Source organism: Psittacula echo, assembly GCF_963264785.1.
Source record: "Psittacula echo genome assembly, chromosome: Z".
Classification (NCBI taxonomy): Eukaryota; Metazoa; Chordata; class Aves; order Psittaciformes; family Psittacidae; genus Psittacula; species Psittacula echo.
In genome coordinates, this window is record NC_137742.1 from 51,355,875 (window position 1) to 51,500,053 (window position 144,179).

The 144,179-nt window shown below is 38.3% G+C and overlaps 1 protein-coding gene and 1 long non-coding RNA gene across 4 annotated transcripts; one reads left to right on the plus strand and one right to left on the minus strand.

The window, feature by feature from the left end:
- Positions 1 to 899: 899 nt before the first annotated feature.
- Positions 900 to 67,932, minus strand: SLC12A2 (solute carrier family 12 member 2). 3 transcript variants are annotated; one of them, XM_080636671.1, is made up of 27 exons: positions 67,172 to 67,932; positions 48,856 to 48,975; positions 46,804 to 46,879; positions 46,109 to 46,204; positions 44,129 to 44,268; positions 42,331 to 42,441; positions 39,638 to 39,746; positions 39,074 to 39,201; positions 38,902 to 38,986; positions 34,289 to 34,437; positions 28,661 to 28,768; positions 27,560 to 27,683; positions 26,084 to 26,185; positions 24,690 to 24,845; positions 21,507 to 21,606; positions 20,474 to 20,585; positions 17,589 to 17,729; positions 17,288 to 17,394; positions 15,263 to 15,342; positions 13,649 to 13,786; positions 10,564 to 10,611; positions 8,900 to 9,022; positions 8,619 to 8,730; positions 8,174 to 8,260; positions 5,906 to 6,041; positions 4,833 to 4,900; positions 900 to 3,783 (listed from the first exon to the last, which is right to left on the minus strand). In XM_080636671.1, exons 1-27 carry the CDS (start codon positions 67,742 to 67,744, stop codon positions 3,648 to 3,650), a joined length of 3,465 nt encoding a protein of 1,154 aa, XP_080492797.1. In that variant the 5' UTR covers positions 67,745 to 67,932; the 3' UTR covers positions 900 to 3,647. The 3 variants fall into 3 exon arrangements, with proteins under 3 accessions (XP_080492797.1, XP_080492796.1, XP_080492798.1); XM_080636670.1 differs by having other exon boundaries at positions 13,649 to 13,789; positions 67,172 to 67,931; XM_080636672.1 differs by lacking the exon at positions 67,172 to 67,932 and adding an exon at positions 56,598 to 58,865 and having other exon boundaries at positions 13,649 to 13,789.
- A 903-nt stretch (positions 67,933 to 68,835) lies between these two features.
- Positions 68,836 to 87,439, plus strand: LOC308232115. The gene is made up of 4 exons (XR_013958805.1): positions 68,836 to 70,392; positions 70,704 to 71,272; positions 71,793 to 71,991; positions 86,500 to 87,439. It is a non-coding gene; the product is annotated as an uncharacterized lncRNA (long non-coding RNA).
- The last annotated feature ends 56,740 nt before the right edge of the window (positions 87,440 to 144,179 follow it).

Here is a 144,179-nt window from a genome sequence, read left to right on the forward strand (position 1 = left end):
TCTGCTTCTTTACATACTGAAACAGCTTACAGCCAATGCCATAGAAGTTGGCAGTGTAGTTTTTAACAAGCATTCCTTGTCCCTGATCTCCAGATCTCACTCTTCAGTGAGATTTAAATGGATGAAAAATTTAATAAGTATTTCGTGAATTAGGAATTCAGTAAATTAAGAATTAAACAGAGGTCTGAATTCATTAAATGCTAATTTTTAAATAAAGTATCTCCTTTACCCAGCTACATTGGGAAACACCAAAACTGATGAGGTTGAAAAGTTACTCACTGGTTCCAGCTACCATTTGATATGAGAAAACAACTTGCCAGGTTTCATTATGATAGATTTTGCAACTAGTTGAATGTACACTAGTGGAGTTAATGCCAAATGTGGCTTACTCACAAGCATCTGAGGCTTAGAAGTAATTTTCCCAACATATTGCCTCATACCCAGTGGACTACAATTTTCCAGAAGGAGTTAAAACAGTCCACTGTATTCAGGCCAACACAGATTTTTTATGTCATAGGTACAAAGTCTGAGATACTAACATTCCAGCTTAGGCATACCACATGTTGTGGATTGGTCTGCACTGATTGCAGGTCATGAGAAATTTTAAGAGAGCTAGACAAGGTGTAATTCTGTTATGCAAAGCAACCGCTGTTCCTAGCCCACCAGCAGCAAACCCTCTCCCCAAGAACAAAACACTTTGTCTCCTCATACCAGACACCTGAATGGCTTTAAGTTCTGCATGGTCCTAAGCAAATTCCACAATAAACCTACATACAGATGCATGCAACAAGCATATTTACCTACCAGGAACTATTTTCAGTATTAATATGTTACTAAGAACACTATTCCTTATCTCCACCCATAAAAAAGGCTTTGTGAGACAAAACAGTTGTATTGAATTCACTTCCTTTTATTGCAGTGACATCCCCCTGGTACAAAGTATTAACTGCAATAATCACGTTAAACATTAGAAAAGCATTGTGTGTGTTACAGTACAGTATCAAATCTTATTTCTTCAAACCAAGTGGGCCATTACCCACTAATGCTCAGATCTTTAAATTATTTTCAGTTATTTTTAAATATGCAATGTCAGAAAAAGCATATAAAAAGAATGTATGTAAAAGGAAACCTAAATACAAGTGAACAAATAAATAATTGATTTGCTCCAGCTACTACTGTCTTTCTAAACCCATATAAAGAAACCTAATCTATAGAAGGTATGAATTGCCATGTGTAAGTGATTTCGTTTTTCAAGTAATTAATGATTGGAACATACCTAAATTTGGCGTCAAAATCAAAAGCAGAAGTTTGGAGTGACCTGCCACTAACCAACATCCTGCAAACAATACCATTAACTATTGAAATTTTAGTGTAGCAAATAATCTTGAAGCTTGACCCCGTGCCTAGCATTAGTGGATTTCTGAGAGTGCATGTGAAAAGCATCCTACATTACTTCACAGACTACTTTAACTATCCCCATATGCATATTTAGATATATTTTATATAATTTTTATACACATATATGCATGTATACACACACTTCATTTGGTTTCTGTGTTATAGATCACAAGCAATGATTTCCTGAATGGGCAAAAAAATCTTTTAACTAAGTGTACCTGTGCATGTATTTATTTTTTTTTTTTTTTAAAGATAGCAGCACTAAGTCCATGCCTTACTGTCCCATCTGTTCAAAAGAATGTGACCCACAAAACAAGAAGAAACACAGCAATGATTCCATACTCACAATGTGACATCCCTTTCCCCCAAAAAACACTGTAAAACCTGTAATAGATACATTGCTAAGTTTGTTCCCCACCCCGTCACCTGGAAGGAAGCAGCACTTTTACTGCAGTCTTGTCTTACAATGTCTATCGTAACAAGCTGGGTTCATGCTGGCATCAGTTATCTCACACTTAGCAGCAAAACACTTATTTGTTTTTATTATTTTTTTTTAATAAATGAAGTAATTCAATAATCTCAAATCCAACTGAAAGAAACAGCACAAAAGATTTTTTGCAGTTTATCTAGAACTTGACAACATTGTAAACTGCACTGTGTAGATTATTTCTATCTTTAATCACAACAACTTGAAGCTCTACTTTACCACACAATTACACTTTGTCCTTCAAAAGGAAGTTATATTTCAATTTTATCTTGTATTTAGCATAAAAATACACCTTTTCTGTGCATCCTTACATGAAAGTGACTCCACCACTGGCGAATTGATCCAGTAGCATGCCCAATGCTAATATCAAAAGCTTCTGAAATGTTTTTAGGTAATCCTTTCTATCCAAAATATATTAGGAATTTAAAAAATAGTTTACAATAGGACCTTTATACAACTGCTTAAGTGAATTTTCTTGTGTCGGTGTTCATAGGAGACTAAATTATGAAGTTTTCAAAATATGCAATGAAAGGGCATACAAGATTGGCAGTTTCTTTATTGAACATAGAAAATGTATAAAGTAGGATGTATGGAAGAGATCTAAATGGCTAGACAATCAAACCTGAGTATTATTTAATAAAAACAAATGTATTTTCTGACAACTGAATGAATTGACCTAAAAACATCTCCCCTAGTAACTAGTGGTCCTTTTAACCATTTGTTGAAAAATGCGAGAGAACTGTAGCTTTTACATTTTATATTGGATAGCAAGTTTTCACATAGTGTTTACTGTTTTCTGTTAGATAGCATCACATTGCTTATATTATCCCCATTCAAGCCTTAAGTTTTGTTTCAAAGTAAGTTTGAAAGTGACACCAAAATACAACAGGCCAAGAACCAGGACAGGTCTTTTTCTTGTAATTTGTACTAAAAGCCTCAGACAGCAAGATGAATTTGGCTTCACACTGGAGCTACAAAGCTCTAGACACACCTTTGCCAAAGTAGCTAATGTTAGCCATGTATCTCAGTAGTACACATTGTCAAATTTGAGAAAAGGATTCTCTCTGCTAGTAGGAACTGATTTTAACTCTTCCAAAATTTAGTAGCACAAAGTCTTGACAATCACATCACAAATTTGTGTTAGTACAACTGACCTGCCCCAGTTCTGACCTTTAACAGATATAATAACAAAAACCAAAAAAAAAATTCTGACAATATAAAACATACAGTATTAAGAACTAATTATCTCGATGGAAGACTGAAAAGCAGCATTCATTTTCATTGTAATATGGAAGAGACTAGAAACTAACGGAAGTCTGATCTAAACTCTTAGCTGAAGGCAGATTTTTGACATTCTATATAAATTTACAAAATAGGATGTATGGATGAGATTTGGTTAATTTCAGAAGGCACCTCAAGGCTAAAAGGCTTTTATAAATCTATAATACTTTCATTGATCAAAAATAAAACATTTTATTGCTGCTATTCAAATAGCAAACAAAAAGCTTGTCTTGTTCTTCAGTCTAACAAGGAATCCTCCGCCATTAAGCAAGATTACAGAAAAAACAGAATAAAACTGAAGATGTCACACCTTTAGAAATACAGCGACTTTCCTTGTGTGCTTTCAGGTCAGTGAAATAGTGAAAGAAGAGTCACTTTATGCCTTTGTGATGTTAATAAACTATAGATCATACATATGTAAGTCACTCTCTCCTGTACACTGAAGTACCATTTCATCATAGCTGTCCCATGTGCAGAACTCTTAGGAATAGAAGGTAAGAACACTCTGATGATTCCCACGAACAAGAAGAATAGGTGGCAGATCCTTAGACAGTGCTTCCAACCAGGCCATGTACAGCGCACTAGAAACTGCACCTTTGCGTGCAACTGGCAAACTCCTACAATTCACAAAGAAAAAAGCATTCAACGATCAGAAAAACCTGGTGGAGTACAAATCATGCCATGCAAACATGAAAGTACGACCGTGCAAAGAGGTAGATGCAAAATTAAATTTCCTAACCTTTTCAGTTTTTATTTTGCTTCCCCTTCCCCAGAATTCAGTTAATGGGTTGAGAGTTCCTATCCTAAGCACCACAGGCCTTTACATCTAATTACCCCTCACTTGCGGCCTCTTACCACCATTTTGTATTCAGGTAGCTTCATGGAGAATTCTCCTCAGTTAAAGACATTTTCTTGAAAAACTCATCAAAATTTTAAAAAGAAGCCTTTTCGTTTTTCTTGTTTTTTTTTTTTTTTTTTTTTTACACTGCTGGGTTGGTGCAGTCTAACATTCTTTGTCACAGCCCTTCCAAAACATGCCATACAGTTCTCTTAAAAAAAACCTACTGTTTATTTGCCCATCTCAAATTTCACTTGTAATACTACTTCATGAAGTGATAAAGTATGATCCTAAAGAAAAACATCGCGAGGATTTTATTTATAATAACATTTTAGTGTGAGGTGCCCCTGCACATGGCAGGAGGTTGGAACTAGATGATCTTAAGGTCCTTTCCAGTCCTAACTATTCTGTGATTCTAAGGAAACCTACAATCTTCATTCTGCTTGTTTACACGAAAAGTAATTCCATGAAAATCCATCAGCAGGATGAAATTTAACTTTACCTAGACAGATTTCCTCGAAAAAAAATCTGAATGGAAGGACAAGAAAGAAAGAGGAGTATCTGGCATGCAGGAGAGGAAAGAATGTGAGAATCCTGACCCCCGCTATAAATGTGTGGAGTTAATCATCTAAAGCTACACAGGCCATTTTTCATTTATTAGTATAGTAGCTCCATATGTCTAACAAATACTTCCAGCACTGAAACCTTGAGTATTTCTGTACTTTAATGTCAAGGCACCAGTTTTTTCCTAACCTGTATTTACACATACATATATTTTAAATTACAGTTCTGTATCAATTAGGATAACAGTACACATGGTTTACTTACATGACAATTACGTTAGCTGTACTTGAATGCTCTTGTAGCAACTCATTTAGCCTAATCTGGCGGTAAGTCTGTAATTAAAATTAAACTTGTTACGAAGATCTTTTATACAAAAGTACAAAAATTTTATTTATTCAAGAAAAATGAAAACAAGTTATGATCAACTGGTACGAGTCATTTGGAGGAAGCATGTACTTCCACCTCAGTTTGGCAACCTGTCCACTTTTCCAAACCACCTATGATTGCAAGGCTGGGGGAAAAGAAAGCAGTAAGCTTAGAATTTGGAAATAAGCCAAGTACTATGAAAGTCTAAAGTAGTTACTCAAATAATGGTACCACTTTCCATAGCTCCTGTAAGCAAGAACCCCTTATATACTCTCTTTAAGGTTCTCTTAACTGTATCCTAGAAGCTTAAAGTTACAGAAGCTTAGAGAAGTGAAGTCCTGTCTTCATCTCCACGGTGGGCCTACCCTATCTTAACATCTCAGTTAGCTTCCTCAGCAGTGTTCAGCTCTTACGTCAACTAACTTCCTAGCAAAAATTTTGAGGTAACCATTTCTTATAGTTCTGTTATTCTCAAATAAGCTGGTCTAGTTAGCCTGCAGGCTAGTGGTCTGAGGAAACAATTAAGCTATTAGCAGACAGAATAAATCACTTCAGTTACTCACTGAAATTAGTTTTGGCAGTGTTTATAGACATGAACAGGAAAGCATCGAGCAGGTCATTAACCATAAAGTAATTGTACCTCATAAAATTCCCCCTCTCCCCCAACCCCTTGGTAATTTGCAGTTAAGAGATTCCCATTTCTTCTCTACTGCAAATCCTCACAGAAGTTGTAAAACCCATACAGGAAAGAAAAAAGATGCGTTGAATACATTCAAAACCATCTTGAAGAACTTGAGATTACTGAAACTTTAACCAGTCTTTTTGCAGTTACCTGTCTGTATCTGAATCCTGTTACAGGATGCTACCTCAGTCTCCTCTACAGATGCAACTGAAAAGGAGTACCTCTGATGCCTCTACTCATTGATTTTACATCCACAAATGAAGTAGAATAAAAGAAATAAATACTGGACCTTTGTTTTGTAAAGCTCGAGTTCATTATCTGTTATCCTCCATGGTTCATCCTCCTTCATTTTATCTGCAACTTCTTGTTCTTTATCATCTTCATGAAGTCGGAAGGGCTCTACCATTTCTTCAAAAGCTGCAATACTGGAACGATTAAGTTGAACAGCCGTATTAAAACAGATATGAGTCTGCGCCAGCAATGACTTTCAGGGTATCAGAAAGGAAGTTTTATTACCATGTAAAAATAAAGTGAACTGAAATCTGTTCATTGCCAACTGCAGTTAGAACATCAGATCAGCTATTTATATATGCAGACATAATTCAACAATTAGGGACATCTGTAGGAGCTTTCACTATTCATCATGCAATAAGAAGTTTTAGCCAGTTTAAAAATAAAAAACCCAAACAACTTTTGGTAAGAGTTTTACTGTAATTCTGAAAGTTGAGGACTTGAGTAGCAGTAGCTTCAGAATTAAATCTGAAAGACAAGTTTACATGTCACACTAAAAAAAAATAGCTATCAAGTTTTATGCTAGGGCCATTAGGATTTTGGCTTTGATGTTTTTATTTTGTTTCTTAACCTTTGCAATACAGTCCTAGAGCCACATTCAAATGCAAACAACCACAGCCATCTTGTTGTCCTGTTGCCCTTGTTAGAATATGAGATGCTACTTTGACTTTACTTGAACTTTAGCAAAACCTTTGGAAGAAAACCTCATGAAGACTGAAGGGGCATTTGTTTCTACTAGAAAGAAAAACTTACATTACCTTACTTTCTCTACTGACATTAAGATACTTGAACAGCAAACAAAGCTGCCACAAGTTATGAAACTAACTTGTCTTTCAATAAATCCAGCATGTGAGATGTGAGAAAAATAAACAAGATTTTTACCTATACATACTGAAATGTATGTCTTGCATCCAACAAAGTAACTGCATTTTGATGCTATTTGAATGGGGTTTTTTCTTATAGATGACAAGGTATTGCCAGTGTTCTGGGTTGCAAATTACAGTGTGGCAAGTTTAACAGACATTAAAAAACATGTCTTAGGATAAACTGTAATATCAGTATGTGTAACATGTTAGCTTCTGTATAGTTAAACACTCCCCACATGCCCATTTTGTGAGGCGTTCCTGCTCCTCCAGGAAACCCCACACACTGCTTAAAAAAAAAATAATTTTTTTCTACTCTTGGTGGTCTTTACTGACTTTACAGTGACATCACCTTCATTAAAAGGGAAAAAACAAATGTGATCTCCTATTTTTTGCCTGAACAAAAAGGAAAAGTAGTGACAATATCCTATTATATAACATTGCAACTTAAATCATCTTCCTCCACTTTCCTTACAGCTATTATTAATGCCAACTAGCATCTTACAAAGGTTTTGGATATATTGCGGGGAATGTATCCACAGAGATAGAAAAAAATGCTCTCAGAAGAAATAACTTGTGGATCACCTCTACGAAATGAAAGTAACAACATGTAATTCTACTAGCTCAACTTTTGATGCATAAATATGTGCTACCTTTAAGTTTTTCACACTGAAAAATAGCAGGCTCCCGGGAGCTAAGACATCCCAAAAGCATTAGAGTGGCAGGAGGAGTCTCATGTTCTAATTGCTTGATATATTCTATACACTTAAGAAAAGGTGACTAAAAGCAGAGTAAAATTTATTTTAAATAATGTAAATAAAGCTTATGTAAAGCTTATTTACATAAGCTGTAAACAAGTATTTTCTAATTTGCATGACATGAAATTATTCAGTCATATGCAAATCCACATAAAAGATAATTTTACAGCTTCAATGCGCTAAAGATGACTTGAATGGAAAGGAGAATAATATTTTTTGATCTCACATATTCTGTTACAAATTTGTTCTGAAAGCCATCTATAATTTAATGTTTCTTAAAAGTTGAAAATCAGAAATATCACATAGCTATTTGAAGACCAAGCTTTGTTACATTAAGCTATGACTCCAAGTAAGATAAAGGCCATTTAAGTTTTTTCTGAGCATTTCTCTTTTGCTCCAGACAAATTGGATTTTTATTAACTGTATTTTTCTAAATATGATATTAGAGTCTAAGGGCCAGAGAATTTAAAAAATACAAAATTCTTTGTTCTTGGATGTTGGGTTTATTTCCTGTGTTTTTGTGAAGTACTGCATGTCACAGAACTACTCTAATCAAAACTGTACGTAGGAAAGAATGAAGTAATCAAAATTCATGAACGAATCAAGCATTCAGGAAACAAAGAAGCTGAGTTTTCTGAGACTTACTTTTCTTTCTTTGGCTTAGTATTAATATCCCCAAGAACCATAATGTCTGAGAAGTCTATCCGAAACTTGCTGAGCAAAGTAGCCATCCTGTATCAAGAAAACAAGCCTTTATGTATGATCAGATTTTTAATTATTTCACAGGGTTAAACAGATGGGTGTTTGGTTGTAAAAACTAAGAGAAGAGCTCTTCCTTAAAGACAAATTCAGAAAATATTTGAAAAAGAAAACATTAAGTGTCAGACAATGCTGCTGCAAATACTTTAACTTGAGGTATCTCATCCAAAACAATCTGCGGGAAATGGAACTTTTTTTGGAGAAAGGAAACAGAATATGAATACACCTCAACTAACAAACAACTGAAAGAAGGCTACTAGGAACAGAAAGCCATGTCCTGTGTAACATGATCTATTAGCATTTCAAATTAAATTTTTAAACGTAAACTTACGCTCTTCTGTCATGATCAATCCTGTTTATTTTTCCACCAATGAACACTCTGATCCTACAGTCTTTCCACTTCTTCTTGGTTGTAAGAAGATACGGAATCAACAATGTCAGACCTGCAGTTTGACCAGAATTTGGGACTGATTCAGAAAACACAGCTTTGTGTTTAATAGTACAAATTTGTAATTTATGTATGAACTGGCTGAAAGCTATCTATTAACAATTAATTAAAAGGTAACTTCAGTAATTTTTAACCATTTGTTTTTAAAGTAGAAAGCACATTACCTCCATCATCAAAGAGCCACCAGACATCAATATTGCTTTTGCCTTGTTTCTTCTGGAATTGAGTACTAGCATCAAGAAGTCTTTGGTCAGCCAAATTTAAAGGAGAAGACTGCCTCTTTGAATCTGGCAAAAAGTATGATAAAATTGAAGTTAAGTGTTTTGCTTAGTCACTCAGAAATTCATCAAATGCAACTTCTGAGTATTTTGTGGTATCACTGAGTTTAAGTAATAACTTTCTTCCCCCACCAACCTGAATCCAAATTTTGATTGAATGGATATAGACTGAACTTCATTTAGGAAACTAGCTACTGAAATTACGAGTTTGCAAAAGATTTAAATCTGAAGTCATTTAGCAGACATTTGACAATCTGTAAGTTACTCTCATCTGCCTGCACAATTTAACTAACTTTTCATACCTACTTCAGAGTATTAGGTCATGCATTGTTGCTACCCCTTGCATATGATAAAACTTGTAAAAACATGTAGATACTAATTTACATGTAAATACCATGTCATAAGCCCTTGTCTTCCTTCCTTATTCATTTTTCTTCAATCATATGGTGAAAGAAAAGCTAGTTCTGCATACTGGAATTCTGTCTTTTGCAACAAGTACTGTTTTGCATCTGCAAGATCATGAAGCATGATATATACTATTTTGCATAGCAAAGTTATTGGATTTCCTAGGAACAAGACAACAGTGGCATTTTCAATTAGATTAATACAGGTAAACATATTTTTTAAGAAACTAACGGAAAAAACTAACCCTTTTCTCTTAAATAAAATTTCAGTTTGAACAAGAGCCAGGAGCTTGATATTCATCTCAGTCATTATTTTATTGGGAATTTTTAAATTTACATCTGTGATTGATTTATTACATTTACTTTACTGCATACTCGGACTTCTTTCAAACTGCCATTTTGTGCTTCAAGATGTAATCTCACTTTGTATTATTAAAACACAACAGCTTCTAGCAGTTGAAATTGTGAAGAAAATAACAAAAAAGTTAGATAAATTTTAGTTAAGGCAAAAATATTTGCTTAACTTGAAAAAAGTCCAGAATAAACTATGAAGTGAAAACTGCTCTGAAAATGCTGTTTATTTGAATTAATACTTCGTATTATTTCAGTTGCTAATCTCACTCAGTGGCTGTATTATCCTTTAATTTGAAAGCTACTGAAGAACTCCAAATAACAGAGCAGCAACTGTGTTTAGAAGAGCCACTGAATATACTGATGGCGCACTTCCACTATCCCATTGGGTAGTATTTCCAGTACTCATAAATCAAGGACTCAGATAGATACCTAAGGGACAGAGGGCTGAACAAGCTCCTGAATACATTTCAAATGTTACTTAATAACAAAAGTTTAAAATCTTAGATATATGCACAATCCTTTCTCAGTAAGTAGCAACTTCAGCTGGGAATTTCCACAAAGTTGCATTTTTCTGGCCAAATCCCTAAAGACGAAGCACGTTCCAAAGCAGAAGAAGAAACAATATTTCAAGGTTGATATTTCCCTCTCTTTCATTTAGGTATATATACATGTATTTATTTTTTTATATATATATATGTGTGTGTGTGTGTATGTAGAAAAGAATACAAAAGGAAAACTGAAATTAATAATGCAAAAGAATGATTTAACACAAAAAAGGTGGAAAATGCCTGCCTTTTTTCAATAGAGGTTGTGCTGGAGTCTTTCCATCCTCGTCCTCCTCTGAAAGATTTTTAAAGATACAAAATAAAAATGTTAATTTTGATGTTAATGAAAGCACTACTAGTGTATATAAAAAACAGAAAATAAAGATGTAGAATGAAATGGATTTTCATACAAAGAAAAGAACACAAATACAGTCTACCAGATCCTCAGATTTATTTGTACTCACATTGCTCATTTAACTATTACCACAGAATCATAGAATAGTTAGGGTTGGAAAGGACCTTAAGATCATCTAGCTCCAATCCCCTTGCCATGGGCAGGGACACCTCACACTAAACCGTATCACCCAAGTCTTTGTCCAACCTGGCCTTGTACACCGCCAGGGATGGAGCATTCATCACTTCCCTGGGCAACCCATTCCAGTGCCTAACCACACTTACAGTAAAGAATTTCTTCCTTATATCCAATCTAAACTTCCCCTGTTTAAGTTTGAACCTGTTACCCCTTGTCCTATCACTACAGTCCCTAATGAAGAGTCCCACCTCATCATTCTTATAAGACCCCTTGAGATACTGGAAGCCTCTTGTCCAGGCTGAGCAGTTCCAGCTTTCTCAGCCTATCTTCATACAGGAGGTGCTCTAGTCCCCTGATCATCCTCGTGGCCCTCCTCTGGACTTGTTCCAACAGTTCCATGTCCTTTTTACGTTGAGGACACCAGAACTGCACACAATACTCCAAGTGAGGTCTCACGAGAGCAGAGTAGAGGGGCAGGATCACCTCCTTCAACCTGCTGGTCACGCTCCTCTTGATGCAGCCCAGGATACAGTTGCCTTTCTGGGCTGCGAGCGCACACTGAAGCCGGCTCATGTTCAGTTTCTCATTGACCAGCACCCCCAAGTCCTTCTCTGCAGGGCTGCTCTGAATCTCTTCTCTGCCCAACCTGTAGCTGTGGCCGGGATTGCTCTGACCCAGGTGTAGGACCTTGCACTTGACACGGTTGAACTTCGTAAGGTTGGCATCAGCCCACCTCCAACCATGTCAAGGTCCATCTGGATGGCATTCCTTCCCTCAGGTGTATCAACGGAACCACACAGCTTGGTGTCAATGGCAAACTTGCTAAGGGTGCACTCAATCCCACTGTCCGTGTCACTGACAAAGGTGTTGAACAAGACTGGTCCCAACACCGATCCCTGAGGGACACCACTCATTATTCGTCTCCAGCTGGACATGGAGCCATTGACCATAACTCTTTGCATGCAGCCATCCAGCCAGTTCTTTATCCAGAGTGGTCCACCCATCAAATTGATGTCTCCCAATTTAGAGACAAGGATGTCATGCGGGACAGTGTTGAACGCTCTGCACAAGTCCAAGTAGATGACGTCAGCTGCTCTACCCCTGTCCATCAGTTCCGTAGCCCCATCATAGAAGGCCACCAAATTGGTCAGGCAGGATTTCCCCTTAGTGAAGCCATGCTGGCTCTCACCAAACACCTCCTTGTTTTTCATGTGCCTTAGTATGCCTTCCAGGAGAATCTGCTCCAAGAGTTTGCCAGGCACAGAGGTGAGACTGACTGGTCTGTAGTTGCCTGGGTCATCCATTTTCCCCTTCTTGAAAATGGGGGTTATATTTCTCTTTTTCCAGTCGTTGGGAACTTCACCGGACTGCCATGATTTTTCAAATATGATGGCCAGTGGCTTAGCAACTTCATTCGCCAGCTCCTTCAGGACCCGCAGATGGATTTCATCAGGTCCTATGGACTTGTGTAGGTTTAGGTTTTTAAGATGGTCTCTAATCAGATCCTCTCCTACAGTGTGCCTAAGGTCTTCATTCTCACAGTCCCTGCGTCTGCCTTCCAAGACTTGGCTGGTGTGGTCAGAGCATTTGCCAGTGAAGACTGAGGCAAAGAAGTCATTAAGAACCTCAGCCTTCTCCAAATCCAGGGTAGCCAGTTCTGATAGCTTCCGGAGAGGGCCCACGGTGTCCCTAGTCTGTCTTTTATTTGCTACGTACCTACAGAATCCCTTCCTGTTCTCTTTCACATCCCTAGCCAAGTTTAATTCTAACTGGGCCTTAGCTTTCCTAACCTGGTCCCTAGCTTCCCAGACAACATCCCTGTATTCTTCCCAGGCCGCCTGTCCTTGCTTCCACCTTTTATAAGCCTCTTTTTTCCCCTCAAAGTTTCCTAAGCAGCTCCTTATCCATCCAAGGAGGTCTCCTGCATTTCCTTCTAGTTGGGACAGAACATTCCTGAGCTTGTAGCAGGTGTTCTCTGAATATCAACCAACAGTCTTGGGCCCCTTTGCCCTCTAGGGCTATTTCCCATGGAACCTTCCTAAGCAGGCTCCTGAAGAGGCCAAAGTCTGCTCTCTTGAAGTCCAGGGCAGTGAGCTTGCTCGAACTCAACCATCTCATGATCACTACAACCAAGGCTGCCCTGGAGCACCACATTTCCAACCAGCCCTTCCCTGTTGGTGAGCACAAGGTCAAGCATGGCACCTTTCCTTGCTGGCTCCTCTGAAGTGACTATTAAGTCACTCCGAGCTTTTATTTTAAAAATAAGAGGAAAATTGGTTATTGTCATGTCAAAATATCGTGAATTATATGTGTCAGCTAACATGGATATAATACTCTAGCCTATTAGCTAGAGTAATTTAGCAGTCTTCAAATCACACTTGAATGTACAGATGCATAGCATGATTCTCAAGCAATTTTTAATGCCTGACTAACTCATTAACAAAAAAAAATCTACTGCATGTCATTGTCTACTCCCTGTTTTATTTAAGGGACAAGATGTAGATGTATTCTACATACTAGAAGCTCTAAACCAAAGAATTTTAGTGCTTAGATATCACAGAATCATAGAATAGTTAGGGTTGGAAAGGACCTTAAGATCATCTAGTTCCAACCCCCCTGCCATGAGCAGGGACACTCCCCACTAAACCGTATCATATCAACAGCTAGAAAAGCATGACACTTCTATTCCACACAGAAAGCTGCCTTAAATAATTCCTTGGTGAGGGGATAGAGAACCTGAAGACAGAATGAAAGAGAGAAACAGCGAGAATTGAAAATTCATTGCTAACTAGCAAGTTACCTGTACGTGAAGTGGAAGTTCTTTCACTAAATGATGGAGCAAAAGCTACAGAAGTGTCTGTCTCCGCTTTCTTGCTATAATCCACTTTTACTATGACATCCTTGGTACATGGAGATTTTTCTTGGGATGACAGCAATTCTTCTTTGAGAAAGCACAGAAACACATTTTAAACAATTTAATTGTCCAAATGGTATCATTACAGGTATGAGACAATATGGAGATACTTCACAGTGGGTTAAACTCTACTGCAATTCTTATGCCATGGCAAAGAAAGGGAAAGAAAATTTTTAAAAAAGGTAGAAAACCACCAGAAAGTCTTGTGTGAACTGCTTCAGAGTACAAAGAGACTCCTCCTCGGAGCAAAGCTGTAATTTCCTGCTACTTTCTTCCCAGATTTTTGCTATTGATTGCATTACCACAGGCTGAACATAAACCAGAGCTAGCTAATACTGAAAAATACAATCAGGAGGAAAACAAAATTACTTGCAGAAATATTTTCCACTTCTACTCTAACTCCAAGAGGAAGATGAACCTCAGACAAGGCCCAGACCAAGTATGTTCACACAGCCAAGATTTTTTTCCAGGTCTGGCTTCAGTGGAGCTACTTGGTAGCTGTCACATTTAAAGCAAACTCACAGTCCCCAGGGGATGTTCAGAAGCTTCTGACATCTTGGTGTTTTATTCCTCAGTGTTCTCAGCACTGTTGTTTTCACACTACACTCCTTGCCATTTTCTCATACTCCTGTGCCCTACTGCACAGAGTGACAGGCTCTTTGCTTCTCTCCAAATCCTAAGACGTTTGTGTGTTTCCAATGAAGGAACAACTCCCCTCTTTCAAGAGGATGCCCCCCTACAGAGCTTGTGTCACAAGTGTTCTTCATTGTGCAGTGCTGTAGGGAGCAAGCTACAAACAAATTAGACACTATCAACTCAGCAGACAGTTGCTGCCGAAGGTCACAGGCTTTCTCCATTATTCTGCTTGAAATTTAACTAAAATTGTATCATTTGGCTTAAGATCACTACTATGAAACATAACCAAGGCTTCTATATGGAAAACAAAGCCTTTCCAAACTTGAGATGGACTACTGCTGAGGTTTCTACCTTAGTGCATGTAGGGGTTGGCAACCCACACCAGACCCATAGCACTCTTGGATCATGCAACATTTGTGATTTTCATCATTGTTAGACTTAGGTCAAAATACTTGATATCAATTTGTTTCAGTAAAATAGTAAATCTTTGGGAAGAAACTATATGCAGCTTATGAATACAGAAAGTCAAAACACATAGAAAACAAAGTTCTGTCACTGTACATGGGCAGTTTTACATGCCTTTTACATTTCTAATTTGCTACTTTCGATGATTTTTACTGTGTAAAGATGACTGTTGTTTTAAGTTTGTTGTGTGGTGGTTTTTTGTTTTGGGTGGGGTTTTTTGGTGGGATTTTTTTTTTTTGAGCAGGGATTTGTTTCTGTGTTCATTTTGTTGTGGTGTTCTATTTTTGCTTTTGTTTTGGGTTTTGTTTTTTTTTTTTTTTTTAATTTATTTTCATTTAGTATTTTCAGAAAGCTGTATTAAAAGGGAATTAGAAGCAGAGGAAACAAAATAAATCTTACCTTGGCCTTGAAGGTGAGAAATGTCCAGGCCCTCCTTTAGGCGGATGACAACTACCCCATACTGAATGTCAAAGGCATCACTGAACAAGGAACAAAAATAAAGTGTTTTCAGCTTTTTCTTTTACAAAAAGCTACTTTACGCACCCTCTTTGAACAAACTCCAGTGATTAAATACTGCCATTTAAACTCCCAAATCATAAATGTGTGTTACAATTTCAGTTTAAATTCCAGACTATCAACTGCATTAGTGAACTGAACTCCATATCCTGAAAAGCAACATTCCCTTTCCATCTCTCCCCTGTAAACAGCAATTCAATAAAAGCAACACAAACAGGACAGTCAAGTTCTTCATGAAGGATGACCAGATACACTGAGAAATCTAAACTTTTGTCTCTCTCCATAAAAAAAAAAAAAAAACAACATATTTTGACTAGATCTCATCGATCTGAGAACTACAACTTTAGCACAAGTTTCCAAAACATTTGGGTATTAAACTCACTTATGAAGTTGCAATATAGAATCAAATTAGCTATAACGTGCCTATTCTCATTATATCTGATGGGAAAGGAATTTGCCCCTTTAAAAAAAAAAAAAATAAAGGAAAACTTCATTACCTTATAAACAAGCAAAAAGCCTGAGTAAATCACTGAGTGAAAACAGAGTAAAATTAAGAACAAAAAACCCCTCAAGAAACACAACAGAAAAACATGAACTTAACCATATCATACAGTCTGTAAGTTATCAATCATCAGTTCTTTACATATAAATACCTTATTACAAACAATAAATCAGAGAACTTCCTCCCATGTCATTTCCAGACAGAAATTTCTCAAGATTTCACTCATTAAACACTTCTCTTTAGAAGTAGTAAGACTTGATTAGAAATGTTCAAAGTGTCAATATATTCTATTATGGAAGAAAAATTGAGGTTGATTTAGTAAGAAAATGTTCTGCCCATTAGTGAACATTTTAAATTACTTAATTTGTTAAATCTGTACAGATTAGATGTGTTTAGATGTCTACTGTGTGCTTTAGAAACTTTCAATTTTCCAGAGATTCTCCAGAAACATGGTTGACCTACAGTTATTACCTCCTGAGGTTTCTCTTTTGGGATGTGAAGAATCACATGACTTGTTGGCCTTGACCTATCTTCCAGCACAAGCCATTCCAAAATAAAATAAGAAAAAATAAAAACCAAGAACTAACCAACATGTTTCCTTATTTTTCACTGCATTTGATGCTCTGGCTCCTCTCAAGGAACTGGTATGATTCTTTTCTCTTAATGAATTTAAGGAATTATTTGCTTTTCTTTCCTAATCTCTCCCCATAATCCCTCCATCCTGTTTCTTCTAAATGCACAGTAAATGAAAATTGTAAAACACAAATGAAGCAGGTTAAGCAGCATTTAAGGAAAACAAAAAAACTTCTGTATAAGCACAAGAAGCAAGCTTTGGTTTTCTTAAGTATTTGTAGTACAAATTATTCTTTAATAAATTTTTCAGCCAGAACTGGTCTGCCTTTCAGTACTGTCAAATTACACTAGGATTTCTTTCCCCATCTCCCTTTTGGCTATTATTTTGTAAGTCAGTGCTGTGTATCCTGTAAGTAAAATATTTCTTGTATGTGACAGCAAGGTTTATTAAAGATAGAGCTTCAACATAAGAATTGATTTATTTTCCACTACACTTAATTTGTACAGAAGTAGTGTAGGAAAAACCCTGCTTTAAGTAGAAAACATGCTTTACAGAGTGGCACATAAGATACTAGGTTCATCTCTGCAGACTCTTTAACCTCAGACCACTCCTGCAACACTTTCTAGACACAGAAGGAGTTATTATATAGAATCTTTTTGGATCATAAAAACTTATTAATTTCCGTATCAGAAGACAACAAGGTATTGAAGACTGCTACATCAGCAATATGGAAAATCTGAGTCTACACGAGATTGCATGCAACTGAGATCACCTGATTACTGAACATACTGAACTGGAACGTAAGAGCTACAGCTCCACATTCTCTACTTACTGGAATAAATTGATGTAGGTTTCAACATCTCTCATGTCACTTTGTCTCCAGTTTTTCTTAAATCCAACAACAAGGGTATTAGGTCTCATCCTACCCAGGCCAGCAGCCTAAGAAGAATAAAAATAAAGGTTCTATTATTTTCTTAAACAGAAAAAAACTATTTTTATTATACAACATGTATTTATTATGTAACTATGAAAAATGAAAATATTTCCAAGTATAAAAACACTTCAAATTTTGATGTTCATCTTCATCGCTTCCATTAAAAAGAAATAATTTAAAAATTGAAGGAGAGGTGTACCTGCATTAAGTACTGTCCTCCATCTCGCAAGTCCTCTGCATGCACTGGAGCATAAAAAGCCTTCATCTTGTTTTTAATCAGCCATCGCTGATATTTAGCCAAGTCAGTTGACAGTTCTTTCATGGCTTGCCTCCGAGGACCCTTTGAAATAAGGAAATAAAAATGAGAGAGAACAAGAATTACAAGTAGTAATAAAGCCCCACCCCACTAGAATCCAATTCAAGCTTGAAGAAACTCAGAACATGTTTCCATACTATCAAAAAAAAAAACCCAACAAAAAAAACCAAAAAAGGCAAAACCACCAACCATAAACCAACAAAAAACAAAAAAACAAAAAATCCCAAGCCAAAAAAATATTAGGCATTAGCAGCAGCAGAGTGAACCAGATTCTCATTTTTAGGAGGAGGGTTGCTGAAACTTTTCCAATCTTGTTCCTGCAGGACACAGCCCACTTCCTTAGCAGGTGGCACAAGCTTGTTGTTCACTCACACCCTTCTCCTTCTTCCCACCCTCCCCATGCAGCATGGGGAGGAGAACTGAAAGAATGTAAATCCCACAAGTTGAGATAAAAGGCTGAAAAGTCCTTGATCAGGGTAAGCACTGCTCAGCAACAATTAAAACAGTGGTGTTTTATCAGCATTGTTCTCTGACTAAAGCTGAAACACAGCATTGTACCAGCTACTAGAAGAAAATTAACTGTATGCCAGTGGAAACCAGGGCAGTCCTCCACAGCATTAACAGAGTTTTAAAAACAAAGGGGTTGGTAATGAAATATACACAGATATAGGATGACTAAATATTACGCTTTAAGGGAATATTTGTTTTAAACTGTACAAGCATGCCTCTGTGTGTAAATAATCCTAATCAGAAAGCCTTTGTCACAGTAGTGTCACTTCTGCAGTTTTATGTTGCAGCCAAAGTGATCTCCTCATTAAGTTACTTTCTTTTTATTACTTCCATCAGGATCAATCATTGTGCTCCTCCTATACATCAAAATCCAGAATGAGGTATAATCAAGAACACGGTAGCCCAGTTTTTGCAGTAAGATACAGTTTACAAGAGGATACAGACTTTGACCAAATGCTCAGCAGCCCTGAGGAGAAAGACTTTGGGGCACTGGTTGATAAGAAGCTCAACATGGCCCAGCAGTGTGTGCTTGCAGTCCAGAAAGCCAACTCTATGCTGGGCTGCATCCAAAGGAGCATGGCCAGCAGGTCAAGGGAGGTGATTCTCCCCTCTGCTTGGTTCTCGTAAGACCCCACCTGGAATACTGTGTACAGTAGTTCTGGTATCCCCAACAGAAGTGGGATGTGGACCAAACGGTTAGAGTTCATGAAGAATGAGATAGTGTCACCCTTTGTGTAGGAAAGCAATTTTAAACAGAGATAGCATATCCTCCCAAAAAATCTTAAACTTCTTTCCTACAAGAAGGGTGATGCTACCTTATTCTTTCGAAAGCCAGTAATTCCATCTATGGTAGCCTACCTCTCTAGTATTACCCAGTTTCTGGCCTTCACACTCACTGAAATTTTAAGTTTGTATAGTAAGGAATTAAAAATAATTGATTTTTCTGAAGACAAAACTGGCCCGTATTTGCCTCACAAAATGTATGTTCTGTATATTGCATTAACTTGATTTGGTCTTATCTGTTCATTGGATCATAAACAAGTCAGATTTAACAAGTGTGGTTAAATTTAGATGTATTTAAGAGTAACCAATCTTTGCATTTAAAGTTAGGCTTGCTTAAATGTTCTTAGTGATGTGACAGAAGTTAGGTCTTAAGATATAAAGCTAAACTACACATTCCAAATATGCTAGTGTATTTACCATTATTTATCAGAAATCCAACAGCCCTTCTGTAACTAACTGAAAATTTGGTATAGATCATGTTATGACCCTGTATCACGGTTCAGACAACTCATGACAAGTGCAACACTGAAGAGCATTTATTTGAAGCTTGCTTCCTTCTCCCCACCCCAAAACCTCTACAGGCTGCTGTAGAAGATAAGAACTGCTAAAATTATGTCCTTGCACAACAGCCCTCACAAACCTTAAGCCTCAAAACCCCGCACCTCAAATCCTGACACAGAACAGGGAAAGTCAGTTAAATACTAGAGGCTGGGCAGAAAGGTAACAGGAAAAGAAATACCTGTTGGCATTACTGTTTCACCTGCCAATGAAATGAATCTGGTAATGAAGGAATAAAAATCTACATGAAACGTTGAGAGCTAATCTGTTGGCTGAGCTAGTTGAATTTCCTGCCCAACAAAGTTTATTTTAGCCCTGGATTTTTAAGAAACCTACAGAGATTATCAATTTCCTTGAAATGGTAACACTGAGAGGAAATCTAGCAGTATACTGCACATCATTTTGACCAACTGCTCTGTCCAAAGAATGAGAGAGAACATGAGACTGTATTACACAAGGACAGAAAGAGACCCAGGCTGTAATCTAACATTCACTTTACTCCTACTACAAAGCTTCCTAAGCATTTAAGCATCAAATGACCAAAGGTACTAATTTTGCAAAGTTTCCCCTGTGGTATGCCTAACTGGAATAGTGATAACCCCTACATGAGTGGATCCTACCAGAGTATCTCTGGTTTTGCACTTCTCTATATCTAAGACACTTTCTTCTAAAAAAGCAACCAACAAAAAAAAGAACAAAAAAACCCCACACAACAAAAAAACAACCCAAACAAACAAACAGAAAACCAAAACAAAACACACACACACACACACAAAAAAAAATCACCAAAACCCCCACACAAACAAAAACCACAAGCAGGTTAGAAAAAAAAAAAAAAAAACAAACAGAAAAAACCAAAACAAAACACAAGACACAAAACCGTAAGTAACTTTAAAGTACAGACAGAATAGACTTACCATATGTACATGGCCACAGATCATCAAACCCACATTCTTGGTGAAAGCATGCACAAGGTGAAGCAACGCCGGACGTGCACTTGGAGCACCTGTCATAATTAAGCACTGAGGTCTAGAATTGTGAATAGAGAAGGAAAAATAAAATGTTGCAATTCATTTTGTCTGGAGTTGTGAGGTTTTTTATTAACAGAATGAAGTTTCTTCTAAATATAAGCCATATGAACATAACTGTCACTGGACAGGCAGCAACTTCATCTACTTTCACAATACTGTATTAAATTAAGTGAAGATTGATTAAAGTCGGATCTAACTTTCCAGCTAGATCTATGGTGTGTCCAGTCAGAGACTGGACAAGACCACATGGTAAGGTCACATTCAGTCTGTGATTCTATTTAATTAGAGGAATTAGTTTAAGTCAATACTTTTTGTTAATTTTTTTGGAAGCATCTTTCTTCTACAATAGCTTATTCCAGAAAAGTAGTGGTAAATACTACAGGATTGAAAACTGCCTCCTTCAGTAGGACCTTCCTGAGTGCCCAAGCCGGCAAGACAACAAATCAGTTCTCCAGTTCTGTGAAAAACACTTGCATAGCCTGTTTACCCTTACTGGAGTGCCATGAGAGAATATGCCTAACGTGAAATAGCTGGTGTTGAGGGCAATACACACAGCATACACATTTTGGGAATTTTAGGTTAGATTGGGTTTATACCAAGCATGTAGACAGTATGCTCATTAGGAGTTTGGAGCGTATCTTGCAATTCATCAAAGAAGAATGTGGTTCATGGTTCATGATATGAAGCATAAGGCATCTAACAATAAGCATGCGTCACACATAGACTTGCTTCTGATGGGCATCCTTCATCAGAAATAAACTACTAATGTAAATATGTCCAGCAGATGTCCATGGTGATGAAATTTAAAGTCGTTATAACCCACTGGATATGAAGAGGCATATAATGGAAGCCATGACAGCAAACAATGTGACAGTACCCCACTGAATACATTTCATATGTCTCTAATATTAACTGTTACCTAAAGTTTTTCACATGATCTTCTACTCCTGAGAGCCGAATAGAATGCTGTAGTGCATTCAAGTAAGTCAAAGCTTGGGTTGAGGATCCCCAGTTCACATCTGTTGGAAGATTTGAAGTTCCAGTAACTTAAAACTGTTCATTGTAAAACAGTATGATCACAAAATCTGTCAAATAACAACTAAAGCCACAGAATAATTAAGCTATATCGTGGTACATTCTACACAACTTTAGTCAACAAACCCTACAGCTAAGTAGAAAATTCTCTTTAAAGATAACTTTCCTGTAGAAATTTTAGCAAACAAGTTAGAGTTTGCTATTTTACAATTATATGAAGAAAGAACTGAGGTTTCCCTCCTGCAGCATTTCAAAGACTGCGTCAACTTCACAGTCAAAAAACCGACAAAGAAACAACCCCCACAAAAAACCCCAACCCCCCTTGAAAAAAAAAAAACCCAACCAATCAAACAAAAAAACCCCAACACGCACCCCCCCAAAAAAAAAAAAAAAACCAAACCATTTATCATGGCTGATAAAACTAAGACCAGAGGCAAGGTAGGCCCACTGGTGAATAGGATGGGTGCCCCGGTGACAGAAGATACAGAGATGGCAGAGTTATTGAATGCCTTCTTTGTCTCTGTCTACTCTGCCGGAGGCAGTCCTGAAGAGCCCTGTACTCCTGAGACCTCAGATGAAGTCAGGTCACTGGAGCAGTTTGCCTTAGTCCATGAGGAATGGGTAAGAGACCAGTTGAGCAATCTGGACATCCATAAATCCATGGGTCCAGATGGGATGCACCCGCGGGTGCTGAGGGAACTGGCGGAAGTCATTGCTAGACCATTCTCCATCATCTTTACTAAGTCTTGGGAAACGGGAGAGGTGCCTGAGGACTGGAGGAAAGCAAATGTCACTCCAGTCTTCAAAAAGGGCAAGAAGGAGGACCCAGGTAACTATAGACTGGTCAGCCTCACTTCCATCCCTGGGAAACTGATGGAACACCTTATCCTTGATGCCATCTTAAGGCATGTCAAGGATAAGAGGGTTATGAGGGGCAGTCAACATGGCTTTACCAAGGGGAAGTCGTGCTTGACCAACCTCATAGCCTTTTATGAGGAAATAACATCGTGGATGGATGATGGCAGAGCGATGGATGTGGTCTACCTTGACTTCAGCAAAGCATTTGACACAGTCTCCCACAGCATCCTCATAGCTAAATTGAGGAAGTGTGGCCTGGATGATCAGGTAGTGAGATGGACTGCAAAATGGCTGAAGAACAGAAGCCAGAGAGTTGTAGTCTATGGGGCGGAGTCTAGTTGAAGGCCTGTATCTAGTGGAGTGCCTCAAGGGTCAGTATTGGGACCAGTATTATTTAATATATTCATCAATGATTTAGATGAGGGAATTGAGTGTACTGTCAGCAAGTTTGCTGATGACACTAAGCTGGGAGGAGTGGCTGACACGCCAGAAGGCTGTGCTGCCATCCAGTGGGACCTGGACAGGCTGGAGAGTTGGGCAGGGAGTAACTTGATGAAATATAACAAGGGAAAGTGTAGAGACCTGCATCTGGGCAGGAACAACCCCAGGTTCCAGTATAGGTTGGGGAACGACCTGTTAGAGAGCAATGTAGGGGAGAGGGACCTGGGGGTCCTAGTGGACGGCAGGATGACCATGAGCCAACACTGTGCCCTTGTGGCCAAGAAGGCCAATGGCATCCTGGGGTGTATTAGAAGGGGGGTGGTCAGTAGGTCGAGAGAGGTCCTCCTTCCCCTCTACTCTGCCCTGGTGAGACCGCATCTGGAATATTGTGTCCAGTTCTGGGCCCCTCAGTTCAAGAAGGACGGGGACCTGCTCGAGAAAGTCCAGCACAGGGCAACTGAGATGATTAAGGGAGTGGAGCATCTCCCTTATGAGGAAAGGCTGAGGGAGCTGGGTCTCTATAGTTTGGAGAAGAGGAGACTGAGGGGTGACCTTATTAGTGTATATAAATATATAAAGGGGGAGTGTCACGAGGATGGAGCCAGGCTCTTCTCAGTGCCAAACAATGATAGGACAAGGGGTAATGGGTACAAACTGGAACACAAGAGGTTCCACTTAAACTTGAGAAGAAACTTCTCAGTGAGGGTGACGGAACACTGGAACAGGCTGCCCAGGGGGGTTGTGGAGTCTCCTTCTCTGGAGACATTCAAAACCCGCCTGGACACATTCCTGTGTAACCTTATCTAGGTATTCCTGCTCCAGCAGGGGGATTGGACTAGATGATCTTTTGAGGTCCCTTCCAATCTCTAACAAACTGTGATACTGTGTAAAACAAAAAAAAAAAAAAAAACCAAAAAAAACCAACCAACCCGAAAAAACCAACAAAACCAAAACAACAAAACCCCCACACTTCAGGGAAAAAAATGACACGCTCAGTTATTTTATATTGCATCAAAGGAAACAGTAATTGCAAAACACTGCCTAAACAAAGTCACATACTTTCAGTGAAAAACTGCTAGATTAAACAGTTCTGTAAGATTAATTTTACAAGGAAAGGAGAGATCCCAGTATCCTTTCTATTTGTTCCCATATACATCTTTGATAGCTACAATGAATTTGTTATCCAAGTACTTAATCTTCACAGCCCAGGATGTAGGGTTTTCCTTATTTTCAACCTCAGGAACACTTTCTGGTTCCATTCTGCTCCATCTTGCACTTATGATAATACAGTGTTATTAGAAGAGGGAAGAAAGCGTAATACGATTTGTTGTTCATAGCTATAAGGAACAGTTTACTGAAAATAAAGAACAAAAACCCACCACCTCTCGAATTCCTTTTCAATTTGGATTGATAAAAGCATTTTCTTTCATTTCCTTACAAGATATAACATGCTTTCCTAGTGCCTTTGTTGCTGCAACCCAAGCTCTTTCCTGTGTACCTTTTGCTCTAACTTTCATTCAAATGTTTATGTCTGAGTTTATGCACCTTGATAACTTGAAGCAGGGGGAACAACAACAGTGACTATGCAGGCATAATTATGTTTCATTACAACTAAAAAGCCTGAAACAGAAGTTTGAACTAGTCAGCCAAACAGAAGTTTTCCAAGTTCTCCCTCCTCTCTGCCCCACTAAAGACTTTTTTCCCCCCCCCCCCCCTTTCTTCTACATCTCTTTCCCTCATCACAACCAAAAGAAGCCCATATACACACCTGGTTTCTTGTATGTGACATAAATGTAGAGTCCAAGGACTATGACATATGTTAGAAGTGCTGCCCACCAATTAATAACAAACATCACAATGCAGCACAGAATAGCTCCAAGAAGCGAAATCCACATATTGTAGTATTTGAACGCAGGGCGCCAACCTAGGCAAAATATAAATTGAGGGACAGAAGAGAAAAGGCGGCGGAAATTAATTTAATCATCACTCACAGAAAAGGAATGTGTGATTCCTCTTCTCCTTCCAAAGAGTTCTGTATCATATTTCATATGAATGTCTGACAGTGATGTACAAAATACAGACTTTGGCACATTTATGCTTTCGATTTTTCCAACACTTATAGAATGAATTCATATCTTTCTTACATGCATATGTCAATGTTCCTAATTTTGCCCTCTAAAAGTTTATCTCAAATAGAAAGTTTGAAGATGTTTATGTCAATGTATCTATCAAATACAGCTACAGGAAACTTTGGCAAGAGCTTGCCTGACAATTGATTTCTGCTGTCAAGGGTAGTATAACATGGATTATTAGCTCATGGACTTGCTCTCTCACATACTACTGTTTCTAGTGGTGTATTTTTACAATTTTCATGTCCAGAAATTTTCACACATGAAAGGCCAAAGGACAGATATATCCAAGTACAACTTGAATATGTCAAAATAATGGACTGTCACTGTTTTACACCCTTATTTGTCACAAGTTTATCCAAAATCAGGGGAACATACATACACACCCCCACTAACACAACCAAGATTAACAAGTATATTACACATAAAACTGTTGTGTAAACAGACTATGCACATGTTCTTGAAAAATAATGGTATCTACCTGTTCAGAAAATTAATAAGCTTTTCAGGGCATTATTTCAATACAAACGCATAGTGGGCTGGGCATGGTACACATCTGTTCTGCAGATGGTACTGGGTACTGGGTTTTGGTTTACTCCTGTTTGCTAACCAGCCTCCCACACCAAAGACTATAAAAATGTGGCAATACCACCTGCAATTCCAGTTTCTCATGGACTGGAAGAAGAAACATTAACAAGACATCCAAAGATGACTGAAGGATAATTCTTTAACACCATATACAGAATTAACAAAAAACCTTTCTTCAAGAGTTTCTGAATTATCTTGTGTTCCCTCAGCAAAGGTAACAAAATTAGTAGCTCCCAAACGGTACTGGATCACTCAGTCTTCAAAATTTCAGAAGACCCAGGTATACACAGTATTAAGCTTATAACACAGATGCATCATGAGAATCAAATAGATACTTTAGTTACTAAATTAACCTAAACACTCATTTATAATAATACCTTTTATATTGTATTTATGCTTAAGGAAATTTCAGGCTAAACCCTCACCCCCAAAATGTAGTTCCTACCTGGAGATTTTGCAAGAGAAGCATGGAATACAGAGAAGTTAATCAAGGCATACGAGGCCAAGAAGAAGTTGGAAATAATTGGAGCAATCACATTCAGTTCAGCTGTAAAACCAAAAACAAGCAGGCTGTTATGAAAGATACCATGTAGATTCCAGAGTAAAAAAAATCTGCTACAACAAACCTGTTTTCTGATACACTCTAAGAAGCAGCAGTTCATTCTTCTTTTCAGATAGAGCTATTATGTTAATGGTCTCTTATTAGCTATGTTATCTTCTAATAGAAGTGTAACTTTCCATTTTAAAAATAAACATTTTTCCATACTATTAATTGTTCCAGGACTGCCACTTATGAAGCACTATATACTTCCTCAAAATAATTAATTGAGAGGATTTCTTTTCCTTGATCAAACAGTGCACTAATATACTGGGTTCTGAAGAATGTCAGAAACAGTAGACAGAGCATTAATACATATACAGTACATCTCTAGCTCAATTTTCAGACAGCAAAAAATGAGACATTAATAAGTTTAAGAGACAATCAACTATGGTGAATGATAGCAGCAAAGAAAGCTAGTGTGAGCAATGGAACAAACACATTACCTGCATTCTAAATAAAAAGTTTCATCAGCGGTACTAATATAGTGCATTATTACAGTCGACTACCATTGTAACAGTGATGAGTACACCCTCTTTAGTGTAAGACCTGGAAGAACCTGATGCTCTCCTTTCCTTGAAGAGCATGGTAGAAAACGTGTGTACTCTCACCATCAAAAAAGTGACCAAAATGCAGAATGTGCCATGTTACTCTGCAAGTTTCTACTTCTTGTAAGCAAGTTTCCAATCAGCATGCTGCATAGGGACATCATGTGTATACCTGTGCCTTAAGGAGACTTGGGGGGAAGGATCAAAGAGCAAACTCAGAAAAAAAGTTTAAAAGCACTGGTACAGGACTCATGGATGGACACAGCCCAGTTAGTTTGCCATCTAGATAGAACACATGTAATTCTACCTAGACTATCTTTACCTTTAGCATTAGCAGCATCAGCACCCACCTCTATTATTTGTAACTTAACAGAAAAATACACTTTAAAAAGTATTGTTCATGCAAGTTTGTCATTTACTGAGCTATTTGTAATTATTAAAAATATGAAATAAGCTATCATATTTACAAGTTGCAACATCTCTCTACCTCAAGCAAAAGATGTATTTTTATTGACAGCATCCAGAGAGAGATACCTGCCATTATCAAGAAAAGTACAGATTGCTACAGTTCAATTCATATCTATTGCAGTTCTAGGCAGAGTTATAGCTTGGAGAGAAGACAAAAGTAACTCTCAAAATAAAAAGATTTTTGAATGCTGGCTTAGAATCAAGCTGTGCATTAGACCCCAGAACACTGTTAGCAAGTCATGATATGAAACTGAACGCCTCATAAAGGACAAAAGGATATTGAGATTTATCATAATTTCAAACTAACCAATTAGTATGAATCCAAGAGCAATTAAAAACGTTAGAAGGTATCCTCTCAGTGGCTCATTGTTCTTCCCATAGCCTTTAGCAAACATCTGAAATCCTGGATAAATGTTGTCCTTGCACAGAGCCTAAGAAAAAGTAAAATTCCAAGAGTCAGAATGAGTTTTGTTCAAATTCTATACTTACTAATGCTATCTTCCACTGCGTATTATCTTCCTGAAAGGTTTTTTACCACCATGTACTAATTCTGTTCTCAACTGCCTTGCATCTTGACACCTTCCGTTTCCAGTATTCTATCCTTCAGTAATTTCTATCTAGAACAACAAATTTTGTTTTTCTGTAAGTACCCGCCTATTTTACTTAACTGGTGTCTTACAGTCACAAAGAATCCTTCTTTAGAGACAGTGTTTTCCCAGAAAGTGAAAAGCTTGCCCAATGCATACACTAGTTCTCTGCATCAATACTTGTGCTTCTACTCTGCAACAAAATCTCTTCTATGTTTGACTCCTTACTGAACTGCTGGGAAATAAGATCATTACAGGACACTACAGCTGTACCCAATTAAAGAGAATTTTTAAGACAAAATAATAAGATTAAATGGTTAAAAAGAAGTAAAAGCAAAATACATTCAGGGACACAAGGTAATCAAAGTAGATTATTTACATGAGAACCGGTACACAATTATTTTCATAATGCAATCCCGAAGGATTGAGACTCCACAGCTACAGGTTCTATTTCATGCTGTGTCCTTCTGTGATTATTCTGAGAAATGAACTAGTCTGTTCTCTTTGTATGTGTTCCACTGTCACTTACAATAAAAAACATCATAAAGAGGTTTGTAGACTGCTGTTAGTTACACCCCAACTAATCCCTGAATTAATCAGAAACACATCAGATCTGGAACAAATTCTGGTCTAGCTAACATTTATTAACAATTAAACACTGTTTTCCTATTTTAAGCAAGAGGTAAATATCAGATCAATGTGCTGCTGTCAACTGGTATGAGCCACGACAGCAGTTTGTCAGAGTTCCCTTCCAAAAATTCTGATTAAAAAGTTGACTTTAGTTATTCTTTAAAAGATGATGGTTTTGCTTCCATCCTTACCTGGAAGATCTTGGGTGCACTCACAAGAGATGCTAATGCAGAAGACAAGGTGGCTGAAAAAATGCCTGCAGAAATCAGTGGTGCAAATCCCGACACCATGCTCATTACCTGAAAGCAATATAACTGTTTTTTTAATAATATAAAAAAGCATACTGTGTGTACGGATGACAACATTAACTATACAAACAGAATAAAATACTATGCACTCCTCACTTAAAAGCTATTTGATTATCATGCATTCATATCAACAAATGACCTACAGACAAACAAACGTATATAAATGTATCTTAATTTCAGAACAAGAGAATGCGACTTTTTACACAAACTACAATGCAACCATGTATAATTCTTGGGTCAGAATAATCAATGGCATAAGTCTTCCATGGGCTCATAAAAGGATTAAAAATAAATCATGGAGGAAAAATACATTGAATTTTATTACATATTGTGACTAGCCTACCACTAGATAGCATGGTCTCAAGAAAGCCCAAGTGTCGTGGTTTATGCCCAGGCCGTAAATCAGAACCACGAAGTCCACTTCCCACCCCCCCACCTTTCTTCCCTCCGCTTCTGGAGGGACAGGGAGGAGAATCAAAAGAATGCAACTCCCACGGGTTGAGATAAGAACAGTTTAATAACTAAGGTATAACACAAATCACTACTGCTACCACTAATAGTAATAATGATAAAGGAAATAACAAGGAAGAGAATACAACCGCTCACCAACTGATACCTCACCCCCACCCTGCCATGATCCAGCCCTTCCGGGGACTCTCTCTTCTACATCCTGGGCATGACGTGCTGTGTTATGGAATACCTCTTTGGCTAGTTTGGGTCAGGTGTCCTGTCCCTGCTTCCTCCCAGTTTCTCCTCCTCCCTGGCAGAGCATGAGACTCACAAAGTCCTTGGTCAGGGTAAACATTCTGATCCACGACTGAAAACATCAGCTTTATCAATATTTTTCCCAGGCCGAAAGTCAAAACCACAGTGCTGCACCAGCAGAAAAAATGACTGCTACTGCTGAACCCAGGACACCAAGTGACAAAACAACTGAATTTTGGGAAGGGTGATTGCCTTTCTTAGCATCTCCTAAGTTAGACTTGCTTCTCATTCAAAAGCGAAAGGACAGGACAAGCTTGTTTCCTGTCTCCCCAAGATCACATCCTAGGACATCTTTGTAATGCCAGTAAGTGAAATACCATATACAATTCTTGGTAGAGATGCTTAGTTAGCTAAATGTAAAAGAACAATGTTAAGACTAAAAAATGTCCCAAATTAGAACAAAAGCAGCTTCTGCCTAATTGCCATATAGCCTGAAGACCATCTTCTACCGTTCTACTGATTACTTCCATACCATAGCTGCATCCAGCTTTGCCTATTTCAAGTGAAGATACAGAACTATGTATTTAAAATAAAATCACGGTTTAACGTTATTTTATGAAAGAAAAGCCTAAGCTGCTTGAAGACAGCCAGTATTAAAGAATTTCTCTTGAAAAAGCTTATGGTTTTAGTTAATGGATCAAACCCAGCATGGTGCCTTTAAAGCACAATGTGTCAGAATGACGTCCTGCACCATCTGCACTGACTACTTGCCTCTTTCATCCTCTCAACCTCACCTACAGTATCAGAAAAAGGACTGAGAAGGAAAGCAAGAACAATCACACAGAACCTGCATGCTACTGTTAAGTTACTGTCACCTGAAGATGTTAAAATCTAGCTGTCTGCAGCAATCTTATCTAGGTAGAACATGCTTTCAGTAACAATATACAGGTGACGAAATTTTATTCATACTCCTAGGGCTAAGCTAACAAAAAAATTCAGTGTTTTTCTTCAAAACAGACTGACAAAGACCGCTGGGTTTCTCAGTCAACTGAACCTTTAAATTACATCAGGTTTTACTGTTAGTTCAAGGCATGTGTTGCCTAAAAAGAGGGATTAAATAATAGCAGGTGCATAAAATGAGAGTGAAGTAGCTGTCCTAGAACCGTAATGAACGGAGAGAATTTCGTGAAGCATATCTGCAGCCAATAACAAAAAAAAAGTTAGAAGAGGGATTTGTTCACAGATGAGTAAAACTAATGACACATACATTATCTCCCTTGCACCCAGGTTTAGGTTACTTTAATGATCAGCAGAAAAAGTTAGTTGTATGATCAGCAGAAAAAGTTAGTTGTAACTGCCAGTCTGTAATAACCCTACACTGTATTTCTAAAAAAGAAGTTCAGGGTGTAAACGCTGTGCTGAAATACTTTAGACAGAAAGTTTTTCTCCAGCAACATTATAAATCAGCACAGAATAACCTTTGTAGAAGCAGCATGAAAATTTTCTTCCCTGCAAGGATGGCTCAATCTATCTTCCCTGGAAGGACTCTGTATGGACAGACTCTGTGCGCAAGTCACCATCGCTTTTCTTCCCATCCAATTTAAAACATGGTTATTTTGACACTTTCACTTTACTATATTTGCATCAATTTCTTGCAATTTAGTTCTTATAATTTACTCAGATTTTACTCTCTTTATACATTTTCTTCATTGCTTCCATTTCTTTACACTACTTTTAAGTATTACATCCATTTTATAAATTTGAGAGAAATCCAAGTAAGAAGTAAGCAGATAATGTCTGGCCATTTTAAAAGCTATAATGTAAGAGACATTAGGAAGCTTCACTTAAGCTGAGAGAACAAAAGGGAAACCAATTCCAGCAGAAACCCTTCCCTTTCCCCCAGCATACACACCATAATCTAAACCTGTTAACCACAAAAAACAAGGAACCCACATATGCTGTTAGCTGTAGCACTGAAATTTTCATCCTTGAAAGAACACAGAGAAATGGAAGGACAGGTACCTTGTAAAAATTGCCCTGTTACGACTCGCATGTCAAGACAGATACTCCTACGAACAAGATACAGATAGCTGTGAGATAGTCATAGCTACTACTGATAAGGGACTCGTTATGCTTGTCTGGCATTTGCTCTTCAGACAGTTCCCTAAATTTCTAACATTTGGGATAATAAAATATTTTGACTACAGTTTCTGTTCTTTGGTCCAGCCATTGTGGAGTCGAAAAAAATGCCATATGAAAACAAGCAGCAGCTTCTTTGAAGTTGTATTTTTATAATGAGTATGGACAAAACATTGCTAAACTCCCCCTCCCCCTAACTTCTTCAAATGTTCTCACAACTGCCTTCCTTCACAGGAAGAATGTTTTAGGAAAACTTTTACATTGCTTCTGAACTGGAATTTCATGTACTTTCAACTTTCATCCAAAGTTGGACAAATCTTGCATTTAGATTGCCCCAAGCCATACCTTAATCTGGGGCAGTTCCAAGGCTGAGACTACAGAGCCCAAAACAAGTTTCTGAAGTTGCTTTTTACCAGATGTCAGCCTGGGCACAGAAATATCACTGACACTGAGCAGAAAAATGTCTGAAGCCTGTGAGGACTTCATTCATTTGCAATGGCTACAACAGAAACTAAAGACAGTCTGACTAAGCCTGTTTCACCAACTGTTCTCAATTTAAGTTTCTTAGCATCATTTAAGCTTTTCAGAGGTAAATCATACTACAAGTCATCCATTTGCTGCCCAAACACATTCAAAACACAAGCTGCCTAAGCACTAATTTTAAATTCTCTGCCAAAAGAACTGAATGAAGTGTACTGCATTAATAAAGTCATCAGGCTGTGCATACAAGTATGCTGATGCTTTCAACCTCAGAACCTACATGCTTACAAACTATAAGATAAATAAATACTACCATCTGCACTCACTTTATGGATTAATTTATGTTTGTGAAGTATTTGTTGTCAGTTATTTAACCTACAGAAAGAATTTACATTTGTATGAGGAGTTGGAGAGGTACAAAAGTTTGGAGCATTTTCCCTGTGACCTGCATGTAAAAAAAACAAAACCCAAAACCAAAAAGCATCTTCCTACAGCTCTCATTCACAGCTACTAAGCTGAGGGCAGTTCAGTCAGAAAATGGACAACAATTTACATATAGATAGCTTCTCATGCAAACAATTTCCTTCTAACATCTGAGAAAACAGAATCTCAGACTCTTGTCAGAGATACACAGCAAAAGCGGTGAGGATAAGGGAGAAAACAAACAGCAAGAAAAAGTCCAGCTGGGCACTAGAAAAACGAAATTCCACACATAAGGTGGTGAAGTGCTACAGCAGTTTGTCCAGAGATGCTGTGTAGTCTCCATAATGAAGTTTTCAAACCTCCCCTAGAAAAGGGGCCACACGGAGCAGTGCATAATCTGTGCAGCGCCTGGCCAATTTCAAACAACAGCTGTGAGGAAAAAGTATGCAGTTCCATATTTTAGCAAGGAACTAATGCAGATATGCAAGTGGCAGGACGAAGACTGCACAACCAACTTCTATATCAAAATTCTTTCTAATCAAAATTTACTTTTCCAATTCAGAACCCACTAGTTTTTTCCACAGAGAGAAACAAGAATAATTTGGGAGACAGAAATATTCTTTAGACCAAACGTTAAGAAACTAGAACATTAATGACTAACTTATTAGAAGTACAAGCAACATTTACGGTATTTATTACTTAAATAAAAAGATACAAAGAAAATCAGTTCCATGCTGCTCTCAGCTGTACATTTGACAAAATACTGGGTGCTTCTGAGCTTAAATAAATGAGGGGAGTCATCTGATTGTGCAGAATTATTCCCACAACAACAATTCTGAAATGTTTCTAAATCCAGACTTTTTCTAAACCAGAACAAAGCAAAGTGTACTCTAATTTTACTCTAACAGAATGATCTGCACTGCAACATTATTTCAGCATGTACCAAACAGGTTTTCCACCCAGCTTTGCAGGATAGGAGTACATGTACCACATGTAAGGAGCAGATGTACCACATAATTCTAACCAAAATCCATGAGCCACACACCTCTTTCATTAGTGGATTTCATCTTAGTCTCTAGTCAAATTTTTGTGCACATACTGGAAAAATTTATGGCAAAGGAAGTTTAAATCTATCAGCAATGATCAGCAACAAGTATGTTCTCCTTAGTTTCTTTCAAACCCTGACCAGTAGTTCATGGACACCTAATTAGCTGTGAAGTATAAGTTGCAGCCTATGAATTACCCCATGACTTCTAGAGGATTTTTTTAATTCAGTAACATCTGGCTTTATGAAAACTGACAACAGTTTCACCATTAAAGAGGATACGTAAAAGATAAAGACAGATAAGTAAAAAATTCTTAAAAAGTCAGCATATTTTCTAAGAAACTTAAAATTAAGGAACAAGTTACAGAGAGAGGCTGCCTATGACTATGCGTAACTACTGAACAATGAGTACATCTATCCATGTCACTGAATGATAGCATTCAGATACCTAGAGAGAAAGTTACAGTCCCACCACCCAACCTAAGCAGCTTACTCAGAAGAAGAGTAAACATTTCTATCACCTGTGTATAACACCCAAAAATTCTTAACATACATTGTTCTTCTACATACTAGCTAGAGCATACTGCTTAACTATTCCAGATAAATCCCGTATTTTTAGCCTGTTTTTCTGTGGTATGCAATTAAAACAAACAAACAAACAAACAAACAAATGAACAAACACAAAAGCCAATAAACAGATTTAGGAGAAAGTTTTATACCTGGAAATTGTTCATCAGCCCATACTGACATCCTGGCTGACAGGATGAGAAATCATAGTTTAATTTGCAAGCTGCAGTAGTGCAATTCGTCAGCTCTGTGACAATGGTGTCATTAACATGCCCTGTGGCATCCCGCACAACACAGGAACCTAGAGTGAACACAGTGACAAAATAAAAAAAGGTACGGATAGGCTGAAAGTGAACTTAAGCACATGTCAAGCTCAATTCCCTTTTTATGTATACATATTTTCACAGAGCAACATTAAAACACAGCGTTTACATTTTTAATACATTTCAGTACTAGGCGCATCTTCATTGTGAGGAGCAAATATAAACAAACAAACTAATTGCCCTCTCGCCTAAATAAATCTAGATCTAGTAAGAAAGGAAAGTTTTAGCACAGAGGAAAATAATGTCAATAGGCTTGCAAAAGTTAACTGCACAATTTTAGTTCAACGTATTATTTCTGAATAATGAGTTTCCACATAGCTCTTTAAGTTAGTACTATTCAACATCACTTGATTTTATAGTTTCTCTTTTTGTCAATTTTCCTTGAGGAACACATTTTAGTAATGCACGTACAACTGTATGTAGACCAAGTCTGCACAGTGTTGCTGTTATTTCTTTTCCACTGTTATGCTCAGACATTCAAAAAAATTAAGCAGTTTGTCATGAAAGCCTCTTGCATTTCCCAACACTAAAACAAGCCACCTCCTGTGTGGTATTTTATTTTGGTTTCTTGGTGAAAAACAAAGCTAGAGAATCCCATTGCTACCACATCTTTTGCAATTAATTTTATCACTTGAATTTATGTCTTCAATTTATCTATGATTATTTGTAATATGACTAGTCAAGAAAATGCTGAAGGCATAGCATTTCACCTCTTATGTACTAAAAAAAACAAAATTCCAAAAATGTACCAGAAAGCCCACAAGTCTCTTGCTTCAAGATTTTTTGTCTTAAAGAACACCACAAACTAGAGCAGACTAAATATTATTAACATTCTATGGTTTAATAGTTGAAGTAGTCAGATTGTTTCAATACCAACAAATGTTTCCAGGAAAAGGAATTAAATAAGGAGTGGGGAAGAGAGAAGATTACAGAGCAGTATCCAATAGAATTGCCTTAATTTCGTCCTTCAGGAACTTGAATGACAAGGAGGTCCCGGGAACAGGACCACGTGACTACTGAGGACCTAGATTACTTACTTGCAAAATGAAAAGAAGGGCACAGACGTGCTGCAAACTTAAGTTTCTCCTCTAACAATCCCTGTTATCTATGTATTTTGTCTTTCATTAGGAAAATTAACTTCTAAATACCTACATAGCATGTTTAGATTGCTTCTGAGATGTTACAACAGACCGCAGTGATAGCTGGTAGGTGGACATTACTTAATCCTTCCACTTCTTAGATTTATTTTTCAGTTACTTATTAGGCCAAATAGGTTCAATTTCAGTAAGTTTCCTATAGTGATCATCTGTCATGCTTTTCTTGTGTGTATATAGACAGGCTGGGGTTTTTTTTGGTTGTTGTTCTGTTTTAAATGCAAGTAAAAGCTCTGTATGCGAAAGTTTCTTCTTTTTACTACATAAGTATTTGCCCCAGCATTCAAGCATTATATAACGTATATGACAATATACTTACTAGGAGAATTATTTGTAAATAATATTTTGTTGGTAGATTGCAGTGGCAGGCCCATTAAGTTGAGCAACCCATTAAATAGCTACAATAAACTATCACAGCCCTCCTATTCCTCATTCCCTTTTTCAGAGTTCAGAGCCAACTCGCTGGCAGCTCTTTCACACATGGAATCAAAGTACGACAGACAGGGACAATCATACTATGAACAAATTTAATGTAAGCCTTGCTATGAGAGAACACAGAACAGAAGCCAGGTGGGCAGGCTCCACTCTCAGCAGAAGATACCTAGATGTAAGTGAAAGTCTCAGACTTATGAATGATGGTTAAGTAAAACATTTTATTTATTTATAAGATTCTGGCAACATTTTCCTTAAGAACCCTTATGTCTTCCTTCCTGTAAAAACAGGAAAGGCATTTATAAACACGTGCCTGCAAAAGTAAAGTTTTGCCACGTTATAAGCCTCAGGTGAACAGATCACCTTTATAGAAACTTTATAGTAACTCCTATAGTATCACCTTTATAGTAACTTTATATAAAGTTACCTCCTAACTCTATACAATCAGCAAGGATTACAGAGATGCAACACTGAGTCCTTCAGACTGCAGTTGAGAGTGTTAACTTCTCGGGTGCTACAAACAGATACAGTTAGCCTCTAATTAATTTTACTTCCCTGTGTACAGAGAGTATGTCATAACCCTACTCAGGAGTTATGACTCGGGAGATTTTAATTAGAGCTTCCCTTGGTTTTAAAGCAGTAGATGTTTTTCTTTGAGATACATCTTTCAAGAATTTTGATACAGAAGTTGGTTGTGCAGTCTTCGTCCTGCCACCTGCATATCTGCATTAGTTCCTTGCTAAAATATGGAACTGCATACTTTTTCCTCACAGCTGTTGCTTGAAATTGGCTGTCTAGCTGTAGCAGTAGGACTAGCAGTTTTCCCCTTCTAAGCGTTCTCTACTCAGTTTAACCCTCTTACGTAGTACAGAGCATGCAGATACTGATCTAAATTCAGAACATCATCTTCCCCTTCAGACATGACTACTCACTGACATTTACCAGCCTAAGTTTTAATGACATGCTTATCACTACTTTGGGAATTTACAGTGGGGAACAGTGTGTGGGGAAATGAATACAAGTATTTGCATCTGTCTAATCCCTGATCCAACAGCTCAAAATACTAAATTTCACTCATGTCATAATCTTCTACAATAGCACTGGGTTTTCTAACTAGAAGGATTCTAAAGTGTAAGTTACGGAAGGCAACTAAGGCAGGACATGTCTGATGCATCAAACAATTTCATGTTCAATTGGTTTTGCAAGCTGTTCCTTTTGCAGTATGAAAAATTAGGTTTTTCATGTCTGAAAGATGATCAAAGTATTACATGATCAAATGAATTTTAATAAGCACTTTGCTCTCATGTGGATTCAAGTTCTAAAGTATTCAAATTTGGTAGCAGAGGTCTGTGTGGTCAATCTATTTAGGAAATAAGTGTAGGTCATTATGCTGCATAAAGCACAATCACTACAGAGCAACAATCTGGCAGAATTACAGTACAATGTTAGCCAACAGAGGCAGACCAGCAAGACTGGTATCTTTGGAAAGGAAGCATCATTAGTAGTAAGATCAATGGTACTCTCATGAGAATTTCATTCAAAAGGCAGCACAGCTAAGATAAGGCAAGGTGAAAACTGATTACTGCTGCCAGAAACTATATTATACTAATAACATTTCCAAATCATAGCCAAGAAATATGCAAGATACTATTACAATCTTATCTTATAGAATCACTTAGGTTGGAAAAGATTTTTAAGATCATCAAGGCCAAAGGCAAACCCAACACTAGCAAGTCCACTGCTAAACCAAGTTGTTTAGATGGCGGACACACCTACACATCTTCTATATACCTCTAGGGATGGTGACTCCACCACTTCCCTGGGCAGCCTGTTCCAATGCTTGACAACCCTTTTGGGGAAGAAATCATTCCTAATATCCAATCTAAACCACCCTGGCACAACTTGAGGCCATTTCCTCTTGTCGTATTGCCTGTTACTTGTGCGAAGAGATCAACACTCAGCTCACTACAACCTCCTTTCAGGGAGTTGTAGAGAGCATTAAGGGCTCCCCTCAACCTACTTTTTGCTGAGCAATAAGAAGTTCTTAGGATTACTAGAAGAGAATTATTCTATCAGTGGGAAAAAAACTTGGTTGACCACTGATGCTTTGGAGCAACACTGATAATAGTGTTGGGTATCAAAACCCAAGGCAAATTCTACAAAGCATTTCAAACCACTGTGGGGTGGGGAAGGCCAGGAAGAGAGGTTTATACAAGACCCAGGTCAGCCTATGATTGCTGTCCTCTTTCCACATGAAAATAAAACTTTAGGAAATTGTAACATTTCTGAACATGACAACACTTCCAAAAGTGGGCTGGCCAGATGAATTCACTACTCCCTTCACTGGCAAATTACTGCTCCTGCATCCTTACCAAAGAGCTGTTTGATCATCCCACAATTCACTTTGACTACCTAGCCATCATCATCTTCAAACCAATATAGGTGTTTGTTCAGCAAGTATTTTCTGAAAACTCGCTTTTCAAATTCAGGGATTATCCTACTGCTAAATTGTATCTTTTAACATAAGTAACTGCAACAAATGAGGAAAGATCCATATGAAGTCTTTTGTGCTTTAATCCGCTTCAAGCAGTCACTAGTCTTAGGGAAAAAAAAACAAAAAAACAAAAAAACAAAACAAACAAACAATCAAACACACAAAAAAAAATCACTCATCTTAGGAAATTATAAAACCAGCTGAATATTGAACCTCCAACAATAAAAATCAGAAACCTCTGGCTATTACTTTCCCATGCATGAAAATCAATTACATAATGATTTTACATAGCGAATTACATAAACCGCATAAAACACACCCTCAGAAAGAATGTAAAAAGTTAAAAGAAATTCTCTATTTACCTACAGATACTGCAATTCCTACGTAAACCAATGTAGTAATTAAGATGGCCAACAGCGTTCCTTTAGGTATGGCTGACTGAGGATCCTGAAAGAAAAATGTCAGTGGACAGTGATGACAGAGATAGATGCATACTCAGTGTTTGTGAACAGTATTTTCTCATTCACTACTCACCGCAAGATCACCTGAGATATTTGCACCAGCAAGTATGCCAGTTGCAGCAGGGAAGAAAATAGCAAATACAGAAAAGAAAGTTTCCTCATGTCGGAAATCTGGACCAAAATTCTCCATAAATATTTCAGCTGTAGAAAGAGATTTAAGTATATCAATATTTGTACAGAAGCTACAGTATTAGCCCATTCCACCCATTATTAGCTCCATGAAAAAGCTGCAAGTCACAGCTGTATGACGTTCTTAAAACTCAGCATAGAACATTTAGGTTCTAGTTCATCACTTCGACTCGGTCAACACAATACTTAAACAGCTTTTAAAACCAGAAAAAATACAGTACCATCCAGCTTTTTTAGATTTAATATAATCAATGTTAAGTAGACATGAGCAATTTTTGGCCCCATAGCTTTAAGGAACAAAACTGCAGAAGTTTGGAAGAATCAGGGGAAAAAAAGTACCTCTATACTTAAATAGGACTGTAAGCTATTTTATAGGTTTAATTTAATTATGACAGCATATCTACTCTTCGCAAAGATATTGTTTACAACACTAACTCTTCCAACATACCTTGATAACCAAAGAAACCTTTAGGCTTCTTGCTATCCAAAGGAATAAATGTTCCAATGACAAAGTCTCCAATAGCAAGTATGAGAATCACCAGTAAGACTATCTGTGCCTGAAACATAATGATTGCAGTCAGACAGAAGAAATTGCTGGTTTTCACAGTTCCAAGCTTCAGTGTTGTATTCCAAAATTTAAATATTTCTTTGATTCCAAATTCAGCTTAGTCTTCTCATAGTTTGTTTCCCCACAAATAAATAAGGCAAGCTGGAGAGAATGTGTACTGGGATTTTTAATAAGGAAATAGGATAACTTGTAAGTTTAACAACCAAACCCACAAGTTATAGTTTTAAAGAAAAATTACTTAAAAGAAATATTTCCTCTGTCAGCCTTCCAAAAGAAATGGATTTGAGTAGATTGAAGATATTCACAAGAGGTAAATGCACACAAATCGTATGAATATTGCCTTATTAACTGTGATTACAATACTTAGCCTTTATGTCAGTATCTGATATTTATTTTACTGAGAAGTTTATTAAATCAGGAACCAAACAACTTTTGTTTGCTATTTTATGCAATGGACTAGTTATTTTCATGTTCTCAATCCTTATTTATGAAATTAAACTGCAGATCACCACAACTGCTTGTTAATTTCTAGTTTTCTTAAAAATTTTTCATTACAACCTAGACTTTTAGCCACTGTTCAATAAAACCATTATAAACCCTATACTTTGAACAAGAAGTACTTTAAGCCATCCAATGCCTCAAAAGCATGACTAAAGACAAATATAGTCACTGAAGAGGTTGTTCAGGTTTTACATTTAAATGAACAACCATTTTAGCTGTTCTAGCCATTCATGTTATCTTTTGTGTATTTGCTTCCTTATGAAGGCATACATGCCAGTGGCTCAGGGGAAGCTATTTGTAGTTTGACTGTTTTTTCAGGTCTAGGATGAGAACTTACTATGCAACAGCACAGTGGCATTGCTGACAATACAAAACAAAGTTTTCAATTCACATAAACTCATAAGGAAACAGTATAGTACAGTGATAAACAGAGCCTGACAGCCAAGAGCAGAGTTAGAAGACCAGCAGAAGAAACCAGTTAATGCATCGTATTTAGAGCTCTCCTTTGCCAAGAATAGGCGAGAGATAGAAAAGCATCATTATAGATTCCCCTTGTCCCATTTTTGCGAGGTATACTCTAAGTCATGGGGAAAGCATAGGAGAACATCACAGATACTTTGATCAAGAACAAAGCAGTAGTGCTTTGCTATGCTAAGCTGTATGTTAACACACATGAAGTGCTTGTTTGACGGGTTCAGTTGCTTAGCATCCCTCCTACCTGCCTTCCTCCATGATGCAGAAACCAAGTCAACAAACTTTGGTTTTTGCATTGAGCACAGGATTTTTGAAAGCTACCTATTTCCTAATAAGGATAATACTGCAATGGTACTACAGTTCATGTTTGATATAGCAACATTAAACAGGGTATTCTATGCAAGTTATTGCTATAGAATTGCTCATGCTACAGAGTAAAAGCAAGACATTTCTTGTGACTTCAAGTGATAGTAGCTAAAGGGTTAATAACAACTAAGTAATGCAAAAGAAAAACTGAATGGCCAACATCAAGGAGGACAGTCTTGTTTGAAGCCAGGTGAACAAAAATACCATTACAAATTGAGGTTACAGATAGTGAAGGACTATCTGAAAAATTTTTACATAAGTGTGCTGTTCGATTTACAAGTACATGCCAAACTCAGCTTCTGTAGGCTCTTTTCTCCTTGCAGTAAATTTAATCTTTACTTCCTTTTTTTAAGTTATAACACTTAAATGAAAAAGCTCCTTTAGCTGGCTGTCACTGCAAAAAACAGTAACTATTGTGAACCAAGTATCAAATGGGAAGGGAAACCAAGTGAGGCTCTTCTTAACTGTTTTTGAGCACACTATAGGCAAACGCTCCATAAAAGCTCACCAGGTGCAGGAAAAAAATAGCAAGCTACACTGCCTAGTGATGCAGAGCAGAAAACTAATAAGGCAACCCCTATGTTAAGATATCCTAGGATCTATATGTGTTTGTCTTCATGATCTGAGTTGATCTAAGACTGTGCAACCACAGGATGAGGAAAGTGGGTTCCCCATCCTACACATTCATCACCACCAGTGTCCACAACTGTCCTCAATGCTGGGCCTAGGAACCACATCAACACTGTCTCTCTGTTTCCAAGTGAAAACAAACCAAAAGAAAGTGAACAGGAAAATGAAAATACTGGGTTTGAGTTAACAGAAACTACGCAACTTCAGATGGGCTTCAGCTCCAGCCCTGCATTTTCCATCCGTAGAGCTCATCTGAAGTACCCAGTGAGGGAAAGTTCACATACTACTGCTCTTACCCTCTTCTGGGCAACAATGGGCTAACAAGAAAAGGTAATACCATTAACCTACTTGACAGTGTCGTTATGAATAGGTTATGTGGGTTTTAAGTTCTCACAGATGCTCAAACTTCCAGTGGAGTAAGGTAGTCCAAGGTCCAAATTCTGTCCAGACCAGAGAGCTATTATGTAAAAACTGCCTGCTGACTTCTAACATATCATGCATGCAACACCGAGTGCACTAAATACATTAAAAATAAACAAAACAGCTGACGTAGAAAATGGAATTAAAATTATGAAGTAGAGAAGAAAAGTTAAGTTCCTTACTTTTGATTCCCATTCCATACCAGCAACAGATATACCCAGCAATATAACCACTGTTATAGCCCCTATGATTCTGATATCATTCATTTCATCAATCATCAGCGCTCCATTTTCCTAACAAAGAAACACACAAAGACAAAAAAAATGCAGTCATACACTTACATCAAGTATTTATCTTCCCTTCTGCAGAACAGCATTTTATTGACTATAATTTATTAATAGACACCGCAAATATACTCATTTTAAATTCCCTGTACAGACAAAAATAATTTGGGTTTTGCCTTGTTTTAAATCACTGAATCTTCTAAGTGGAAATGATCATGCCTATACATAGCCCATCCCCAGGCAGCATGGCCTGTCTTCACCTGCCAGAGAATCAGATTAATCAGCAAGGCAACTGCACACATATTTCACCCATTGTTCACTATTAATTCTTTTAATGTATTCCAAACTGCCTGCCATCTACAAAAAGTATAGTTCTTCTCCGTATTACATTTAATCAAAACATTCAACAAAAAAATAATACTTGGTTGTGTTTAAGTTAAGATATAGTTTTTAATATGTAGAACTCATTTGGAAATAAGTGTAATATAAATAACTATCACTTAAAAGAAACAATTCAATAACAAGAATCTTAGAATTGGTGATATGGTTTAATAGCGGTCTTGGCAATTCTGGGGTAATGGTTGGACTCAATGAACTTAAAGGTCCAAGCTAGTTGATTCTATGATTCCATGATTCTGCATCACATATCTGTACTGACAGCCTTTTCCACAATGGCCAGGTTGGACTTTACCACAAATTGCACATTTTATTTTTTCAAGGAGATAGTGTGAGAAGTTTCCACTTGACACTCTTGATAATTTGTTGGTTTGGTTTTGGTTGGTTTGTTGGGGTTTTTTTGTTTTCATTTTTTAACCAAAAAGCTACTGAATCACAGTAGTATTTTACTGATCTATCGTGGTACAAGTACTGTACTGATCTATCAGGCTTGTACCTCATTGCACGTCTTTGACCTGGTCAGGACAATTGTGATGTATTAATAAAGGCTGGGGGATGAAGTGATTGAGAGCAGCCCTGCTGAGGAGGACTTCTGGATGGAAAATGTACAGTGGACATGAGCTGGACATGAGCCGGTAATGCACACTGGCAGCCCAGAAAGCCAACCGTACATTGGGATGCATTAAAAGGAGTGTGGCCAGGAGGGAAGTGACTCCGCCCCTATGCGACACTCTTGCATGACCCTACCTCAAGTATTGCATTCAGCTCTGGGGACCCCAGAAAGAGAAAGGTATGGACCTGCTGGAATAGGTCCAGAGGAGGGACACAGAAATTATCAGGGGGCTGGAAGACCTCTCTGTGAGGAAAGGCTTAGAGAGCTGGGGCTGTTCAGCCTGGAGAAAAGAAAGCTCCAGGGAAGCCTCACTGCGGCCTTTCAATACTGAAAGGGAGCTTACATGACAGATGGGGACAGACTTTTTAACAGGGCTTGTAGCGATAGGACAGGGGGTAAGTTCTAAACTAAAGAAAAAGCATTGTTAGACTACATGTAAGGATTTTTTTTTTTTTTTCATTATAAGGCTGGTGAGGCACTTAACAGTTGCCCAGGGAGGCGGCAGATGCCCCATCCCTGGAAACATTCAAGGTCAGGTTGGCCAGAACTCTGAGCCCTGCCCGTGGCAGGGGAGCTGTACTACATGGCCCTTTCCAACCCAAACCATTCTATGATTTTATGAGTAGATGACAGCTAAAACTTGCATAAAGGACAGTGTAATCAATATAACCACCATCACCCATATACCTTCAGTAGCTCCACAACTGTCTCTGCAAAGCCAACAACATACATTGCTACTGCAACAGCATTGGCAAATGCAAAAATCAGACCTATGGCGCCACCAAACTCCGGCCCCAAACTTCTTGAAATTAAGTAATATGCTCCACCTGAAAAAGAAAAATGAGAGAGAGACAAAAATACCCTCTATGTGATGAAGTGTGAGAACAAATAGTCATTAGCAATTTAAAGTTTATACAAACAAGATGCTATTTATGCTTGCATCTTCCCTGATGCATTAGAAAATAACCCAAAACTCAGTACTTCTGTGACAGGCATGCTGAAGTTTCAGGAACATTTCAAGTTTTTGAGACACCAGTTGGAAATAATCCCCTGACTCATGCACCACATCATATTATTCAGCTGTGCAACCAGTTCTGTGGTTAAAAAACAAACTGTAAAACACAAATAGGAGTATTACAGGGCTTTTTATTTGAAAACACTCAAAGCATTTCTGCATAGTTCTACTATTATACATTTTTATTAGCTACAGCTCAGGAAACTGGCAAAGTAGACTGTAATAAACTCACTCAACCTCCAAACCTCCATGACTGGGTTTTTGAAAGCTCCATTGTTACGTGAGTTTTCAGCTCCTCAACAGGACTCTCACATTGCCACTGAATTTTCAGAACTTATTCTTTGTACTTTTGAGCTTGTCAAATACAACATCTCAAACCTGACGTATGACAAATGGACTTCTTGAGTATCCACAGCATTAGAGTGAAAATTAAAAAAAAAAAAAATGTAGCAAATGCACATTCCTCCAATTTCAGGCTAAGGTTTCTAGAAGCCACAAAACCCTTCAGCTCCAGTCTGAAGTAATTGAGTGCATATTAAAAATTTGCAACAGGAAATCCTTAATTTCACTGCGCTACAGTTATTGTGCAAAACATATGTAGGTATCCAGCTTTGACATACTTTGCAAATGAGAATTCTAACATAAGAACAATATTACTGTAATGTAAGACTTTCACAGGAACAGCTGTGATTTTGCTTTACAGTTCTTTCAATTCAGCTCTTCAAATTTTCTAATGAATTATTATTTTGCAAGAGTGACTCTAAAAGCAAAACGGCTCTCAGATGAACAGGAAAATCTGGTATGTAAATGCAATTTGGAAAAAAAAAAAAAAGGAGAAAAAAAAAAAGAAGGACATTTAGATACTAAGCTTAACATAATACTAAGATTCCTGCTGGGTCTGTTTATGATAGTGAGGTTTTTCTGTTCATTCTTAATCAAGAGAATTTTACAAACTTCTCTTTAATTCCACCATATTTTCTAGTAGTAGCAGTTTTTTAATGTCACGAAGCAGCCAGAGCATGTCAAAGGCACAAAACACTTACAAGTAATTTTGTAGGAATTGTTGACAACCACACATAAACCATGAAAGAGAATGACCATCACCCTCAGGAAAGCTAGAGATCAAGAGTATGAAGAAGTTCTATTGTGTATAAAAAAAAAAAAATCCCAATAGAACAGGAACACAGGCATGTACGCTCTCCTACAGTTGCAGCTTATCCTTCTATAGAATGTATTTTTTCATTAGTAAATTTTATTTCAGGGCATGAACATATACAAGCACACATGCATACCCTTAAACCACCAGTGCAGATGCAGGAGAATATCAAGAACCTATTCACTCCTGGATATGTGCATCTCAAAATGTTTGCATTCCAAAAATTCGTAATACGCAATGTTTCTTCCACAGTGGAAAAGCAAGCCAATATTAAAAATCTAATTAGTAAGCCATTACTAGCTTTTCATTAATTACATGTCTGCTTAATCAAATACAGAACATAGGGAAAACTCAGCTCCTCAGAAAACTAACTCTTACTTATATTTCATCCACACAGTTTTATCTCTAATGCTAAAATAAATAAATTAGGTTTCATATTCAAGGTGCATACTTCAAAGTGACAGAAGTTTTATAGGCTTTATGAAAGTAGGTTTACCTCCTCTTACAAACCCATTTGTGGCTATTGCTGAAGTAGACAGTCCTGTAATAGTCGTCACCACAGTGGCCATTCCGATAACAACAACAGACAGACCTTTTGGAAAAAAGGGTGTAAGTCCAGCAGTATTAAGGTGTACAAATTTTCAACTAAACTTAGTTTAAAGAATTACTCTTGCAAATACAACACAAATTTACTGTGTGTGGTCCCACACATTCAAGCAAAAGGCTTCTTCACTCCCCTTTTGTACAGAGAAATTTCCAGGATACAATCAAAATTGGGTAAACATTATCTTTAATCAGCAGGGTAAAAGCTTTATCCTAGAGATTCAAAACCCATGCCTTTTGCAGATGAGGTATTTTCTGCAGTCCAAAACTAAGTTAAGCCTTCAAAGAAAATTGTTTACGTACTACACTTGTCTATACACAGATTTTGATAACCAGAAATTCAAATTTTATCATTAAAGTTCACTGAAGACTTACAGATGTCAATTTTAAATTACATAACTTACAACTAGATGAAAAAGTCCAAGTAACTTCACACTGCTAAGTTTGAATAAGGGTAAATTATTCTTAAAACTGGCAATATTAAGGACATTTTCTATCTCTCTATGAAGTGTAAGCTCAGGATCAACACTTCTTTTGGATCACATTTACAGAGTGACTAAAATAAAATTACAGCATTAGTACACATACCTATGCCAGCTTGTCCTACAATCCACGACAGTCTAATAAAGAGCATCACACCCCAAATATTTAACATACATCGGACCTAAGATAAAACAGAAATTTTATATAGGTTAGGTCTTACAGTCATTTCCACTAGCTCTTAATTTCAGTTTTTAATGTTGTTGAAATTATTTTGCAGTCTTTATTCACCACTCTTCACATTTTCAAAAGAATTGCTGTTTTGAGCGTGGTTTTTGGTCTTTTTTTTTTTTAATTAGACATGGTTTGGTTAAAAAAAAAAAAAAGGGAACCTGAAGATGAATAAAAATATATTACCTTGAACACAGATAATTTACAATACTTCAGTATTTGACAATTGTAGTATGTCTTAACCAAATAAAAATTTAGACCCCCAAGCTTCAGGATCCAAAATTTATACCGTAGAATATGACTACAAATAAGACCGTAAAATCTAGAGAATGAGGTATACAACCCCACTTCAGATCTCCCAAAAACACCCTCCCGAAACTGCACTAAACCAATACCCCATTAAATAATTCATTCTTCTTTTTTTATAAAACAAGCACCCACCACACCTTCCAGTCCTACAACTTTTTTTTTTTAATCTTACAAAACAGCTGTGCACCAATAGAATGGTGGTGGTAGCGTGTATTTTTTGATCTTTGCATTCTAAATTCTTAGTCCTCATTAAAATACTTTACACTGTACAGAATCTAGACAGAAGACTACCAACACAACTTAGGACTCTTTTAACTGAAGAGTACAGTATCCATCCTACAAAAAGTTTGATGGCCATTAGGACTAGAAGCGAGCCAAGGACTCTCCGAAGCACAAAAGTAAAAAGTTCTCAGAGATCTAAGACATCTTCCACAAAATGTACATCACCTGAGGCGAAGATATTCACCCAGGCAGCTTACACCTACTAGAAAATACTAACTGCAACTTTCAAACCACTGAAAAAGAGATCATTCGCCTTGAAACTTTTAAATATACTTTGGAATAAGATGGCCAGCAACTTTTATCCCATAACTCTTTTTAATACTTTGAGTTGTTGCTTACAAAAATAACCCAATAGAGGATTTGGGTTTGGAGACATTCAAAGTCAGCTTCATATCTGCTTCAAAATGATCAACTCTGACCTCGGTTGGGGTAGCCCAGTAGAAGCCTGTCATACTCGTTTCACAGCTACTACAGGCACTCTCCTTCTCCCATATGAATGAATATGGCTACTTCAAGACTTTTAAGGAAGTTGCTATTACACAGTGGAAGACTGCTGAACTAAAGCTAGATATTTTGAATGCCCAAGTTCAGCATATTTTAATCAACTGTTGCACTTGCAACCATCACTATAAATTCTTTCAGCTTTGGAGAGTACATATTAATCATGGTTTCTCCTTGCCAAAGTACGAAAAATAAGTTAATATACACTTGTCATAAAATCACCCACATCACCTTTAATTTTTCACTATTCCAGATGGGGGCAGACTTGGGTTTTTTCCACCATGACTATACTGTTCAGTATTAAGACTTCCACACCTTAGGAGAAGATTACTGTACCAGGTTCAACAAAATTTAAATACTTAATCTGGGTCAAGTTTTGCCAGATACTGGCAGGTACTCTGCTCAACACATTATTTTTTGTTTCTGTGAAGTAAAACAAATACAAATCAAGTTTTCTAACACGTTAATCCAAACCCTTACAGATCCAAGGTGACCACATATGAAGTGTATTCACTCCATTTGCCTCTGTCACTTAAGATTTGTATTTTCTACTACATATGAATACTTACATAATCTTTTTCCTTCTTGGAAATTATGGAACTTCAAAATCACAAAACCAGTGCTAAGAAGCCATTGATAACTTGAAAACTTAAGTCCTGAAGTATTCATTTCCTTAAAATTCAGTACGAGAAACCCTACCCAAATTTATGGCATTTTTCACATCTCTCATACACGTAATCTTTTCTTTATACAGCACTATCACAATCCCTCTCAAAAAAAGAAGGCTAATAGAAAGATCAAATCTGTAAGAAACTGAAGTACAATAACCAAACTTACCAATACACCTTTTATCCAGCCAAATTTGACCACTCCTTTGCTATCAGGTGTGTAAGAGGCAGTAGCTTCCCCAGCTGGTGTGCCTTCATCACCATTTGCATAGCCATCTTCAAAGGGCTCCTTCGGGAAAAAAAAAGAATATTAGAAAAAAAAAAATCTTTTATGTGATTAACAGAGTAAAGTGGGCATTTAATATATTGTAAAAAAATTCATCTACTTGTCCAAACCGAAAAGTTAAAGAATGACACAGCGGAAGTTTTAAGCTTTTCTTTTCCATTCCCTGCATGAGACACCTCAGAGATTTCAGGGTATGCAAAACAAACTTACACAGAAGATTTAGGTATTCTGCTTCACTCAGGGCAATCCGTTAGCAGTCAGAATAATAAATATTTTTAAGAATCAGCTCTCCAGCACTAAGAAACAAAAATGAGGTCTTTTAGAAAAAAATCCTACAAAATTTCAAATGAAGTGACTTGTATAGCACAGGAGGCTTTACTTCTTAATCTAAAAGTGTATACTGTTCTATCACGAGTTACTGGTCTCAGCTATAGCATTTGCTGTAGTTTAGACTTTGCTGTTATTTGATCGATTTTTCCGGAAATAAATTATTCACTTCCTGGCAAACTATTCTACCATTCATTGTAAGGTGATGCTGCTAGAAAGGAGGGTGACATTTCAGTAGAAGGAGGGAAGGTAAGTCTCTTTCCCAAACACTCTTCCTTGTTTAAAATGAAGGATAGCAGATGCAGTAACCATCAGGTTCATGGATAAAGACCAACTGCGGATTTCCTTTAAAATTAAACTCTCAGCCTTACAATGCAGATATCTTAACTGTTTGACATATATTAAAATAAACGTGTGTGTGTGTGTGTGTGTAAACAATACAATCTGCATGCAATAGAAGTGTGCGCACATACATAATGTCACATGCTTACTTTTGAAGCAGCAGCGGTTTTTTGCCAAGTCAGGCTAACATCTGAACATATAAACTCGATTTCCTACACTTGCTGAAACACATCTGCAGGCAACACTCTAAGCAAAGTTTGTTACTTACCCAAGGCAACAAGTATAAAAAGTGAACATACTAGAAAGACACTGAATTTGAAGAATACTATTCAACAAACCAGCTCAAGCAGTATTGGTAAAGCAGCCCGCATCCCAGAGGTCTTAGACAACACTTAAGCAATTAGAGGTTCAATCCCAATGAGGTTAATGGCAAAACTCCCATTCACTAAGTAACACACAAAATAGTCTGGACCCAATTTATGCTTTCAAGAAGCATGCTTCATGCTGAATGCACACAGTAAGAAAGTTTAATGTGAGATACTTTATTAAATTGGTCCTCTTCCTAATACATTAACACCAAATATATCTTCAGCATAAAGTCCAGAGGAAGTATTTATAAACAGTCATTCTGAAGGGTGTCACCCATATCCCCTCACAATCAGCAGTAAACATACGAAACAGACTGAAAAAAATAATCTGATTATCTCAACCTTATCCAAAGGTCATTAGCACAGATTCACATCAGTGCTTCTCAATGACTGTGCATTACGAAATAGGCTTAAAAACAAGTGCACCTGCAACACATCTGGAGGTCCTGCATGGCATAAGCTTTATACCAGTAGGCAGAATCACAATTGGTTTCCAGACTGTTACCTTTCTGAGATAGGTTTCTTAAATAATATGTTTCTTGTCTCCCAAAGTGATTAGATATACGTGTTGTATACATCTGTATATTTTTATATGCACATGTGTGTGTATATATATATATATACACACATGTACATCACACATTACATACGTTAAACAGAGGACAAAAAAGAAACGTAACACAGAATTACCCAGTCTGCTGCACTGCAGCTCTTTGGGATAGAGGAGAACTAATGGTTGTAACCTCAAGGGATTTGCACAGCCTTTGATCAATGAATATACTGATCTGCTGATTACTTGTGTTCACAGACACACAAAACAAATCAAGAAAGAAGTGGTGTGTAATCCATCTAGAGTGGCAAGAACATCACAACAGAGGACCGAAGTAACCTTGCTGCTACATTTAAGATTTTATACAGAACGAATTCTAGCACCTCTATTTCAAGAAGAGTAACACTAATTAACTAGTTTTAATTTAATAGATACAGCCACAAGCCACTCACTTGCTGAGCCTAGGCTAACCTGCCTAAACAGGAACTGAGGAAATGCAAAGACCTCTAATCAGGCTCCTCACCTAATTCAGACACACCTTAAAATCACAACAAAAAAGAGTAAGCCTAGAAATTCTTTCCTAGAAATGCAAGAATAAACCTTTAAACTGTCTCTAGGTATTAAAATCTCCCTTATCAAGGTTTCTGCTGTTTCCAGCAGTACTGATGATAAGTTTCTCCTTACTTCTCCCCACCCACCATCAGTAGTTGGGAAGAAAAAAGATACATTAAAAAAAAAAAACAGGTTAACAAAGATGTTCACAACCATGACAACAGATCCTCCAACCAAGGATGCAACGGTGTAATTGTGTGTTATTATTCCTTCATATAAAATCTATCTTCACTTCTCACAGAAGAGCATCACATTATACTTGGAACAAATTCAATTTTAAAACATTTCATAAAGGGATTTATATTTATATTATCTAAGTACATTTTATGCTTTGGCCAAGAAACCTGCCAACAAAAAGGCATGCCATGTCTTTAGTAAGAAAGAATTGTTCTTTGAAAAGACAGGTCAGGGAAGATCAAGGAAGGGCTAGAAGAAACCTGCACCATTAGGTTTTATGAGAAGGTGGAGACTATCCTACCATCTAGTGTTAAGAGACAATTGCATTCTTCAGCACATTACCATGGCTGGCCAGGTACTGGTAGCACCTGCACACATTGGCCTCCAGAGGTCACTTCCAAACTCCACCATCTTGTGACAGCTAGGTATTTTACTGTAGTGCTCAAATGAGCCAATAGCTCAGCCTGCTGTATTCTGGAAAGGAGATAAAGGCTTGCAAATTTTGAGTTATCAGTTACCAGATCAGGTCCAAGATATGCACACTGTGAACACAAGAAAGTTTTGTTCTGTTTGTCTTGTCTCTCCACACCATGCAATACTTCCTAGAAGAATATTTTGAAGCACACGCAATATGTAATAACTGGAAGGTTACTGGTGGTTATCCGTGTCAGTGGGTGCCTAATAAACAGTGAGAACAGATATTACAGTGTGGGCACAAAAGTATTCCATACAATTCCAAGTTCATCCCTTTAATGCGAGATTTAAAGCACCACTGTGGTCTCAGCTGCAAATCAAGCAGGAATAGTATTTTTCATGCTTGTGCTTATGAGGAAACAATGCTTCTACTCAAGTCACATACTGAATGGAAAAAACTGCACTAGCACTATTTTACAACTGCAACACATGTATGGTAAGATCTTCATAAGCAGTAAAACACACTAATGCATTGTGGATTTGGAGGGGGTGTGACAAAAGGGGAAAGAAACAGTTTTAGCATTCAGATCAAAAATGCTCTTGTCAACACAACTTTGTATCAAAATAGTCTTTTATCCAATCACTCCAAAGAACACTCAGTTATGGTGTTTACTTGCACTGTTAAAGGAAAAATAAGACACATTAGCATGCTGATAATTCTATCATACACTGACAGGAATTTAGCCAAGAAACACTTAAACTCTGTTCCTACACACAAATTTCCATTGCTGTATCACAGTGCACTGAAAAGTACAGATAGTCTACTATTTCATCTCCAGTAATGCATCATGACAATAAGTTATTTGTGCCAATTGTGAATAGCCTCCACACTTATTAGAACTGGATTAGTAATAAGAAAAGATTTGTTAGCCAGAAGAGATCTGAGATTTTTCACACAGATAGAAATACACTCACACACTGAAGTTTCTCATGGGTAAAAATGGCTATTTAGTTTTATTGAGAATTCTTGACACTAGAGAATGCTATGCAGAACGTTTATTTGTGCTGAACTTACCTAGAGCCCATCTTAAACGCAACATACTCAAACTGTATTGAACTATATGAGGCAGTACCAGAATAAACACATACGAACTCTTCTGCTCTTGCTTCTTTTCAAGTACTACAACAAGGAAGCCCCAGCCCAAGGACAGGACAACCAACAAGTCTGGTTTTAAGATTACATGATGCTTCTTCAGGCAGACTGCTTTCTTTGCGGTTTGCCTGATTTGGCATGTCCCAAGTAGCAACTTCTTTAGCTAATCATTCCAATTGTCATTACTCTTGTGCAAAGAGAGAAGGCCAAAAAAGCACTTGAGCATTTAACATCTCTTTCTCCATCTCTCAAGCTTGACCAGTTACAGGTTTAGTACATGCCATACAGTATGAGGGCTTCTCCTTGTACAAATTCTTTAGAAAGAGTGCACAACAGTACTTTTTCTTGTCTTAGCAGGATACAGTACCGAACCTGTTTTAAGTACCTAGCACTATCAAGATGTTAAAGCGAATCAAGACCCCTATCTTTCCAACCTCCAGTTTCTGCAAGGAAATATAAACATGGCATTCCGCTACATTTAATCAAGAGAACAGCAGCTTACATTTAAAACTGCTTTGTAATTACATATTCTGATACTGAGCATGGTGATCACATTATTTAATATGCTTACTGAGGACAGAAAGGGAAACCACCTGAGAACTGTCTTTCACCAACAGATATAACTACAAAACAATTCTGTACAGCAATGGGTCTCTTTCCTTACCACCTACAGTCAAAGCCTCAACAGGATCATGCTTTTACCTGCTGGAAGCTTTGAGGTTAGAGATGCCTGCAGTAATCACCATGGACAGTGGAACCCTTTTTCACAAGGGCGAGAGACTTGACACATCTTCTGCACTTCTTCACTGGATCTTACAGCATTACTGCCAAGCTGTGCACTAATACCATAACAATTAATTGTTACCATAACAATTAATCGTTACCATAACAATTAATCGTTACCATTTCCCAAATACTAACTTTATTGGCATTGCCATTTTTAAGAAATTATTTTTTGTGGAAGGAAGCAACCATTAACACATACTGATCCAGATGTAGCATGGCAGCTGTCTCAACACTGGAAGAATTGTTACTTAGAGAGATTAATACTCATACTGTGCAGCAACTCTATAGCTGCACAGAGTTAAGACTAAGGCTACTTAAGTACAAAACTTGACAGTACAAAAGATTTTCAGAGTTAATATAGCTTAAAATATAAATGTCAAAAGCTCTTCTTCCATGTGTTTTTTGCTTTTCTAACATACTTTAGCCAGAGCGCGGATAAAATAAAAGTGATAAAGTTAAAACAACAGCAGAATTAGTGAATGTTTTACCCGAGAAGATGCCAACACTTCCCTTGATTTTTCAAGACTACAAATCTTTTCTTGCATGAACAAGCCTTACGCTTTCCCTTCTGTAAGGGACTTCTGGATTCTTCCTACCTCACCTCACATTTCAAATTATTTTGATAAAAGGCTTAAAAAGTGCTATGTATTGTATGCATGAAATAACTGCACAGAATAATCCTGCTGACATAGGTGTTTACCTCTGATGAACAGAGACAACTTTTGCAAACAGTTTGCACTGGTATAAATATATTTAAGTGTGATCCTGTACTACCCAAGAATAAACCAGCTCTTAAATGTTGACTGTAGGACACTAAACTCTACCGAACACATCTGTTCTTTAAACACTGCTTTTGTAGCATTCTAATACTTGCAGTCATAAAATTCCCAGTCTGTGCCTAAGGGTCAGCTTTGATAAGCTGGTTATTTTACGTTTTAATGCTTTTATCTAACCAGTGGTGAAAGAAATCAAAAGCACTGAGTTTCCTTTCCAAAACATCTAAATCTCTATTGAATGGTTTTAAGCATATTGTTGTCCAGGCACATATAAGTCCTGCGATTAACCCTTTTATCAAGAAAATCTCCGATTTGATTGTCTGATTGAGAATACGAAGTATTTCAGTACTTACATATGTGATAAGAAAAAGAAGCTCTCACCAGACTTTAACTTGATCTGGTGACACTATTGTTTGTAACCATTTTTTCAAATAACCACTGCTGAAAATGCCTGAGATGCTGTTGTTAACTTTGCCCTGTAGACTAATAACAAACCACAGCAAGTTTTAATACTAAGTTTGAAAAAAAATCTGCCAGGTCTGAGTTTTCAAGTGGGGCTTGTATGCTTTGTGTTTTGGTTTAAGGGAAATAAACACCTCTAAAGACAGAGTTAGTACTGTAGGTAGTAACTTTTTTAGTATCTTTGTCTACATAACGCTTTTAAAGAACTGTCAGTACTGATATGGAATTTACAATTTGTAAATTATTAACACTAGCAATACTTTTTCTGACAGACAGCTATTTTCTTCTCTACACTGATCTGTCTCAGAAGTGCTAAACCTAAAGTTTTTTTAGATACTCTCACTGATTTCATTTATGCCAACCATTTACTTAAGCCTCCCATTAGAATCCCAGAGCTATGCAGTATGGATATTGATATTTACCTTACTGGAACAGTTACTTCTTAAGACAGGCAATTTGCTATTTACACCTATCAAACAATACAGATGTATCTTGTTAGACCTAGGAACTGGAAACTAACACAACTGAAACTCAGCTGCTATGAAAGTAAAGTAATAAGGAAAAAACCCACATGCCTTCTACATCTCCCACTAGTTTTGAAAGAACTCTTTCTGGCCTATCCTAAAGGTTTTCAGAAAACCATCACCTTGTTACACAACAACAGCTGAAATTATTATAAAACCAGAAAAAAAATTCTTTGAATTAAAAAAAAATAAAAATCTGCAGTACACATGACCGTCAAATACTGCATGCCATTCTAGTCCCTCCTCATGAATCCTCTGCTGGAGTAAGGATGGCAATAGGGTTATCATGAGTTAGTATGGGAACTAAGAACTAGCATGCCCAACTCACAATAAATGCTTTGTAATAGCCCTCATTGTGACGAAAGAGCACTGAAAGAGTGAATTCCAAGCCTGAAATTAGGTTATCAATTTTATGTCCTAATTACATCACTTATTTACATCTTAGAGCAGATTAATAGTCTGAATCTTTGGTACCTCAAACAGGTTGATAATCCAAACAAACACAGTTACCTTTCACTTCAAGACATAAAGAGAGTAGCTTCCACAGATACTTAGAGCACTTCACAAACTCCTGATAATTTGTTAGTTAAAAATAAACTTGTTAAGTTAGTAACACAGATTCAGGTGTAAAGGTTTTTCAGCAGTTAGATGGGAAATCTACCACCAATGGGAACTCAGTCAGGCATCAAAAGAAAACATGACAGAAGACACATTCAAGAGATTTCAACTCTGCCTAAACACCTTCTTAGTGCTTTCTTTAAAGAACAAACTCAAAACCCACACATTTTCAGGAAACATTGCTGGTCATTGTGCAATGACTAGTTGTTGATAGCAGTTAAGAAAATTCAGCAATCATATTAGGTACCTTACTGCTTCGTTTTAAAACAGCAATTACAGCAAATTTGCTAATAGAATTTAAAATTCCCACTTCCTGTTTGAAGCACATGTGAAAAGCTGCTACTATACTCTGGTTCCAGTATCTTCACAATCATAATCTAAAACCACCTACTAACCCAGTTAAATGGCACCCAGCAGTTACTTACAGCAACAAGAGATAAAATTACTCAGATCTGTTTTTAAAACTTGGGATTTTGTGGAATCAAACATGAACAGTTTCAACCATTGGTTACTCACCTCAGGTTCGCAGTCAAGAGACAAAAACTTCAGCGCTTTGGCTATATTACATTGCCTACAATTACAAATATAAAATATAGCAGCAAATGCTTTTGGCATCCACTTCCAGTGAGATTGCATCAAACACAGAACAGTAATGTTATCTTACACTAAAATTAAAGTATTTTGTATTTTGATTACAGCAATTTTAAGCAGAAGAAATTTATAGTTACAATTAACATGTCAACTGAAGAATTAGCCAGCTACGTCTCTGCCATCATCTTGTATTTCAGTGTTTTACAACTCAATAATGCTTTTGAACAGAAAAATTAAGTAACATTTTTGCTTATATATATTCTGATTTTAAACGCCATTTTTACTTTAATCTTTTTAAAGGAATAATAAAAAAAAAAAAAATCATTCATTCTTCCTTCCAACTCTTACAAGTTGCATGATCCATTATCCCGGCAGGCAAGACTATTAAGCAAGAAACTTACTCTGGCAATTGATTTCAGCTTAGGAGAAAATCGCTGTTCTTGCATGGTAGTATATTTACATAGGACAAATAGCAGCGTTGTTTATAAAGCTCACCACCACTTAACCTCTTACATGCATACAATTTTTCTGAGTGATCTCTAAGCAACTAACCACATGAAGTCTATGAACTTTTCTCTTTAAGGAGGCTGTTGTGATCCTCCCCTTTCTAATATGGGATGGGTAAGAAACTCCAGTCTGGTGGACTTGCTTGAAGGAAAAGGTTTAGCATCAATTCAGAAATGAAGCAACAGCAAAACTGCCCTCACTTAGGAGTACTTTAACTGGTGAAAATTGACATAATCTGGTCTTTGAGTGATTTTAATTAATTTGATTGTCATAGCAGTATCCCACAGCCACTAACTTCCCATGTCACTTAAATAATCCAGGCATCAAAACACTGCATAATATTCAAAGAATAATCTCCCCCTTCCTCTACCTGCTTTCTCCATGGCATCACCAGGAATTTTGGGGTTTCAGCCCTTTAACAAGCAAAAAAAAAGTTTGAATGCTTTCCTAAGCATCGTATCAAAATAAAGCCTTTCTCAAGGTAATTACCAATAAGTGCCTCTGGAAACAGTGACAGTGTCAACACCATTTGATCTCGTTGTCATAACATCAGCATAGGAAGTTTAGGATCAAGTCTTTGCATCCCTAACAGAGAAGGACTAGCAGTACTTACAGAAGAAAAGCTCCGGAAGAAAGCACTTAAGTCTAGATAGCTACATAAATGCTGAAATTTGAAAGCTTGCAGCCAGGAAAGTGTGACCAGATGGAATCCTTTCAAGTAGTTTTTACACATGTCACAGTATTAGTTTTGTTGACATTAGCAGGTATGCAAGAACAGTATCCTATCAGAAACATAAATATTTTTTTTCCCCTCCATAACAAAAACATTACCTAAAAAACACGATCAATCTGCAAAAGCATCAAGATAAACTACATCTTCACACCTTGATTCATACATCCCTCCATAAGCACAGGATTATATGAATACCCTGGGCAAGCTGATCATGAGAATAGAGACAAATGAGAAAAGACCTCTGTTCAGCAGCTATGAAGTGTGGCTACTCCATGGGAGATCAACAACGCCTATGTCCTGGACTCCCAGAAATACTGTAGGCATCAGGCCTTCCTGTCAAGGAACAGTCAACAAGTTCTGTCACAACAAAGAAAAAAAAAACAAACAAAATGAAATAAAACAAAAACCAACCAAAACAAAAACAAAGAACAAAAAAAACCCAAAACCAAACAAAACAAAAAAAAAAAACAAAACAAAAAACACCAAAAAACCCAAACCCCAAATAACAAAAAACCCACCACAAAAAAAAAAAAAAAAAAAAAAACAACAACAAAAAAACCCCACACAGAACATCCACAAAAAAAACCCACCCAAAATCAAAGCACCCAACACTTTGCCAGTCTCTCCACTTTTTTTAGTTAACAGGAAATTGCACCATTTGCATGTAGTCACAAAAAAGGGGAAACCAAGCCATCCAGCCTGAAAGGAAGAAACACCTGTAGTCTAATCCACTCTTCAAAAATACACCTCATTTCCACTTTTCACGCACTGTTCCTTTCCTGCTCTCTCCAGAACCGAATTTTAATTTCCCCACTGCACCACTTTATTTGATCCTTCTCCAGAAGAACCACTCACTGTACTGTGAATGATTATTACAGTAATTATTCATTACTGTCCATGGATAGTCGTATTCTTTTTGATATCCATTGGCATGAAGAGAACTCACACTTCTCAGGAAAACAGATCCAGTCTCTTAACACAGGCAGTTTTCACTTAATTATTTGAAAAACATAATCTTGATACATGTGTAATGGTTAGAGATCTTCTAAGTGTTTCATAGAATTTTTTGTCTCCGGAGAGGAGATGCAGCATTTTGATCACATAAGAACTGAATTAAATCGTATTAGCAAGCCTCTTGCCTAGAAGTTGTGCTTACTCTAGTGTAGTCTGAGAAAGTGAGGGCAGTGAGACACTGGCACAGGCTGCCCAGAAAAGTTGCGGCTGCCCCATCCCTGGAAATGTTCAAAGCCAGGCTGGACGGGGCTTTGAGCAACCTGGTCTAGTGGAAGGTGTCCCTGTCCATGGCAGGGGAGGGTAGAACTAGATGATCTTTTAAGGCCTCTTCAACCCATACCATTTTATGATTCTCAATACAGTGTTCTGTAAATAACTTCAAAAGAGAATCCATTTCAGTCTTGCTGAAGAACTTGTTTTCACCACAGCAAATTCCCACATCATCTTCACACTAGATCACCCCACCTCAAAAAAAGGTTAATTTGAAGCATTTTTGCTCTTGACATCTTTCAGTTTTCGTATACTTCTGCAAGGGTTATGCACTTTTCATTCAAGAGATGTGGGGATGTAGAGCAAGCATACCACACTATGCAGCAGCAACCTTCACAGAACTTCATACAGAAGTCTAGTTCTATATGTAGTGAATTCATGGAAAATATTATTTAACCTACTGTCTTACAGACTAAACAGCCCTCTGAAATAATCTTAAAACTCAATTAAGCAGTGCTGATATTTTTAACATCATGACATGAAGTGATGCATACAGCTACAGGCACATCCCCTGAGCCATCACTGAGCAGAGCTTGTACATCTGTTGGCACTTGCATTGGCACAGCACTATGTTCAGAAAGCTGCCAAATTGCTTACAGCTCAATAGCAGTATTATTCATAATAGCCTTAGAAGTCTCTTTACCATGTAAATCCTCAGAATCAGCTGAAATAAACCTAACATAACAGTTTCTTTACAGCTGAAACAGACATTGCTATTTTCTTCAAATTAAAAACAACTGTATGATCCATAATACAAGCAGCTTAATTGAAGAAGGAAAGTTAACTAGCAAAATGAAGACGCAAGAAAAGCTTCCTTGTTAAAAAAGGAATTTTAGTAATTTTTTATTTTTTTTTTTAAATCATTGCACCCTTAAGTCAGTTAAGTTTATCAGTCACAGCCAATGCATTTTAGTTTTTAATGGATAAAAAGAAACTTCAAAGTTTCTTCAGCCTAATCGGCATACTGAAGTGTAGAAATAAATCAAAGACATTCCATGCACTCAAGCTGCAAGAACTGGACAGCTTCCAAAAAACTGAAAGGAAAACAATTCTAAGTCAACTGTTTGAAAAAATTTTAGTAGTGATCAAATGACCATATTGTGATTGCTATTACCTACACCAAGCAGAGGAGGCAAATGCATTTGTGGTTGCCCATGAATGAATATTACACGGGGCTTTTGGAAAAAAAACTGAAGGATGCAACAGAAGATGTAGTACACTGTTTTGAATTACTCCAAGATACTGATCTTGCCAACCTCTTCCTCTGCAAGAATGTTCTTCAAGAATGAGAATCATTTGAGATCCAATCAAATGCAGTATCTAAAGCGAAAAAAGTTAATCTGAAGATAAATTCTGCTGCACCTTCATCTTTAATCAGTTCCAGAAAGAAGTTATTACTATGCTTCCAGGCTCTGGTCTTTAACTAGTCACTAACAGTATGCCAGCTAAGACTAGTTTATTAAAAAAACACCTCTGAACAGGCACTTCCTCCCTTCTTCCTTGGTTCCACTCTTGTGGTGAATCACAATGCCTTTTCTTCTGACATGAGCACTCAAGGCACTCACAGTGCATTGCAGCAGTCTTCAAGCAGAAGCCCATTGGGAGCGTAGGAAGAAAAACCTTCTTGTTAATAAACACTTTCAGAAATCTTCATACTTTATTTCATCTTTACCTCATCCTTCTTTTTTTCCATACACAATATTAACACAGTAATACATGCAATTACTTTATAATATATTAATACACGTATATTAGGGTGCATGCTCAAAAATTCTGTTATTGATATGACTGTGCAGTCAAAACACTCTGGTGCATTTGATCAAGGAACTGACTCAGCACATCCAGCACAAGACTCTGCAGTTGCAGAGTGGGGGTAGTTCTTCCTGTAAACCACATCAGTTCCCAGATCCAACTCAAAAATACAATCACCACTGGAGAGCACAAAAGTTTACCCCTTTCAGCATTAGCCCACACTTCTGCTGCCAAACTACAATCTGTTAATAACACTCAGTTATTTCCAGCTTCTCTAGAACAATAAAGAAAAACAAAGTAAAGAGAACAATATTAGCAGTTTGTTGAAGACAGTTTAAAGTTCAGTATTCCATAGGTGTTTTGGACTAAAGACTTACCACAAAGACTAGGTAAGAGAAATTCAAGCATCAAGCAATACAAAAGTACCAAAACCACTTGGTCCTTACAAGATACAGACCCTGGAGGCCTGATACAACTTACCACTGCAAGTAGAGTGGTGTATTACTTTTTTCCCCTTGCTGAGGATGTCAGTAATTAGGTGGGGTATCAGGACAAACAAACTTAGGGTTCTCCACACAAATTGAAAAAGCATAAAAACATCACTATACATGATGTTAATAAAGCCTCACCTGAGTACAGCTGTACTAAGCTCACTGCTTTTCAAGAGTGATGGAGAAGAACAGCTATAAATTAAAAGCTTCTAGGATGTCCAAGACCACAGAAATCAAGACTAAGAGAGTTTTTCTTGGTTTACTTAAATACAACAAAATTCAGAAAGAATATTCTAGTTATGCTTACAAATATAAAGGAGAGCAAGAGGAAAAAAAGCTATCTGAATTAAAATCACATTGATTCAAGAACTAAGACTCAATGATTGTAAACAAGATTCAGCAAGGTAGCAAAAACTACCTGCAAGTGGGTCTCAGTGTTCCAGTGACGGAGAGAGGAGTAAGGAGTTTTTAAAGACAGACCTTACATAACATGATCAGCTAACTTGTTTTCTTAATAAACTGAGCAGGTACAAACTAAGAAGAGGTGTGGAAGGGGATATAAACAACTGTCAAGAGGTGCAGCAGTCAATATTTTCAAGAGAAAATGTTCTTTGTTAAAAAGCAGTGCCACATGCAGCCTTTTCACTGTGCTTAAGTTAAACATTTTAATTTATTACATAAGAGGAAAAACTGCAGTGCTCAAGAAAATTACAAATCAAAGCCAGACAGCCAAAAAAAACCCAGCCATCCAACTTCAATAAAATAAAACAAAACCACCCTCAAGTCAGCATCAAAACTATCAGTAATGTTTTCTTTCTTTCTTCTGTCTCCAAATTCAGAGGACAGGTGCATGGATTTCTGTGTGGGAGGAAGCAATACTTTTGAATGCCTTTGGGTTTTGTTTTGGGTTTTTTGGGTTTTTGGTTTGGCTTGGGTTTTTTTTGTTGTTTTTTTGGGGTGGAGGGGGAACGGTATGGGGGTTTTTGCTGTTGCTGTTTTTGTTTTTAATTTTAGTAGAATGGTGGTGGTGTTAAGATCTTCCTCCAAGATTACTACCTTCTAGCCTGCTAAGGGAACCAACTAGCTCTCTCAGTATTTAACAAACAACAGAACAACGCTACCAGCAGAGGGCTTCGTTCACATGACATCTACTTACCATAGCTGTAAATGACTGCACAAAAGATATACCAAATCAGAATCATTCACATATTGAAGCTTATTCTTCAAAAAAGAATGAACTCCCCAATTAAGACAATGCTATACTGAAAAAAAAGACACATTAATGCATAGCAGTGGATTACTAAAACACTGTCCAATTTCGAATACTTTAGAAATATTCACCTTCCAGAACCGTAACAGCTATGGTGATACAGCATGGTAATTTTTTGCACTGAGGAAGGCAAAAGCAGATGCAATGTCTTCTACAGGCTACAGCTTTGCTTACACAGATAGGTGACCAAAGTAAAACAGATATTCCTAAAAGAAGCTAAAAAAATTTAAGGAAGGCTAGGACACTTTCAATGTTCCTACTATCTGAAGGAAGGTAGACCCCCTCAAGCAGGGAGGGGACAGGGCTGCAACAAAACCCTACCTATCATGGTACGTAGTTTCCCTCCCACTTCTTTGTTAGTAACTATCTTCTCACTTCTCCATCTCTGGAGACTAGTGCTTCTACAAAGCATTGCCTTACCTAACAAGATTAGCAACTGTAACATCATTACCAAATTCCCTTCATCAACTCTCTAAAGCAAAGCAAGATTAATGAACACCTACTGGGTAAACAACAGACCGATCACCTGGCTATGTGCAGCCAATGATGTATGAAGACAAGACCCCTAACTTGAAATTTAACATGACAGATCGAGATCAGTAGCATGCAATTCATCCACTTGTACTGCAGCATCACGCAGCTATGCTTCCACAGCCAGTTTCAAGAACAAGCCCTTTCTTTTCTACTATGAAAACCTCTCTTGAAACGACCACATGAAACATTCTACCAAGGCAGCAAGACAAACTCTTGTTACAAAAAAAAAACAAAAAACAAAAAACAAACAAACAAACAAAAAAAAAAAAAACACAAACAAAAAAAACCCCTTCTGTACACATATGTGGAGGAACACATATGTGTCTCCAACAAGTACTTTTCTACGAGAACAGGATCAGCAGCATTAAACATCTGAGGCTTGTAAAAAAAACTAAGGAAAAAAAAAAAAACCCTCTGTTCTGTAATTGGCACCAGCATCAACATTACTGTAACACTGCCTCACAACATTTTAAAAGTGGGAAAAAAAAAAAAAATAGAATCATACAATGGTTAGGATTGGCCCTAGTTTCAACCCCCCTGCCACAAATAGGGACGCCTCACACTAGACCATGTCGCCCAAAGCTCTGTTCAACCTGGCCCTGAACACTGCCAGGCATGGAGCATTTACCACTTCTTTAGGCAGCCTGTTCCACTGCCTCACCACCCTCACAATAAAGAACTTCTTCCTCATATCTAACCTGAACTTCGTCTGTTTAAGTTTCAATTTGTTGCCCCTTGTCCTATCACTACAGTCCCTGATGAACAGCTCCTCCCCAGCATAATTGTAGGTCCCCTTCAGATACTGGAAGGCTGCTATGAGGTCTCCATGTAGCCTTCTCTTCTCCAGGCTGAACAGCTCCAACTTTCTCAGCCTTCCTTCAAACAAGAAGTCTTTCAGGCCCCTTATTATCCTTTTGTCCCTCCTCTCGACTTGCTTCAACAGCGCCATGTCCTTCTTATGTTGAGGACACCAGAAACGTACACAACACTCCAAGTGGGGTCTCATGAGAGCAGCGCTGAGGGTCATCACCTCCTTCAACCTGCTGGTCATGCTCCTTTTGATGCGGCTCAGGGCATGGTTGGCTTTCTAGGCTGTGACCAGTTTGCAAATAGCGCAAACTTTAACTTCAAGAAGAAACTGCTGCGTTCAAAGCAGTGAACCACACTGCTGGTGAACATATTTTTTGATCAGTCTTAACATAAAGTAACTGCTAACCTTGATGTAGTGGGTCAAGAAACAGGTACATAACAATAGGTCTTTACTTAAGTGCAGATTTTATGAAACTATACTTGGATGTTTACACCAGCTGCCCTCCAAAGTCTTTGACATACATGCTGTACAAATTAAGTTAGTACAAAAAACATAGCTGAAGAGTGATTTTTTTCAACTTCTTAAAAGTCACTGAAATATCTTCTTTAATGCATAGTATTATTCAACAGTAAAGATCACTACTGTTAGTCAGCGGGAACCAAATGTCACTTTGGGAACAGAGACAATAAACCCCCTGAAACACCGTGGAAAAAAGCACAACAGCTTTGTGAACATTCTGCATATGAAAGCATGGCTCCATCATGATTTAAAAGTTATCATCATTCTGTGGCCAGAAATCAGGAACAATCACAGACAGCGTGCATCTTATACTCCAGAGGTCGGGAAAAACGTAGGTATTCAATGCTATCAGTATGCATGACATACCCTTATTAAAAGCTTCTGTGTTCTCAACTTCATCTTGCAAGCTGTTCTAAGTCTTAAGTAAAAAAAAATTGCTTCCCTTCTTCATATAAGCCTAAATGCTTGCTAATACATTAATTACCTTCAGAATTAACATCCTGTGACAAAACAACTGAGTTACTATGTAGAACTTCAACCTAACTTCTGAAGTTTATACCAGGACAGTTTTTTTACATTAATACTTAAGTATAATAGACAATGTAACCAAAAGTAAGCATGACATCCCCCATCTTTTGGGGGGCATAGCAGACAGGACATAACTGTTTTCTAAGAAAAATCAAAAAAGAAAAAATCTTCACATACACACCAATCACACTGCAGATTCTCAAATTCATTACATTGAAGACATTAAGAATTTGAGTTAATTAATGCTTACAGTGAAACTGTTCTGCTAATGATCTTGCAATTAGGTCATCTACAGCTCCTCTATGCCACAATGTACAGACAAAATTGCTTGTCATGCTTTTCTTCTTTATGAAAAAGATTTACAAACTATAGCTCCAGATTAAGTTAGATTCCACACTGAAATGTCTTAAAGGTGCCATAAAGAGCTTTCTTGGCTGCGGCAATATAAACACACCAAAACCCTATCTGCCAAGCTTAAAAATTCAGAGAATAGTATCTAGCAATCTGATCATCCCACTATTGGCCAGGCATCAGAAACCGGGAAGGGGGGGGGAGGGAGGAAAGTGTGTTTTCACATGTATTACGTAGTTTATTTAAAGCATATCTAACTTCATGCACAAGACGGTAATTGCCAACTTCCATTCCATGCTAACTTAGAAACAGACTACAGAACACCATTTAACTCCATCAGCAGGGGACCTGAAAGGCAAGAGTAATTTGCTGTCACAGTAAGTATTCTCATATTTAACCTCAGATGTTGCAAGGAAGTATCTTTATAGCACACCAATTATTTCTATCAGAATACATGAAGAGTTTGAAAACACACACTTGAAGAATCAGCATACAGAAACCCCACGAAACCCCCACAGATCAGTGCAAACGTACTGATCTGTGTAAAAATGGTGTGAAACTGGAGAGTCCCAATGAAGCATATATTTTCTCATAGAACACAACCTATAACGAGCGAAAGGCAGGATGAAAAAAGTTCTGTAAACACTGTAGGATGTGGCCCACATGTTTGTTCATTTCCCTAAACCCAGCAGAAAAACCCACTAGGGCACAGGCTTCTTTGAGCACAGCCATACACCAAGAGGCAATTTTAAGACAGCAAGAAAGCAGCATTGCAATCGCTTGATCTGGCTTTTGTTTAGTCATGATAGTTTAATAACAATCTAAAAAATACATCAAATTACTTCCAGGTACAGGTAAAGCTTGACTTTTAATAAAGACAGCCTATGATGCAAATAAGCTTTCAGTGTAGCGTCTCCAGTAACATACTAGCTAGTCCAAAACAGAAAAACCTTGACACGAGCAGCTTCAAAATTTCTGAAGCCCTGCTCATGACGCTCTCACATGCAGGGCTGCTCAGCACGGCAGAAAAACTCGTTGAGGATCTTAAGGGGGACAAGGAGTCTCAGCCGTTATCTGTGCAGCCCCCAGCATCCCGCCAGAAGGCGCTTTGGTTCGGCACTGCCTGTGCAGGGCGAGGCAAGCGTTTTCAGCTGGCTGGAAGACAAACCTCTTGTCACTAGCAAAAGCAAGTGAATCCTCCTCTATTGCTTGGGGGTTTTAGCATCTCGTCCAAACATTTTCATTCCCCTTCCCTGACTAATACCTCTCGCAGACTTCTTAATTCTCTATCCGAAGGCGATATGGACCATAAGTGGAAAACTGCTGTGTCTGGAACACATCCTCTCTCCCTGTTATTAAAAAAAAACATTTACCCCGAAAGCCTACAGCTGCAGCTACCTCTCACCACCAGCCCCATATCACAAAAACATACGGGGGGGGGGGGGGGGGGGAAGCAGGGAGAACCTCACTGCGCCATGAAAAAAAACTGACGAAAAAAACCCACGATGCAGGCGCAGGCGATCCGATGCATTCGCACTGTTTGCGCCTCCTCGAGGCTCACAGCGCTTTTCGCATTATCCTCCCACCGCTGCCGGCGCGCGCGGAGGACCCGCACGGCCCCGCTGGGGCACAACGCGGGGTCCTAGGCCGCGACCGCCCTGCATGGAGACGGCCGAGAGAAGGGTGGGGAGTACCCGGGGGTACGCAGCGGGCGCTTACCTTATCCAGCTCATCGTGCAGCTCGGCCAGACTGGGCCGGATGAGCTTCTCGCCCAGGTCGGCGGCCGTGTGGCGATAGTAGTCGATTCGGGGTACGGCGTCCATGGTGTTGTGGCCGAAGGTGCGCAAGTAGTAGGTGTTGGTGTGGGTATCATAGTAGTAGTGGTGGTGACCGCCGGAGTGCAGGCTGCCCTCGCTCATCACAGTGTCGCCACCGTTCTGAAAACTGACATTGCCGCCCTCCGAACTGCCGCCCCCCGGCTCGCCGGGGCTCTCGTCACTAGCCGACGGGTCTACGAAGTTCACCCGAAACCTGCCTTTGGCTTCCTCACTGCCTTTCACCGCCGCGCCGCTTTCCCCGCTCGCCTTGCGGAGCTCCTCGGCCGGGCGGCCGGCGCCCTCGGCCACCAGGTCCACCTGGAAGCGGCTCTGACTCGGCGTGGGACCCAGTGGTCTGCCCAGAGTTTCGCGACCAGCCCCATCCCTGCCGTCCTCCGAGCACCGCTCATCGCTTGCAGCCCCCATCACGGCGAGGCCGGCCGGCGGCTGGTCCTGCTGCTGTCTGTCCTCCATACCTCTCCCTCTCTCTCTCTTTCCTTTTCCCTCTCCCCTCTTCTCTTTTCTCTCTTCTCGCCAACCGAACACTGCGCGCGGCAACAGCCCCAACGATCTGACCACCCCTCGCGGCCGCAGCTCCGCTGCTTTAAACCACCAACCAGCGCCCGGGGCTGCAGCGCGCCGCACACAACGCCTGGCGACGCGCACGCCCCGCCCCCTGCTGCAGCGCCAGGTGATGATGCTGCCGGTGCGGCTAACGCCCCCCCCCCCCCCTTCCCGCCCCTGTCCCAACCCCGCGCGCTGCCTCAGTGGCACCCGTCCCCACCGCCGCCCTGCTGCTCCGCACCGGTCCTCGCCGCCTTCGTGCTCCCGCTCGCCCACCCCTAAGCGCGCCCGCTACGCGAAAGAGTCGCCAGCCGCCCTGACGGCGCCGCGCGCGGAGGAGCGGCCGCGTCGGGCGAGCCCACCGGAGCTGCAGCGGGAGGTAGCTGCGCGGGGCACGCGGCTGTGTGGGGCGGTGGAGCCGCGGAAGGAAACGGCCCCCACTGCCCTCCTCCTGCTGGCCTCCGCCGGCTAGTCCCTCCACCTGATCCCCTCTTGGTGGCGGCAGGAACTTGGATGCGGAACGGCCAGTGCCGCCTCGCCGCTCCCGCTCGCTTCCCTGCTCGGGCGAAGGCGAGATGCGGAGAGCTGCCGGCGCTGCCTGCTCCCTAAGCTCCGCCCGCTCCTGGCAGCGGCCGCGAGAGCGGCTTCCCGGCCCGCCGGCAGCGCTCGCGGGGAGGGCGGCGGCGGCTCCTCCCGGGCCAAAGTATGGCCGTAGCTGTATGCGCCCCGCGCCGGCCCAGGGAAGGACGGAGCCCAGCGGTCTGGGGGGCGGGGAGGGGGGCGAACGACTCCCAGCGCCTGGACCGCGGCGGGGGTCTCCTCCGCTTGCCCGCCTGTCGAAGCCTGTCAGCGCCTGTCAGCCCGCCGGCCGTCGCCACCTCTCGCGAGAGGAGCGGCGGCGGTGGGGGATGAGCGGGCCGTGCCGGCTCCGCCGGCTGCGGGAACGCAAGCCACGGGCGCGGCCGGAGGAGCGGCCTGCTGCACATGGTGGGCGAGGCGGCCTTCCGCACCCCCTCTCTCCCCCGGCAGCTGCTTGTAGCGCTCCGCTGGCGGGGTCGGACCGCGGGACGGAGGCTAGGCGGCAGTGGGCCTCCGAGGCCCGGCCCGGCGGCCGCAGCTGTGGTGCTCGCTCTGTTCCGCCCGGCGTCCCCTCGCCTGCTCACAGCCCTGCAAAACCCCCAGCCCCGCTTTGAGTCGCCTCATCTTGGATCTTTGCCGTACGCCACCTAGCTGCTCCTTAGCTTTGTCCGGGTGTAAAGCGTGCGGATGTACGGCTTGGGTGAGTAAGTACAAAGATGAGGTGTGTGCCTGCGGGTAACCCAAGACCAGAAAATGCCGGGAAAGCACAGGAAAGTTTGCCCACGGGTACCTTGAGGGAGGAATAAACGAGGAGAGAAAAAGCAGACGGTCTTTGGGAGTTGTTTTCAGTTTCAGCCGCCAGATCTCTTCTAGTGTTCTGTAAAAGCCATTTTCTCCTCACATCATAGATCTAATGTAAGTAATAAGTATTTATCTGTGTCTTGTGTTGTCGTAGTCTCTTAAAGTGTAATCTTTCTCCAAAAGTACACATGGTTTCAGTTACTTAATTTAAAAAGTTCAGCTGTTGGGCATCGTCTTCCCGTTTCCCCCACCACTCCCCCTATCTTAGTGAAGCATGAGCATCTGAATAATCCATTAAAGCACAGGAGGTTAGCTCTGAGGCTGTGAAAAAGAAACCTTGGATGTAAGAAAAATCCTGTTTCCACAGTAAGGAATTAGAAAGAATCCACCAATAATTTTGCATCATGTATTTTATTATCACTATACTTGAAGGTCACAGAACAACAGGAGAGTTGGGTAGCAGTTACCAAAACAATTTTACCTTGTTCAGTTGCAAAAAGTCATCAAGCAAACGTTCACTTAAGTTAATCCTCTCAAGCAATGCCACTTAATTTATTTCAAAAACATCTTGGTTGGTACTGCTTGGTTCCAGGTCTTTTTTTCCCTCTGTCTAGCAAACTCCCGAGTGCCAACACCCATTTTCTAGCCCACCACATCTCTACTGTCTTATTTAAATTAACAAGAAACTTGGTGACATAACCAAACAGAAAAGTACTGGAGTTATAAAACAAAGCTTGCTTTTTCTTTACAGTTGCTTAGAGGAAGAAGTATTTCAATTTTAGGGATATGTATACATAAAAGGGCTGAGGACACCAGTAGGCTGAAAACATGAGCACACTGATACGTTCCTGTTCAAGCACTGTTTTAGAAAAAGAACAAAAAATAATATGCTTCAAAATTGTTCGAAAAATTCCTTGATGGACTCCCAAACTTCTGAGAGTAACAGATTTAAAAAGACTGGATTTGCCAAATTTTCAGAGTGTAAAGAATAAACAATCTGTGAATGAACTGGAAAGTAAAAGATTAAAACATGATGAAGTACTTTTGCCAGGGAGGAAGGACTTGAAAAACAGTGGATGATAAAGAGAACAAATCAGAATAAAGGATGTACAAAGAAAATTCTTCACTGCACAGGCAGACATAAGCAGTGCATGATCAACACCTGCATAGACTATCAGGTAAGGTGGAAGCAATTTAGATTTGGAAAACTATAATTTCTGTCAGTTTTCTGTATTAAGTAAGCAATGAAAGAGCAGGGAAGAAGCTTGTGAAATCCCATATTCATGATGTAGTTGGTGGTGGTGGGATTGTATTATGATGTTTAGCTATTTTAAATGAAGTGTCATTCTATATGTATGGCTAAGATAGTCATTGGCCACACATGTGAGGCCCACAGCCTGCCTGATGTCAGTTCCTCTTTCGCCTTTATTTATATTATTGCAATACAATGCTCTAACATTTAATCCATCCCACAATTCTGTGTTCCCAGAACCCACGATCGGGTTGGCCTCACTCATGCTGAGGGAGGGCCAGAGCAGCAGTCTGAGTGAAACAGGTGATGGATGGAGCCCTCGCACTTCTGGCATCAAGAACAGTTTCCTTCTTTGAAGAAGGAAGAGGGAACTGGGTGAGAAGAGTATGCTAATGGGAAGAAATTGTGACACAGAAAAGTCCCAAGAGGGAAGAGTACATCATCATTATTGAAAGACAGTAGGGGCACATGATTCTGTAAGGGAGAACCTCATGGAAATGAAAGAAAAAACCCAGGATGTATTGTTAATAGCAAATAAATTTTGTGACATGCATCCATCAAATGTGAAATAATGCTAAATACTGTCTTTGAAGAAAGCAAAGACTTGAGGATGCTACTGCAGTCCCTATGAAAAACAAGGAAATAGAGGACCCAACAGTAAGAAGATGAGGAAAATGCTGTCTTCTCAAAACCGAAAGGACCAAGGAAGTTCAGAAATACTAATGTATGGGAAACTGGCAAGAGTCAGAGGAGAACAGGCCAAACCTTTGTAAAGGTCCTGGGACTTCACATGACCTGTGAGAAGGGTGAGAGAATATGTAACTTTAATGGAGAATAAACAGAACACATGATCCTATTATGGCCCAATAAAATGCCATTAATACTAAAAAATACACTTTGAAGAAAAAAAAGAAAAATGAATATTCACTTTAACTTAAATTATTTATTGCATACCACTGCTTAAAACATTAACACAGTAGAGTCTGAGTGTCATTGGTGAACAAAACAAAAGCGTAACACATTAAATAAAAGTAAGCAATAAATTACTCTAATTCTACCTAAGATTATTTACCATAGAACCTTTAATTTTTTTCTTCTCTACAAAGTGTGGAGTGAGGAGCTGTGGAATGTTTCAGTGTCAGACATGCAAAGCACTGCTGAAAATCCAAAATTTGGTTTTGGTAGTTAAAAAGCATGCGAACACTGAATAATACTTATACATGTATAATAAATACATTACTGGAGAAAATACCAGATGCAGTTGGCTTAGCGCCTTACCATTATCAGAGGTACCTTTCATCACCAGACACCCTTTTGGCACTGTAGGGTATCAGAAAGGTCTATGAAAATGGCTGTCAGAGTTGGCAAAAGGAATTTAACGCCCACACGAACCTCCATATAAGAAGATCAGAACAGAACAACCATGCTCGGTTAGATGAAGAATTTGTTTAGTCCTGTAACCAGCCTGCAGCAGTGGCCACCAAGGAGAGACTGCCTAAGAAGAGGGCAGGCACAGGTCTTTCAGGTACTTTCCTAGACTCCAACGTTTTGCAGCTAGGGCATGGCTAAGCAAACCAGGGGGTCTTTCTCTTCCATCAACTTGTCTGTTTTACCCCTGACATTATACAGCTTCCTCAGTGATGTGTGGCAGGGACTTCCACATGTAAACATGGTGTAAGTAACTGCTTCCTTTTTCTACTTTCAACTTGCTATTTGCCGGGTTCACCTGGTACTCCATAGTGCTCATATGATACCTGATATGAAATACTGAAAAATGGCTGCATTTTATGGAATTATGACTATTGTGGCTGTTTAGACTGCTTCCCTCTCCTGCTTGCCTCTTTTCCAAGCAGAACTCCTAAGTCCTTGCTCCCCTGGACACTTCCACACATTCTTGCTCCTCTCTGGTTCTGAACAAACCACTTAGTCTATTCTCTTTCCTTTGTTTAAACTGGGTATTTATCAAAACATGGACCTTCCATCTTGTTTCATTGATCTTTAGTTTTCTAAAAAGCCTGTGGCAAGTGATCTTGTCAAAAGTTTGTCAGAAAATCATGCTAAGTCATGTCTACTTGCCTGTGAACACCATCAGAAAACTCTGGTATAATCCCAGTCTACAAGAGCTGTGCTGACACTCTGCAGACCATATTTGCCCATGTGTCCCCAGATTCTACCGTTTATAATAGTTTCTCATTATTTGTTTGATGATACGTACCAGACTTAGAAGCTTGTAAATCCACAGATCTCCCCTCAAATAATAAAATATAAACATCTACTTTCCACAGTTCCAAAAGCTGGTTTTAAGATGTTGTGCTTCAAGAGTTAGTAATTCAGCAGTTTTGCCCTTGAGTTCCTACAGACCTTATTGCAGAGTGCCCTTTGGACTGGTTGCATTGTTACTGTTCATGCAGATCCCTCCTATTCATGCCTCTACCTCTTCCACAGTGCAGGCAGGTAACAAGAACTTACTTTGCCTTCTTGATAGGGCCTTATCTTCTCTGAGTGCTCTTTTTGTATCTTCATCATCCATTGGCCTTAGACTCTTGATAGCCTTGCTGTTCCAAATGCGTGCAAGGGATGATTTCTTACTCTTTTTTTTTTTTTTTTTTTTTTCTGCTTATGCTGTTCGGGCAATCATCTCATGCTTATCATGTTTTGGTTTGGGTTTAATATACTTGGACACAACTTCAGCTTTTCAGAGGATTCTTCTAGTAACTTGCCTTGTATCTGATGTTCAGTTATGTCAGTGTTCTTTCAGCCTTTCTCAAGTCATTCTTGATTGGTTTTATAAATTTGCTTTGCCTCTCCAAAATGATTTTTCAGCAATCAAAACCTCTAAGAACCTCACTTGTTTTAGTCTTCTACCCAGCTTTGTCTTCGACCAGCTTCCTCATTCTGTTTTGTTTTGGTTTTTTGTTTTTTTTCCTGCTAAGTGGAGGTCTGAGTGATTTGGGAGTTTTGCATACTTTTTTGTTTCTGCAGGTCAAGCTATAGTCACTGTTGCAATGCAGTTCTTTAGTGCTAAAATTTTTGAGCAGGTCATGTGTATGCGCTGTTTTAAACATAATCAGGGTTATTTCCTCTCTTGTATATCCCCTACCTAGTTGCTCCTTGAAACAGTCTTTGTTAGCGTCTAAAAATGTTATTTCTTCATCATGATCCGATATCACATTTTTTCAGTCAGTGCACAGCCTGATTCTTCTTTCTTTCTTTTTTTTTTCCTTTGGTATATTTTTTCCTTCCTTCTTTTTTCTTTCCTGTTCCACAACAAACACAGGTAATATTTGTATTCTACTACTGTACTGTTTATTGTGTCTTTTATAATTAGGGTTCATCCAAATGAGTGTTTAAGTAGTACTGTCTGTCTTTTCCCAGAAATCTGAATGAAGTCCTAACAAACACTGTATTGTTGTGTGGCAACTTACCTTTATTTGTATTATACTAATCCTAGCTTACAAGAAGAAAAGGTAATTGCAGCAACACTTCTGAAAGGCTGCCAGATAAATCCTGTGATTAAGACACTCAAAAATTAAACCCATTTGCTGGCAGCCAGATGTGGTGGTGGAACAATCTGTTTCAAGGACCTTTCTTCTTCTAAGCATGCTTTTGATGTTTCTGCGTGTGTCCTTAATATCCCACTGCCCCAACACAACACTGCCTTATTTTGATTGACCTGATGGTAATGAGCACCTACCTCCATTGATGGCTCAAATTATTTCTGATAATTGAATATTTCTAACCTTTTGTGTTTGAAAACTGGCATGCAATATAGGTTTTGGGTAACTTCTTCAAAGGACTTCAATACTTAGTACTCCATTAGCAATTTACTTTACGTAGGAGTGAGGTGGAGGATATATCTCATGTCCATACAGAAATGGAAGTTTTTGCAAGATGCTATGCTTTTTTGGTAGCTGAAAAAAAGGGTCTACTTGAGTTTCTGAGTCCCTGTTTAGTTTTAGGCTGCTGGTTTATCTTTAAAGTCCTGGTTTTTTTAGTATCCAAGAGACTACCTTTTATCGTGTGCCCATATCAGCCCAGTCAAGACCAGTGAAGCCCCACAGGCTCTAGAAACCATTGCCAAGGTCTACATGTGACAAAGTGAGATTAAAAGTAAAGACCAGATAATTATGGACTTTAATTATCACATATCATCCAGAGCACTTAATGTCTGACTCATACCTTTTTCGCCCAGCGTTTGCAAATTGCAGTGTTTATGTGCTAGGAAGAAGAAATTATTCAAAGGGGAAATGGGGCTTGTTTTCTTAAACTGCCATGGTTATAGACAGTTACATGACGAATAACTTGAGAAATAGATGAATTTATTGCAGCAACTCAGAAATTGTAAATAAGCAAGCAAACAAGCAGGATTTTTATGCAGTACGGTGCAACTTCAAGGCAAAATTATATTTTTCATTATTTATCTTTTTTGTTCTAGTAATTTTTACATGTCTCAGTCTCTAAGGAATTTTATGGTAGACAAAGTTGCAGAGTAGTACTGAGGTGCTGCTGAAATGTGGACAGCCTGAATGCTCTGTAACTGCCCAGACCAGACCACAGAGTATTGATTTTGATTCCAAGCCTTGCATGCAGATTGCAGCCAAGTAGCTCTGGACAGAGCTCACATAATCTCCCTCACCAGAGATCCTCCTATTTAATTTCTTCATGAGCTAGCAACCTGTTCTGATACTTTCTTCCTGCCACTTCTGCATGAACTAAGTCCATTTTGAATGATTCAGTTCCTTCTGCAGTTCATCTCTTTGCTGTCTAGAACTCCAGGCAGGAAGTTGGCTCAAACATTAAACTTAACAGAGATCATTCTCCATATAGAGACATGAGATAGCCAGAATACAGAGGTGTGGAACTGCTTTACCCTTCAGGGGTGTATATAAGTGATAGTGATTTCTCTCATTTTTCCTTTTCAAAGTGGTATTTTTTTGGTTGGTTGGTTACTTAATCATGGAGGGGGGGGAGGGGGTGAGGATAAACTAACTTCCACGTCTTTGTATCCCATTCATTGGTTTCTGAACTATATGTCCTTTGGAGCAGACACCCACTATGTAAAGAAGCCTAAGAAAGTGGGTGGATTGGCGCACAGCCCACCAGTGCCCACAGACAAGATGTCTATATTTGCAGAAGCTCAAGGCAGCAAACCACATTCTACTCATACAATTAATTTTCAATCCTTTTAATTTTCCTTTTATTTTGACAGTCCATTAAATTATTTTTAGGTCTTTTCCTTTCATGTTTCGTAAGCCCTCTAATCAAAATTGAGTGGAAGTTAGCAATCATTTATGCTGCAGTCATCCTTTTGGGGTATTTTTTTTTCCTTACCTTGCCTACTTCATTCAGCATTTGGAAAACTCTAAGGTTTGTTTTGCCTAATTATAAAATTTTACATACTGTTTTTTTCCCTGAGTTTTTACCATAGGAAACCATCTAACATTTCCAAGAAATATCCCAGCACTGTTTGTACTTACTGTTTAACAACTGGTTGGTGAAGTGACAGAAGTTAAAGTGCGGGAAACAAAAGTGTAGAAAACAAAGTATGTGAGCAGATACCTCCTGTGGGACTCAAGAGCCTGGGAGAGGCAAGGCTGCTCAGCTGCACATTGCCAGGTCCAACCAGCAGTGAGGCTGGAGATGTGTTTCCATTAGGCAAACACACACAGAGCACATGTACGCACCATACAGGTACCAGTATGCGTGTCTGGGCGCACAGGTCAGAGAGACACCCACAGCACTCACACAGGCACAGGTACCACGGAGGGCCTGAGCCTGCTCCCCTCTCTGATGGGGCAGGATGAGAATCCACAAGTGACTCCGTACACACACAGGTGAATGCAGTGGGTCCCTCTGGCAGCTGGCGCAGACCCTCTACCGGATCAGCAGCTGCCTCTTAATCGCAGACCTCCCAGTTTCTGGCACCGGGGCATATAGACCCTGAGACTGCAGCCACATGGCAGCTGATGGGGCAGACCATGATGCACATGCATATACACATGCACGCACAGACATGCATGCACACACGTGCACACAGATGCACGTGCACACAGAGCATGCTGGGATTCCCTTGTCCCCACAGCTAAACCCCTTGTGTTCATCCTTAGAGACCCCCACTGGCTCCCACCCACTTCGTCAGCCCAGTGCCACATCTGCCATGATATTCGACGGCTCTTAGAATCATAGAATAGTTAGGGTTGGAAAAGACCTTAAGATCATCTAGTTCCAACTCCCATGCCATGGGCAGGGACACCTCGCACTAAACCATGTCACCCAAGGCTCTATTCAACCTGGCTTTGAACACCACCAGGGATGGAGCATTCATCACTTCCCCGGCCAACCCATTCCAGGGCCTCACTACCCTTACAGTAAAGAACTTCCTCCTTATATCCCATCTAAACTTCCCCTGTTTCAGTTTTAACCCGTTACCCCTTGTCCTGTCGCTACCGTCCCTAATGAATAGTGCATCCCCTGCATCCTTATAAGCCCCCTTCAGATACTGGAAGGCTGCTCTGAGGTCTCCATGCAGCCTTCTCTTCTCCAGGCTGAACAGCCCCAACTTTCTCAGCCTATCTTCAGACGGGAGGTGCTCCAGTCCCCTGATCGTCCTCGTGGCCCTCCTCTGGACTTGTTCCGACAGTTCCATGTCCTTTTTATGTTGAGGACACCAGAGCTACACACAATACTCCAGGTGAGGTGTCACGAGATCAGAGTAGAGGGGCAGGATCACCTCCTTCGACCTGCTGGTCATGCTCCTTTTGACGCAGCCCAGGATACAGTTGGCTTTCTGGGCTGCGAGCTCACACTGAAGCTGGCTAATGTTAAGTTTCTCATTGACCAACATCCCCAAGTCCTTCTCTGCAGGGCTGCTCTGAATCTCTTCTCTGCCCAACCTATATCTGTGCCTGTGATTGCTCCGACCCAGGTGTAGGACCTTGCACTTGACATGGATGAACTTCATAAGACTGGTCCCAACACCAATCCTTGAGGGACACTACTCATTACTGATCTCCAGCTGGACATTGAGCCACTGACCAAAACTCTGCATGCGGCCATGCAGCCAGTTCTTTATCCACGGAGTGGTCCACCCATCAAACTGATGTCTCTCCAATTTAGAGACAAGGATGTCATGTGGGATGGTGTTGAAGGCTTTGCACAAGTCCAGGTAGATGACATCAGCAGCTCTACCCCATCTATCAGTTCCGTAGCCCCATCATAGAAAGCCACCAAATTTGTCAGGCAGGATTTCCCCTTAGTGAAGCCATGCTGGCTGTCACCAAGCACCTTGTAGTTTTTCATGTGCCTTCGCATGCCTTTCAGGAGAATCTGCTCCAATATTTTGCCAGGCACGGAGGTGAGACTGACTGGTTTGTAGTTCCCCTGGTCATCCATTTCCCCTTCTTTAAAATGGGGGTTATATTTCCCTTTTTCCAGTGTTTGGGAACTTCACCTGACTGCCATGATTTTTCAACTATGATGGCCAGTGGCTTAGCAACTTCATTCACCAGCTCTTGCACACTAACTTGCAGGCCTACACCCACTGTGATCACTGGGGCTCCCACCCACCCTCTGACCCCAGCCACTGCACTTAGACCCCACGTGTATGCGCGGGCAGACACGTGCACACAGACACACTCAGAGCCATCAGTGATGGAGTGAGGAATGGCTGTGGCGAGTAGCCTGGACAGGCTGTGTTGGCCAGGCACAGGCCGTGTTGGCCAGGCACAGGCCATGACTGATGAGTGTTCCCACCATTCAGCTACTACCTGCCGCTGGCCCTTGCTGCCACCTTGCCCCTTGCCCAGACATCTCATAATAAATCCTATCGGATCGCAAGCTGCTTTTCCCCTACTCTCGCGACGTGTCCCCAAGCCCTTGGCAGCAACTGCACGCAATCCAAAATGATTTGATTTTTATTTTGTCAGATCAAAAATGAATCAAGTACATAATTTAAATATAGATAACTGTTGTACATCTGGATGCACGGTAACACCGTTTTCTCAAAAAAAAAAAAAAAAAAAAAAAAACAGAAACAACAAAACAAAAGCAAAAACGCACAAAAAGTAGGAAAGTCCTAGTTTTCCAAAGTACTGTTCTACTTGTAGACAATAATTCAGAATTAGTGGAAAGTGCAGAAATCAACAGGATGACATTTTGCATTCACAGCCTCTGTAGTCCAAGTGATGCTGGCAGGTTTGTGTAGAATTATTTTACTGGTTTTGAACCATGCCTGTTCAAACGATTTTTCTACTTTCATGTTCCAAACTGTCATGATTTGCCTGTAAAGTGTAACTACTAGCTTGAGAGTTTCTTAAGGAGTTTTTTTATGATTACTGCCATGGTTACTGATATTACTTGATCCCAGTCATATCTTAATGATACTTTCTTTGCATTATATTCATGTGCAATCAGTGGACTCCTTATATGTAGCACTCTACCAGCTTAACTTCCCAAGTCTTGTATGATGACCCTATGGAAGTTCAGTCAAATTCAGTTAGGTTTGAGATCTACCACTCCTCAACAGAAGTCCTAACATGCATTTTAACAAGGCTGAAAACCTGAGTAAGCACTGCCAGAGATTCATGTGTGCTACATGTTTCTGCAATGGAAGAATTTTTCATTCCTTTCTACTAGCAGATTTATGCCAGGAAGATGGATAATAATTAATTCTAGGATGTTATTTAAGATGGTTAGAATCTAAGCAGAAGTTTGCTCCAGGCTGTCCCTGGTAGGTACCATAAAGTTATTTGACAAAGTAGAGTGAAATAACCACTTAGAATTGATTAGTTCAGACTGGAGGGAGAAGTCTAATTGTTGGAATGAAAGTCTTTATACCCTCTTCTGATATGACAAAATAAACATCTCCCACATGCTAGCAGCATAACTAATATATTCTTTATCCACTCATTATACTTTTTTCATGTTGTTTTATGGGTTTAGAGTTTACATGTTCAGGAAGTTGAGGTTATGGGAAAGGAAGACTGCTACTTTTATCATATGTCACCAATTTTCTCACTTACTCATGGGGAGGTATGGGATATAATTGTGATGCTTATGATGTGTCCTGGTTTAGCAGTAGCAGTCATTTTTTCTCCTTCTTAGTAGCTGGTGCAGCACTGTGTTTTTGACTTTTGGCCTGGGAACAGAGCTGATAACACCGATGTTTAGCCTGACCAAGGACTTTGTGAGTCTCATGCTCTGCCAGGGAGGAGGGGAAGCCGGGAGGAAGCAGAGACGGGACACCTGACCCAAACTAGCCAAAGAGGTATTCCATACCACAGCACGTCATGCCCAGGATGTAGAACTGAGAGTCCTCAGAAGGGCTAGCTCACTGCTGGGTGGGGGCGAGGTACCGGTTGGTGAGCAGTTGTATTCTCTTCTCTTCTTATTTCTCTTATCATTATTATCATTGGTGGTAGCAGTAGTGATTTATGTTATACCTTAGTTACTGAACTGTTCTTATCTCAACCTGTGGGAGTTGCATTCTTTCGATTCTGCTCCCCATCCCTCCAGGAGCAGGAGGAAGAAGGGGGGGGGGAAGTAGACTGCATGGTTCTAATTTATGGCCTGGGCTTAAACCACTACATGATGTTTGCTAGGCATCAGAGGATAAGATCCTGGGTGACTGGTCAAGGAAGGTAGACCTTTACCACATCACTGAGGATGGCTGCATAGGGAACTTGTGTCCCAGCATGTGTGCAGCCATTGGAGTAGTAGCACCTAGGTGCACAGCCACTGGGAGGGAATCAAGTAAGCTTGCTGGTAAGTGGTTTTAAGAATTATTTCTCTCCTTTCATCTCTGGAATAGGAAATTAATATGGGAACACAAGGGAACTAAGGTGGGAGAGGAAGTTTAATGGTGGTAAAAGAGCATATTCTGACTGGAACCAGTTTATAATTGGGAAAACTGAGGCATGGAAAGATGACGGCTTGAATGAGATCTACTGTGTGAATGAATGTGTGTGAGTGCAGGTGGATATTTTGAACATACAATACCCTCTCAGTTTTCATTTCCACATTCTTGTTCCACCCACAAATTCATTGGGAAAATTACTAATACCAAAGGCAGTCAAATCCGTTATAATCTTAGGAGTGGTGGAGCTAAAAACATAGGTTTGTAGTAATGCACTTGTTTTTCCCTTTCTTTCAGTATTAGAACTTATCTTAAAACTACAGATTGCATTACAGATATTAGTTGTAGGCACTTTGTGTAGCTTTTTATGATATGTTGGCAGGATAAGTTGCTGCATAATTTATTGTATTCCTGAACAATGCTAAATATTGTGGTCAGGCGTTGTTTGTTTTTTTTTTCTAGAGGCATTTTTGCATGTACTCCAGAAGTCTTTAAATGCTTAAAGACTCACCTGCATCCATTGAAGGAGTTTACCACTAACCTCTGAAAATCATTACACCCAAGTTTCATAGAAAAATGTAGCCCCATGTTTCTGTATAAGGTTTTTTGTCTTAAAATATTTTTTAACTTTTTTCCTAGGATAAATTCAGGATCCGTGGGAGATGTAAGGAAGTTTATTGTTGATGAAAAATTTACTTGAAAAGATAGCATGTACCTGGTACCTCAAAGTAAGCATGAATGATTCGAAGAAAAAAAATCTAAATTGTGTTAACATAGCTTAATGAAACCCCCTATCATGGTGCTGCAGCAGTTAAAAAAGGGATGAAACCATAGTAAGTTGTTATAATAATATACAATGACTCATCTCTATTTGATGATATACAGACAGTTCTAATTGATTAATCTGTGTAAAAAACAAAACCAAACCAACCAACCAAACAGAAAAAAAACAAGCACAAATCCAGCAATAGACAATAGACAAAGGTTTACAGTTTTAGAGGAATAAAAGTACTCAAAAGTAGGGAAATGAGAGACTGAAATGGCTGTGGTTCTTTAGAGAGGTCTGATAGAAGGGGGCTTAGTAGATTTATGCAAAATGCTGGACAGCAATGAAAGAGAGAAAATAGGGAGCTACGGTGTGCCTTTCTACTAGAATGGAATGATCAATTAAGTTGAAAAATAATGACACACAGCATAATTAAGTTGTTGATGCAGATTCCGTAGAGTTAGATGGGTGGGAAGAAAGGAATATCCATTCAAATGACAAAACCATCCAGTTTCCAGGCAGAAGAAAATTTTAAAGATCTTAATCTGTTTCTATCAAAGTATAATTGAACTCTTAACAAGGATTAGAAAGAATTTCTCCCCAAATGTATTAACTGTATGAAAATTGAAAGTGTATTAATTGCTACTCTGAATTTCCTCATGCTTGCTCCTGGTATTGGTCACTGCTGGAGACTACATTTCCAGGTGATGTCTGCATTATCTCACTTTATATAGTGCTTTTGCTCCTAGGAAAACACCCCTATTTAGAGGCAGTTGGTGGTGAAAGTGCCTATCAGGTACCTTTATAAATTCTGTAAAACTAGACTGATGGCACAGATCTGATGTAAATTTTGGCAGGAATGTTATGTAGACAATCTCCTTATTTGATTTTCTTCCCCCTTGAGGAAAAGTACATAAAATTCAATCAAAACAGATATCACTTTGCTCCTACTTTGATTCTTTAACTGGTTTGTATTTTCAAAATATCCTGTAAACAGTTCATTTAGACCAAGAGGTAGAACTTCTGCTGTAACTGTGGCTTGTTTCTATCCCACATGTCATATTGTAAAATTTGTTTTACTCAGTTTCAAAAATAGCTACTTCAGTTGTGTCAAAAAACATATGGCAAGCATCACCCCCACACATCGCAGTCTATTGTCATCACTCGTTTATGTCAAAGGGAATTAGTATCATAGGCACTCCTTAATCTTTCAGAATGAGCTGGAAGGAAATGCAGTAGAAACACTTTCCTGCAGCTGTCTCTGCACATCCTCTAATTGTGAGATCTGGTTATCCTTCTCAACTAGAACATCAAAAAGGCAAAAATATCTAAATTTGTCCTTTTGCATAGCTTGGTATTTATTGTTACCTCTTTACTCTGTCAGTAAACGGTAGTTTTTCCTCCTATCCCTGTATGGTATGATCTCTTAGAAGAATATTTTTGGATTGTTTGTAATGGAAATGGTGACTGACTATTCATTACTTTTGTTCCCCTAGTTGGTCCTGTAATGACAAAACTCACAAGGTTGTTCTTTGTGTGACCAGCTACCTCCCTTAGCAAATTCCTTCTTAGAAGAGAATTTGCCTCCATTCTCTCACTGTCTTGTCTCATTTACAAGTGAAACTTTAAATCCCTATCTAATTGTTTCTCATAAAGCTATTGCTAGTATTCTGTTTTATACTTCTTATCTTGTCTTACTTCTGTCTTTCCTCCTGGCCTTTGTCCAGTAGTACAGCTGGGGTTTTAGCAGGCTGAAAGGTATCAGTTCCCAGATGATAGTTTTCAGTACATCCCTAGGCCACTGCCTAAAACTGCTTAATGACCTGTAGTGTATTGAAATAAATGGAAGTATAAAACAGCTATTCAACTGAATAGTGAGACACCCAGTTGAGGAAATTATGCAAGTATGTGATTATCTCCTTTGCTATTCAGCAAGGCAGTGAAGAGTATATTTAGCATTAAACTTGTCCAGGTCCACTAAGGTCAAGCAGCTTGTTTAAGAGCCATGCCAAATAGAGTGAGATTGCTAAAAGAAATCCCTCATTAAATGTTACTTTGCCGTTTGGTACCTGGAAAAAAAAAAAGTTAAAAAAATGGAAGCTGGCAAGGAGGTTTAAAGTTCTGGATTGAAATATGTCACCTCTCACTGGACATGTTTAAATATTTTCATGGAGGTTATTTGTTTAGTTGCTCTTTTTTTTGTACAGAAGTGTATTTTGAAACTGAGTCATGACACACTGATTTACCCTGGATTTATTTTTCTAGCAACTGCATCTAATTATAAGCCACAGACAGTGACTCAATAAAAGATCTTTTAAGATTCATATAGAGTTTTTCTGTTTGACCTTACAATTCCTACTCCTCAGATGAACATATACTGTCATGTGCAACAGAATTGTCCAGCCATAGGCATTGTAACTTGTTCTTGTATGAAATATAAGGAAATATTCTCTGTATTTTTGGGGGGAAATTGGTGAATTTTAAAGTCTAATTACAGCTATTACAGGAGATAACAGTGTATTTTGTGTGAAGGGGAATGTACACTTCAGAAATACAACATTAGTCCTTTTTTTTTTTTTCCTCCAAAAAAATTCCTACATCTGTTTGAACATGTATGCCACAATTACTTTGCTAATTACAGTTATTTCTATTTAGGTAGAATATTCTACCAATTTCGTGTCTAACATTTCAGCAGGTGTTTTCTTGTTTTACCAAATAAGTGAATGCTAAATATGGCATTTTGGAAGACAGTGCTTATCACTCCACTGATTCCTTGATTCCCTGTCAAGAGGTTGATGAAGCGTAGACATCTCACACATTTGGCAACTATATACAAATAAATGGTCTTGTCTATTTATTGAACACTGTCTTAGTATCTTGGTACTAAAGAGTAGGCATTATTAAAAATAGAGAAGACACTATACAGGCCTTCCATAATAAGATTATCTGAAAACTTATACTTAGCAGTGCTCTGTGAATACTGAAACATCGATTTCATAATCTAATAATTTTGGATGTATTCACAGCTTCAGCCAGATTTCTGATGATACTTCATTTTTTTTTTCTTTTTCAATTAAAAAAATTACCGAATACCTCATTTTGTTCCCAGAAAAAGGTATGACTTCTTTCAAAGAAATCAGGGTGACTTTAAAACATTGCATAATGTAATGATTTTACCACCAAGGGCAATTACATTAGAGAACTACTTTACATAAAAACTGCTTTGTTAGCTATGAATACTTTGCATAACATAGTACTTATATTTAAAAAAACAAAACAAAACAAAACAACAAGCCAAAAACCCTAAACAACCCACCCTATTGAAAAATTATACTATTTTGGTGGATGCATGAAGATTCTTTTAAGACAACTTCCTCATAAATACAAGTAGGATTCACTGAGAGTTCTGTAGTACAAATTTTGTTTTTCATTTATCCAATATGCACAGGAAGGAAAGGTCAGGGCCAAAGGCAGAAAGTTTAGAAATCCAGGACAAAAAGTTACAGTACATAATATGTTTTAAATTTCTGCAGCTGTTGCCGTTTCTGTATTATACAGACCTACTAAAATTCATGTTTTAAATCTGGGTAATGTCATATTGAATGTTAAACATTTGACACACACAGTTGAAGGCCCTCTTGATTTCTTCACCTGAATTCTGACTTGGACATGGATCAAGTTTCAGAAGCGTTTTTCAACAGTGAAGTTATTCTGCAGATACTAGGAAAACCACAGATAAAACATGGATTCTGCTGGCTAATGTTTTCATTATTCTGTAGTGAGATTGTTTCAGTTCTAAGTTACATTTATGGTGTGCTGCTTTTCTTAATCTAATTGATAAAAATGAGTAACATTGAAAACCTTGGGTAATTTAGTATTTAAAAAAAAAAAAAAAGCAACAAAATTTTTAATCATTCTGTTTATTTTAGTCCTGCCCTCTCTGTGAAACATTATAACTTATGTTCAAATTTTTGTCAGGTTTGGAGACTGGTTTGGTAGTAGATACCCTTTTGCCTTGTTCTGTATCTGACTAGTGTGTCTGTAAGTTGTCATCTTTATACAGGCTTTGTTTTCCTAAGATTTATTTTCTAAATATAAAATAGCATTTCTGCAAAATAATGATTTTTCAGAAGTATCTGTAGAGGTTCATCGTAACACTATGGTAATTGAAACATATTCTAGTAATTCCTACACAGTATGAATAAATAAGCAAGATAAAACATCAGCACTTTTGCATTAAAACCTTGCTGGAAATCCAAACTAAAAAAAAAAAAAAAAAATGCAGGAAAGTAGGGATTCTTCACTTAACTATGCATTCCTTATGACAGTTACTCTGATTTAGGCGATAAGGTATTAGGAAATTATGCATGTGCACATATATATTTGCCCAAAATGTTACAAGCTGTGTGGCTGATGGGGCCTCAGTCACTTGTTGTTTTCTTAATTTCACAAAAGAAGTGATGTACTTTGGTTTTTCATGTCTGGTAAATACAGGTATAACTACCTTGTATGTCAACTTGTTGCCAAAGATTCCAGGATGCAAACAAGCTTCAGAGACCTAAATGGAACAGACACTTCGACAGTTGTATTCTTGACTTGGGAAAAGACACAGAGAAGATTCTTTCCCGTCCCTCTCCCCACGCTTCCTGCCAGGATAAGTGTCGTGGTTTAAGTCCAGTCCGTAACTCAGCCATGCAGCCCTCGCTCACTCCCCCCCTTCCTCCCCCTGCTCCCAGAGGGATGGGGAAGAGAATTGAAAGAATGTAACTCCTTTGGGTTGAGATAAGAACAGTCCAGTAACTAAGATATAACACAAAACCACTACTGCTGCCACCGATAATAATAATGATAAGGGAAATAACATGGGAAGAGAATACAACCGCTCACCACTCGCCGACCAATACCCATCCTGGCCCGAGCAGTGATCTAGCCCTTCTGGGTAACTGCCCCAAGTTCTACATCCTGGGCATGACGTGCTGTGATATGGAATACGTCTTTGGTTAGTTTGGGTCAGGTGTCCTGTCTCTGCTTCCTCTGAGCTTCCCCTCCTCCCTGGCAGAGCATGAGACTGAGAAAGTCCTTGGTCAGAGTAAACACTACTGAGCAGCAACTAAAAACATTGGTGTTATCAGCGCTGTTCCCAGGCCGAACGTCAAAACCGCAGCACTGTACCAGCTACTAAGAAGGAGAAAAATGACTGCTACTGATGAACCCAGGACAATAAGGCTGTTCCTTTTCTTACTTTGCTTCTTCTCACTCCCTCCTCACAGTCAGTATGAGCCAGGTCTTTCTTTTGCTCCCCACCACCAGCCTTACATAGCCTCTAGCATAAATATAACTTTTAGACAGGAAAAAGCCATTCTCTGTGTATAAATTTACTGCTTTTATTCCTCATTTCTGCTTGTGCATTGCAGGACTGTTCGGAGTGCTAATTGCCCAAAGACAGCATCAGAACAGCCTCTTCCAGCACTGCCATCTGATCTGCCTGCCAGTACCAACATCCTAGATTCTGTCTGTGCCAAAGCACCTTCTCCTCCTCTTCTTATGGGAACACTAGGAACTTGCCTATCCGTGATGTACAGGACACTGGATTAGCCATTTAAGTTAAAGGTTAACTCCAAGAGCCTTTTAGCTTTGCAGTCCCTTTCTCTGAGGATATTAGTTTATTTTACTGCACAGAAGCCTCAATTCACATGAAGTGAATGAATCCATTCATCTGAGGTGCCCTGTTTTCCCAGGGTCATCCTGAAATTTTTGGAAAAAGCGTATCTAGAAGGCATTTTGCCTAACCAAGGTCTAATCTCCCTTAGAAGGGTCCTAACTCCTTCTTCTAGCTATGGAGAGCAGATAGGCCAGCTGAGTTCTTAAAGTTTGTAAAATGAGGCAGCTGGCACACAAACCCAAGAGGTGTGTTGATGCTTGCATCGAGACTCAGGATTTCAGAGACTGTCAAGCAGATTTTTTCACCCAGTTTTTGAGAAGAGAGCTGCTTCTCACAGAATTCTACCCCTGGAGAATAAAACCTTTCCGTCTGGATTTACTGTGTCCAGATTTAGTCTTGATTCTTTTTTTCTTCTGAGAAACAGTAATTACAGCAGCCCTGGGTTCCAGTGGCTGAAGATGACCTAGAGAGGTAAATTTGACCAAAGAGAACATACAGTGGACTGAGATCATGAGAACAATAACGGGCGTGGAATGGAAGGAGAATAGGGTTTGAGAAGGTGGGTAATTGTTGCTGTGGAGTTAAGACAAATCAACTGCACCAGTGACATTCATGGTATATGTTTGTCTAACCCGCTAATAAAACATGCGAAAGTAGACTTCCCACCGAGTCATTCTCTTCTGGTATTTAGCTTTGGTGCTCTGCCCTTGGAGAGCTCATTTGAACAGACATTTTTCTCTGTCCTACCCTCACACCACCTAGTTCTTCAGCTCCTCACATGAAAGCTTCATTGTTAGTGTTTGTTCTGCCTTTGCATATCTAGACAATCTTTCACCTAGCCAGGGCAGGTGCAATGTTGGGTTTATTCCATGCCAAAATTAGCAGATACATGTTCCTGGATCAGTCTTTACATTCTCATCCAACTTGTCAATATGTACGTAATATGTTTTTATGGATTTTTTTTTTTTTTTGTACCACGAGTTGCAACCTGTAAATGTCTGTGTCTGCAGTGAGCATGTGCTTTTCAAGGATATTTTTGGAAAAAACAGCAGAAGACTCCTCAAAAGACTATCTATCTCCTGGTTACACAAAAAGAACAATTAATATAATAGTGTTACTAAAACCATAATTATAATAGTTTATGAATGAGTATGAATATGTAGGTTTTAGAATATCTTGTTTTCTTGTAGCAATATTCCATCTCCTAAAGAGATCATTCCACCGCATTTGCAGGATTAAATCTTTGTTGCCCTCATTTACATGTTCTTACTTTTCAAAATTTATCTTACCTTGTCATTGTAAGCACTCATGGGGAATTAAAGTATTTCATTGCCTCTTTTCTTTTTGGGTATAGAAAGAGATGGGGACTTAACGGTGATGGTGAGACAGAGTATTTGAGGCCCTTTAATGCGGGCTAGCTGCTACATTGTTAGTGGTCCTAAAACAGGGGAGAAAACTGACATACTTGTGGTCTTTTTTTTTTTTTAATTCAGCAAGTTGAGTAAAGCTGAAGAGGTAAAACAAAAGCAGACATGAGCTTTTGTCAGGACTTTCTGAAATTCCACATCTGTTATCAAAACATTGTGTAAACATTATACCTCCACAGTTCCAGGTTCTGGCTCGGACTCTGATTGCACTTGAATTGTTTCCGAGTGATCAAAAGAGAAATTAGTAGATGCCTAATAAGAAAGCTCACTTTATGTTATTTACAGTCTAGTCTAATCTCAAGACGTTTAGATAGCTGTGATAAGCATACCTTTGAACTGAACCTATTCCTGAAGGATTACAGAACACTGAAGTCTGAAAGCATTAACTGCAAATGCTGTCTCGAAATAATTAGTCTTCCACACTTCCTGATTGCTCACGAATGGTTTCATGAAACTTAGAGGACTACACATCGTACATTCACATTGATATTCCATATATAGTACAGGAGAGCAACAGTTTGTTGTATTTTGAGAGTAGATAGTCTGAATAAAAAACGGGACTTGCTGTCTTAGGTGTAAGGAAGCTGGATAGGATAGAGGAGATTTTGTGCTTTCCAAAGCAGGTATCTATTAATAGAAATCAGAGCCTGAAATATATCTTTTAGTGTAGCCATAGGCAATTCAGAAACATAATTAACAAATAGCCAGCCAATGTTATTTGTGGTTTAGGTTGTTAATGCCAGAAAGTTATTGTTAGTGCTACAGAGTACTTCAATAACTTGCACTTTCAGGAATACAGAATTTTCCATGGAGTTTGAAATGTGCTTCTTACTAGGTTTTGGTGGAAATTAGAGTAAAACATTATCATCTACATTGCTAAAAGTTTGCATTAGGCAAAACCTGCTTTTTTAGTGTAGCAATCACTGTGGACCGAAATATGATTTTTAGTGATTTTTAAATTTAAAATATGTCTAACCCTCATGAGTAATTGATAGCAAAACTAATTAATTTCAGTAGAGTAACATCAAACTAAGTGCCATATAAGTAAAGTTAATTTAAAATGATCTATCAAAAAAATCCCCAGGGTGAAAGAAGAAGTCTCCTTCTGTTTGATTTGTTTAATTCTGTTTAATTTTAAGGGCATTTCCCTTCAGATGATGTAAAATTCTGTGTGAGAAGAAGAGTTGCTTTGAGCAACCCATTTAAACTTATAATTCTTCTACTTATTCAAATTCCGTTAAAACTGACTGGATGTTTTGGTGAACAGGAATAGAATTAGTGGTGCTAGAATGCTGACATATGCTAAAGCACTTTATTGCACAAGAGGCTAAGTGGCTTTCTACAGAAATACTTATTTTAAAAATAACAAAGCCAGAGACAGTGCCATCTCTTCCACATGTTCATGAAATGATAATCAATTTCACATTTTGTTTCACCTCTGGAGTGCTGAGTTTACTAAAAATGTTAAAAATGGAACAAGCTATCACATGTCTAAACAAACTACTTACAAATGTCTGTCAGGCAGACTTGTTAAGATTTTGTATGCTTTCTGCTATGTTTTGAATATTGGGTTAGATTAGCTGTATTGCTGTGATCCAAATATGAATAATTTATTTGACATATCTTGATGAAATCTTACATACTTCAGCAGAGTTTAGCATTACATTGTCTGAGGTAAATGCAGGATAAATATTTCTATGCATTGTTACATTTATAATGCAGGAGTATCTTTTCTGTATGTCCAATTTCTATAAAGCAAATCACTGAATTTTAAGAGTTTAATTTTCTTACATGTTTCTTACGCATATCAATATATTTATAGGAACATTAGATTGCATTTTAATTATCAGACAGTAAAAGATTGTGATAATTATGTGGAGTTTTGCGTATCTTTATGAAAATATCCAATATGCTGCGCAGTGACTTTCTTCTGATACAAAATGTTTAAATGTCTTGTAACTCAGCATCTAAAATATTGTGCGACTGACTATAAGGTAATAGAACTGTAGACGCCAAGATGTGTTCATGCTTATGTCAACTGGTTGTTATGCTGGGAGCCACTAATTAAACACAGAGGGAGACAGAAGAATGTACCTTAAGCTGAGGTCTTCTGAAGTTGCATGTGTAGTAATATTGACGGTGCTAAACTATTCAAAAGACAACCGGTAGTAAAGGAGTTGGAAACAACACCCATAATTTGATAGTGATATTGACAATAAAATGGTCTTAGAACCCTGCACCAAAGGACAGATGGTTCCCTTGCAGCCAGTTGCCAGTATCAACATTTCTATACCTGTGCAACTATCATCTGTGCTTTTCAAGCACCATTAGTCCATTCTCACTACATGTACACGAACAGGGACATCCAAATGCTTATGACACCCCTGTAAACTAATAGGTGCTTCCACAGAAGTAGAAGCAAGTATTCTGAAAATTTTCCTTAGCAGAAATGAGCAGCTTGCTCATTTCCATTGCAGGGACTCTTCCCAGGAGGATTAATCAAGTGTTAATATGAACAAGGTGGATCTGGAGAATCATATCACACAAGGTGTTACTGAGGATTTTTAAAGTTATCTTGGATTCTGTGGACCTGTGTTAAGTAGGAGGATTGTAGTTATTTAGAGTTTGTCATGTCATTTTGCTTCCACATTAACAAGATCTTTCTTATTTGAGGATATGCAGGTTTGTACACTTGTGAATAGTTTTCAGCCTAATGTTTAGGAGATGCTGTGTTACCAGGATAGCAGTTATGCATAGCACGGAGTGCTTGTTTGTCTTACTGGCTGGCTGGCTGCAAGCAGGACAACATGTACCTCTGAGAGCCTCCAAATATACTTTAGATACAAAGCACTAAAAAGCAACAATATACATTTCTATGTATTTAACGGTGTACAATGATAAGTGTGGTGCTGTTCATGTTTAGTCTTTAGTCTTTACTGGAACAAACACAATTAATAAAAAGATGAAGAGAGGCTGACATGCACGTTACAGCAATTTCAGGCTTCATTCCCATCTTGATCCAGCACAAAACCTCAGAATTGCTCAGATGACTGCTACTTTTTTTTATATTTCATATATATATAAAATATGTATATACATGCATATATATAAACATACCTTTTCATATTTAGAAACCACCATGTGCCTTCAGAGGTCTAAAATGTTATGCAGAACCCAACTTCAAAAAGTCCCAAGCCCTCTGAAGTGGATTATTTAGAGGCTGAAATGTACAATTCCTTAAGCCAATCTTCCTGATGTTATGTTTCCCATGTGCCAAACTGTTCACAAATGCTGGAACCCAGAAGACACATGGAGGGGCCAGAAGAAATGAGCTGTGGGAGTTTAAATCCAGATAACATGAGCTCCCAATGGATTTTGTTTGGATGTTGCCTGGACTAGATGTGGCTGACTGTGCAGCTGGGTGTCACGGTAACCTAATTCCTGGCACAGCTAAGGATTAAGGCTTCCCAGGAGCATATATGGCTATGTGAGATAGGCTGTTATGGGTACCACAGTTGAATTATTCACAACATGAGCCCCAGGCAGCATTTTCTTATCATTGGTACTCTTACAACATGCCCGATAAATATTACTTAACAGTATCGTGAAGGAAGACAGGTCCCTTAAAGATGAGAGATAGCAGAGAACATATGCAGAAAACACTTGGAACTCAAGGAATACAGGGAAGGAAGCCAGCATGGGTAAATGATAGGTACAGGGGTTTAGCAGGTCCAGACTAAGCCTCTTGAATGATTACTACCACCGGGAAAGGATTGAGGGCTGATTGTCTTGGTAAAGAGACATGCCTACCAGCTGGATGAGTCAGATTAGTCGTAAGCTCCCCTCTTAAGCTTTTCTTTTAAACTCGTGCTCACTTCTGAAAGGCCATTCTTTTGAGAACCAGCTCTCCCAAGTAGTGTGTAGGAACCTCAGCTCTCAGTGAAACACCGAAATGCAGAGCCTGTGGAACTGCCTGGATTTTGTGATGCAGGCTTGGGCTATCCTTAGTCCCACCTGCAGCCTGGAACATAAAGGCATGGATTTACATGGATTTACAAAACAGTGCCTGAATATCTGTGTCCAAGGTTTTGAATAGTAAATTACTAAAGCAGAGGTCTGAACCTGTACTCAAATAGATTAACTAGAAACTTACTAGATGTTAGTGTTCTAATCTCTGAAAAACAGAGTTAAAAGTGTCCACTTATGTCATTACTTTTTCACAGGTTGTACAAATGTGTAAGACTTCATCAAAACCCTGTCTAGTGTCCAGTGCCCTCCCACTTAATGTTTCTCTTTGGGATGTGGCTGTATTTACACAATGCATATATTTAACTGTATTGATTTGGGCTCATTTCCAAATGTTAAAAGTCATGGGAAACATAAACAAGAATCCGTTTATACAAATCTGCAAGTGTTTAGTGTTACACACATCCTGCAGTTGTCTCTCCTTTCAATAATATCCCAGACAAAAAAAATTACTCTGACGGGCATTAGGCAATGTGTAAATTAAACTGACAACATGCTTGTGAAATCCTCTTAAAGCTGAAAAGCAGAAGAAGGAAAGGTAAAGGGTAAGAACGGCTGCATAGTGCACTGATGAGTACTCTGCCTTTTCCATGGCATCTAAACCCTACTCATGTTGGAATAGATGTTCTATTTTAAAACATTAAGTAAATATTAAACTTCTGCACTCTCTGTCTTACTGTTTGCATTCTTTGACACTTGGCTGCAACTCATTAAAAGTTTCTCAGATGAGATCACTTTTTAGCAAGATGGCAGATAGCTCCAAAGTAATGCAAGCAATCAAAACTCATAAAGAAATGTTGTATTCTAAATGTTATACTGCTTCTCAATGCACTTTTCGGGATCAAGTGACGGTAGCATGCTCCAAACTGCAAGAAGAAAAACGTTGCTGCACTCTCTGGATCAGCTGAGCTTGAGGAATTAGCCTTTGTCTTGCTCTTGCCTTATAAAAAGCAGGAGAACCTCTGTCAAGCACATGCTTTTTCATAGGCTGAAAGGCTATATTGCAGAACTCATTGCTAAGGCTCTTCCTTATTCATTTTATCTGCCACCTACTTTCTAAAGGGACATGATAGCTCTGTGAAGCTTTCTTTTCTTTGAGTCTGTGTACATGTTTTGGTTACGTAGCCCTCAGCTTTTGCGTTGTTGCCTCAGCAAGGTCATGAGTCAGAACCACAATCAATTAACATTTGCTTGCTTTTATTATTAGTAAGTTAATGATTTACAAAAAAATGTGTGAACTATGGAGGTAACCAAAACCAAGTATCACACTGGTTTGTGGATGTCTGTGGGATTTTCATCTATGCATCCAGGACTTCCTTAAATACACACTGCATTTAAGGCACAAGATGTTGGTATTTTGTAATTACATTTGCTCCAATTTTGTGGTAGAAAGCTAATCCTAGAAACCAGAAAAATATTTGAAATGGCAGATTGAGAGTAAGTAGGCTTTGTTCCTAGACTTGCTGCTGTATTTGAGGGTCACATCAAATAATCATTCATATCAGAGCTTTCAAAAGCAGCCCCTGATCCTGCAAAGTCAGTTAAAGGAATGTAGGAACTTATTTTCCTGTGATAATTGAGGCTTCCGTGCATTTCTGTGGGAGTATCAGAACTCAGCACAGGAAAGTTAAATGGCATTGAGCACTATCATTAAACAGATCTTTGATTAAAAAATGGTTATATTCCTCTTTCTAACTCTTGCTGATATAGGCAGAATGGTCCTAATACTGACCAGAAAACAAACAAACAAAAAAAAGTCAAGTCATTGTGCTCTGAGCATCATCTGGACATTAATGTAATTAATGATAAATACCTTTAAGAAACGGTGCTTGGCCACAAAATTTTGTGAAAGGTCACAAAAACTATTAATTTACAGACAGATTTATTTGAATTGCTGGTAATGCAGTATTATAATATGTTTATAAATTAGGTTTACCCTCCCATAATTAACTTCAGCAAAACTGAGTTCTAACAAAAGCTCTAATGACATCCTTCTTCAGCACTAAGCTAATGCAGATTTAGTGTCTGCAGCTTGAAAACATGCCCTCTTCTGTAACACAGCAATTGGGTGTGCTAAATTTTGTTGAAAGACCCCATCCACAAAACAATACCGATGAAGATTTAATTATCTTCCTTTGTTATAAGTCAGTTACAAATTTCTCTTTCCCTTCTGTCCATGAAGGCCATTTAAATCTTCCAGGGAACAAAAAAGATTTGGCTTGCTTTTTCTATTCTCAGCAATTATGTATGAACTAGTTTCACACCTGATTGCTTGGAGATCATCTACAAGACATGTATGGCATCCACAATTAGAAATACCCCTAAACTGTTCTCATTTGGAAATGATAGAGAAAGAAGTAGAACTTAAGCTGATGTTAAAGACTCTAAGGGTGGGGTTTATCACCCCTAACTTTAGCCATCCAGATTTGGATATCAAGTTTAAATTACTTATCTATTCTCACACTATGCTAATCGAGAGAGATAAGCATCTCTAATACCATTTTAAGATAGAAATCTAAGATAGATGGGAAATGCCTGTCTTTCTATTGCAGAAGTCAGCTAGATGATGAATTTGTACGAGATACGTAACTTTCAAACCAGTAAAATTATTTGAAAAAAATCCCAAGAAACGACATACTCCAGAACAGGAAAACTGTAGAAGAATTTGGCAGGGAATGCAGGGAAATTACTGTCACCTGATTATGAGACTATGAAACTAAAGCAATAAATTAAAAAAACAGATCCTGAGACTATCCTTGAGGAGAGAAGAAACATTCTTTTACAGCTTTTTTAAATAAATATCCTGATTTCAGTGTCCAATGCTGAAGTGCTGGAAGGAACTGTATTCATCATAATACTGTGATTGCTTTACTGTATTTCTTATATTTATTATTAGACTGAATTTTATTCATGTTCAGTCAGTGGCTAGAGACACAATTCAGCCAACTGCTATCAGCATTCTGCCTTGGACTTCTGGACCATGTCGAGGAGGAACCATGCTGGACAAAGCTAAAAAATCCTGCATTGCCTGGAAGAGGAGCCAGGTCAGGTGCTGAAGGGCAATGTGACTGACATCAGGGCTCAGCACTGGAACCGAAAAACGGAATGCTGCTGTACTGCTTCAGTTTGTTTCCTGACCAAAACAGTCATAAAATTTTTGAAGCTGTTACCTCTGGCATGGAAGGGATGGGGATAGCAATAAAAGCATCATATAGTTTGAAAATATATTAGCTTATCTTATTTTTTCTGTACCTTCTCAGTTCCTGACTTCTGAGACGTTCCAAAGAGGCTTTTGGATCTAGACAGACTCCCCATGACTTCTACTGCTTGTTTCCTGCCTTCAACTTTCTCTGAGATCCTGGCTTGTAATCTGCTATCCTCCTACAGTTCCTTATGGCACTGTCTCAGTGCTATCCAAAAATACATATGTTCCATAAAGAAACCACCTATTTGCTTGGAACTGACACCAGTACCCTGAGTCTTGCTAGACTGCACCTTTGACTCATTAATTTCCTTCCAGGCCAGTTCTTTTCCAATATAATGATCCAGGTTCAATGAGTCATTTGGACAGTCACTTTAACCCAATCTGTGCCAAATTACAGAGTTCAAGTAGAGCTGAAGCTTAAGGTAGTCTGGTTGGTTTTTCCTTGTTTATGAATTATTGGTGAACATTTGCTTAAAGTACGCTATGAAATTATAAGAAAATTACTTCACAGATACACTAAAATGTGTTTTGGACACACCTGGGTGTTAGATTCTTTCCCTTCTTATCTCCTTTTAGCAGTTCTCAGGTCTGCATAGCGTATTCAAAGTCACAGTTGGGTTGTTTGTGCATAACTTGCAACAGACTGCATTTCCTATTGCCAATGTTTTATAGTGTGGAATGGTACCGATCAAAGATGCACAGAAACCTGATGTGGGGTTGTAGAGGATTTTTACGCCTTTTCATGTTTCCTCTAGTTTCAGACACTATTCTCAGTTTCCTTTGGCATTATGCATGCAGACAGGCACTCCAATACATTTATTACATAACTGTTCAGAAATGCTCCTATTTCACAGGAAAGATGCATCTCATTCACACACCTTATGCAAACAAGATATAAATTGCTACACAAGTGAGGACAGGCAACGTTATGCTTGAGAAGGCTATGCAGGTGAAGTCGTCATGGCCTTTCTCTGTGCCAGACAGCGAAACCCTCCCTTTGGCTTGTTTTGCTCTCTTTCTGGGACTCACAAAACACTGCTTCTTCATCACTAATGGGAAAGCATTGTGCAGTTGGAAACAGCACCCCCTTCATGTTCAAGGTTGCTTCAACCCCTACTGAATGTGCTCTTATGCCTCAGATTTGGTGTCAGCTGGACAGTTTTTAAAGAGCTAACCCAAATGATGTGAATCACATGAGTAAGCATATGGGTTAGCTTAAGCTTTCGTAAACCCTTATCATCACTCTCACCTTTGCCATGATCTGAATACAGATGTAGGAAAGCAAACTGCTCAGCAAGTAATAGGATGAATGAACTATGGCTGATGCTTGGGGTTTGGTGTTTAAAAAGATACATATTCTTCCAGCTGGACACTTCACACAGCCGGGGCGCATAAGCAGTTTGTCTCAGCTGCAGATCTGTAGTGAAACCGCAGGTTTTTTTCCTGAGCTGGGGTATCTGGCCTCTCAATAACCCTTTTGCAAAGCCTTTGTGTAACTAGGAATTGAAAGACCACTATTGACTGGTGAATTTGTGGAAAAGCTACTGGGGTGAATAGAGAGACACAAGATATGATTATGTTTTGACAAGAGACTGGACTGTGATAATTCCAGAAGCCTTCCTTTTAGTTCATACCTAAGTGACAGGAGCTGAAACAAAATCATACTCCCAGATTTTCAGACACTGAAAGACTTTAGTTACAGTCTAATAAGCACTATTCTCCAGGAGAGTACTACGGCAACGAATACTTGTCTTAGCCATCAGTGGAATTGTAAACGATTAATATTAGCTCAGGGTAGATTCTCAGCAAAGAACACACAAACAGAGAGGAGCAATCTTTATTAGTTCACTATTCTTGTTAGTTCATTATTTCTAATTAAGTTAATTTTTCTAAGGAAGCTTCTATATGCAGCAGAAGATATACTATCTAACTTGAATTAAGTAAACTTTACATTTAAGTCAATCTTACAATACATTTGTTGAAAGAAGAGGAAGTACGCTGAAGTAAGAATGGAGAATAGACATAGCAGGTAAGATGCTGACAGCTGCATTTGCCTATGCCTTCGCTATTCCCTCTCCCTCTGTCTAACTCTGGTACTTTTCCTGTAATGCTCCTCACTGCAGGGCAGCTTAGGAGTGTTTTGGCAGGGAACTGTCTGCTTATTCTCCCTGGAGACTGCACAGAGATCATACATAAATCCTGTTGGAGTTCTTAACCCTTCTATGTAACTGACAGCTTTAATCTTCTGCATTACTAAATTCGAGCAAGAGGCAGTGCCAGCATGCAGAGAGAAGGCACACATGTTCAAATTAGTGGGTAGCCAGTCACACACGCTGTCATATTGTTTGGGACAGTGTCATAATTAATACTTACAATAGCAATGTGTCACTGAACTTCCTTTTGCTAAAGAATTCCTTTTTTAATCATTCCACCCCCTTTTCCCTAAAATTATTTTTCTTATGTGCCTTACCCACTATCTTCCTCTTGGCATAACTGGCACCTCTTTCATGTCTTCTACTGCTACAGGGAATGAAGTGCCAATACTAATTATTATGGCATGGTGATATGTGAATGCTGATGATTTTGCAGAAAAAAGGACATGATGGCCTGTTAAGCCGATCAAGTCAACTGATTAGATGATAGAAGATTCTGTGCAAATCTTTTTCCCAGCTACCTAATTAACATATAAGTGAGGAACCTACCCTTCTCACTTACCTTCAAACCAGTATGATTATGATACTATTCCAATAATTTTTTCACTGCCACAGGACTGCTGCATATACATTTCAGAGCATTTTAATGCATGAGGAAACATTTATCCTGTAAATAAACCAGAGAAAATAAATCAGGTGTTCCAAGTAGCATATAATTTTAGTGCTGCAGTTAGGGAGAAGATTGTTGTCTTCTATCTTCTTGTTGCACAAGTCCAAAGCTGCAAGAACCATTTGTGAAAGCTACTTGAATGCTGACGTATAATGCTTGGGGTTTTTCCACTGTTTTAGCATGCTTGGCATTAGTGGTGGACTGACTATGTGTTTCTGAGGATGACAGAACACTGCCTCTTTTTTAGTTTACAGGAAGGTTTTCTGCCTCTTTTACATAAGGATTGCTTTCACAGCACTGATTGCTTAAGGCAAGTGCTATCTAAATGTGTTTTTATGTATGCAGTCATCAGAGGTATGTTTTGCAACTTTCTGTCAGAATCCAATAAATATACAGCAATTAAAAGAGAGATTATGAGAATCTAGTAGGCGAGCAAACAAGTTTCTGAAAAGGACACTTTCCACACTGAAATATTTGCTAGCATAATTTTTAGAAGAATTCATCAGTTCATAAAGTGCAGTGAGGCTCCATTGTCTGTTAGATACCATAAACGCATATTCTATTGAAAGTTGAGAACCAGAAACAACATGTCAAAATTGGTAAAGTGGTCATAAGGTTAGATGTGACAATTTTACCAAAGTCCAGTATTTCATTTGAGCACGATACCCTCTGATTATCAACAAAATAAATGTAAACATCATGACGTTTAACCAGCTCAAGTTCCTTTAGTGACAAGTAAGGCTGTCAGTCAGTAGTGCTCAGTGAGGGAGCAATAAGTGGTATGGTGATAAATCTGGCCCTCTCAGCTACTACACAGATCAGCTAAGAGATAATTTCAAGTGAAGGGTTTATCACCCATAGTATGCACAGGGAAACATGCAAAGAAAGCATCTACTCTTCATTCTATGAAAACTGTCTAAAGCAAAGTTCCCAAGAACAGTAAAGATGCAGCAGAATATAGGATTCTCCAGCTTTCATCCTAAAAAATAAATGATCCTTTTTTTAGTATGATTCAGTATCTGCTACAGCTGTAAGTCATTTTTACTGAACATAGGGTTCTCAGAGTTCGGCTTGATTTTGTGTGCCTGTCTCTACTGTTCATGGGGAGTTACTGACGGAAAATTGCCAAGCAGGTCCAGTAGCTCAGTGGCAGTGTTGTTTTAAGTACTTTGAGAATATTTCATTCATATTCACTTAGGGCTCATATCCGAATTTGAATTCCAGTCTTCAGAAACATGTGAGTAATGCACCACGTACCAGAATAGCAGTGATTTTCTATGAATTTCTTAGTTTTCTCAGTAGTGTGTATGTTATTAGGAAAGTATCTGCTACCTCTTTTAAGGATTTTAAGCTCTTACTAGAAAAACAGTAGCAAATGGTATATTATATGCTGTGCATAACAAGGTTCTTGCAACATGAAGGCAAAGGATATCAGACAGGAACTCCAGAAAATGCTTAAGATATTTAAGATATAGATATATATTTATAAAGGACAGTTTTTTCCAGGTTGTGTGTGGGTGGTTTTGGATCTTATCCAGGATAACTCAGTTTGTCTTTTCTGAGTTTGTGACATCTGAAGTGACGTAAATATGAGTTACAATCATAACAAGCCAGAGCCGCTTTTTAAGGTCTCCAATGTGCCTTACCACACTTCCTTTCCCTGAAGCAGCACAAGTGTCTTTAAGATACTTTTTCTTTTTTCATTAAACAGCCAACTGATATGACAGTCTTCAGTCAGAAATATTGTTTGCACATGGAGAGCAGCAATGCAAGCCATCAAATCAGTCCTTTTTCTTATCCTAGAATCTTAAACCCCAGTTCACTGAGCTTTCTGAACGTCCATAGATTGCTCTCAGCTCATAAGGGCCTTTTATAATAAAACTGAAAACAATTCTTCAATAAATGCCTCTCCATCCATATAACCAGAATAAGAGGAAAAAAAAAAATCTGAGAAGTATTCCAACCCACATACACCTCTTAACTTGTTTCAGAAAAAATTAAAAGTAATAATATTGCTTATGAGTCTCAAGGTAGGAAGTTCTCTGAGCAAAAATGTTAAACCACAGTGTTATCCTCAGTATTTATCCACAATATTCATGGGTTTAAACTTAAACAGCGGAAGTTTGGGTTAGATATAAGGAAGAAGTTCTTTACTGTGAGGGTGGTGAGGCACTGGAATAAACAGGTTGCCCAAGGGTGCTGTGAATGCTCCATTCCTGGGCGTGTTCAAGGCGAGGTTGGACAGAGCCTTGGGTGACATGGTTTAGTGTGAGGTGTCCCTGCCCGTGGCAGAGCGGTTGGAACTAGATGATCTTAAGGTCCTTTCCAACCCTAACTATTCTATGATTCTACGATTCTATTTATTTCCACGATCCATAACTTAATGTTATGAGATAAATTTCCATAAAAAGTTCTTACCCTTCTACACCAGGATACAAACACTGACATCATGGAGAAGCTATTTATTTAACATCCTCTGACAGATAATTATCCCATCTGGACAATGAACATGAAAAATTAAATGTGTTCATCTCACTTTATTCAACAGTGAGTCTGACGGAGTTACAGAGTTTGGAATTCAGTTCCTGAAATAACAATGTAAGGAGAGAATTTTAAAAAAGGTTGAGTTAAATACTTCATTCCCACTCAGTCTTTTAAGGTATCACTAAAATCCCTGTCAAAAGGGCTTAAAAGTGCAAAAGACTGAAAACTGTATTCCTGTGTTATTGCCGTAAGTTTCACAGATTAAATGGACCATGGAAATGGTCCTTCTGAGGGTGTACCTATGAAACTGCGAAACCATTTGCTGAAGCAAATGTTGAAACAGGTTGGTCTCATCTGTGCTGATGCAGAAATAACTATGTTTCAGGCTTCATCTGTAATAAACACTCATGTGGAACTGAGTTAGACTTTAAAACACAAAATTCAACCTCACCCTTCCTCCCTCTGCTTTGTTTCAGGCAAGGCCATTTCTGGTGTACTCCCTGGGTTGGAAGAAAACCAAAGGTTGTTTTTGGAGCTTTTGCCTTGAAATTTTTCTGTCCTTCCCTAGCTCCTTTTCCTCTTTCTCAATGCCCTGTCTGCAATGAAACAAGAAGCCCAAAACACTGACAGTTTCTGAAACAGGTGGTGTTTATGATAAAGGCCTGGTATGCCGTATATCAGCAAACAGTAACATGCCTTAAGTCAGACATGCAACTGCTTTCAATATTTGAGATTAAAAAAAATTCTGTGATGGTCTTTTGCGTGTAAGGACTTCAAAGGAATGTAAAAGAAACATAAAACTGTTCAGCACATGTGAAATGTGGATTTAAGACATCAGATGGACTTTTCAGCAAGTTCATTAAGATGTTAATAGAGCAGTGCTATTTATCTTTTCAACACTGCGTATTCTGAACATCAGGAATCCAGCTCCCAGTTAGTTAGACAAAAAAAATTTTTAACCATGTGTCCATTCAAGCTACCAAGTAATGTAAAGTGAAAGAACTGTCTCTAACCCCGGAAATGGAAAGCTGTGTAGGATGCTGGAGAAATGGCAGTGTTTGGAGAGAAATTCTAAATTGTTAGGAAATATGTAATGTTATCCTTGCTCTTCTTATTTTTACTCTTGAAACAAAAAACAGAAAAAAAGGTACACTAAACTTGCAGAGAATCTGCCTGCAGTGCTTAAGTTTTTAAGATAACACTAGTGCTCTCTGTACTGTATCACCATGGGGTGAAAGAAGACCTGATGGAGTTAGCCTGCTGCTCAGCTGCAAGGGAGGCTGTACTTTAATCTATCTGAGCACCAAGGGAGGACATTCTGAAGAACTGTTCTGGAGCCTGCAGGCTCCTGCAAGGTCATTTGAAGCTATTGGCAGAATAAAATACATTGCTTTTATGTCACTGTGTTTATACTAAATAGGACAGCAGTAGCCTCCACAGAGGTGATTTGTAGAGTGAGTCAGGCATATTTTCTGAATGGTAACTGTCAGCCAATTTCATCTTCATCTCAGAAAGATACATTTTTTTTCTCCTTACAGAACAGAAATGTAGAAAGTAAGTACTGAAACAGGAATAAATGTGAGGCAATTATGAATTTGATACAGAAGAGGTAGGAAAGAAAAATGAAAGCAGAACCAAGGAACTCATTAAAACAAAACAAAGTAACATAGTGTGCTATGCTAACACTGTAGATTTGGAGCATCCTAAACACACTGCAATTCCACAGTAACCACCCACTTGACGGGTGTCAGTGTTATCACTTTATGTAGGGACACCACTGAAGAGCCCTCTTCTTTGCAGACAAAGGCAACATGTAGTTTGTGTTGAGTCTCTCAAGATTTTGCACAGTTCATAATTACATTATATCTAGAAACTCCACACCTGTAACTCCAGTGGTTAAAAAAAAAGAAAGAAAGAGAAGAATTTTTGTAGAAAATCTTGACTTTATGACTTTCATTCTAGAATGCTATGATTATTTTTAATGCAAATTGTTTTCTTCTTTTTCCTTTCTCCTTTGAAAATAAGTGTGACAGAATAACTCCCAAGCTATAAAAATACCTGAATACTACATTACATTGCCTTCAGGGGAAAAAGAGTAACGGGATGAGACAAAAAAAAAAAAAAAAAAGAGAGAAGGAAAATATATCTGACAACTCATTTCTAATTAAGTTTCAAAAATCTCTCATTTGTCAGTGAAAAAAGTTTTTGTCAAACCATCTAATTTCACTAAAACTACCAAAACCAGAAATCCTTATTTCCTCCCCTGGGTTTGATCATCTTTCCTGTCAATTTATCACAGTAGCAGGTATTCTAAAACCAAACACCCAGCCTGCCGTATTTTTTTCATGCTATGTGAAAGAGAGGTCAGATTGAATGTCAGCTGTGAATCAAGGCCTTCAAGTATGTACTTCTCTTCCTTTCTGCAGAATACCAAAAGGACAGCTTGATTTATGGAGGACTGTATATTAATTCTAAGTGAATGGTTTCCTGGGTATACCTCACTTAGCCATGTACAGCCTATTGTGTTCTCTGTAATGAAACCCACAATGATGATATTTGGAAAGTTAATACATCCAAGCAATGAAACCATTGATTCCCATCTGAGAACTAAATCAACAGGACACATTTTCTTCAACTGTGATGTCTCATGAATTAATTAATGCAATTAAAGGTTCTTGTGTGTTGAAAATGTGCTTTGTTATTTACAGGCTAAAGCCAAACACTTTTAACCAGAACAGATGATTTGCTCTGCTAGTATGGGACATGGTTAACCCAGTGCTTAGACACTGAAAATAAATACCATTCTAATAACATCCTGTGCAGGGGGTCAAGAAGAATATCACATTTGCCTTTTTTGATTCAGGAGTTACCTTCATTCCAGAAGCACAATGCATTGTATTCCTGAGAGAAAATCAAAGCATAATAAAACATGAAGCCCCATCTTTTGTGAATCACAGGTTCCCTTTATTTTTCTGTCTTAATTTTGTGGAAAATTCATGTTGCCACACTTACTTTCTCCTTAAACGGACAGAAAGCCAAAGAAAACCTAAGGGATTTTCACTTATATGTTTTACTGTTTTTACCAACAGCACAGATTTGCCTGGTTTACCTTACATGAGAAATGTAACTATCATGCTGTAGTCAACCAGCTGCAGTAAACTGCAGAGTTAACTGCTAACATGTTGTAGAACTCATACAGTTCTACTAACATAAGCTTTTGAACCTGCACTCAGTTTTTTCTGGCTTTTTTTGTAACAAGCATGAGCATCTTTTAATTAGTTATCTATAAAACAGCTTAGTGTCATTGAGTCATTGCTGATATGAGGTGGTCTGTAACAGCTCTGTAATTTAGATGGGACATTTTGAGCTTCTGTGTGTTATCATATTTGCAAAGCCCAGACAGACATAATTATTATATATCAACAAAAAGGTGCAGTAAGTAAAAATCAGAGCAATCTGGTCTAGTAAAAAGGCACGGTTAGTGTCCCTGCCTGTGGGAGGGTGGTCAGAACTAGATGATTTGTAAGGTCCTTTCTAACCCAAGCTGTTCTGTGACTTTATGATATAAACACATTAAGATAATCTACAGTTGGCTATATAGCAATTACGTATCACAATTTTGCTATGACTTTGAATCTTATTTTCACGATTCTCTATTATCTCAGGTTAGACCAGAGGTTTTTCAGTGGACAGACTGTTTCTTACTATGTTTGCACAATATGTAACAGAGTAAGATCACAATCCTGCTTGAAGTCCTCAAATACTGCTATAATATTTAAAAAAACCCAAACACCACTATAAGCACAGATGAATCAACAAACTGTACCAGTGCTTATTAATATAATTAAAACCACAATATAGGTTTGTTCCCTCCTCCCTTGTCACCACCCTTTTTAAGCTGTACACAGTTGTTGGGATGATCAGCTGGCTAAAATGTCTTTCTGGCTCTTAAATTAAACTGGTAAATGTGGAAATTCAAAGGTGAAAAGAGAAGCCTGGCACCTATGGCAATTAAGACTCAGAAATGTTTATAAATGGAAATTATCCAATTTCTAAGGAGCAGAGAAATGGTTCTAAACCAGTAGGTTTTCACCAATCAACACCTAAGAAGGTATACACATGGGACCAGTGGGACCTGAAAATCAGAGATTTGAACTGGATTTGGCTGACAAGATTCAGGCTGGTGAGACTTCAGAAGATAAAATAAATTCTGTTCTCCATGAGAGAGAAATATGAACAATACCTGACCTTTAAAATGAAAGCTGTACGTACCCATTTTGCTCAGTCCTGTGTCCTGAAAGTTCACGTGGTGGTAGGAGCATACTCTTAAATGTATTTGTTGAAAAGCTGATTCTTTTCTTCTTTTTCCTTCTCATTAATTAATTAATTCTATTAACTTTCTATTGTTTCAGCTACCTGGCTGAAGGACTAGCATTATCCATGACATTAATTTCAGGAGAAGAGTTTGCGAAATATCTAAACAGGTATTTCAGAGACCTGGACTTAGGCTCCATACAATTGTATTTGTGTCCAAATGTACATACAAGTGTACGTTAAATAATTTTCAGTATTTAGGAGTCATAGATCACAGAAATAGAGGTGCTAGCTTAAGTAAGTGTATTCAAACACAGTTATCGAAATAATATGCATTTCTAGTAATCCAGAGGCAGTCATTAGATTGTCAGTTTTCAACTGCATTCCAGTGATGAATGACAAGCCTAATAGCAGAACTAACTTATAAATATTATCCAAAACTAAAAAGTCCAACATCTGAAGTGTTTATTTAAAAATAGTAATTCTATACCAAAATACATAATGCGTGCATTACATAGCTAGTATCATATACTAGTATTAGTCTTTCAAGCTACAAGAAAGCTAGTCTTGCTGCGTAACTTGCTGTAACTAGTCAAAGGCAGGTGAAAAATCAAGCGAAAAAGGTTTCGGGGGGAAAAAAACCCAGTTTCATATTCATGGAACCTGAATGTCACCTTGAATAACATGACAGTATGTAATCAATGCTGGCCAAGTCACATTTTCACAGACCCCATGCATTTCATGCATTCTGGGACTAAACCTCAAACACATGGGGTCTGATCTGCAGTAGACTTGAGCAATGACTGTTGCAGTTGAAGTCAAGAGTTAGACTTTTCAATGATTTATTACATGCTAAACATTCTGAAAAAGAAAAAAAAAATACCTCTTAAGTGTTATAAACCTATCAATTCTGAATTAATTTTAATGTTCTCCTACCCTCCTCACCCTCCCCAATTAGGAGGAAGATATTATTGAGCAACATTTATAAACAACCAAAAGGCAGATCATTAATGGTAATAAGTGCCCAAAGATGAACTAGTCATATTGAAAACTTGCAGAAGCAGATAGTCACAGGACCTTGGATGGTGATTAAATCACATTAAAGTAAGTCCTAAAATAATGAGACTATGTCGTGGTTTAAGCCCAGCTGCCATGCACCCCACTCGCTCACTCCCCCCCTTCCTCCCCCCCCCAGCTCCTGAAGGGATGGGAGGAGAATCGAGAGACTGTAACTCCCACGGGTTGAGATAAGAGCAGTCCAGTAACTAAGGTATAACACAAATCACTACTGCTGCCACCAATAATAATAATGATAAGGGAAATAACAATGGAAGAGAATACAACCACTCACCACCTGCCGACCGATACCCAGCCCGGCTGAGCAGTGATCTGACCCTTCTGGGTAATTGCCCCCAGTTTATATAGTGAGCATGACGTGCTGTGGTATAGGAATACCTCTTTGGCTAGTTTGGGTCAGGTGTCCTGTCTCTGCTTCCTCCCGGCTTCCCCTCCTCCCTGGCAGAGCATGAGACTCACAAAGTCTTTGGTTGGAGTAAACATTACTGAGCAACAACTGAAAACATCGGTGTTATCAGTGCTGTTCCCAGGCTGAAAGTCAAAACCACAGCACTGCACCAGCTACTAAGAAGGAGAAAAACGGCTGCTACTGCTGAACCCAGGACAGACTATTTAAGGAAAATCTAGGAGGAAATCAATCTTTCTGTATACAGTATAATTTCAGTGGTGAGCAGAAAATAATGCAAAAGATCTCACACCAAATGATCACATAACCACACTGGCTGGCTATTCATTTTGCAATCATCAGGCTTTCTGGGAATTGTGAAAGAAGGGATTGAGCTGTTCTGATATGAAATGCTCTAAGTACTTATTTTCAATGAATAATTTTCGAAGGGAACACAGACTACCTGAAGTACAGTTTACACACATAAAATACTTTCTGCAGTTTTAGAAAGACTGATATAAACAAGAAGAGTGCAAAGAACCAATCAGGGTAATTTTCTTCTTGTTTTGCCAAATCACAGTCTGGGACCGTCACACAATGGAAGGTAGTTATTCTGTCACAGTCAGAGTTGGAGATATTTTTAGGCAAGAGCAGCTCTGGATTTAAATATGCATGTAACTCAATTATTGATGCTGCTTTTGGGGAGCAGCAGCAAATATAATTTAGTAGTTTGACTTAAGAAGGCCCATGTTAAAAAGCAAAACAAAACCATCATTATTCATCTGTGTAACCTTTCTCTTAGTATATAGGCATGTATTGTTTCTTAAAGCTTGGACTGGCAGTTGGACTGCATTATTTAGTGCTGACATATGTGTACCTGAGGATTACAATAAAAATAAATTAAAGGTACTCTGTGGAAAAAAAGCCTCTGTAAGTGAGATTTGATTGACATGTACTTTTTCCAAACATATCTCAATCCATTCTCAATCTGTATGGCATAATTTACAGTCAGGCTTTCTTCCTCCATTTCTCCTGATAATGGAGTGGTCAGGGAATTATCACCTTTTCAAAGAGCTTGTTTTGTCAAGAATAGTGGTTTAGAGCTTTGGATGGTGGGTGCTCTCTTGGGGCTAAGAGAAAGAGATGTTCCCTGATTGATTTAATTGAAAGGATTTGTGGATTGTGCAGCTATAAACTGACCTGTAAAATAGAAATAAAGATGTCAGACTGGATCTAATTACTGCTAAAGGGCTGATTTTTGAAGCTAATTACAATACTTTAATTGAAAAAGATCCGTGCTCCTTCTATCTTCCAAATCAGGGAAAAGGCTTTAAAAACAGCTGCTGTCTGCAGCATGGACACTAATCTACACAGAGAAGCTGACCAACTTTTCTGTAGGGCAGTAATGACTCTACTGCTACTATGCCAGTAAAACTTGCTATATGAAAAATGTGGTTTTGTTGTTTGTTTTCGTTTGTTTTTTGCTTAGTTATACTATATGGGAAGCCAAGTCCATTCTTTCTGTTTTCGTATTCCTAGAATCATCAAATAATACATTTAGGTTGGAAAAGACCCTTAAGATCATCAAGTCTAACAACAAACCCAACACAGTCAAGTCTGCCATTAAACCATGTCCCTAAGCACCACATCAATACATCTTTTAAATACTTCCAGGGTTGATGACTCTACCGCTTCCCTAGGCAGCCTGTTCCAATGTTTGACAACCCTTTTAGGAAAAAAATTTTTCCTAACATCCAATCTAAACCACCCCTGGTGCAACTTGAGGCCATTTCCTCTTGTCCAATTGCTTGGTACTTGTGTGAAGAGACCATTACTCAGCTCACTACAACCTCCTTTCAGGTTGTTGTAGAGCAAAAAGGTCTCCCCTCAGCCTCCTCTTCTCCAAGCTTAACAGCCCTAGTTTCCTCAAATGCTCCTCATGGGACTTGTTCTTTAGAGCATTCACCAGCTTCACTGCCCTTCTTTGGACACACTCCAGCACCTCAATATCTCTCTTGTAGTGAGGGGCCCAAAACTGAACAGAATATCTGAGGTGCAGCCTCACCAGTGCCGAGTACAGGGGGATGATCACTGCCCTGGCCCTGCTGGCCACACTATTGCTGATACAGGCCAGGATGCTGTTGGCTTTCTTGACCACTTGGGCACAAGCTGGCTCATGTTCAGCTGCCAGACACCCCAGTCCCTTTTCTACCCTTCAGCTTTCCGGCCACTCTTCCCCAAGCGTGTAGTGTTTCATGGGGTTATTGTGACCCAAGTACAGGACCCAGCACTGAGCCTTGTTGAACCTCATACCATTTGCCACAGCCCATCAATCCAAACTGTCCAGATCCTTCTGCAGAGCCTCCTGATCCTCCAGCAGATCAACACTCCCACCCAACTTGATGTCATCTGCAAATTTGTGTCTTAGAGCTGAGAGTTCCTTTCATTTGTTTAGCAAAGAAAAAAAAAAAAAAAAAGCACCATCAAAGGTATCCTCAGTGTTCCTCTGACCTTCATCCACCTGAAACTGCTGACTATAAAGCAACTTTTCCCACTTGAGCTTAGCAAAAGTCTCACAGACTCTTTAATGTCTCTTGGATACGGAGGAGGGGGAGAGAGTTGAGAATGCAGGAAGACATCCATCTCATGTACTGCCACATGTGAATGGCAAGTCATCCGAAAAGAATGAACCGGATGATGCTATTCAAATCTTCTTTCCCTCAACTCAGAAGCCATTTCTTTGAAATATCTAAGTTTAAACAATGTTACTTAGTGATTCTGTGTCCTGATACCTTCCTTAGAGTAAATGGGAGAGTGTAAACTTGCTTTTTTTTTCTAGTCTTCAAACTTGCTGCTACACTTTTAACTCTCCTTATTTTCTGCATTTTATTTATCAAGATAAAGCTTGAAAATAAGTAAATATTCTTTTCATGAACCTTTGGATTCCTCCTAACTTGTGAAACTGTAGTCACTACATACCAACTGTTGTTACTCTGCTTAGCATATGAAAATGCATCTGCGTAGCATATCAAAAGCTCCTGAAGCAGCTTTAAGAAATCTTTTCTGTGCAGTGCTGCTGGTATTTCCTAAGAATTTCAGAAGCAAAGAAAATAATTTATTCAAGTTTTATTCAATGTCTGCATCAAGGAGTCTTTAATATACAGAATAAAGCTGTAGTTTCTCTCCTTTTGCTGTTTTACCCTAGCACTAAAATTTTAAGACAAAGCTGGTATGCAGCTAAAAAGGAAGTCAGGAATTTATGATTTGTAACTCGTATTGATACATTTCCACTTCCTTTCTCCACCTGGGGAGAAAAAAAAAAAATGGTTTGGACTATTTCTTAGATGCCTGCAAGATAGCTATTTTTTCCCGAGGTTCCTGACTCATTTCCTATCTTCCTGTAAATAATTTTACCCAAGAATTTGTCATCCAGCATTCTTCAGTTTGTTTACATTTGGAACATTGCGATACGCTAAGGCTTGAGTGTAAAGAGATAATTAATATTTAGAGATTCTTTCTGAAGTATTCTATTCCATACGCTTTTCTGAAACTGAGTAATTCAGTCCTTGAAATGTGATGTGCTTAATGAACCTTTTGGTATATATCAAGATAGGGATTGCGTCTGCTCACTTGGATACTGCCACCACTATCAGAAAGGAAACGATGGAAACTAAAAGCCTACACTGTAAGGTTTAACTAAGGTCGTGGGTACATTTAAAAGCGTATATTTCATGAGTGTCCACAATGAAATGGAAGATAAGCACAGTTTTGATTATGTGTGTGTATAGATACAATTTTTTTTTTAAGGAAGTGATGGAGACGATCGTATTTGATCTAGAGACACCAGCAATATTGCTTTACAGGATTTTAAAGGAAAATGCAAAGTATGGAAAATTTCCTGCAGAGGAATACAAATGTTGGCAATATTTCTCTTTTGTGATAAATACCTGTCAGAAATATAATTAACGTCTTTTGAAGAATTACACATGAAAGGCAGCTTTTAGAAAGTAAATAAAATTCAAAATATTGCCTTCTATGCTTTTTATATTTTAGTTCTCCATGTTATATTTAGGAAAAACTACCCCAAAGAAGTTAGTATCTTATTCAGTATCACACCATATCACAGTTACTGCTTTGGCTTCTGCCGTATATCAAAACCCTTGAAAGACTGCTACAGCAATATTAACCAGTATAGGCATAAAGACCCTTCAGAGCTACTAGAGGAAATAGTTCCAGTTCATATATGATAAAGCAATGATGGATCTGCTTTAATTTACCCTAGGAACTGGCTTTACCTCTGTTGTCCAAATGGAGCTGAAAAGCAAGAAGATAGCTTTGGACCAGCTCCTTGCATCCTATGCTATAGTTTAACCAGATGTATGGGAGTGGTCTTTAGTATAGAGGCCTCATTTAAAATACATGACATGTTTTCTTACAGTCCAGATTCTTAAAAGTAACTTCTTTAAATTAGAAATGTCAACAAAGACAGCTAAATCAACCTCACAGTTGAAAAGAGAAGGGACCTTATTTTCTACAACGTCTCTGTTGATCTTATTTTGGAAATTGCTTGCGCATGACTGATACCAAATCCACCCAGAATAAATCTGGTAAATCTGATTAATTCAGAGGATAACAGTACTTAAATAAAGCACAAGTACAGATTGCCAGCAATGTCATTAGTTTTAGAAAATACATCTCTAAAACATGGCAAAGTTTGAAAGCATGCAGACTTAACTCACCTTTGTAACTACCAGTTTATTTAAAATTATCCATATGAAATTACACATTCTGATATCCTTTTAAGTGGTGAAGGACAATTAGGGATGTTACTCTGTATTTAAAGTACAATGGTAACAAAAATCAGAGATTAGACCACAGAGAATATAGAAATACCAGCATGCCTCACCTGAATTAGAAAAATCCTACACTTTATATCTGCCTCAAACATGATTGAATTTTTCTAAAGGGCAACAGCTGTCAATTAAAAAGAAAAACCAAAAAAAAAAACAAAACAAGCTCAGCACAGCTACAATCATAACAAACAATGACCTTGGCTTATATCTCGTAGCCATGGTAGCAACTGAAAGGATTCTTCCCACAGTGTGTTAGGAGGAGGGTTTTAATCACTGTTTCCCATGGCTGGATGCCTCAACAACGAAGCAAGGCTGAAAAAAAGAGTTCCACAGTAAAGGAGGTTATTCTGAGGCACAAGATGAAGGGTGATCACACTACAGGAATTTTGTGTCAGTCCTCTGAGTCTCTCTTGCAGCTACTTTTGGAATCATAAAACTGCACCTGTAAATGATGGTGAAGTTTATAATTATTGATATTGATATTTACAAAGGAACAGAATCATCTATATGTGAGAAGGTTTTTCAGTGTTAACTGTTAGTTTGAGCTGGGTTATCAAATCAAAGTCAAAACTCTGGAGTGTGTTCTTAGTCTGACTTTTGGAAATTTCTTTGTGCCCCTTTCATTACATGTATAACAGGACTGCTACTGCTCTCTACTTACAGGAATGTGGGAAAAACAGTTCATCCCTTTCAAAACAAAAAGAGTTTGAGGAGGCTTTTCTGACTTTCTCCCTGGCAGATAAAAGTGAATGGCTCACTCTTTTAAGCCACTTAGCTCTGCATTTTTATCTCATTTCCTTAGGAGATGCAGAAAGCACAAATACAATGTGATCCGCTTGATTACAATATTAATAGATGCCAAAGAAAATATGAAAAATGGGAAAATAGCAACTAGGAGTTGCATAGAAGTTACATAACATTAAACGTCAGATTCACTTCTGTTCCAAAAGATCAAAGCACCTATCTTTAGGCCAGGTCTAATATAGTTAGGCTACAATACTGCATACAGTACAGGTTAGCATAGGTTCTGTGATGCACATGTTCTGCTTAAAATGCCTAGACCCTTTCCAGTAACCTGAGACACACTTTCAGAAACCTCCCCTTAGCCTTTTGCCCGGAAGCTCAGAAGGAACCTGTGTGTCTCTGTGGCTTTATTCTCAGCAGTCCTCCATGTGTGTGTATGGGAAGTGCCTCAAGGCTCCATCATGTAAACTACCTGACTTGGTTATTTTGTCATCTGCTGCCCTATTTAATTCAACTCTGGGGCCTTCGTCTTTCCATTGGATGCAGGGCTCCATGTAAGCACTTGGCTGAAGTCAGTACCAGCAGTAGGCCAAATTTTCTACTTACAGTTGCTCTGTCACACGGCCCTCCTCCTAGCTCATTGGAAAGCTTCTCACTTAACCTTCTTGGCAGAATAAATTAGTAGGGTCACAATAAATACCAGTTTTAATTGGACTGAATTCCATGGCAGCCTCTCAAGCTGCAGTCCTCCAGCCTCTGAGGAGTGAAGCTGCCTGCAAGAAACAAGGAGCAAAGTTCTGGCTGCACTCTACCTGCGAATGGGAGAAAATCCACTGTGTAATATGTACAAAGAAATAGCTACTTGCATGGAATCTTTTAAAAAATCCTTAAAATATGTAAGAATAAATATGCTAAAGAAATTCAGCTCCATTTATTGTAATGGGAAGCTATAACATAATTGAAAGTTCTTGCGTGCAGGGCTTGCCACACTGATTTTGCTAGATAAGCATAAAGCAGTCAAATTTATAGTATCGGTGCAATGTAGCAAAATGGAGCAGAGAAATGGGGACTTCCCTGTTATCCTGAGGGATAAGGGTAGCTATCACCAAAAGCACAGAGTGAATCAAACTTGCACTGTTGTGGATTCCTCCTGTTTGGAAAAGTGTTTGACATTTAGTGTACCGTCAGTGACAGAGCACTGCAATCACCGTGAAAAATGCAGTGATGCTTGCAGAAATTAAAAAGAAATAACAAAAATAACAGGAACAAGCAGTGTCAGTGTTGTCTTTTCAAACTCTACAGAGAAGCACAAAAACAGCATCGGATGCCTAAAATAAGAACAGAGATCACTAACATCACTTAGTAATAATACTTTCCCAGGAAAGTCACAACTTCCAGTAACTGCCATTCCAAGGACTCCTCTGGTATATTTAATAGACCTTGTTGGATTCTTCTTCCATTCAGTTTGTATGGTCACTTTTTGAATACATGAAAGTTTTCATCTTTCCGCATTTCCTGTGGCAAGAGGTTACCTAACCTACCTCCCTTTTATTTTAGCTGAGCCTGCCAGATTGAAGTTTTGTTAGACATTTCCTAATTCTTGAAGAGGCAATGAGCAATCATTGCCTAGTTGCCTTTTTCCTCTCCCTAGTGATTTTATGGACCACCGTCCAGGTCCCTTTCTGCCTTTTCCAAAGTAAGAAGCTCCAGTGTATGTGTTCTTACCTCCATGCCACTCCTGCTGGTGGATCATCTGCTCTGCTTGGATTGCATGAACCTGTTCTTGTCCTAGTGGTTTTTAATATGGAGCATGCAGAGGTATGTACAGAATTCAGTGTATGGCAACTGCTGGCTTATGGTGTCACCATGATGCTTTCTGTAATAACACGGGGGAAAGGGAGAAGGATGGGAGGAGAAGGCTAATAACCCTAATTGTTTATTTTTGAATTCATTTCTATGATACCCCATTCTGAGAGGTTAATGAGTGAGTAAACAATGCCACTTCTAAGTGTTCTCCATTTAAAATAGGTTTTACAGCCAGTCTTGCAGGACCTAGCTAAGCAGGACTATGCATTGTCAGTGGAACAAAACTACTGTGAAAGCTAATGAAAGGTCAAAGAATTTGGCTTCATTCCTTATTGGGAAATGCACAGTGAGTCTGTAGTAACTGTTGTCAGCACTTGGGGGTGGGTGGTCTCCTGAGAATGGAAGCTGCATGGAAATTTCCATGTTTGGGGCAAAGAAGGAAAAGAAGGAAGAGGGACCTATTGCCTTATAAGACATGTGGCCAAGAGGGGAGTGTCTGTACTGACTGCTGTGTGTGGTTGAACTGCGTGACTCTAGTGACTGAAGTGGAAATAATTTCAAGTGTAGTAGGGGTAAACTGGGAAATCATCATTCATTCCAAGTGCTGTTAATATTCCTTTAGTACTTTCAGGTTTAAAACACAAAATACAGCAAAAACATAACTTTGTGAACTTCATGTGGGGAAAAGTTTACAGAGAGACATGTTCTGCAAATTGCAAGATTATTGCAGACCCACAAAGACTAGCAGGAATAAAGTTCTCACTTCATGAGAGTTGTTGGTTTAGTTAGCATTCCACCTTCCAATTATAAAAAATATTGGGCAAAAACATCCGTCTGAGCTTTTCTTCTTGCCAGAGTTAAAAAATAAAACTTAAATTATCATTCTGTATATATTTCATATATAGTCACATTGTTTTAATTTGAAGAAATGATAGCATAGACATTTCAATCATTTGCATTTGATAGCAATGCTTAAGTATTTAAATGTTAAACCACCTTTTATTTTCTACAATAATCTGCTAGAGGTTGCAGCACTCACACCAACTGCTTCGTTCTCCTCATTCTGTAGCTTGAATTGACCCATTGTTTAAATTAATAACCACGTGCTATAAAATAAAAAGCAGAAAGAAAACAGTTTTTTTCTGTAGAGAGGACGTACTATTTATTGAAATCCTATATTAATATTTATCTAGGTGTTGTTAGTTAAGGTAGTAGCGTATCTAAAGATTACATGAGTAAGCAGAACTTGCAAAAACCTCAGCACATCTCATTAATTTAAAGATAAATGTCAGCTTTTGAAAATCCCACTGAGACTTCTATCCACATCTTGAGTAATTTCAGTGACTTAAAACCAAAACTGACAATTTGGGTGATAATTGCCTTGAAGAAAACCCAGCAATATAGCTGGATAAAGCATGGGTTGCTTAAGTCACCATGTTGGCTATTCTATTAGTAGTTAGACTATTAGTAGTCTATTAGTAGGCAGTTCTAAGGAGATGCATACTTTTGTACATACAACAGTGAGGAAACTACACATACAGATAATTACTGCAATTACTTGTGGTGAGGTATGCTGTAAAGATTTATAGTCAACTCTCCAGCAGCCTAGATTTACAGGCTGACATTCCTGTCATGAAATAGCAACAGCAGACAGTGAGATGGGAGCCACACATGCCCACCCGAAATAGCTGCAGTCTGACCACAGCTGAGCAGGGTGAGCTAGTGAGAACAACAGGGCCCACCAAGAATCTAGAAATCATCAGACAAATGGAAGGCAACATTTACCTGGCAAGACCAGTCTGCAAGTTGAGGAGGAACTTATACGCAGGTCAGGTAACGAACATGTCACCTGGGCTAAGCTTAAATGGGGCTTCTGTGATAATGGTTGCATTTTGGAGGCTGGATGCCTGATGAGGCTGATCAGGGCAATTAAGGCTTCAAGACCCTTTCCTGTTCTGGACAGGTTTATGAGAACTCATTCTGAAGCCCCATGTCCTCTGTGCAGCAAACTGAACCTCACCACCACCAAAAAAGGACATATAAACCTCCCAATAATTGTTACTACATACCACGTATACAAGTATTTGCTCTTCTGTACTTCATGGGTATAGAAAGTGTATTAGAAAAAGGGAAAAATTTCAATCAGTTTCAAAAATCCCAGGGTCAGGCCTTGTTTCCTTATGATAAATACCTGAAATCGAATAAATAATGTAGTAAAATACCCCATACCATCAATGCTGAGCAGAAATCCACCAATATAAATCTGGTGGTTTGTATACAAGCAGTTCAGTTTACATACATCAAAGCAATTGTTAGGTTTCTTCCTTTCTAAGTTGCTTTTCTTCTATTTGCTCACAACTGACTCATTATACTTGTCTTTAGCGGGAACAAAAACATAGTAAAGTGAAAAGTTATTTGCATCCTTGTACAAATATCTCCTTTCAATGACATATTCTTTTAAAATGAACAATTTTTTTCTTCAAGGCTTAGGAAAAGTTTAATCATTTACTCTCTCCATAGTCCTCACACACATCTGACAACCTGTTTTACAACCTTAGTATTAATGACAGTGGTCATTTATCAACTCAGACACAGCTTCAAAGTTTCAGGGAGTCATAGACTATCCCTATTTCTTTTACTTACTTGTATGTCTCAACTGCTTTTCCTATATATCCCCCCCACATACCATTTATTTGGTTACATTTTTGGAAAATTGGGCTTTATTGTTACATTTAACTCAAGAGAAATGGTTGTCATGAGTAACTTATTTCCCAGGTCACTGATAAAACACTCTTATTCTCACTCTCACTTTCAGTCCCTTGTAGCAACTTGGAGTGAAAGTAATGTGATAAACCTTCCAATCACAAGCCAAATATTGATGAAAAGAGGTTTTTTTCCCCAAACAATCGTAGCTATGTTGCTGTAGTTTAAACCTACTGCCAAATCCTTTTCTGTGCAATGTTTCCATTTGAGATTTTCTTCCTTCAAGTGCTGAAAAATAGTCATTAGCATGTCTGTATGTATGGGATGATCTCATCTCACACTAAACATTTCTGAGGAAAAGAAATACAAAAAAGGAATATATATATGTATTATATATAATATACTAAATGATTAAGAGTAGAGTGCAATCAGAATGATTGCTTGGCCTAAATAGAGAAAACCTCTAATAGTGTGTTCAGCTATTTATGCCTGTGAAATAAAATGGTGGTAGGTCTGCAGAAGTGCTCAGCTTAACTTTTAAGCTGAGTTCCTTGTGAATACTTTTTAAAGATATTTTCTAAACATCCTTCTTGGTTGAAATTTGTGTTTTCTACAGGAACTGTACAATTTGAGTGGTTTATTTTGTGGGGTTTTCTAACTGTATATGTTTACTGAACGTTTAGCTAGCCTAGCTGAAATTTTATTGAAGAAAGCAGATAGTACACTAAACTCTATTGCAGAAACAATTCACAACTCATGAACTCATGCATTTTGTTTCTAAATCAAAAGAAAAACAGAACCATTTTTCCATGTAAGTAGGATGTTTCTTTCATATAACTGCTCAAAAGAGATTTCAATGTCTTTAGCTCCAAAGAAGGAGTGATGTTCAAGGGAACCAAGTTCCTCACAGGATCATGTCATCACATAGATTATACTGTGTGTATGGGATGCTAGCTACTAAGCAGTGCGATATGATGCTAGTTTGGATACTTTGAAAAAGTGCCATACTTCTGGATTTGGTAACTAACCATAAAGAAAAAACAGCTACAGAATTTGTATGCAAGTAGGCAATGCAACCAGTTTAGGCTCTATTTTGCATCGGAAAACACAATAAGGAGTATGCATACAAAAAAGCAACTGACTCAAAGCTCACTGACGTCGAAGGGTTTAACAATGATGCTTAAACTCTGCTTCATCCAGATCTAGCTGACAACTAGGAATAATCCAGGCATTTAAAAAAATTGAATATTGCACTTCAGTATTTTTATAGGTCTGCTGTACAAAAAGCAGACAGAGGCTGCTCTGGGCAGTTCCTCAGCTCTCCTGCAGTTGGATTATTTCTCATGGGAAACATGGAAGACAAGGCTTTCAGAGCATGTCAGAATGGGGCTCTTTCCCAGCTTCATAACTGACTGTCTGCCTGTGTAACCTTACTCAAGTCATAATCTTTTTATCTGCCAAGGAAGAATATTAATGCTCATTTGTCTTTGTAAATTACATAGAAATGTAATGATCTGCTTGCTCTGTACATTTCATTTACTTTGGGTCATAGTTATTCAAGACTCCCAGTAAAATCAATACAAGATCCATTACATTAAGTTGGAGGTTATAGCCTTTTATTAGTATGAGTATATGCATATAATGTTATTAAAGTGGCTTTGGAAAATAATGCTTTATCACACCAGAAGGAAACATGCTGACTCTGTAATAGCTTTTACTCTCCTATGAATTTACTAAATTCTTACATGACTACAAGATGTTTATTCTGTGACTAACTGAAGTTTCTCATTGTTTTATGCAAGATTATAAATTTGATAATTACTATAGTTTATGAATTCATATTTCTTATAACAAGCTTAGTTATGGCTTGTCAGAAAGTTCATTTCAAGCTCATTAATAATGTCAGATGTCTGGAAAGATCAAACTGGATCTACATAAGTATTTTACTTCAGTAAATGTGAAATATTTCATTTGGACTTCAAATCCCTTTGAAACACTGTAAAAAATTTCAACAGCAAGTAATTACTTTGAAATTATCAATAAAACTTACATTTAAAATATCAAATAATTTTTAAAATGTTTTCCATTTTTTATTTTTACAAAAAACTATTAAATTGAAGTTGCTATAACTGGTTTAACAAAGAAGTTTCTGTCACAACAGATTTCTCTAGTGGAAAATCAATTACTTATTTTTCCTACAACCCTGACTTTGATTCTATACAGTATCAGCAGCCTCAAAGTCTAGAAGGGCCAATGGACATTATGGATGTATCATCTCATGGCATGTGACAAAATTAAATTGTCACATGAATGGGATCATTTCAGTGGTTTGATATCCCTTAATGTGCTTCTTCATACTGCCCACTTTCTGTGCCCTAAAGTTTAGATAGACAGAATCTATCTAAACACACTTCATCGTACTGTGATTAAATGGCCCAGTAAACGAAATAAGTTACGGTTCTCAAAGAAGCTATAGACCAGGAAAAAAAAACTGAACATAATAATAAGCGGCAGTTGGAAGAGACTGCACGTAAGTCTCTAGGAAAGACTGTAGTGTCTGCAGGAGAAACTCTTCATCATCTGGAATCTTTATAGTAGAAAAAGTACATTTAAACTGTTGTGAAAAAGAATTGCTATCTGTCAAGGTAAAAGCTATCCTTACAGATTGCAGAGTATGAACATGATTTTGTAATTTAGTCTGTTTTATACTACCACTAAGCAATAGATCATATAAGAATCAAAAGTCTTCCCTGAGCCCACTGGCATATACAAAAAGACCTTGCTTTGCAAGGGGTAAAATGCCTCCCCTTTCCTCTGCCTTGAGCTGCTGATGAACTGTGGTCAGGACCATACCTCTGCCCAGCTTGTGGGATTTAATCTCCTGAGGAAGGTGAAGAATAGTGCTTAAACTGCAACTCTGACCGACCCATAACATTTGTAAGGCTGTTGGTCAGCTCATAGGCATTCTGTACAGGGGTCAGTCACAGTGTGGTTCTAGATTTCTTGACATTTTTCTTTCCCTTTTAAAAAATCTTCACTCCTCAAGGATTATTCCCACCATACAGTCTGAGTGAGGTGGAACATTAATTGGTATTTCCATTTACTTTTTTAGCCAACTACAGACAGAAAGTATGGATCTTCTGCTTTCTCATGTAGTCTTGTAATCCTAACATCCTTAGGAAATTTGCCCACTTGACTGGATTTATCCTGCCGTGTTTTGCCTAGATTGTCTTTTGTAGTGTTATAAACATTTACAAAGTGTTAATGAAATGTGTTCCAGACAAAAATAAAAAGCAACAGCAGCAAAATTGAGAGAATATCTAAAGAAACTTTCCAGGCTAATTTATCTCATGGCAATAGTTTTGAAGTCAGTTCAATAACTAGGACTCCCAAAGAGAAACACATAGTTTGATGTTTCCTCCTTTAAATGCAGTTGCTTAGTAACTTTGAACTCTAGTATTTCTGTTTATTTTTCTCTAATGAGTGTGGCTGCTGCATTCTTTCCAGTTTAACCGATACTGTGTGTCTCCCTCTTCCAAGGTTATTCATACTTTGCTAATTATATGATTAAACTTATCATTAAGGCTCCATTTTCTGATTTGGCTTTGAAATGTGTTGGTTTTCTATTACTAAATGATATAACAAAGCAGGAAGAAGTTGTATTTATTGCTGGGAAGCATATGATTGTACCTTTTGCGTCTGAGAATTGTGTGGACATTAACCGATTTTCCATCACATTGTACACTCAGTAATTTCAGTTAAGAAAGTCCTAGTTCTTAGAAGTTTCCATGAGATTCATCCTGACATTATTGCTGTTTGGTAATTTTGATAAACAGTTTAAAAGATTTTAGCTGCCAAAATAGCCTTGGAGATAAAATCTTTTGCCAGCTGCTTTCACCTTTCTCTGAAGCTTGTTCCAGTTGCTTCATCTTCTCATGCTACAGTGAAACTTCAGTAGATAACACCAGAATAAAACAAAGCCTAACGTCTCTCTCCCCCACTGGTCAAAGATCTCTACAGGGCTGTTCTGTCATGCTATACTTTAAAATAAACTTTAAAAGGGGACTGTTCAAATTTCATTTGGCAGAAATGAGAAATTTCCCTTCTTTCTACTCATTCGTTACTCATATGCTCAGAAAAGTGAAAAAACAGTTTAAAGAATTGCAACCAATGCTGACATGTGTAGGTTCCTGCTTGAAAACCTCTGAATTTAAACTTACACCAGCTGTATCTATCTGAAGAGTTCTAATTCCCTTTTATCTGAATTTATTTACCACTGAATATTTTTGTACCAAGTATGTGAAGACAGATTGCTATCTCTGCTTCAAACAGCTAACAGCTATGATGACACTCACAGAGAGGAATTTGGAATAGAGCTTGATAAATCTCTGGGATTTACCAAAGAATGAGTTTGAATATCTGATGATTTATTAGCTTCTTAAACAATGAAATATGCTAATATCTTCAAATCCAGTATCTAACTTTTTTTCCATGCTCTTGAGAATCATCCCTTTTCCCAGTTCCTGAAAATTATGGAGAACAAAATGGGGAAGACAGTGGAAGGAAAACATATGAAATGTGGTAAGTACAGGATTCCCGGAAATTATATATCCTAAAGTTCAGAAAAAAATACAGATTGAAAAATAATTGCTGCAAGTGTTCTGATAGCTACGTACAGTAGACATGACTGAAGGCCTGATTTTTAAAAGGATTTAAACAGCTAAACCAACAGGAGTAAAACAATCTTTTTTCTCCTACCCCCCTTTCCCCTCTCCTCCCCCCAGCACAATCTGGCAAGTCATCTTGTTACTCAACAGTAGTAACTCTTCTGATACATTCCAGGTCAAATCAATTTCTCAGGTCAAAGTTATGGGGGGAACAAACAGGATATCACAACTGAGGCAGGTTCTAATCTTGTGAGTGGAGGAGATAACTACCATAGAATAGAACTATTGCATAGTTTAGGTTGGAAGAGACTTAGAAATCATGTAGTCCAACCACCCTCTTCTCCCCTCCCATGGATAGGTACATTTTTCAGTTGACCAGTTTGCCCAAAAGCCCCTCCAAATTAACACTGAACACATTCAATGGTGAGGCATCAACAGCTTCTCTGGTCAACCTGCTCCAGTGTCTCACCACCCTCATCATAAAAAGATGTCTTCCTTCCATTCAATCTCAATCTATCCTCTTTCAATTTAAAACCATTGCCCCTTGTTCTGTCACTGTAGATCTCAGTAAAATGTCTTTTTCCCCTCTTTCATAAGCTCCCTTTATATACAGAAAGGCCACACTTCTCCAGGCTCAACAGCCACAGTTCTTTCTCTCAGCTTGTCTTCGTAGGAGAGGTGCTCTATCCCTGTGATCATCTTCATGGCCCTCCTCTGGACTCGCTTCAAGTCCATGTCTTTCTTGTATGGGGGTCCCAGAGCTGAATGTATTGCTTTAGGTGGGATCTCGCCAGAGTGGAGCAGATGGGTAGAACCACCTCGCTTGACCTGCTGGCCACGTTCCTATTGATGCAGCCCAGCATAAGATTGGCTTTCTGGGCTGCAAGGGCACACTGCTGGGTCATGTCCAGTATTTCATCTATAAGTATGAAGTCTTCCTACATCTTGAGCGTCTTGACATCCCACATTGTTGTTTAATATGGGTAACTCTTCCTGTTAAGAGAAATATGAGTATGATCACTACAAACAAGTACTATTTAGCATGAAAAAGAGAAAATAATTGATTTGCATACAGAAAAGGGGTTCTGTTTGATGAAGTTGTTTAACAGTCTCTGAGCCCTTTCCCCCTTTTTTAAGGAAAATTAGATAATTATTACTGTGGATATTCATTCATAATATTGCTACTTGCATTATTAGAATATATGGGAGTTCCAAGATATGAAGCAAATTTTCAATAAGGACGTTCCTGTGCGAACATAAGCAAAAAGAGATCTGAGTCCAAATTAAAGGACAATATAAATAATTTTCTTCCTGATGCTGTGGTAGATTTGATGTCTTGCTATTTATGGATATTATAGAAATATTATTCATTTTCTGATATTATCAGTTCATTTATTCTTCAGAAGAAAACAGCAATAATATAAGGTAGGAATCCTTCCTTATGACACACCAAGCAGTTAACGCTGCAGTGTACTATGAAAAATATTTCCATCCAATGTTTAAAACGAGTTGCTATTCAGAAGACCGGGTAATCACTACTGCTGGGCTCTACATTTCTCAGCAGCTTCTATTGTACACTACCAAGAAACTCTGAAAACTAGCATCCTCACTAATGAAACACTTAAGCAGTATTGCTTTCACTGCTTTAGCCTTTTTTAGTTTTGCAGTGAAGCCACATCAGCAGTTCTCTGTGGGTATTACTGTGTGTACTGGATTTGAAAGTAGGTAACTTCCTACAGCATTTTGTACCAGAGAAATATAGCAGTATGTGATAAAACCCTTGCATGTTGATGATAAAGCAGTATGTGATGTTTCATTTAGGTTGCTGACAGTGCTAAGCAAGTGTTCAGTCCCCCATCACAGCTTGCTCACTAATGCAACTTTGGGTGCACACAGAGGTCATTTGTATTTCTTCTGGATTAATTCATGCCTAACTTCTGCAGCCTCTCCACAACAAATTTGTAATAAACTCTCTCAAAATTTCATTACTGTAGGCAGCGCTGAGGTAAATTACTGATATTCCCACTTCACCTCTTAAAAATAAGACTAGCCTTAGTGGTCTAGTATTCCTGATGGTTCCTTTTGCTAAAATATCTCATTTCCATAGTGCAGAATTTCTTGTTACTGAAAGCTTACATTTTTTCTGCTGATCACATTGTGAACCTCTTAACTGTAAGCTATTTGGATATATGGGTAATTCACGAAGTGCACTAACATTATAATCATAAATGAAATTCTTAATATGTTTCATCTTGCTTACCTATAAAAGCAAAACAATCCAGTTCCTTAGAATGCCTCAGTATGAATACATCCACATAAAACTTTCTCCAGGAAAGAGAAATAATGGAATCTGCATGAAGATTTTTTTGGCTTTTTTGGTGTTATTTTTATCTTCCATGTAAGAAACAGTTGTGTCTCATGAGTCTGTGCACATACTTGAGTAATTTTTTACATTACACATTTCAAAATTGCCTTTTATTGTGCATTTTATTGTGTAATAAAATTTTATTTTATTACAAAAATGCATAGTAATGCAGAAGAGTAATTAAGGAATAACTGTTCTGACAGCAGTACTCCTACAGCATCAAACTGCTAGAAAAATAAGAAAAGACCTAGAGTGCTAATTTGTGAAAGTAAACTTTTAAAATGAAGAAAAAAGGAAATGGAAAATCATTTATACTCGCTACTATTTCCACTCAGGGCATTTAATGGTTTTATAATACTGCTATATTGGATATATGATATATCTTAAGACACATTAAATATCTTGGCCTCATTGAAGTTACTGTATATTTCAAAACACATGTTCTTTGTCAGCTCTTGCTCCCTCAAAGTTTGATGTTAGAAGAGATTTTGAGAGGCTACACACTGGGTTAAAGAGTCTCCTCTGCCAGAGAAACTACAAATAGAGAGACATAGCTCGCTGTACCACTTTCCTAAAAATTACTCAAAACGTAATGTTACAAACTGAGAGGCAAGAATGTATTTTACTCTTCTTAAGACCAGAAGTTACGATGCAAATCAGTTTAGGTTCTAAACATTCAGCAAGTACTCTGAAAGTGAAAAGAAAATCAGACAGAACTCATACTAAGGACTTTTTAGGAATTGTTCTTAGTGCCTCACTTAGACTTCCACTAAAACCAATGAAAATATTTCATCAGACAACTGACAATGGTTCTGTATTGAGTTAACTTGGCACCCTAAAGCTCCACATTCTTCTGACCTTTAGCCCCAAATACTTTTTTTCCCCACACAGTTATGCTCAGAACAAAGTTATGGTAATAATGATTCACAAAAGAGAAGAGTAATGAAAGAGAAGCAAGACATGAAAGCAACCAAACCATTATGGAACAGGATCTGTATTTCCAAGGACATCATGAAGGTGAGAAAGGAGGAGCTGCCTGATGAAAAGATACATCAGAAAACCACAGCATCACTATCTCCTCACCTGATAAATTCTCTTCCTTTAGATCCTTTAATGCCTGGGTTCTCAAACCTGTTACTCTGGTTTTGTCTTTCTCATTACTCTTTGTTAATTAAAAAAAAGATAAGGTGATGTTCAAAAACAAGCTGCCAGGCAGGCTGTTGTAGGAATGCATAACCTAAATCCAGCTCCTCTGGTCTCCTAAGAATTAACCCTTCAGTCAGAAAATAAAGAACCTCCAAGCTTGCCAAGTGTAATCAACTCTATTCTGCGTTTCAGAAAAGACTCCTGCTCTCTGAATTCCCCTGCCTGCGCATTTCTCAGTTTGCTTCCTCAGTGGAAGCTGCAAGCAAAGTCAAGTTTAATGGATCTATTACCATCATAAAGCTGTAGGATTTCAGATTTTTTAAAATATGTGTATTTTGCTGTTGGTGCTCCTATTTTATCCCAAAAGTGTTTTAAATTTTTTCAAACAGGACCATTGTAACTCAGGTACTTTGGGAATCAGCAGCAGTAATGCATACAAGAAAATATTATGGCAAGGGTTCAAAAGGAAATCTCCCTCTTCAGAAAAGTCCTCTGAAATATGTGTGTTGTGAGCAGGGAGAATCTCAATATTCCAAGATTTTTGGAAGGCACTATATGAAGTAAAATTTTGGAATTACATTGAGCTGCACCCTAACTTTTTCTTTGAAAAATATTGTTCTGAAGCTCAGATAAAGAATGAACAGAAAGTAGGAGAAGCAACAGACTATTTTCTATGGAACCCCCTCTTATCTATAGCAAAAAGGAAGATGGTGAAACTGCATGCATCTCCTCTCTGGGGAGCACTAATTCTCATAATGTCCCTGTGTAGCTTCAGGCTTCAAATGCAGCTTGGAGCAGCTGCTTTCTCTGCTCAAACAGCATCAGCATGCCGACCTGCAATATATCAGTACACATCTACAAAAGCAAGTTAAGCTGATTTCGTGTTCCACATAGCCTCTCGGCCCCACATGGGACATAAGCAGTAGATTTGAAGCCTAGGTTTTCAGGAATAAACAGTTAAACAAAACCTGCTAAAATACAAGTTGATGGTTGGTGCCTGTCCAATGTAATCCAAACCAGGACTACCCTAAAATCATATGGAAGCCCCTCTGACTTTTAAAACATAAAATCTACTCTCTGACTCCTACTCAAAGACTTTTCCACCTGCATCTGTGGACATGTTATTGCAGAAAGACGGTCCAAGTTTTAAATCCTTAGAGATTCTCAGCACTATGAGAAATTTACTTTCCTGTTATTTTCCATGTTGTCTAAATAAATGTTGTGTTTTTCCTCACTCAGCATGCTAAATCCCATATCCTGTTTCCCAAGTCTGACTCTGAAAGGCTGTGCACTTTCAAGTACTTACTGCTGCCTAAGAATTTGGTTGCTGTGAACAAGTATTTCCCAAGTTCTTTACCAAATTTCCTTTAATTGAAGAACTTCAAGGAGTATTATAATACAACTTCCACAGCATACTTAGATTATATGCTGTGAGTGGTGGTCATGCACCTGAAATCCCTGAAAGTATTCTAGTTAACACAAGAACAGGGAAAAGAACATACGTTAATTTCCTTTTCTTGTATCCATTTTTCAGGCAACCTCTGTTTCCTAACTCCAATGCCATGCCCACTCATAATCATTCTCCTCTTACACTCTCAACCTCTTGTCCCTTTAGGCTTCACTGAATTTGGGATGTGTCTCTCAGTCATCATCTTGCTGCACTATTACCATGAAAACTTTTTGCGTTCTGCTGAGCTTGTGCTCCCTACTTCATCCTGTCTTGTTCTGCCTATTGCTCCCTGAGCAGAAAAAGTTAAATAGCGAGACTACTTATGTATATGGAACAGACACTAATGTTGATGACCCATCAGTAATAGGTGCCTGTACAAAGGGATTTACCCCATGGCTCAAGGCTGCATAGTTGCAGCTGCAACCTGCCACCACTTGCTGCCATGTAATGGATCTACAAGTAACAGATTCTCGCACTCTGACACAGCAAAACAAATAATGTAATATTAGTTTAATATTCACCTCAGCTATCATTTTTATTCTTCTCTCCTTGCCTTTGACCCAGCATCTTACACGAAGAAATTAATTTCTCATAAAAGAAGAAAACGAAAAAACCCAAACACCCTAACCATAAGTCCCAACATGCCCCACTGGCATTAAATTCTTCTTTTTTTATTTTTCTTATTCCCCTGCTGTCTTCACGTATGCCTTCAAGATCATAATTAGCATAGAGTAGGAAAAAACAATCTAGCTTTGAACTAGTAATGTTAGCTATTGCAAATCACTTACAGTAACACAGAATTCAATGTCAACAAGAAAAGTGCCCCAAAACTGAGCAAACGGTTGATTGGATAGACTATGCTGCCATACCTAAACTGCTAGAAGGAATATCTCAGCTGTGGACAGCTTTGCACTCTAACCATCAGAAATAGAAAGTGTAGTGAAGAGAAGGTGTGAGCATTTTGACATTACCAGATTATACAACTTGGTATATAGATAGAGCTATACAAATGCCAGCAAATATATTTTCTACTGTAGATAAGAACAAAGTAATTTGCAGGCTACAATAGCTCTCACCCCAGAAGGAAGATTTATGCAAATTGGTGGATAAATGAATAAGATAAATATTCACTTGAAAAAAATTTATAATCTAAATAGTAAAAAAATTGTGTATACAGTTATCCCGCATGTGTATATGAATACATACTTAATTTGCAAACGTAACTGTAGTGATTGTATATGCAGATGTATGAGCAAATTACTCAGTAACTTGCTACAGGCATGCATAAGTAAACACATCTCAGTATTACTAATTTGTTCATGTAATATATACATGAAATGAAAATGCAGTCCTGAAAACCTGCTTGAACTAGATGGTAGCAGACTGTTAATTCAGTCAGCACAAGGGCTACCTTTTACTTCTGTGCTTTATTTTCAGAAAATTAAGACTCATTATGTTAACAGCGGATAGGTTATCCAGTGTATGTATCTTCTATTCTAGAATGGAAATAAAAATGACGCCATACAGGTATGTAGAGAACTTTGGCCCAATCATGCAAAAGGATACAAGAAAGAGTTCCTGGGAGCTTTTGCATCCAGCAGCGTACTGCAACACAGCATCCATCAAGTTTGTTTCTGATACAAGACTGACTAAACTATGGAGGGTAGTCATAATAAGAGATTTATGCTGCTCCTGACCTTGTGTAGAAGACTGCATACACATAAGAATGTACCAAAGTAACAAGGACTCGTTTTTCCCTTAGAGCGGATTCTTGGTAGATTTCATTTACTCCAATATAAGTAAGAAAATAATCAGACTCAGAACATCTCAAGTGTACATCTGGGGTAAGCCGATCAGTGAGTGGCTTTGCTGTGGAGTGTTTAATGTAAGATATTATCAGCATTGGAAAATGAAATATATTGTGTAAAATACCAGTCTTTTTAAACTCTATACTGCTTCTTTTAAACAAAGCTTAAAAATTCTGTTCCTACCTTATCTGCAAAAGTGCAGTGGAACATATTACTGCTTGCATTCAATGGAAAAGAGCACATTGATTTTTTCAGGTCTTAAAAGTGGTCCATGTTTAGCTTCTTATTTCAGTATGTTTTTATCTCAGGCAAGTTACAACTTCAATAGGAACAAATGCAGATTTCCAAAGGGCTATAGCTGTACTATCTCATCTATGAAGTCATGTGAAATGCTATGATTTGGATAGCTAACACTGAAAAATTATTCTGGAAATAGTAAAAATACATCTCACTTAAAGCCTTATTTTAGTTGTAACAAAGTTATGAGAAAAATATGGAAGCGTAATTTTTCAGAGGAATCTTATTTGCCACCTGTTCAGTTGCTGGTAGCTATTTAGAACAGATTTTGCTGTTCTAAACATGCTCAGTTTCAAAGGGATTACTTGGAGAATAAACAACTACCTTGTGAGAATACTGATGGCATAATCTGGCCCCTAGTGATTTTTTTTAACTTGCATCTGAGGTATGGAAGCTACACCTGGAGGTTTGTATGCATGGTTTCAAACTCTAATTGCTTCATAGGCTTCATGATGTTTTTATTTAAAATCTTACAAGCTCAATTATTTATGTGCTTGACTAATTCACCCAGTTTGTCTAACCCACCTGTCTGTTTTAGAGAAACGTGTGATCCACAATTCAGGTTAGAATAACCTCATAGGCTATTGTAGTTGATGGCCTCAGAATTACGTCTGATGTTGTTTCACAGCCTCAATCCCTAAACATGCTGAGCAGCAGCACTCTCTGTCTCTTCCCAGTCCAACCCACATCTACCTTGCTCCATGAGAGAGGAATTCTCTCTACACTATTTACTTTGGAAATCCAGCCCTATATTAAAGGTGGAATCCTGCCATTTATCATTACAAACAGCCATTAAAATATAACTCATTCAATCTGAAACTTTGCCAAGGGCTTTCTTCTGCCCAAAAAATACAGAAATAGCTTTCTAACAGAATAAAAATGAAAGGCAATGGCATTCCTGAAGTCCATTGAGGAGTGTGTAGAAATTTTGAAAAAGCTATACTGTTCTTATACAGTTCTGTCTAGGTATTAGAGATTTCCCCTATTTTTCTTTCCTTGTTGTACATTACTAAGGATATTACTTGAAGACAAAGTCTTTAAGTATTCACCTTTCTGTTTCTACTTATTAAAATCTGAAATTCTAATCTTCTATTTGTGACAACACAGCAGGACTGCTGTGGAAATTATTATGCTGCCAAAACTCAGAGGGACTATGACACCAGGTAGAGAATAAACAGCAGAGGCGGATGAAATGTTAGGGAAACAAGGATCCCTTTTTGTCTAAATATTTTCATTAACAGAGAACAAGGGAAGGGAAGGAAAATATATGATAGGTTTCTCACCCAGCTGCTTTTTTAATCAAGCATTCGGGAGGATGCAGTGTGAAAAGGCCCTGCCACTCATAAGAGAAAAGTTTTGTGGTTGTTGGGTGTTTTGTTAGTTTTGTGTTTGTTTAATCTAGGCCTTTAGCTCCTATGATTTATTTACATACCTTGATATTTTATTCTTTGGAGGCCACAGGCAGCAGTTTCAGGAATGGTCACAGACAGTCATTTGCTGTGCTGGACTGCTAACTGACTTTCAGAAACTTCTGTCAAGAACACGGTATTGACAGTTACCTTCAGAAACCCTGAGCTCTCTAAAAATAAAGAAACTACAAAACACTGAAATCTTTAACCTTTTTTTTTCTGACTTCTTTGCTTCTACAATAATCTGTCATGCTTCAAACTTCTTTTTCATAACTTTGGAGATGTATCAGACAAAAGTTTACTTATTTATTTGGCATTTAATCCCAGAGAACGGGGACTTTAATGTAAACGCTGAACATGAAGTGATAATGGGCATGTTTTAACCCCTCAGTAGCAACGGATTGCTTCTGTATAATGGCTGTACTAGACTTCCACTGTATATTCTTTTGTTAATAGAAAAGTTACTGAAAAGGAAAATGGGCTGTGCTAATAGCCATCAAGAGTGGTATAAAACAGGGATACAGAACAATAAAAAATTAAAAACACTATTTAATGCACTTAAATTTATATGCAGAGCTTCCTGCCAAAAAACAGAACAGCTGATGCTAACTCATCGTTTGTCCGCTTTGCCTCAGCTACAAATTAAAATAAAGCAATTGCTGGACTCAGTGATCTTAAAGGTCTTTACCAACCTAAATGATTCTAATGGACTGACTGGAAATGGAACGAAGTTCCGAAAGTCCAACTGACCTGAAGTCTAGCAGACAGGTGGCATAAAGAAGCAGAGAAGAAGAGCATGGACAATTTTTACTAAAAAAAGTAAGAAAAATTCAGATTGTAAGGTAAATAGCACAAGAGATTGTAAAAAAGTAACTGAGATTTTAGCTAGTACTAGCCAACATATTTTACGGCAAAGAAAGATGGTAAGAAGGGTGTGTGTCCAAAATGTAGGCTTTATTGTCAGGTACCAAACATTAATCATACGGTGGATATAGTTGGAAAGGAGTGTATGACAGATTTCACAGTGAAGGAGGGCAGCTGTCTTGCAAGAGATATCTTCACAAAAAGAGATCATTATCACTGTGGTCTAGACACAGCTGTAAAATACTTACTCACTATTGCTCATGAAGTATAGGTTAGAACATCAGATAAATCATTGCACAGAAAAAAAGAGATAGTACTTTACCAGAAACTTTCATCTCCCATTTTATGGGAGAAAACTTTCCAGTTGAAAAAACAAAAAAAAAAAAAAAAAAAAAGGAAAGACAGGCACTCAGTTGAACAAAACCAGGCACTTGAAAAGTATAAGCCTTACTCTAATTATTTGTCATGCAATAGTACTTCCCAGTGGAACTACTACTCTATACATTGGAAATTGACTATATCAGGTCCATCAGAAAGCAAGTGATGAATCTCTAAAATGCTGAAGAAGGCAATAACATTCTAAACACGAATGCCCAGATGTAATCTGGATCTGTGCTACTAACTGAGCTACTCCCTCTTTTTTCACTTCCAACTTCTTAGTGAGGTGGGTGTGTGGGGAATACAACTGTAATGTTTGCTTGAGTCAGCTGATGGTGAAAGCACAGCAGAGCAAAACTAATGAAGAATGAGCAATCTGGAGCAACTAGATCTTGCAGGCCAGAACTCTTTCATTTTTGTGCTTACAGCACAATGCAGGTTGTGTCATACCTGGGTGCTCTGTGGCCAGTTCATCTCTAGCTAGCTGAATGGCTCTACATATGTCAGAGGAAAAGAAACATGGTGCTAAAGTTTACTTTACTCGGCCACAGGATACCTGAACAATAACTAGTCTCCAACTCAGAACTCAAGAAAGACCTAACCCTTACGAAGATCCCTAAAGTAGAAAATTCAAGGAACACAAGGCTCTTCCTCGTGTGCATCTACAAGGTGTGAGAAGGGCAGAAACCACACGAGTGTTAAAACCAGGCACCTCTGTGTACACAGATAAGAGATTCAATATAATCTTGGTGTCATAATTAAGTCCTAGTCACAGAAACATAGGGAATGACTTGGTAACTTTCATTACTGAGTTCTGCTTTGACAAGTCTCTGAGAAAACACACTTGTGCCTTCTGCCTGTATTATTTTTCCTTAACCTATCTCATATAGGCTTGGTTTATGAATCAAAAGTTTCTTAGCTATCTCTCCAGTACCCTTCATCTGCTTATGTTTTATGCTGTTTGGTCCTTGAGGGGACCAGATTAAATACCTCTCTTCCCACATAGGCTAGGAACAGGGACTGGCATGTTCTCTACAAAGATGTGGGACTAACATTTACACTAATGGTTGCAGAATGCAACCAACAGGAATTATCAGACTGTTCTGGAGGTGATAGACAAAACCTAAGAGACTTTCACCCATTCTCCGCAAACAATGCTTGTTTAACAATGCTGCTGGGAATAAAATGTGATAATATTATCTATGAGATTATTTTGTGGGTGTGAGGAGAGGAGGGAAGGGTGTGCTTCTCTCTGTCCCTGTTTCTTTGTGGTGGAAAACTCCAAAGCAATACTTTGGTATTCTTTGGTATTCTGAATGGTGTTCTACATAGCATTTGTAGTCAAAGGTTAAACATTCCCACTTTTTTCCTAAAGACATCTTGGGTTTCATCTTCAGAGTAGTCTTCCTTCTTAGGGAAAATGTTCTGGTGGTCTCAAGGCCACTAGGCGAACAATGAAGTCAGGATGGGAAGCCCGACTCATTGAAAAGTCAGCATGGTTACCTAAGCTACAGCTCAGACACTAGCCAAGCATTTCTCTATGTTAACTTTTCCAGTTTGATAATGGGATGTTTTCACAGACATCAGATATTTGCAAAAGCAAATCACAAAGCATTTTCCACTGAAAAACAATGGAAAATTCATAGAGGATTTTTGTTTTGTCATAGTAATAATAACATTAATGGTAAAATGTAAGCATATAGTACATGCAGGTATCAGTCCAATTAAATAAGAATATTCACATTTAACAGAAGCAATAAAGGTGAAGTTAAAATGTTGAAAAGTGCTATTCTTGGGTTTTGGCAAGGAAAATCTTATACTGCTATTTTTACTTGGAACATAGCACAGAAATTTCAGTCTCAGCAAGGGGTTAAGAGGACAGAGGGAAGCTAAGGCATTTCATCAAAATGCAAGTTCTGTCTTCTGAACATCATGAATGGTTAAAATGTTTTTCATTCATGTCCAATGCATTCAAGCATGTATAAAGCCAGAAAATCCATAATTTCTAATATGCATTCAGATTTGGGGAAAGAAGATTATAATCAGTTATCAAACAATATGGTGTTCAGTAGGGTGGAGCATCATCTTACTGAGTTTAGCCTTTAAAGGGTTTTCCCTCCTTCAGAAGAAATCCTTTGATTACACCATAATACACTGATCACTGATAGTTTTTGGCATATATTAACATTTTTTAAAAATAAAAAAAGTAATAGCATTCTCTTTGTAACTCAGATTTTTTTCCTTTCTTCAGAACCAAGGAGTATTTTAAATTTATGGGATATTGGCTTAGCCTTTCCACTATTGTTCAAAAAAAACCCCACAAACAAAAGCCCTTTGAATTCTTGTGTATGGTTACACCAAGGGTGTCCAGTCATTAATTAGTCTCACATTGCACTAACATGACATGAAGAAGTAATACAGACAATCCTTGCTGCAAAGCTGACAGTGGAAGATGGTTGACTAGAAAATATATGTGTTTAAATAAGGCTGGACTGGCTCAGGAAGAAGACAGTAAAGGTAAGCAGGGTTTTTCTGAATTTATAGCACATGCAAGTACTCTGTATTCAGTTTAATGCACCTGGTGCAAAGAAAGAATAAAACAACATACTACAAGAGGAAAAAATACTGTGTAATAAACAGACTACCTGTTAACAGAGATTATCTTGATCAAAATCATCTCTAACTTTTGTTAGTAAACCCCTGTAAAGTATTTCTTAATGCCAGATTATTTTGAAGCTAAATGAAAGATTGTTCACAGCTGCATATACTTCATCATGTAAATGAAGATTAAAGGAGATTTGAAAGCGTCATTATGAATAATGCATTGTTTTCAAAGAACAAAGTGAATAATGTAGTTAGCCTGTATAAATCTGGAATAGGAAATTTTTCAATCAGTTGTGTCATTCTTCTCAAAAGCAAAGGACAACAGTTTCTTGAGCTGGAGAGAGGTTGTGACCATGAATGGGTTCAATTCCTTGAAGGCTGCCAACCAGATACAAAGAGGGGAGAACACTTAAAATTTTTGTGGAAGTTTCTCAGGTGGCACTGTGACTGCATTGTCATGCAGACTACATCTTCACAAGTGTCATTCTCAGTCAAGGATCAGCAAAAATGGGAAATGAAGTAAAACTAGTGATAAAGTTGAAATAAAGACAATTTAATTTTCACAACTTTCTATTCCAGAAAGTCTTTCCATTGCATGCATAAACCTTTTTGCTATATAAGAATTTCTGAAATAAACACCCTCCAAAAATCCAGTCTGTGAGTTTGTATTGGTGGCCCTGTTTTTGATGCATTTAGAGTTTCAATAACACCTTGAATATTAGAACTACGGATGTTCTAAGAATTGTATCTTCCTTTTAACATTCACATCTAATAAATGTTTATTATCTATGCAAATCTTCAGTCTTCACTCAGGGGGAAGGTCATTTTGTACCTGGAATAAAATAAGTTTTATTTAAATAAAGGTAGTGGATTAGGTCCTTTCATTTGAAAATATTACGCTTATGTGTGTGTAATTCTAAAGCAAACATATATAATATAAATGTATTAATTATATATTTGTGTGAGTGCATTCTTTTCAAGTATACAATGGTATGTCTAGGTACATACATACATATATGTTGATATACAACTTATGTATAATCCATATATGTTATGGTATAGTGGCTAGCATATTAGAAATAGGAATAAGCCCTTAAAAGTGTCTTTTGCAATCATAGTCGCACAGTGTACATTGTAATGAAACAGTTTGACCAATGTGAATGATGTAAAATTCTATGCATAGTTTCAGTTGTTTTTAAAATTAAAATCTAGAGTCCTGTAGTCCACAGAATAGACATTCCATCCCTGTGGCAAAAGTAACTGTGCCACGATATGCTTCAGGCATCTGAAGAACAACCAGAACAATAATATTGATTTGCTCTGAAACAAGATACTCTTTTCCTTTCAAAGCCAATACTTTTTGAAACAATGTATCTTGAGGTAACTTCATTGAAAATCTGCATCAACATACCCAATGCCCTGCTGTAACTTAAAGAACAAGTATCGTGTGCTACAAATCACATCAGCATCTACCATGCCATTGATCAGTCAATGATCTATGCTAGTAATAATGTCTTTAGACCTTTTCTGTGAACTCTGAAATTGATGGCCGATTGCATAACTGCTAGAGAATAATAATAGCTAAACATTCTTGTCCCAGGCACAGCTACAGGTTGGGCAGAAAAGTGATTCAGAGCAGCCATGGAGAGAAGGACTTGGGGGTGTTGGTCGATGAGTAACTGAACATGAGCCAGCTTCAGTGTGTGCTCGCAGCCCAGAAAGCCAACCATATCTTGGGCTGCATCAAAGAGTGTCACCAGCAGGTCGAAGGAGGTGATGCTTCCTCTCTGCACTTGTGAGACCCCACTTAGAGTACTGTGTGCAGTTGTGGTGTCCTCAACATAAGGACATGGAGTTGTTGGAGCAAGTCCAGAGGAGGGCCATAAGGATGATCAGGGAGCTGGGAGCACCTCTTGTATGAAGACAGGCTGAGAAAGTTGGGGCTGTTCAGCCTGGAGAAGAGAAGGCTTCATTGAGAGTCATAGCAAGTCAAAGCAGCCTTCCAGTACCTGAAGGAGGCCTACAAGGATGCTGGAGAGGGACTCTTCATCAGGGACTGTAGTGGTAGGACAAGGGGTAATGGGCTTAAACTTAAACAGGAGAAGTTCAGGTTAGCTATAAGGAAGAAGTTCTTTACTGTGAGGGTGATGAAGCATGGGAACAGGTTGCCCAATTGAAGTGGTAAATGCTCCATCCTTGGCTGTGTTCAAGGCCAGGTTGGACAGAGCCTTGGGCAACATGGTCTAGTGTGAGACATCCCTATTTGTGACAGGGGGGTTGCAATTAGACGATCTGAAGTTTCTTTGCAACCCTAACCATTCTATGGTTCTATGATTCTATGATTATTGTCTAAAACTTTTATGTTAAATGGTTAAACCAAAGAGAAAGGATTACTGTGTAAATACCTAAGGTCATGAGGGCCAAGTCTTGGAGTACTGCATAAGCTCAGGAAAAAACACCTTTCCTAGACCTCTGCAAAGGACATTTAATCTTATCACCCTGTTCTTTCTGAGATAAAGGGGGTTTGTATATACAAAAGTTATGCTATGAAGTGTGATAGCTTAACCATGTGTCATGCACCTGGTCCAATATTTGCAGCTCTCATGGCTAAATATGATGAGTGTTTTTAGAGTATAAAATTTCATAAATTAAGGGGGTGAGATGTTGGCGGTTGGAGTCTAACAGGGTGTGTTCATGTGAAGAGATGAAAGAAGACGTCATAAACACAGTTTAAGGAAGTGGAAAATACATTGTTGTGGGGTTTTTTTTTAATCTCCATATCATACTTATCAAGATCCAGATCCAAGGACACAGGCTTTTGTGTTTCCCTCTGTTATGTTTTCTGTAAATCACTGGAGATTAAAACTTCCTCCCTATCTTGCTCTCTTTTTTTTTTTTTTTTTTTTTTTTAAGGGAAAGTTAGTATTCTTTAGAAATTACCAATTGTTCTTCCAATGTCAAAGGCTGTTGTGCCAATTTGGGAAATCATGCTGAAGTAAAGAAAAGACTAATGACTTCTGTCTGTTCTTTAGAAACACATAACAAGTAGTTTCACTTAATTGCTTTTCATTGTACTTGGTAAATTTATGAGCCACACAAAGTGAATGAGGTTTGCGGTTCTGAAACAGGTCAGGCACAGACCTATGCAATTTCACCCCAAATTTTGATCTCTCTTCCGTTATGCATACCTCATCTTCTCTCTCTCCCTCTGCCTCTTCATCTCTGTCTCCCTCTATGCCCTCGCTCCCTCTCTCCTCCCGCCCACTTTTTACCCATTTGGCATGCAAAGGCATCAATGCACATTTATTTCTAGGGAAAACTAAGTAAAGATTTCAGGATCTGGCTCTTCAACATAGGATCATCTTTATTTCAAATGTCAAAGCTTTAGAAATTATTGATGAATGTGTTATTAGATACCACAAAACAGAATATTTTTTCATGTATAAAAGGGAATAGTTTTTCCTTATATTTTTAAATTTTAATTGTAACTACTAAAGTTAGGTTTGTTTGGGTTTTTTTCAGCTTCCTCTTCCCTTTAAAAAGAAAACAAGTGTTATTTAATGATGTCAATGATAAGTCAGTGTTCCCTACTCCTCCATCTCCAAGAACTCAGAAGGAACAGAAAGTCTACAGTCACCGTGTTCTTTTGTAATTGAGCTGTCCCTGAACTCTGTAATCTACAGGAGACTTTGCCTATGATATCCACTTTTAACCTAGCTCTTTTGATCAGTGCAGATCTTTTTTTGATGTTGTTTTCCTGAATAATTTTGTATAAACATTCTCATTTAAAGATGTAATTCGGAAGCTTGATAAAAAAATAGTATCTTTCCACCTTTATCCAGGGCATCATTTTAGTATCAGCAGTATAGTGCTCTCTGGACACTTTCAATCATAATATAGTAAAAATGCAATTTCCAGCTATGTTTTGAGAGCATTTGTGTTTGTTTACTGTCACCTGTTGCCATCTGAGTTTTTCATTCACATATAAAAAACAGCTCCCAGGAGTGTTTGGACAGTCACTGGTTAAATCTCTGCTGTTCCAAAAACTTTTACCCTAAGTACAAATATTTTTGCTAATATGACTGTTATTTTTCATATGTCCAGTCTTGAGCTGGACACCTCAGGTACAATATATGAGGTCCAGGAGACAGAAATCTTCTAAGAGCTTATTAGGTCTTATACAACAGCAAGCGGCATTTCTTTATCACATTCAGCAGTAATTAGGCTTGTTCTAAGATTTTTGACCAGCTATCTGACAGAAGCATTCAAAAGAAAAATGTGTTTTTTTATGAGAAAAGTCTTTTTGCTTGTTAAGCAAAGTTTGATCAAAATATGTCTCCATGGTTCGGTTATGTTCTTAGATATGAACAGACTGTCCTCATGCTACCTACTCACCCCAGACTCCCTCTTGCTCTATAAACCCTTCCACTGAGTGCCATATGCCTGTTGGATAGAGACAAGTTGGTCAGAACTCAGGCTTCCTCAGTGCTTCTGAGCTCAGTCAACAACCCAGTCACAACTCCAGCAAATGTTACTGCTTCTCCAGCAAATGTTACTGCTTCTCCAGGCCAAGGCAACCTTAAAAAATACAACCCAGGACTCCTGGAGCAAATGTTAATAAAATCACTACTTAAGCCCTTCTCTCAATGTCAGGAGGAAATCTGTTTTTAGTTCTCATATGAGCTAATGTTTTCCGTCAAAAATGTACTTCTTCCCCTCCTATTCCTAAAGTACAGAAACCAAAGCAACTGCTTTAGAAAATTACCACTGTTAAAGAAAACATTTAAGCACTTGTTTAAATGCCATTAAGATCAATGAGAAATAGCTACATGTCTTCATAAATCCAATCTGTACTGACTGTATCACAGTCAACACTTTGCTCTTTCCTAGGCCTTGCCTTTGTTCATAAACTAGTTAACATTTGTCAGACTTAGATGTCCCTAAGGCTCCCGTCTCAAAGAAAACACACCAGGTTTCTTCTTTTCTCTTCTTCACTTGTATCTTCCTTATATTTGGATTGGGTGAGGCATCATCAGTCTTTATAAATCAGGAGAACACCTTTAACCTTTTCTTACCATCGTCAATGACTCAAAGCATTGCTATAAAGTAAGCAAAAAGAATGGCTGTCCTGTGCAAAACAAATATTCTAATGTAGATTTATCAGTTTCTTACCGTGGTAACACTTCTTTTCTGGATCACATTTTCCTGTGCTGCTGTACTATCCAGCTTCTTCATTGACAAGTTTGTCATTTAATTTAGGGGTGAGAGGCAACTGAATAAACTGGCAGCATTTCAAGTGCATTCCCTAAGGTCTTAGTCCCTAACTTGTTCTGTGCCATGAGTGTCTGCAAGACAGTTATCACAGCTGGGTCAGATGGAGTTTGATACAATCCATGCTTTTCCTCTGGGAGAGCTCCTACAAAAATTGGAAAAACAAGAACAAGAACAAGCAATTAAGTTTCCTTTCAAAAAAAAGCAGAGCTGTAATATTTCTTCTACTCTAAGAGAAGCTAAGGAATAGCAAGTTCAAGAATCTAGTATATTGCGCACCCTCACCTGTTCTCTCTCTTAGATGATCTGCAGCCAAGTGTATATGATAGCAGTCATTGTAACAGCATAACTATTACTTTTGAGATTCCGAGCCAGTGTGGACGACTTCTACCTTTAAAACATGTATAAGACAAAACAGATTACAAAAAACAATGTGTCAAGGAAAAAATCACAGCACCATCCGGTTCAGGGACTGAGGCAATTATTCTACTTGCCTATATTATTAGTCTATCTAAACACACCCCCATTCTGAGCTGAACAATGTGCCCTCTCCAAAACCCTGAATTTTCTGCCCAGATAAATATCTACACAACATATTAAAAATGAAAAGCTAGGAATTTTCTCCCTGAACCTATTAAAAAAACAACCTGCATCTGAGAAGAAACTGTTTCTAACACCACTGAACTCTGCAGAAGTCCCAAGAAGAAATTCAATAAACAAAAAGTTGGACTGCGCATGTTCATGTGGTTGTACTGCCATGTCAGGGCTATATTTTGACTACATAAGATAGTAAAGCTTGTCTTTCAGGGAGGAAACCTATATAGTCCTTCAGAACCAGTCACAGACTGAAAATTAAATAGCAGAGGTAGGGGAAATATAAACATTCTAAATTCAAGGACTACATCAGTGTGGCCAAAGGGCAGTTCTTGGATACACAAGTAAGATTGCATTTTCAAATCTGGAGAAAAGCTTGTGTGCCCACAAGTTTGAGTACTTTTTCTATCTCTACTAACTAGCTAGACCAACTAATCTAATAAAAGATACCACCTTGCCTAGAAATTTTGCTCTGCCACATATTCTGACAGCATCATGGCTACAATAGCTGTATCATTAAATAGATGTTATTCAAACCAATCATTTCATTTGTGCTCAAGGAAGAGTTCTATCTTTCTTCTCTAAAGGAAAAGTGGTTAGTGCAAACTAACCACACAAACATGCATTTGGATTAAACATATCTGTATCTGAGGGTAAACAGAAAATTCTCCTGCCTTGATTTCTTCCTTTTTCTCCTGCCAGTACCTTTACAGTAAAGTGACATGAAAATCCCCAGTAGCGGTTTTCTGAAATTCTCCTGTTTATGTCTTAACAGCATCATCAGCAATGAGAAGAGGGAGAGAAACGTGCTTGTTCCTGTCAGATTTGCCAATTTTCCGCAGTGTAGATCCAGACAAACTATAAAAAAATGACAGCCTGATGTCTGACGCTATACTGATGCTAGAACAGTACTACAGAAATTACAGGAAAACCCCAACAAGCACAGTTCTAAATGATGAAGACTTCATAGTTTTTATATTATCTAAGAACAAGCGGAATGAAGGCAGAAGAAATGGTGGGGATAAACAGAGCAGGAGGCACTCAGCTGTCTCCTTGTCACAGCTGAGGGTCACAAGCTCAGGAAAACTGACAGGAACAGCAGGTAGTTCTGAAGATCTTTCTGGCACGTTTCCACTGTCACTTGTTTGCTAGATCATGCTGTATGAAACAATAAAATACTCTCACAGTTTACAAGAAACACAAGTGTTCTAATGAAATAACCTGTACTAGCCAGAAATGGTTTTGCTTTGAGACTTGAAAGACTTGACCTAAGACATGGAAGAGATAACTGCAATGTTTCCAGTGATTCTGTGGGCTTTGAAACAGCTTCAGAAACTGTGGGAAAGAAGTGCACAGAAGAAATATCACCCAATGGCCTGCCTGGGAATCTACTCTCCCAAGCACTATGACTGTCACTGACCTTCACTGGGGCAAGCAACAAACCAAGTTTTCATACATCTGGTTTTAGTTGATCTGTTTTCGGTCAATTTACTTCTCTTGAGGGCAAACCTCTTGCAAAATCATAAAGACAGAACATGTGAGAGACTCACACAGGAGAAAGGGATTTCTGTAAGAATCATATATATGAAAAACTGTATTCACATAACTGTGAAAAAAAAAAAGTGCATTCCGAAGCTAGTTGGGAAAGTAGACAACTTCACATGTGTCTCAGCTGTAAGCTTGCAGGCTTACAGGCTACCCATGGACAAATGTGATAGAGAAATTGTCTGTCTGCTTTGTCTCCCTGGCTGGGCAATCAGATCACACCTAAATTTCTATAAGCAGAGACCTGCTACAAAGATGGGCTTCTTGTAAAGAGCAAATCATCTGGGAAAAATCAGGATCTAAATAATGGGGATGCAGACTCTGCTGCCTGGGGCAGTTTCTTGTGTTGCCATATCAATAGCAGGTTGGCTTCTGCTTTTGCCAGATAGACCTACGTACAAATTGAAGTTTGTAGTTCATTGAAATCACTTTCTATTGCCTTTGGTTTTGAGTGATTTACTCTAAATCCTCTCCTAATAGAATAAAGCAATTATAATTAAATATACCTAAAAATATAATCTAGAGTAATAATTATGAGGAAAATAAAGACAGCATGTTGTGGTCTAAGCTCAGCCGCAAATCACGCAGTTGCTCTCTCACTCCCCCCTTTTCTTCCCCCACTCCTGGAGGAATGGGGAGGAGAATCAAAAGAATGTAACTCCCATGGGTTGAGATAAGAACAGTCCAGTAACTAAGGTATAACACAAACCACTACTGCTACCACCAATAATAATAATGATAAGGGAAATAACAAGGAAAGAGAATACAACCGCTCACCACCCGCCAACCAATAATACCCAGCCCGACCCCCGCAGTGAAATAGCCCTTCTGGGTAACTGCCCCCAGTTCTACATCCTGGGCATGACGTGCTGTGGTATGGAATATCTCTTTGGTTAGTTTGGGTAGGTGTCCTGTCTCTGCTTCCTTCTGGCTTCCCCTCCTCCCTGGCAGAGCATGAGACTGAGAAAGACCTTGGTCAGAGTAAACATTACTGAGCACCAACTAAAAACATAGGTGTTATCAGCACTGTTCCCAGGCCAAAAGTCAAAACCACAGCACTGTACCAGCTACTAAGAAGGAGAAAAAATGACTGCTGCTGCTGAACCCAGGACACAGCAGAACCAACTAATGCTAGCTCTCAGAAAAAAATGGATTTGTGTTTTTTCTGAGACACAAGAAAAAGAGAAACAGCTCTTTCTATGATTTATAAATGGCAGTGAAAAATTTGAGATTCTTTTCAAATGTGTGTATTACATTGTCAACATAATACATATATTTTTTTTTGTATAAACAAATTCTCAGAGTACACCCTATAGTATATTAGCTAATACGTAGAGCACCAATTTATCAGCAGACATATACAAAGATCTTCTGGGCTCTTTCATAACTGAAAAACTGAATGAAGAATTTAAACTTTTAAACAATGCCTTTCTTTCATTCCATTTTACCAAGTGACCTTGCTAGAGGACCCAAAATAATAAGCACTGCATATATGTCTGTACATGGAAAGTGGCCTCTGTTGGCAAAAAAGGTGAATTACTTTGTTGTTGAGTTATTCTCTTTGGCATGTTGTTACAGTACATTATTTTGTATCACACGAATATATAGAAATCCTGCTGACACTTATAGCTCTTTATATATGAAAGGACAACATATGCAATATTTTTAATCAAATGGTTTATGTAATACTTGGAATTAACATGTTTGTATCGTATTAAATAAATAGATATTAGGAAATTCATGGAATCATTAATGACTTTTTTGCAGTTTCATTGATAACATCTGGTCTCCAAAAATATCTCTACACATACTAAATAATACTTCAGTCTAATATTTTTTCCCTTCTTTCTAGCTGTTCATTCCAAGTTCACATGTTGATCATCTCTTAATGCCATATTGAAGTGCTGTTGAAACAACTGTCTTGTCATAAGCAAATTACTTACTTCAGTCAAAAAAATGAGAAAGAGGACAATAAATTTCTGCATACCAAAAGTTTCCTTTCAAGTAAATTTCGAACAATGGACATCAGGTTATTTTAAAATTTTATATTTCAAAAATTTCACTGATGTAAATTTAGTACCTTTTCTAGCATCATGCACTAGACCAGTTCTGCCCTCAATTACACCAACACAGGCCTCTAGAAGTCAATATCATTACAGCGTTGTAAAGCTAGGATGAGATCTGGTGTGGCCCTTTTTACTCTTTTTGACTGTATTACAGACCTTCTGTTTCTTTCCTTCCGTCATTTTTTCTTTTTTTCTTTCTTTCCTTTTTTTTTTTTTTTTTTTTCTTTAAACTCAGCTTCAACTTTTTTCTAAGCTCATTTTGCCCCAGGCTTAAGTTCAGTTTGGACAGTCTGATCTGAGAAATAAAAGCAAAACAAACACTGTTTGTCTCCTTTTGAAAGTTATTCAGGCACCAGGGGCTAGGTCTTGATTAATACCCTCTTTTGAAGCCATTGTTATCTAAGGTCTTATACAATTTGTTTTGGAATTTTCCTCGTGTTCAAAAGTTGTGTTGAAAACCTAATGAAGTTAACACAAAACACTGCTACAGCAGTAAGGTAAGACTGTGTCTCTACTAACAAAAGGGTTAAAATTAATTATTTCATATGCTGCCAGTGACCACCAGTGTTAAGGGAACATATGAACACTAAAAGTTTGATTCAGTTGCCTAAACACAGGCACCTGGTGACATTTGAGATGCCCTGCTACTTCCCACATGGCATTCATATGCAAATGCTGAAGGCACAAGCTTTCCTTGTTTTCTTAGGGTATCATATCTGACAAGCCTCTGCAAACTCTCCAGTGTCTGAAATGACATGAAAGAATTTTGCTGAGGCAATTGAATCAAGCACTAAGTGTCTGTGTATTCTGTCACTAAGTCACTGCCACAAAAAATTAGCTTTCACTTTGTTGATGGACACACCTGTTAATGCTTTGAACATACTTTAGAAAATCTGCTCAATATGAATTTTACATAGTCTGCAAAGCATGAACATGAGAATAGGGAAGTCCCAGTACCTTTATGCCTCATGCTTTGTTCTCTTGGCTGACAAATTATAGCACATTCCCATGGGGAAAAATATAATCATGTTGTGGAACCTTAGTGAACCGTGTAAAAACCGGAAGGCCAAATCCTCTGCTGCATAATTAGATACTTTGCAAATGACATTTGCAAAGTTGCT

Coding starts and splice junctions, on each gene's coding strand:
- SLC12A2 (XM_080636670.1), bottom strand. CDS start 67,744: ATGGAGGACAGACAGCAGCAGGACCAGCCGCCGGCCGGCCTCGCCGTG. Junction 38,987..39,073: donor ATATCTCAGGTGATCTTGCG/GTGAGTAGTGAA, acceptor TTTTTCTTTCAG/GATCCTCAGTCAGCCATACC. Junction 8,261..8,618: donor ATTGATCATGACAGAAGAGC/GTAAGTTTACGT, acceptor TTCTTGATACAG/GATGGCTACTTTGCTCAGCA.